This window comes from Pelobates fuscus, chromosome 3 (assembly GCF_036172605.1).
Source record: "Pelobates fuscus isolate aPelFus1 chromosome 3, aPelFus1.pri, whole genome shotgun sequence".
Lineage (NCBI taxonomy): Eukaryota > Metazoa > Chordata > Amphibia > Anura > Pelobatidae > Pelobates > Pelobates fuscus.
The window spans coordinates 48174423-48318601 of NC_086319.1; the positions used below are offsets into that span (position 1 = coordinate 48174423).

Here is a 144179-nt window from a genome sequence, read left to right on the forward strand (position 1 = left end):
TTTATTTAAGAAATATTGGTCTTTATTTACTTGATAACATAGCATCTAATTGAAATGCGTAGCCTATAACCTAAAGGATGCACATAGATAGCAGGAATGCTTAGGTAAAATCAGTATTAAATTCTATATTTTTGTTTCCCAAACCAGCCATCGTTTTCTAGCTGTTAAAGCATTCAGAGGATAACATGCCTGAAGTAGCCTCACATTACTGCCCTTGGCCAACCGGACAGGAGCTATTTGTAGCTCATTCTCAGAATTCTGTTTGCGCTGTGTATTCGCATAAAATGATTAAAGAGTTTGATTTGTACACTTTAAATTATTCTAACATTGTTTTACTGAGGTTGTTTATTTATGCTGCTTATGCCATTTTGTGTCCAAATAACACAAAATGTACTTTAAATCCAATTTTCCCATAGATAATAGTGCACTTTGAGTTTTGAATTTTATGTAAAGTGTGGATATATTTGTGCACTGTATGTTTCATTAGAATTAATTTAAGTATTACATAGTCCTTTTAATTTATCACAATCTATGTTATCCTATGTGTGATACCTGTTATATGCACTTAGTGCGTTCTTTATATAAAAATACTACGCAACATTCGCTCACAAGTCACTTAGTGAACCTTTAGGCATTTCTTTTTATCAATGATACTGTTAGGAGTACATGTAAAACCCTTTTAATTGCAATTAAGTGCTGCACAGAGGGTGGTAATTATTTAATTTGCTGAAATAACGACATTGCAAACTCACAATTAGAGGACTGCTCTTGGCACCAAAACCACTAAAATGAAGTGGTTATGGTGCCCAGAATCCAATGGTGCCTTTTTACCTTTAAGTGTTAAATTTTGTTGAAGGGGGTGAGGTCTCCAAGGCCTGGTTAATATTGCCTACCTAGGGCATTAGGCAGGATGCCGGATTGCAGACCCCTTTTGTTTTTTGTGAGCGGTGTGTACCGAGGAGTTTGAGTGATGTGTGTTTGGAGGGAATTCTGCATGTTTAAGTGCTGCGTGCGGGGGAGGCTGTGGGGTCGTATTGTTGGGGGAAGTATTTATTTAACCTCTCCTGCTTACCGTTTGCGTTATCTATGGTGGTTCAGTGGAGGCCATTATGGACAGATCTCCAGAATAACTGGTGGGTGAGCATTGTGGTCTTGGCACCCAGTGAATTGCTCAGGCAGATGGCTGCAAAGCTTGGAGAAGCACTGGAGGGATTGTGAGAAAGCTCTTAAAGTCATCTACACCTGAGAGAGCTGCAGATGAAGTGAGTGAAGAGCAGGGGCCAAGCAGTGAGATCAATTGACCTCTCTGCTGGCACAGGAAGACCCCCTTCAAAAAAACCCCCAAAAAACCTTATGGTAATCTTGTTCTGGGGAGTCCCAGATAAAGTGGTTTTGGTGCCCAGAGTGGTACTTTAAGTACAATTAATGTTTTTGCGTCTTCTATGGACCATATGCCCGGTATGACTATGGATTAAAAATTCTCATATATATATATATATATATATATATATATATATATATATAATCCTAGCGATGTCCTTGTTTTAGGTTCATGGACCACTTTACAAGTTTAAAAATAAAAAGTAAAAATAATCCTTAATATTTTTTTTTTTTAAATTATATATTATTTTTTGTAATCCAGAGCAGAGTCTTCTTCTCTGGGTTGCTATTCCAACTGTTCTACAATCATCAGTTGTGGTGATTTCTGTCTAAACCAATGATTCGCACAGCAATCACTACACTCTGCCAGTCAGATGAATCTCAATGATTCTCGATCACAAATAAACAGCACCAGACATCATAATCTTGGATTTTAAATCATGATTGTCGTGCACAAACCCCTTGCAGCTGCATTGAACAAATCAAATGCCTCTTATTCCATGGACAAACTAATTGATTTGACCAGGATAACTACCGAAGAGTTGAATTCATCTGTAGATAGACTGGAAACCTTTCTATAGTGATGGAACAGAGATTTTAAATGAGAAATCTTGATCTTTCCTTTATGGCCCTGCATGTATTGTTAAAAATATTACATGTGGCTTAAAAATCTGAATTTATTCTTTTGAGAGTGCGGAGAACATTTCATAACATAACTACAATTCTGTCCTGGAAACACAAGAATATTTTATTTGCCAAAGGACCAAACCAGATGTAAAAGTGTCAGTTGAAATAATTACATTTCAGATTCAGTATTTACATTATTCACTATACAATTAATACATTGAATTTGTTATGCAGAGGCCCACATAACTTAGAATCATGCACTGTGGTGAATCCATCCCTCGGCTGACCTTAAAATAAATACACCAGTTATTGAGATTATTAATATGTATATTAGTTTTAGTGAGAGAACGGACGATAAGTAACCTCCACCTGAAGCAGATAATACCATAGTAGAATGATGTGACCATTGATGCACTGTTAATGGGAAAAGGATTAAAACAAATTATAAGAAAGTACAATGAAATGTGAATCATTGGAGTGAAAATATTTCAGTCATATTATCTTTACTCTGACATGTGTAGCTTAGTACAAAACGCATCATTGACTTTGAACAGAATAATAATAATAATGAGTAGGCCACAGCTTTCTTTAACATTTAAATAAATGAGTGGATCATCACTTCTTCTTACAAAAGGAGTCTATCACTAATCATTTAAAAGGCATTGAGTATCTGCACAACAAAACAGAGCAACTTTTTCAAGGATATCCCTCACTGGCTATAGAACAAAAAAAGTCACAGACCAAAATGGAAACAGACTATAATCTTGAACGGTGGTTCTCAAGTGGTAGCCCAGTCTGATCATATACAACCATTAAATATATCTATATGAAACACTCTATATAATTTAAACATGGCTTCCAATAAATTGAGACAGTCATATTTGTATGTTTCCTCTAGAATTTGACAATACTGGGTGGGTAGAAATTAGAGCCAGTGATCTAGAAAATGTGTTCAACCAAAATCTCATTTGTTTTCATACTTTAAAGCAATTGTATTTAGTCGACTATAAACTAAATGCAATTTAACTAAACAGGAATATTTGTATATGTGAGCTTCAACTGGGTTTCCAATAACTGATCATTTGAATTTTAAATGGTTGACAATTTAAACAAAGATAATTAAAAAGCAAAAGGTAATTTAAATACAAATTTGTATAGTTCATACAATTCTGTTCTTTTGTTCTATTGTTAAGTAACATTTATTGTTCTGCAGAAATATTCATCTTACTAAGTGGTGAAAAACAAATCAAAAATAAAATGCAACTTTCCCATTTCATGTCATAAGTCAAATTGCTGTAATCTTTTTGCTGTATTGATGCTGTACTGCAGTACTTATTTTCCAGTTTTCCATAGTAACTCACATCATTTCTCAGAGGCTATGGAATGATATTGATAGAGGCTAGTTTGGTTCAGCGTCTACTACAAAAATAATTAGGTAAGTTCTTTTGTGAAAAGCTTTAATGCAAAGACACTGATGTAGACAAAAATGTTTGGAGTATTTTTTTCAAAATTTCAGATTAAAAGCGGAATTATTGTCACATATTAAACCAAATGTCCGTGTCAAGTTTTTATCAGTATGTGTTCTTTTTCAAACACTGTATCAGGCAGACAGTGTGTGAATACTTTTTGGCAGAGAGTTGCGTTGCGTGCCATTGGCAGCAAGTACAGGCACAGAGACATTTTGTGGTGGAGACTTGTGATGAGTTTTCTTGGCAACGTTTTCTTCACTAAAGCCTCCAACTGTAGTGGGGACAGAGTTGCTCTGGAGTCCAAGAACTTCACACACTGCTTGAGGCAAATCCTGAAGAATGATGTAAACGAGAGACAATTAGTAAAATGTTTACATATGAAAGACAGATGATGCATCATTAAAATCAAATAAAAAAATAAAAAAAAGCTGTACTTTTTCCAACCATGCCCTTTTTTCGTAGAAGTTAAAGTACAAAGAATGGTTCCATAACTCCAAGGATGACATGGTATCTTTAACCCCTTAAGGACACATGACATGTGTGACATGTCATGATTCCCTTTTATTCCAGAAGTTTGGTCCTTAAGGGGTTAAGATACATGCACTTTTATCCTAGACATGGTTTTTTCAAACTCCTGTGTGAGGCAGATATGCTGCTCTGCCTCCAAATTTACTTACTGCTACCTAAATAGAACACACACACAATATAAAAAAAGCCAAGTAGGTGGCAGATTGTTTAAATTAGTCAAAGGTTAAACATCTATGAAAATTACACTATTGACAAAACATTGAAAATAACCTATACTTTCTGTTAATAGTTTTTTTTTCATGGGATGCTGCTTTCTTTTTAATAAAAAAAATAAATAAATAAAAAAAAAAAGGCTAGGTCAGGGTAAACATTGCAAACTAGGAGAGACATAGAAACAGTTTAATTTCTCCTTTACGTTGTACAATTTCTCTATGCTGACTGCCAGGTGCAAAGGGCAGAGCCTAAAACCATGCCTGACGGGGAGATAAGATGGAGGCACAGAGTAGACGGACAAAGAGGTGTTGATATTTAAAATCTATTTTAATATCTTAAAATAAATTTTTGGGTTATAGGATAAATAAACAATGTTAGTCTATAAATATTAATGTCAAATTAAACTCAAAACATATATATTTAATACCATCAATCATTAACCTTTTCATAAAAAATATATAACATCCTTTATAACCACAATAATCTTCTCCAACATAACATTACAAGCCGAGAGTTAAAATATTTTTATATAACAACATGAATTGCATCTTATTTGTCCTTAAACACATGTCCATTTTCCATGTTTTCAAGTCTTGGCTCCATGAAGCATATACAGACTATATTTTTTACACATAAGAAGACAATATTATCAGAGTATGAGGACTGTTGATACCATTCAAAATGACCCACTAAACTTTTATTTGCAAGTTGCATTGGTGAGTCATTTTTCAGACTTTTTTCCTCGATGTTCTGGGGGTGGGGTGCTTTTGTGTGCAAGCATGTGTGTTCATGAGAAAAAAGATGGGGAAAAAACACAAAACAAAATAAATCCCTCCCTCCCCTCGCAAAAAAACAAACCTGTAGCTGAAGTTCCTTTATCGGACAGAATGTCTTTGCTCGTATTTTTCTTTTTTCACAAATTACATGAATATTAAATGTTTTGCCAAGAACAGAAGAAGTGGAAATATAGTGTATACGTAAAACAAAAATTGCAGAATTTTCTACCTTTGATACGTGTCAACTTTGTTGCCCACCTCTTTATACAATAAGTGGCGTACTTTCAAATCAAAATCAAACGCAGTTTCTACGAATGGGTGTTTATGTTTACTACTCATTTAAAAACAAATTGAAGCTACAATTTCCAAGGATCAAAATATAAAGGGAAAACCCTGTCATTGCAAAACGTGACTGCAATAGTGAGCTGGATGACACAATATGTTCTTGAAATACCTTGCACTTCATCATCTGCAAAGAAATTGCTTCAGCTTTGCTTAAAACATCATTTACATCCATCTTCATAGAAAGTTCATTGATGTGCTAAAAACAAAATGACAGTACACAATAGTTATACATAAAGGCCTATTGAGCAGGGACTCCCAATTCTCTTACAGACTTTTTTTCCTTCAGAAACATTTAAAAAAAAATGACAAAATGAAAAAACAGCTATCATCAAAATAATCTGCATGTATTCCTTTGAAATTAATTGTTTTTTGTCAGAAATAACAATTTTAACTTGTTTGTTTTCTCCAAGAGATCAGCTTTTGAAATGAAATAAACCCTTTTTTTTTTTTTTTTTTTAATATCCTACGCCAAGGGCTTGAATTCCCTTCTTTTTATTCCACCTTATAGTGGCACTGTCATGCCGAATTTACCTTTCCCCAATCGCTTCAGCTTCTCTCCCTCTCTCAGGATCTGTTATCAATTTCTTCCTATCTGACCTAGTTTTCTTTAAAAACAGAAGACAAAGTAGGGACTATTTTTCCTACACTTGACCAGCTCTGACCTACTTCCTGTGGGTCAGAGAAATTTTCCCACAAAACTCACCCTTTCCTCTGTGATCTTGTGATGCTTCCTGTCAGTATTCCCTAACGTCGTGTCACAGACAGGACGCCGGCGAAACTACTGAATTTCGACCTAACAGAATGAGAACAGTTTGTTCGTTCATGTTAGGACATAATATGGTACTTTCTGTTCGGAATGGAATTTCATTTGAATGAATGAAATGCCGATCCTATTCGTGCCGCGGCTGCATCTTGCAGATGCTTAGTAAATAGCTCCACGGTATCAAGTTACCAATCAGGCAAGGCTCAAATTAACTATCAGAACACTCTTATTGGCTGGCTTTAACCAATCAGAGCGCTCCGAGCCAAATTGCAGGGCGTTGAAAGGCTTTATAAGCCTTTCCCCGCCCTGCGGAGCTCAGTCCACGTGGTGCCCTCACTAGGTGAAGATGGATTTTAAAAAAAATTGGTGTCCGGGGTTTTTCTTTTTTTCTGTGTTTTTTTTGTGCTCGGGTTTTCATTTTTATATTTAAAGTTCAACAGGAATTATGGCTTTTTATTTGGCCTTTTTTGGGGCTGAAAAAATAAGGTTTAAGAAAAAAGACTACATCTAATGGTAAGTAAACAAAAAACAACAACAACAGACATGATCCGGACTACATTTCCCTGCATGCCTAGCACCATACACGGCATTTTGCCGTTTTTGCCGATCCGCCCGTTTGATTGGTCCCAATATGGCCACGCCCCCGTGACCTTTCCCCTGCCTCTTCTTTCCGTTATTTCTCTCCTTCCACTCCATAAAATTGATTCGTTTTAACTACCTAATAGGTCTCAAGTGGGTTAAGAATTAGCCCATAATATGTATTATTTAAAACGATTATTTTTTAATGATTTAACATATTAACCTATCATATGTATAATTTTAAGCCATGTGACCGCGGTTTTGTAAATTATGCCATATAGCTGCCTATATAATGTGATTAAGCCAGGATTATTATCTTTACACTTGAAAAAGCCTACTGTTTGGCGAAACGCGTTGTGTATTTTTACTCTGTTTTATATTAAAGTATTTTGTTACTACCTTTTACTTTGGGTTAGTTCATTTACTTTATATGCTGCTGTTTTATCCTGGCTGATTTTTTTATCATCATTTTTAACAAGATCCAGTACTGCAAAAGGAATCCCTGGTGGGGATTATTCCACCTACGCTTGGTTCATAGAGCAGTGTGGCTGCTCTGAACACTGTAAGTACGTTTCTTTTTATCACTTTGTCATTTTTACATATGGAAAACACTATGGGCCCTCTCTTGTGATTTTATTTTTCATAAGACCGGCACTACAAGCATCACTAGAGGAATATCCTACACGTGGGGAGTTTAAATACCACTGTATGCTGTTTTACTTAGAGCTGGTTATAGCTCTCTAGATTGTAAGATGGCACTCTTAGGACCTCTGTGTTGTCTGTTGTTGCAGTACTACCAAAGTTATTGCACCATTGGGTTTTTCCTTTTATATATTTTATATGCTGACGTCTGTCTCAGAAGTTTTAAAGAATCGTGTGGAGACTCCAATTGCCCAGTTATATCCTACATGTGGGGAGTATCAAATACCATTGTAAGCTGTTTTACCTAGAGCTGGGCTTAGCTCTAAAAATTGTAAGTTGGCATTTCTCTACGTCTGTGTTGTTCGTGATCCTCTCAACAATACGGTTTTGCACTATTGGTCCCCCCCCTTCTCTGCTTTTGTGTTTCATATCCAACCACTGCGATTCCAAAGCGAGAACAGAAGAACAGTTACTCAAGGTCTACACTGTACCTATAGAGACTTTCCTTTTCGTGTTATCGTTTGCGTTTATTTTATCCAGCGCACCCTGTATTTGTTGTTTTTTGTTTTCTCCATTTTCTGAAGGGTTTGAGGGTAGCCCTTCCTCTCAGGTGTGCAGCTTTTTTCCCCCTTGTGATCAGTACTGTAGCGCTGTTCCCTTCCCACCTTTTCTCATCTAATGGTAAGTATAGATTGTTTCTAGGTAGGAGTAGGTAGAATGTAATTTTATTGGGGAGGGGGGTGACTAGTGACTTAGGGAGTGGGGGGCTCTTTTTTTAACAGTGAGTTCATAAGTGGCGGGGAGCACTGCTTCCAGCCGCTTTTATTTTCACATACTACAAGGAGGGAGCCGCAAGCCGGTAGCTCCATCCTTGTAATAAACCGACTAAGAGGTCTTCGTTCATTTGTTTAAAATTTCTATTCATTTATTCGTCTTTGACGAATGAATGGCTGAAATTCCCATCCGAATGCCCATGTGTTTAACTGGGCATGCGCAGGAATTTCACAGTGCTATCTAGTGTGGGCAGTTGACGTGTTCTTCAGGGCCTTCATCGGCCCACACCAAGAAGGCGGCGCCTATGACCTAGGTCCGGTCACAAAAAGTTTAAAAAAAAAAAGGTAATATGGGGCACCTAGGTGCATTTGGAGGTAACTAGAGGGCAATTAGATGTAGTGTAGACGGGAGGGGGGTTAAATAAAAAACGGATGCGGCCATGACCGTGCCGCTTTAATTTATTCCCTTGATTGGAAGGATCTTTCATACGTGGACAATAAAATAAAACTGAATTATTTAAAAAACATTTAATATCGTTCCTGGTCCTTTTTATTCAACATGAATATCTAAAATTCATGAACTAAAAACACTCTTTTGCAACACAATATTTTGATTAGAATTTATAAAGTGGGGGAATCTTTACTTCTAGATTCAAAATGCTGTGCAAACTATATTCTCACAAAAGAGCATAATAGATTCTCCCCCCCCCCCCCCCCCCCCTCAAATTATGTTAAATTAAAGCTCAAGCAACAAGATAATATCTGCAAAAGGGAATATTCTGATAATTAAATATGGATGTAGTGACATTTTTGGGAACAGTAGTTTTATTGCTGGCTTTCTACAATAGAAAATTAGCGACTAGACTATAACCACCAGAAATCCTTGCAAAGCCCATAAAGCCATGTATATGGGATGTTCTTAACAAAGCTACAACAAATTCATGTCCCATCATGAGCCTCCATGATAACGTCCTGCAGAGAATAGGGGTTTGCTGCAAGAACCGCAAATGTGATAATTTTTATTGCATCTATATTTTAAATGCATTTCTAGTTAATGTTGTCAGTTCCTTTATAAAACAATAGACTAAAACCAAGTCGTGCTCCGAAAACTTATTCCTTTGACAAGACTAAAAGCATATCCAAGAGTTTCACTATAAGCAATAACTTTTTAGCAATACATAGTTAACGAGGATAGTGAAATTACCAATGCAAAATAAATTCAGACTATCCAACATTTTTTTCCTTCTGTGATTGACAAATTGAATTAATTAAAAAATATAGTGTCATTATTATCGAATTGGAGTGGTCTTGCTATCTTCCAGAAGTCTTGATATAACAGAGGATGCATGCCCTTTTCATTTTTAAAAAGCAATAACAATTCACTAGGTTCTATTGTGCGAAGTTAGAAATTACATACCTTGAGAATTTCATTGAAGCCATAATTCCTTTCCATCATATATTGCTTTTCAGACTCCAAGATAGCACAGCAAATTAGCAAATGGAAGTTTTCACAAGGTAAGCCTGTCCACATTACCTATAAAAAAAAACCAATATACCGTCAGTCTTATTTATTTTTTCTAGATTTACAAATATCACAGAATAACAACTGATCAGTAGTTATGGTAAAGAACCTAGTCACTGGTTGATTACCATTCCATCTATTACATGTCTGCATTGTGAGAAATAGAATAAAATAGGGGACGGAGCCAAGCCAGCGAGCTGACAAGTCGTGCCTCACATGAGTTCCTGCTGCATGGGCTACTCTCTCGACGATTACTCGGGCTGCAGTGCTGGAAACATCCCATAACGATGCTACATGGAAGGGGGAAGCCCGCAGACACCAAAATCGACGACCGGGAACTGCTGCAGCAAATAGAGACCTAATGGAGACAGCGGAGGGGAAGGATGGGCGCTTTCCCCATACTGCTACAAGCCACAAGCGAGCAAGACACACTCTCACCCTATCCCCTCCCTTGGACCGGTGGGGGATATCCCGGTCCCCGCCAGAAGAAGCACCCCACACCATAAACCTCACGGAGGACATGGCAGGCCTCACAAACTACACGGGCACGGAGGTCTTTAAAATGGCGGACGCATTAGACCCAGATTCAGGCGGCACGCAAATGCAGCAGCATGCCAGACCCCAGCAACACAGTAAGAGACTTCTATTGACGCTATTTTCGACAGATTCTGGGCCAAGCTATTGACCCGTATTGGACCGGCTCTGACTACCCCTATCCCGACTGTACAGGACCATGTGCGCATAGAGAGGAGGACTGGGAACCTACCTCAGGGCACAGAATGTTCCCCCACCTCAGCCATCCTCACAAGATGCCTACCCGGGCTGAGAGCAACAAGGGCCACAGCCCACAGGTAATGGCCACACAGGTGCAGGGCCACAAGACAGAAGCGAAGACAGAAAGCAACTGACCACAAGACCCACCGCACTGCCCTGACAGAGAAGACCCTGGAACTCACTGGCTCCCAGGCTCATGGCAACAGGGTACCAGCTCTCACACGGCACCGAGGCCAGAGGGGTGCCTCACCTCCACGATGCTGCACTGGCACCCCTAACTGCTGCGAACAGAGGAACATCGCACAAACGACCCGCAACTGGGCAAAATACACGGGACTTACACACGACCGCAGAATAACGCCCAATCAGGGGATTGGGTGAAAACACACTGTGCAAAGGACTGTCTACTCCCCAGATGCGGAACACCGGACACCCTAACAGACGTCTCAAATATACCCACAAGATGCTCTAGTATTAATCTGGACTGTCATACACATATAGTCTTTCACAATTGTAAAATAAGGTCATGACCCACTATTTTAGCCACAAGACCTCACCAGACTAGCTTTAGTTCTGTAGTGCACTGCTAAAATAGCATAGCCTAGACCTAGAGGATACCATCAAGCCAGATACCTACATATTGAGACACGCTGGATATCATGCTAATAATGTAGATAGCAATTTTTGTTTCTTGCATGTATGTAGCAAATGTAGGAAATGATCTCCAACATCCTGGGATCTTTCAAAGTGGCCAGTCTTCTGACTTTTTGTGTGCCCCACTCACCCCCCCATAAATCAGTGGGGTCACGGGTAAGCTCCAACCTTGTTTAGCAGCAGACATGAGTTGGAAATGGCTCAGAGCTTTATGGAAGTTTGATTTCTCTCAATGTCGGTGACCTCTATCCCAATTCCATCGCTTTTTGTTTTTTAAATTTCTCTGCAGCATTTTAATGCCAAAAATAGTGTCATTACTTAGAAGAAACAACCAAATCAGTTATTAGAACAGGTTTGCATGTGCACACTATGGGTTCAGTAACAAAAACAGCAGCCCGCTTTCAAGACCAATGGCATATAAGCCTGCCACTTTCGAATTATAAAATCAGAAAAATGTGAGCTATCCAGTAGTATGCAGCATCTCTCAGACACACTTTGTAGTACCCTAGAAGTTGTGTAGAATATACGGTATATGAAATTCAGATTTATTGCATTGACTGTTCCTTTAAAACCAGAGCAACCCAGGGGCAATATCAATTCAAACCGTTGAAAGAGAGGCTCATGCATCTGCCACCATTTCATTACTTCCTTTCTTTCCAACTAGCACATTTGATATGCTTCTATAAATCTTCATTCCCAGTTACACAATTAAAATAATTTGGGAACTACAAATAAGCTCACAAATTATAAACAGTTTGCTTCCATTATATGATGTGTGATGCAAGCATAGAAAGGAACAATGCATTCAAATACAGCAAACAAAAAAAACACAAAGACAAGAAGGTTACACTTTAAGGACAGTCACAGAAATAATAAGATTGTTAAAAAAAAAATAATCTTTCCTCCCTCCCCCAATCATTTAAATGATCAATTCACACACAGCCTCTGAAATCCCACTATACTTTAACATGACAGACGTTACTAACCATGGTCCTTAGAAAAGTCTTTATAAAGCTTTTTAACAGCTATTTTCACAAGATAATGTCCGTGCACTCCATGAGGTTGTTTACTGACAGTTTGTTACAGCAATTACATCTTCATTGATTTAGAGAAATCAATTTCTAGGGTTAAATGGTACATAATGCGCTGATGCATGTTTCTCAAGCGGCTTTGTGAATGGGAAGCTACTGATAAATTGAAGCGTTAACTCCATCCAGTCCGAGACATCCCGTACTTTTTTGCAATATTTAAGGAGGGCAAGGGGTGCCAAATACTGTTTTTCCACACTATAGGGTCAGGAATACGTCTGTGATCCTTTAAAAAAAAAAATATTTGTCCTGATTTACAGAGTACATCACATGTCTAGGATTTCAGTTTATTTTTGGTAGTTCCAGGCCACAAAACAATAATGTGAAACGATTTAAGAATTTGGTAAGTTTGTCTTGCTAGTGTTATAGCCATCACAGATAGCAAAATTGCCTCAAAGCCTATTTACTGAAGGGTATTTTGACACTTTTTTACATAGTAAAGTAAGTAAGAATTGTGTTTGTATTTATTTTCCTATATAACTGGGCTTTTTACATTGCAGGTCTCCAACAGAATAGCTGCCAGCCCAGAATAACAGGATTATTCTGCCATGCGTTGTTACGGGGTTAGTGAGCTGCATTGGGAAGTTGGAAATTGTGCAGCCTTAGAAAGTGTGGGTTGGGGAAGAATGGTAGGGCTTGCAAATGCTGCAGTCAAAAGATCTTCAGCTTTTGAAAGCTGTTTTAAGATATACCCCTAATGGAAAAAAAAATGCTAATTAAATGCAAGTATGTTTTCAATGGGGGTATATCCACTAAATAGTGATTTATAGGGCAGTGGAGGATCCCTTCTATGGATTCTAAAGAAACCTCTTCCAATGTTTGTAAGTCAGTGACACACCTATCTGCTAGAGTGATAAGGTGAAAAATACATCTCCATTTGATGGAAGATTGTTAAGAGAAAGAGTTGCTCCAGAGGGACAACTTGCCACTATTGCAGCTTCATTGACCTAAAAATAGCCTGTAAATACACTTAAACAAAAACATTCCAAAATCAATCACACATTTACGTTGGAGCTAAGCCAGTATAGAAAATGCTGAATAAGACAATCTTAAAAGCATCTTACCTCCCAAACACGAAGAATATCCGGAAAGCTGAATTCCCTTTTGAACCTAATTAGAAGCCATCGGAAGCAGAAGTACAGGTAACCAGAATCCTGAGATTCTAAATGAAAAGCAAACACTGTTTTACAGTCTTAATTCTTGGAGGGGGTTAACTCAATGTGACATTAAACCTCCAACTGCCTATACAATGCAACAGTTCCACGAATCAAGGTCTAACTGTAACTTATCAGAAATAGCCCCAATTGTTTCATTTCTTTTCATCTCGGTTTTCTCTATTTTCTGTATAATATCTGCAAAGGGCAGAGTTTATAACGACTGACAGGTAGATAAGATGGAGGCGCCCAGTCGCAGGATACAAAGGTGATTTAAACATTTAATTTTATTTTTCACCCTTTACAAATACATACGTATTTGTTATACTTCATATTGTATAAATAAACAGAATAATAAAAATCATGTGAAGTCCCCTCGAAAAGGTACATTTTCAATTCCTGTGAAGATAACTTTTTTTTTAAATCGACAATTTAAAAAACATTAAAAGGGACACTCGTGACACCATAGCAACATCACCTAAAGTTGTTCTGATGCAGAACCCAAAGGCTGTAAGCAGGGCCCCAATTGATCTGTCCCTGCAGTTCCTCTCAGATAACGCTTCCAGTCTACCAGTATCTCACCATTGAGAAAAGTGAGTGAAAAGGATATGTACCTTTTCCATTCACGATCCTAAATGGGGAACTAGTTATAGGCTGAGAGCCGTAGCTGATGCACTCAGCCTATCAGCGGCGCCCAGGCCGAGACTTCCTGATTAAGGCCTTGGACACTGAACGGAAATGCAGAGGCGGAGCAAACGGGTGCCGGCTTGCAGCCATTGGGATAAATCATTTGGCAACGGTTAAACTCTTCAACTAAGATGGTCCCTTGGATTTCCTGACACCATAACTCCATTCGTGTTGATTGTTGGATTTCTAGAATTAATGTCACTCTAGTGTAAAGTGTTTCACAAATAATACATACCAAGGTAACTACAGAAGCCACTATCCAATAAGCGTAGCAAGGTACTCAGCTGAACTAGCTGTGTCTTCATCCCCTGCATCTGCTCCTCAAAATTCTTATGCTGAGAAACAGGAAACACACAAATCAAATATATTTTTCCTGTCACAGTAGAGCTGATTTTTGCTTTGTCAAATAAATGCTTGTTTGGATTAGAATTCCTTTTAAATTCCAACTAACCTTTTAATACATTTAATTTTGTACACTTTCAAGTACTTGATATGATATTAGAGCATTTAGGGATTGCTAATCATTCTTTCTCCATGATATAGGAGGATACAATAAATACTATTCACATATTTTTACCTAAAAGCAGGAAGCCAGGTGAATAAGGAAAAATAGGATATTATGTGTGAAACATTCAAGGATATTTATAGCTGCACAGCAGCCTTTATGTGTCCTTTTTTATATTTCCTATTAAATAATTATACTCCACATTTGAATAGAATTTGGGATACGGTGCAGAGCTTAAAAATATACATGGGAAAATATCCCTTTGTAATGGCACACATAAATCTTATAAAAGCCGGACAACTTAAAAGTAATGAAAATGGCCTGACCACCGGTCATATAAAAACATAGAATGTGACGGCAGATAACCATTCGGCCCATCTAGTCTGCCAAATTGTATAAATACTTTCATTAGTCCCTGGCATTATCTTATAGTTAGGATAGCCTTATGCCTATCCCACGCATGCTTAAACTCCTTTACTGTGTTAACCTCTACCACTTTAGCTGAAAGGCTATACCATGCATCCACTACCCGCTCAGTAAAGTATACTTCCTCATATTTTTAAACATTTGCCCCTCTAATTTAAGACTATGTCCTCTGGTTGTGGTAGTTTTTCTTCTGTTAAATATAGTCTCCTCCTTTACTGTGTTGATTCCCTTTATGTATTTAAATGTTTCTATCATATCCCCCCTGTCTCGTCTTTCCCCCAAGCTATACATGTTAAGATCCTTTAACCTTTCCTGGTAAGTTTTATCCTGCAATCCATGAACCAGTTTAGTAGCCCTTCTCTGAACCCTCTTTAAAGTATCAATATCCTTCTGAAGATACAGTCTCCAGTACTGTGTACAGTACTCCAAGAGAGGTCTCACCAGTGTTCTGTACAATGGCATGAGCACTTCCCTCTTTCTACTGCTAATACCTTATCTTACAATAGAGCTTACCATTTGATCCATAAACGATACAAAGCACCAGAAGGCATCTACTTCATTTTCCATAACGTACAAAACAGGGGAGAGTAAATCGCTCATACCTTGAACATAGCCTGAAAATTCAAGTAAAAAAAAAAAAAAAACATAAAAAAAAAACCCAAAAAACACTTATGAGGTGGTACTTGCAGATTTGCTATGTGATACATACACATTTGATAATATTACCTATCCTTGTATATGTACTATATATGCCAAACACCATGACCACTCCAGTGACTTGAAGTGGTTAGGGTGCCTGTACGTATACATACAGAGTTGAACCCCTTTGATGCTTGATGTGCAACACCACAGCACCATGGGACCTCATCATGAGATCCGGATTGGCTAATGTAAATTTTCTGTACAAATTTCGATGCACAGACAACAATTCAGTAGATGTAATCAATCAGCTGACACTCAGTCAATGGATGAGCAGCAGATTCGACATCCAGCTTCTGCAGCTCGTCAGAAAACTGTTATCTTCACTAGCCAACAGGGTCCTGGGTCAGTGGCAAGGTTACTCCCGGCATAACTACTACAGCAGGCTAATATACAGACCGTGTGTAGCAGGGATGGAGAAACTTTGGCCCTCCAGATATTTTGGACTACATCTCCCATTATGCCCTTATAGCCATCTAGTTCACGACATCTGGAGGCCCGAAGGTTCCACATCCCTGGTATAAAGTATGAAAAGAAAGTAACAGTTAAAAACTTTTTTTTTTTTTAAAATAGTTTTGTTTGTGTTTTAATCAGTTTTTTTTTTTTTTATTGTGCTCCAAAGTAGGCTGCAAACAAAACCCCACAGTTTACAATTTGGAAACAATTACAATTCAGAAAAAAATAAACCCTAAATAAAAGTTGTTTTGTAGTATGAATAATTCACTAGATTTTAAAACAATTTGAGATATCCTCCTCCTCCCTCCCCCCCCTTGTTTTAGTTCCTCTTTGCCTGTCAAGGCCATGGCAAAAACGGAAACGAAAATGGATATTAGACATTACCGTCACAGTTGAACACTTTGTTACAAAAAAGGAGGATTTGAATGTCAGCCTGATAATATCTCAATCAATTTCTCATTACACCAGAAGCAATCTGGATAAATCATCCCAGCATGGTATTTAACGCACACACTGCTGAGCAGTCACTGGGCACTTGTGTGTACAGTTTATAAAGGGTACCAATAAATCCCTCCAGCAACGAAAGGATTAACAGATGACAAATGGGATCAAAGGAAACATGTAGCACATTTATGCTACTCCATCTTCTAAAGCTTTAAAGGTAGTCTCTAATTAAGTGTAACAGCTGCATGGGTACGGTGAGAATAATACCTTGTACATACATAACTCATTGTACTATTTACTACTTGCCAGAGGGCACAAAAAAGCTTAAGAGGAAAATCCTAATACAAGGGTAATGTGCGTCTTTAAAGATAAAGCCCCAAATGAAACAGTGGCGAATTTCATAAATTTTACAAAAACTCAGTCAAAAGCAGGTACTTTTCACCTGATTAAAAATAAAACAGTTTTATTGAAAACCGTAATTTAAACTGTCAAAGGCAATTTCATCGCTTAAATGTTCTGTCTTTAACAAAGAGATTATCTCACCTGGTTTCCGCTAGCTGTCCAGATTATATATGTTATTAAGATTATAAGAGTAGTAAAAAGTAGAGTTATCTCAATAGATTCACCTGACAATAAAGACTCAAAACTTATGTAAAATGAACAAAGAATTTCCTTTTGCTTTACCTCTGGTCATAATCCATTCTATATACCCTCAATATCATAGTTCTTTATACTGGTCCTTCACCCTTTCAAAGGTTTATTCTGATAAAAATAATCTTTCACTCATATCCAAATTCATTATTTATGCCATGGAATGATCTGCGCATTTTTTTTATATATACTACCTTCAGACTCATTTTCAATAGTAAACTACACCACCAGTAGGCCTTGGAGATCTAAAACTTGGCATATGGTGGCATCAATAAGGTATGGCAATGACTGCCTGGAGATTTAGGTTTGTGTTTTATTGTTGCTCTTTATGTTTGAAGTATGGTTAATGATGGATGTAGGCATGGGCACGGTAGATATGGTTGGAAAGAATGTGCCTCCATTGGGAAGGTTACATGGTTAGAGATCAAAGGTGATGAGGTAGAAAAAGGACATTGCTTTTTACGTCAACATGGGTCAAAGTGAAATTGTGTGTTGCTGGGTAAGACTTAGGGACATATAGATGAAATAAGTATGGTTTAAAATGGAACTGGCATGCCGACTTTATAAAGGAGGTAGGGACATGGTGATAACGGTTTGGGAGCCAGGAATTCTTAATGGCCAGATAGGGGAATAAGAGACAAAATTGTCTTGGTAGACAGAAATAGGTAGAAATAAGTTGCATGACTTCATAGAGGACATGGACACAATGACCAAAGAGTTAAGGAGAAGTACATGATTGATTGAGTAAGACAGGTGACTGTATGACAACATTTAGCTGAAGAATGACATCAGTGCTTCTTCATCTCCTCTGGATGTTTACAGAACTGGATGAAGATTAGAACCTGGAGAAAAACTGCAGTAAACCAACATTAAAAATAAATTGTTTAGTTTATTGTTTTTAGAAAATACACAATTGAAAAGAAAAAAATAAAATAACTTGTGCAAATCCTTTTTTCATATGATGCAAATTTTTCTTTTTTTAAATGTATATTACATTAATAGCAAGTAACAGACTTCACAATCCACAGCTATGGTACACCACCCAAATAACAGGGAGAACTAAACACATTTCAGCTTCCTTTCTTCCACAATGTTCAGCAAAAGGGCAACATTTATAACCATGATTAACAGGAAGTTAAGATGGGAGTGCCCAGTTCCATTATAGATGTGCAGATGTCTACATTGAATTTAATTTTTTTAGACCACACAAAACATTTGCTATATAGAGGGGGATATGAAAACACTAGAAATGTTGGAATCTAAAAGTACCCCTTTCACATATGGGACATTTTTCTCCCTCTTAATTCAATGTGTTAAATGAAAAACATAAAATAAATAAATATGCTGGATTGCTCTTTAATGAAATTTACTATCCCTTTATTTATGGCTGGAACACTGTATTTATTTAAATTGCTTCTTACGTACAGTTTCTAATTTCTGGTCATGCTCCCAGAATGAATTTGAGCAGCTGTTCTGAAATTAATTCATCAACAACAATTAAGAAGAGATTAGTTATCTTACAGAAAAACATCCTGTAGTTTTGTATGGTTAAACAGCTAGGGTGGCCAGCTTCCATTATTAAAAAAAAAATAAAAAAAATAAAAAATAAAATAAATTGCAGACTTTTGTTAGTTTTTGGAACCTTTAAAACCACCTCTCATAGCGATTATGTCAAACAGCATGATATAGACATTCTTTGTGATTTCTACCCAAAATGCTATAGAAAGATCACAGGCACTTACATCTTGAATAATAATAAAAAAAAAAAAAATCACAATGTTGTCAGAATATCAAGCTATCACATATAACCATGCTACAACTACACAAAAAAAACTGTCAGAGGGGAGTAAAATTTGGGAATGGCTATTAAAATCAGTATGTCTTTTGTACAAGAAAGGCAGCTATTAACGATGAAGGTTTTAACAAGAACATTGTGTATGTATTTAATTAGAAGAAGTGTTCATCCTTTATTTTAATGGCATTACACGATTCATTGTATGAAACAGACTGTTCGAAAAAAGTAATGGATAAAGAACATTCTATTAAAATTAAAATACCTACTTTCAGTGTGATCGGTCTTATTTATTATGTGTCAAACTACACTGTTGGTCGTGCGTGGAGGAAGGGACCTTGAGTCGGTTGTCTCACGGAACCCAACACTACAGAATGACAGTCAATGAGATTCTATATCTTGTGCAACACTTATTAGTCCTTTCACTTGTGCTATGTAAAGCCCTTCAACTATGCACCAAACGAGCAGTGAGTCCTATAATAAGCTAGTGGCATAGAATACATAAAGGCAGGAGCTTGACATGACAGGAGACCGGGTGGTTCACAAACTTTGCATTACAGATAGAAAGAATGTACAGTCATTGAGCCATGGCAAATGATTCTGATGAATGTAAACAACAAGTGTGGATTACTAAAGTTTGTAAGATCATGTGTTTTAACGTTATCATCTGCCTGTGTTTTAATGTTATCTCCTGAGTAATCTTAAAGGAATATTTCATGCACCAAAATAGAAAAATAGAAACATTTTAAACTAAACATTCAAACACCTGTTAAAAAGTAAAAAACATTAGATGAGAATTACAGATTTAAGATTTGGGGCACAAGACCTTTCAGGCAATTAAAAGAGCAGGAGGCAAGACATTCTAAATTAAACACACTGTGCAATAAGAAAAGCTAAGATCTTTAGATCAATGCTGTAAAAGTCACAGCCAGGAGAGGTGTGGCTAGGGCAGCATAAACAAAGTAATTTAACTCCTAAATTGCAGAGTACTGTGCTTTGAGACTGCATAGACATGAACTATAAACCAAAACCAGTTATGCAAAAGTTGTTCTGGTGCTTAAAGTATCGCTGACATTTGTCAGTATAGTGACAGCATCACTACAATAAACAGCATCTTTGGGAAGCAAGCAAAGAGCATATCTTTACTTTGAAACCATAAGCCCAAAACCCAGACAAAGGTTAGTAGTGCTGTACTCGAGAGATGGATTTAATAGCCTATGAAATTCACCATTGTAAGTCTATGTGCAAATGAAAAAAATAAGATGTAGTGCAAGTTACAAAAGAAATTGGTGAAGAAACAATCAAATGAAAAGACTCCAAGATGCTCCACACTAAAAAGTTCAGTTGTTTTCTTTTGTAACTGGTAAGTCATAATGTGTAAGTAAGTGAAATTGGTCAAAATGTAACATTTTAAAAACGGATATTGACATCTCTGTACTTTGACCCTATGACTTCTCAATTCTGATATGTATAAAAAAAAAATAGTAAAAAAATGATATAGCTTGGTCACACCAACACAGAATCTCTGAAGAGCTTGGCTGTCTGTAACTTTGTGCAATTTAATGTAATATAAGTGACATTCTCACTAAGGCACCATTTCTTTATGTAGTTAGTTGTCCTATCAATTGATTGTAAGATGAATGTTAGAATCATGGATTAGGCCTGATTTTAAGACAATACTGTTTTCTGACTTCAGCAGCAGTGGCGGAAAAAATAAATAAAAATAGATTAGGACATTTGGATTGTGATCGTTTTGAAAACAGTGGTGTGATACCAGCCAGAAATCAGAAAACCTTGCTGAAGGGTTACGATCACATGTTGTAACGAAGACATTACAGGTTTCACCTAAATCACAATTCCATTATCAATGTATCTTTCAGTAAATAAACTAGAATACCATTATCATAGACTCTAGCGAAAAAAAGGGCAGACTACATTCCATAATAGCTAAACCAACCCTTTCCCAGTCAATTTTTTTTTAGAAAAAAAACTATGAAGCAGATAAATTGAATAAAGCTTTAGAGGTGGTAAAAGAGAAGGAAAGAACAGAGCTTTTAAAATACAAAGCTAAGAAAGTAGACCCCCCAAAACTCCCTATTATCCTAGATTTTAATAATAAGAATAAAATTAAAAAAAAAAAAAATCATAAACAAACACTGGCACATTCTGAAACAAGATGATCTTTTAAAAGATCAAGTTCCAGACAAACCTAATGTTATATTTAGAGGAGCCCCCAATTTTAGATCAATCCTAACCAAAAACTACACTAAACAAAACGCACACCGAAAAGAACATTTTTTATCCAGGCCTTCTACTACCACCAAAACCTCCTACCCCATTAAAGATTTTATTGGATGTAACACCAAAGGTGTAATATATCTCTTGGAATGCCCATGTGGATTACAGTACGTGGGCATGACCAAAAGATGCCTTAAAGTAAGATTGGCAGAACATTGCCGTAATATCAAGAAAGGCTATGATAATCATTCAGTTTCCAAACACTTCATAAGTCATAATAAAGATCTGACACTTTTAAAAGTTATCGGTATTGAACAGGTTACCCTCCCTTGGAGAGGTGGAGACATCACTAACAGTTTAGGAAAAAGGGAAATGTATTGGGTTTTCCAACTGAAAACTCTCGCCCCAGAAGGACTTAAAGGACCACTCTAGGCACCCAGACCACTTCAGCTTAATGAAGTGGTCTGGGTGCCAGGTCCAGCTAGCTTTTACCCTTTTTTTTATAAACATAGCAGTTTCAGAGAAACTGCTATGTTTATTCTGAGGGTTAAGCCAGCCTCCAGAGCCTCTAGTGGCTGTCTCACTGACAGCCGCTAGAGGCGCTTGCGTGCTTCTCACTGTGAAAATCACAGTGAGAGCACGCAAGCGTCCATAGGAAAGCATTATGAATGCTTTCCTATGCGACCGGCTGAATGCGAGCGCGGCTCCTGCCGCGAATGCGCATTCAGCCGATGACGTCGCGAGGAAGAAGAGGAGGAGGAGTAGAGCTCCCCGCCCGGCGCTGGAGAAAGAGGTAAGTTTAACCCCTTCCTCCCCCCAGAGCCCGGCGGGAGTGGGTCCCTGAGGGTGGGGGCACCCTCAGGGCACTCTAGTGCCAGGAAAACGAGTATGTTTTCCTGGCACTAGAGTGGTCCTTTAATGGTGAATTCGATCTTTTTAATTTTTTATAATTATTTGCACTTTTTAACAATCCATCATTCTTTTAATTATTTACATATTGTTGTTTTATATTTCCCTCCTTTTTCCTTATATCCCATTTACATACATCACATTTTTTAACAATTCATCACTCTTTTTATAAATATAATTATCTATATATCTGTTGTTTTATATTTCCTACCCCTTTTCCCTTATACTTTATATATATCCCATATACCAATTTCTTCCCCCTTTTTTTTTTCTTCAAGCCTCTATTATCAGATGCTCTGCTTACTGACTTATTTTCTAGCTCTATATATCTATCACACCCTTCTTTACATATTTCATCATTTACCTTCACATTTCCTATATTGTTATGTGTATTTTTAGCTATTTACATATTTATGTCCCAATTTGTCAGTGATTTTTGTTGTTTTCGGCGATATGGGGGCGTGCCCTTTTAGGCACTACATCTCCCAAGATGCCCTGCGCCAAAACACATGACCACGCGTGATCGCGATCACGTGTCATGCACGCCCACCGGCCGTCATTGGACGGAGGCGTGCCCTCTGAGGCTGGTCTCCGTAAAGACATCCCATCTCTCCACCACGTGACCGCTAGTGATCGCGGTCACGTGCTCTTCACTCTGTCTCCCCCTTCCGGTCTCCCGGAACGTCCACACATATACTACATTTCCCAATAAGCATTGGGATGTACCATGTGATCGCGGAAGCTCGCGATCACATGACTATCTTCTCTACCTCCATACATCAATAATAATACTCATTTTTAAATTATTTACTAAGTTTTTAGACACCTCTTCTATGATTAAAATATGTTCTTATTATACTTATGTTTTGTATGATTTAATATATCCGTGTATTATTCTCACTGTATTGATGACGTCATTTTGGCGCCAAACATTTGAAAAAACCATGTATCCCCTAAGTTTATATAAGCTTCTTTGTACCAGGTTAAATTTTATTATTGCCAGTTGATAAAGCCCTGTGTGGCGAAACGCGTTTTGGCTATTTTTAAATATATATGTTGTTACTGTATTATTAAAGGAATATTGGCTTTTTTACCATTTATCTGCCATATAGCTTTTATTCTATTTTATTATTTTATATTCTTTTAACCTGGTCATTCGTCACTTTGAAGCAGACAACCGTCCAAAGAATCCTAGGTGGGGACTATACCACCTATGCCATCATATTGAGCAGTATTTTCCTGCTCATTTAAATGTAAGTACGCCCTCTACTTTTTAGACTCATTTTTAAGAATACAGTGAGCACTATATTTGGTTTCTATTTTCTCTTTCATATTGAGGAATTGTCTACACCTATATCCCGACAGTGGGGGGCCAACGCCACTGAATGCTAAATCACACTTGAGCAAGTACATGCTCTTGAATAGGTGAGTGTAACACCTCATTAATATACACGTGATTCCATCTACTCAAACACAGTTTGCACTATTGGAGTCTTTCTGTTTTTTATTCACATGGCCGCCATTGAGTCAAGAATCCTTAAGCCATAGAAGATCCAGCCTCTCATTGATTACACCATCAAGTCGCCATTAGCCTATTGGAACTCACAAGAATCTCACTACATACTGGGACTATTATATACTTTTATTTTTATTTTTACTCTCTGTTTGTTCTCCTTATCACATGTAAGACAATTACATATATTTTTATCTATCTATTGTAATATTTTCTGTACAGCGCGACCTATTACTGTTTCTTTCCCAGTCAATCACTGCAAAATTTGGACACCTTTAGACAAATGCAGAAGTGAATCTTCCACATTATCTTAGCGACTCTTGAGGAGCCAGGGATTGGGTATTAGGGAGAAACCATACTCCAAAGTGGTAAGAGAGAAATCAGGGATATTAGTGGCACCTAACAAGTCAGAAAATCATAACCACTACAATAAAAATGAGCAGTAGTAATTATGGCACTAGAGTTACAGAGATACAACATTGTTACTGAAGAATGCAACAAGAAATATATATATATAAAAAGTTTTACATTTTCTTTCTTTTAATTTATAGCTTATCAACTAACACAAACTGGTACTGAAATGAAAAAAAGTGTTGTACAATATGAGAGAAACATGTTTGAAGCCATACATTTGCAGAGTTCAATTAGATTTCAAATGGAATATATATCACGAATGCAGTTTAAAATATATAAAGAGCATTTGTTAATTATAAGTTTTTTATTTTAAATAAGTAATTAAGTAATTTATGAACATTTACTTACCTAGATCAAAATCGTACATACAATATGTCATTAAAATGTCATGAAGTAAAATTAATCCCGGATTATTCTGGCCTTCATAAAACTTGTTTGTTCGATCTGTGCGGTTGACATCTTTTTCTAATATGATGGATAAAGGAAATGACATTCAATATTTGAGCAAAACCAGCTAATTTTCACCAGAACCCATATCTACCAAATGCAGAATCCCAGCATAAGGACATTGAGTAAGCTTTGAAGAGCTTAGTATGACAGCTACATTCTGTGAATGCCAGCGAGGAATAAATTACATGACACTCCAGATTATTTAAAAGGGCAATTCTGCTGAAAACTGGTTTTCATTTTACTTTCAAAAAATATATTTTTATATAAAAGGAATTATGATCAAGCGCAACTGAAATGGATTCAGCTTCCTAAACTTTGAACGTGTGCTGGGTTTCAGGATAAAATAAAAACATGCAAAAACAAAGAAAGAGAATATAACACTTAGAAACAATATATGTTCGCTTGGTAATATGAGAAGATGCACTTCATTTTATTTCTGGTGTACATTTATAAAAAATTTTTTTTAAAAGCAGCGATTCATTCAGCACATTTTAGTTTTTTTTTTACAAAGCACCCTAAGAGTTAAAGAACCACTATAATGCCAGGAAAACAAACTTGTTTTCTTGGCTCTATAGGGTCTTTAGGTCCCCCCCACCCTCAGGGTCCGAATCCTGCTGGGCTCTAGAGGGAGGAAGGGGTTAAACGCTTACCGTTCTTCAGCGCCTTGGCGCTGGGGACTCTCCTCCTTCTGACGTCATCCGCTGAATGTGCATGCGCGGCAAGAGCCGCGCGCGCATTCAGTCAGTCCATAGGAAAGCATTTCTCAATGCTTTCCTATGGACACTGGCGTCTTCTCACTGTGAAAATCACAGTGAGAAGCGCGGAAGCGCCTTTAGCAGCTGTCAATGAGAGAGCCACTAGAGGCTGGATTAACCCTAATGTAAACATAGCAGTTTCTCTAAAACTGCTATGTTTACAGCAGGCCGGGTTAACCCTAGATGGACCTGGCACCCACACCACCTTATTGAGCTTAAATCTCAAGCTGGAAAGGACCATCAATTTGAATGCACTGCATAAAAAAAAAAAAAAAAGCACACTACAAAAACAAAAAATAAAAAAGCCTCAACTTTGACGTGCATGCTAGACTCTATATGATGTTTCTATTATTATTATTATTATTTTTGAATATATACAAAATACAGAAAAAAGTACAAAGTTTTAAATTTTACAAGGCTACTTAAAAATCACCAATCTTGGCAAACCAATATGGGGATTCAGCTACACCATATGGCCTTATTGTGTTAAGCCCACCACTATGTCACAATAAACCTATATCAGAAGGTCCAACACTCATTTTAACATGGGAGATTAACTTGTCAACTGCAATACTTACCGCTTAAAGGAGCACTATAGGGTCAGGAACACAAACATGTGTTCCTGACCCTATAGTGTTAAAAACCACCATCTAGCCCCCTTGGCCTCATTTGCCTCCCTAAAGGTAGTAAAAATCTTACTTGTATTCAAGTCTGAAGCTGCTGCCTCTGCCTGTGAACTTCCTCTGACATCATCAGAAGTGGTGGCCTGATCCAATCACAATGCTTCCCCATAGGATTTTCTGAGACTGACAAGGAGGCAGATCAGGGGCAGAGCCAGCACAATTCAAACACAGCCCTGGCCAATCAGCATCTCCTCATAGAGATGAATTGAATCAATGAATATCTATGAGGAAAGTTCAGTGTCTGCATGCAGAGGGAGGAGATACTGAATGTTTGGATGCATTTTAGGCAGCCATGACCCAGGAAGGATCTCTAACAGCCATCTAAGGAGTGGCCAGTGAAGTTATCACTAGGCTGTAATGTAAACACTGCATTTTCTCTGAAAAGACAGTGTTTACGGCAAAAAGCCTGAAGGTAATGATTCTACTCAACAGAACAAATTCAATAAGCTGTAGTTGCTCTGGTGACTATAGTGTCCCTTTAAACTGCTTCCAAAGACTACAAGACTACAAATGTGACCACATACAATATATACTGTTATATTCCTGACAGTAGTAACTTGCTAAATTTATCTTTTGGTCAAATATATTAATTACTTCCGGTATTGCAATCAAAGCATTGTTCGATATATTCTCCATACAAAAAAATAAATAAATATATATATATATATATATATGAATTTCTTGATTTTACAAATTGTTGTCACTGTCAAGACATGGTTGTCCACTAAAATATCTGATTAACACCAGATCTAGTGACTCTTTAATATGAACCTCACATACTTTATCATCATGGAGACAAAGCAAATGAGTCATGTAGCCCAGCAATAGTAATTATCAGAGGCGGCTCTCTAATTAGGCGATTTAGGCAGCCGTGCTGATTGTGAGGGTGTCAGAGACTGAGAACCCGACACGGGGGGGCACGGCGGCTTGCCCTTTATGCCGCCGGGTGCGAGGCCCCTCCACTTAGTTTGCCGGAGGGACAGCCAGCCTCCAGTCTGCCGGGAGCAGAGCTGCAGACTGAGGTCAACTCGCGATCTCCGCTAATCAGAGTTGACGCGGGTTACCACGGTAACGCTCCAACTGGAGATTGCCAGATTTACCACGTGGTGTGCAGCTCTGCACCTAGCGGAGCTGCAGACCAAAGCACCGGACCACCAGGGAATAACAACAAAAAAGGTAATTCTCTTCCCACCTCACAGCCTCCACACCCCCCCCCCCCACACACACACACACACACACACACACACGCCCCTTGTCACAGCCACACACACACGCCCCTTGTCACAGCCACACATACACACACACCCACACCCCCCCTTGTCACAGCCACACCCCCACACCTCCCCCTTGTGACAGCCACACACGCCTCCCCCTAGTCGCAGCCACACACCCCCCTTGTCGCAGCCACACCCCCCCCCTTGTCGCAGCCACACACACACCCCCTTGTCGCAGCCTCACACCCCCCCTTGTCACAGCCACACACACCCACCCCCTTGTCACAGCCACACACACCCACCCCCTTGTCACAGCCACACACACACACACCCTTGTCACAGCCACAAACACACACACACACACACCCTTGTCACAGCTACACACACGCCCCCTTGTCACAGCTACACACACGCCCCCTTGTCACAGCTACACACACACCCCCCTTGTCACAGCCACACACACACGCCCCTTGTCACAGCCACACATACACACACACCCACACCCCCCCTTGTCACAGCCACACCCCCACACCTCCCCCTTGTGACAGCCACACACGCCTCCCCCTAGTCGCAGCCACACCCCCCCTTGTCGCAGCCACACACCCCCCCCCTTGTCGCAGCCACACACCCCCCCCTTGTCGCAGCCACACCCCCCCCTTGTCACAGCCTCACACCCCCCCTTGTCACAGCCACACACACCCACCCCCTTGTCTTGTCACAGCCACACACACACACACCCTTGTCACAGCCACACACACACACACACACCCTTGTCACAGCTACACACACGCCCTTGTCACAGCTACACACACGCCCCCTTGTCACAGCCACACACACACCCCCCTTGTCACAGCCACACACACACCCCCCTTGTCACAGCCACACACACACCCCCCCTTGTCACAGCCACACACACACACCCCCTTGTCACAGCCACACACACACACCCCCCCTTGTCACAGCCACACACACACACCCCCCCTTGTCACAGCCACACACACACCCCCCTTGTCACAGCCACACACACACCCCCCTTGTCACAGCCACACACACACACCCCCTTGTCACAGCCACACACACACACCCCCTTGTCACAGCCACACACACACACACCCCCTTGTCACAGCCACACACACACACACCCCCTTGTCACAGCCACACACACACACCCCCTTGTCACAGCCACACACACACACCCCCTTGTCACAGCCACACACACCCCCCTTTCACAGCCACACACACACACCCCTTTCACAGCCACACACACACACCCCTTTCACAGCCACACACACACACCCCTTTCACAGCCACACACACACACCCTTTCACAGCCACACCCCCCCTTTCACAGCCACACCCCCCCTTTCACAGCCACACACCCCCTTTCACAGCCACACACACCCCCTTTCACAGCCACACACACACCCCCTTTCACAGCCACACACACACCCCCTTTCACAGCCACACACACCCCCCCCTTTCACAGCCACACACACACACCCAGTCACAGCCACACACACACCCAGTCACAGCCACACACACACCCAGTCACAGCCACACACACACACCCAGTCACAGCCACACACACACCCAGTCACAGCCACACACACACCCTGTCACAACCATCCTCACCCTGTCTCCCCAGACACTGTCACAGCCACTCCCACACACGGACCCTGTCACAGCCCCCACAAACACCCTATCACCTTCACATACACACTATCACCATCCCCAATCACATACAGCTCCCACACACTGTCACCCCTTCACCCAGCTCCACTCTCATTAACCCCTTTTAATCCAGTCACTCTCACCCCATCCAAACATACCAAACTCACCCACCCTCGCTTTGCCACATTTACCCTTTCATATTAACCCCCAATCCTGCTAGACTCATCCTCTCGCACTGTCACACTCATCCTTTTCACCCTACCACATAAACCCCTCCAATTATGTCCAACTGTGCCACATTCACCCCGCACAAAGGCCACAGGAAGCCCCCATTTACACAACACACCGCAAGCAACTTCCCCACACACATAGGTCCCATATACATGTTCACAAAGACATACATTCACACACAAGGATACTCTCTATCAGACACACACTTTCAGGCACATACCTTGGTAGACCATGTCAGACACCCTCAAATACACACACCTGCACTTATGTATACACGACTGCCAGACTATGTAACCATACCCAGCAATCGTGTATAAACGATTAGCATATTTGCTAATTAAGTTTATTACAAATAATTTTGTTTGCAAATTAAGCCATGATTTCAGTCAGAGAGCTCACAACACAGGGATCCGCGATACTAGCTCTCTATTCAGCGCTGCAAGCCTATCCTTCAATATATCTACAGCACCTTATACAGACACAATGAACCCCTATTTAGTTTCACTTTGGGTATTAGTAGGGACATCGTGTGAGTTTCGCCTAAGGCCTCACAAAGTCTAGACCCGCCACTGGTAATTATAAAAGGCATATTCAGATACCAGGCTTTTTAGAATTGGAAAAAGGAGAAGAAAAAAAGTTAGCGCTCCTTATTCAGAAAACTTTAGGGTGAGAGAAAGTGCCCAAACTTTTAACGGATTTTCAATTAAAGCAGCAAGGCATTTGATAATTAAAAGACTGCAAATATTTGTCCTTTTCATTTACCTATTAAACTCCGGTAGTCTCTCAATCTTGAATTTCGATTCTCTTGTTCTTCGCTGACTGATTTCCACTGAAGTTTCATTCTGAAATATTCGTCTCTGAAAGGATTAATTGAAGAAAATCACTTGGTGATTAAGAAATAGAATGCCACGCTAAAGATATAAAACAGAAGAATATTTCCAATTTATTCCATTCCATTTATTAAGTGCATTAGAACACAGGATTTTCCCTAGATCTGCGTTAATTTATAGAAGATAAAATTCTTTCATCAGTTTACGCTGTTCTTCCTCTGTAGAAACTGAAATAAGACAATAGACCTTGCTGCAAAATGGCACTTTAATTACAAAGCAACAGTGAGGTCTAATAAAAATGTCAGGAGGAACAGATTACTTCCCGTCGTGGTTACACAGAACTGTGTGTTCGTGTGAGAGAGACAGACACAAAGAAAAAAAAAACTAATGGGATTATGGAAGAAACAGACAATTTTATTCAACTTCAAATAACTTTCTTCTTTTTGCAATCTGATTACCCTGTCCAATGCAGAATAAAACTATTTAATGTAATGGGCCGTAAACATAGGAAAGGTCTGTTCGCAATCGGCAATGTATATATTTAAGACGTGCCCCGAATGTATAAAGAGTCTTTTCACTCCTGGAATATGAACGATAAAACTAAACCAAAAAAAAAAGAAAAAGAAAAATACAATACAGTCCAGCATTTTGTGCAAAAATGAAAACAAAATGCAAAAAAAAAAAAAAAAAAAATTAACGATAACTCTGGAATGAAAAGGGTAAAAGATAAATTGAATAGCCAATGCACACATACTTTAATTATATTTCTAATTAAGAAAATAAAAGATTAGACGTTTATGATAAGTGCCTCCTATTGGAGAAGAATGACAAACAATTCTGTGATGATATCAAAAATATAATTATGGGTTCAGTGGTTGATAGGGCTGAATAGAGATGGACAGGGAATTTAAATCACACACTGCTTAGCAATTCTACAAATACTTGGATGCCATCTTTTAGAATGTCATCTTGTTAAATTCGTTAAAAGATTTTATTTGTAAGTGGAGTTGTACATTTCGTATTTTAAAGGTATGCATATATTTTAGTGACATACATTTTGCCAAGAAATTTCTAGAAAATGTATAGCTTAAAAATTATATGTTAAGCACACAAAAAAAAAACACACCACATTATAATGTAGTGGTTATAGTGCTGGAAGGCAACAGATGTAGAGCCATTACTTTTTGTCAACATTAATTTAATTTGCTTGATAGAAACCTGACAACGTTTCAGCACTGTTGAATCCTCTTATGAATCAGTGCTTATTCATTGGTTGCCAAATATTTTGGAAAGATAAAATAAAATTTCTGCATTAATGGAACTGCAGCTGATGGAGTGCTTGGTTCAGAAGGAAATTGAGATTTTTTTTTCTCAAATTGCTTGAAAAAAGTTTCACAAAAACTAGAGATAATTCACTCTTTGTACCATCACCAATGCCATATGGTTTAGGGTTATTGCGCTTGAAATGTTCCTTATATAGGATGGCTTCCTCCTCCCTAAGATGGCTACTAGAAATCGCTAGTGAGACTGCACATGAAGCACATCAAACTTCCAAACACAGAGATGCATTATGAGAGGCATAGGATGCTGTCAGATCATTTGGAGTAACAAGGCTGCATATACACAGATGCCTGTGGATATTTCATTTACAAGGTAAAGAACTATAAGGTTCTAAATATCTTCATGGGTGGAATGTCATTTCCCACAAAGTGACAGATATACATGGCATGTTAGGAGTGCAGTTTATTTCAAGATTGTTTATAAAAAAAAAAAAAAAATTAAAAAAAATTATTTTTTTTTTAAAACAACTCTTTATGGCGGTGATAGTCTGAAAGCAGTGGACTAAACCACTCCTAACACGCTCAGCCTATCACTGTTGCCAGGTAGGAAAGAACAGATATTGGCAACACTGAAAGTCTAAATTTTCATATTACTAATGTTGCTGGAGCAGGGGCAGGCTCTGTGTACTGACAATAAGTCCATGTTTTGGCAAACAGCTCCAAAATGGTCTGACAAAAAATGTGTTAAGGAGCCCTCAGACTATTATCAGTATAACCATTACACTTGGCTATCGCGGTAATGATACTTAGAGAGTCCCTCCAAAGACCTATCGAATCTTGATGCACAAATAGCTCTACTGAAAATATATCAGATGTGATCTATTGCTCATTTGGAGATATCCCTAAATCAACCTGCACACATTTGCTTGAGTGATGCCGGTGTACGCTGCCAAGTACTTCAAGAGTGAACAAATGAAAAGATAGTCTTTAAACCTTACTTCAACAATAGATTGTTTCAAAGAAGCTTTATTTGTGTCGTCAGAACAATTACACCTGTATGGTAAAGATGTAACGTAATAGACACGCAGGTCTGGTGTAAAAACAAACAGTGTTACAGAGCTTAAGATAATCAAGTGACATTGCTATGAATTCTAATATAAAGCTGTCGGTAGTACTGGATCGGGTGTATATTTCCGATCTGATCGAGCAGATAAGTAATGTTGTGATGTGTGCAAGGTGTGCATCGTATAAAGTGGACACGCAGGTCCGAGCAGTAGTATCGAAATGTACAGGTAATTTAGTATTATATAAAACACCACATCTGTTCATATTACATTGTGTGTCTAAGGTGTATGCCACTAATTATGAGTAAGACTAAGACCCAGCAGAGTCTCGGCTCCAGTGGGCGTTTATATTATACGCATACAATGAGGTGTCATTTAGGTGGTATTGCCAATTAGGTAGAGGGTGGACAGCATTTGCGGCTTTCATGTTTGGGTGTGCTGAGTATCTGTTAGTCACCGCGGACGTGAACAAGAGTTATCTATGTAGAGGGCAAGTATCCAGGTTCGGTGAGAGCCTAGAAAAGAGCAGTCAATAGAGGTAAGGGAGGGGCGAAAGAGAGCGAGAGCGAAACAGCGAGCGAAAGAGAGAGTGAGCGCGAAAGAGCGAGCGAGCGCGAAAGAGCGAGCGAGCGCGAAAGAGCGAGCGCAAAAGACCGAGCGCGAGAGAGCGAGCACGAAAGAGAGAGCGAGCGCGAAAGAGAGAGCGAGCGCGAAAGAGAGAGCGAGCGCGAAAGAGAGAGCGAGCGCGAAAGAGAGAGCGAGCGCGAAAGAGCGAGCGCGAGAGAGCGAGCGCGAGAGAGCGAGCGCGAGAGAGCGAGCGCGAGAGAGAGCGCGAGCGCGAAAGAGAGCGCGAGCGCGAAAGAGAGCGCGAGCGCGAAAGAGAGCGCGAGCGCGAAAGAGAGAGCGAGCGCGAAAGAGAGCGCGAGCGCGAAAGAGAGCGAGCGCGAAAGTGAGCGAGAAAGCGAGCGCGAAAGAGAGCGCGAGCGCGAAAGAGAGCGCGAGCGCGAAAGAGAGCGCGAGCGCGAAAGAGAGCGCGAGCGCGAAAGAGAGAGCGAGCGCGAAAGAGAGAGCGAGCGCGAAAGAGAGAGCGAGCGCGAAAGAGAGAGCAAGCGCGAAAGAGAGAGCAAGCGCGAAAGAGAGAGCAAGCGCGAAAGAGAGAGCAAGCGCGAAAGAGAGAGCGAGCGCAAAAGAGAGAGCGAGCGCGAAAGAGAGAGCGAGCGCGAAAGAGAGCGAGCGCGAAAGAGAGCGAGCGCGAAAGAGAGCGAGAAAGCGAGCGCGAAAGAGAGCGAGAAAGCGAGCGCGAAAGAGAGCGAGAAAGCGAGCGCGAAAGCGAGCGAGCGCGAAAGCGAGCGAGCGCGAAAGCGAGCGAGCGCGAAAGCGAGCGCGAAAGAGAGCTAGCGCGAAAGAGAGAGCGCGAAAGAGAGAGAGCGCGAAAGAGACAAAGAGAGAAAGCGAAAAAGAAAGGGGGAGAGGTCAGGAATAAGCAAAGCTGCCTATAGTGCACAATTTCTTCAACTTTTGGTGTGGGGTTTAGTAGTGGCTAAGCGTCTGGGGCGCGCCGTGTAGGGCGATTACCTAAATGTAGGGGTGCGTGGCCTCCCCACGCCCACTCTGCCACATATGCTAGCCATGGCTGCCACCTCTCCACATGTTTCTCCTCTGTACCGAGCAGCGAGGCCTGCGTCGACTCCGCCCTGTATATCTCCTCCACCTGGTCCAGCCATTGCCCCATTGCTTCCAATACAGTGGGATTAGGGACTTGGCAGCATTCAGCAAGTGTTAAAGGACAGATTTCCTGTAGGCCCCTACGGTGGTTGGTGTGGAGTGTAGGAGAGCTGTCTCCATATCAATGCATCCTTCTGTCCCCAGGATCTCTACCGGTCCTTCGTTAACCTCTTCCCAGAACGGTGTAATGCGTGAGCATTCCCACCATATGTACCAGAATGCCAGGAGCTTATACTTGGTCTCCTAGTATATGGAACTCGATGAGCATTTGGATCTTCTCTCATTGAGCCGCAGTAGACAATTTATCCAGTATGAGTTATCAGCGACGGCGGAAAGTGTCCTTGTTCTCCAGATGTCCAACGAGGAGGTGCTGAGATAGATATAGATATATATATATATATATATATATATATATATATATATATATATGACACAGACTTGTCCAGGCTGGTCTTTTTGTCACAGAGTTCTTCGAACCACGTCAGGTAGCGATGTAAAGAATCTCTGTGTGGGAGAGTCTGGTAGAAATATTTAATTTGTGTGTAGCGGAATGTTTGCAACCTAGACGGCTGTTTGCCTTCCGTCAGCTCCAGCAATGGTAACATGCTTGTGTTGTTCAATATCTTATGAATAGGAAGGGAGTCAACCCCACCGAGAAGATTCCATTATGTTGGAGGCAATCCACCCCCTATCTGAGGATTATGTTGTATCTGGATCCGGCTCGGTTACGGGGATAGGTGTGGGGCTCTCCTGATGTTATTCCAGGTTTTCAGAGTCTGTGCCACCGTGGAGGAGGGGTCAAGGGACGCTTGTGCAGTTCTTTTTAAGTTCCACGCCACTGTAAGAAGGGATGGGTGTAGGCGACCTTTATCAAGTTCAACCCACTGTTTATGTGCTCGGTGGGTATGCCACTCCAAGATTCGCTGCAGGACTATTGCGTGATGGTACTTGCGTAGGTTCGCGAGTGCCAATCCTCCCCACGCTCGTGGCAGGCACAGTAATTAATGGCGGAGTTTCGTCTGTCCCACGCTCCATGCCGTCAGTAGGGCTAGAGAGATCGTTTGGTAAAGGTAGAGGATCCGAGGTAGTGCGTTCATCTTTAGTATCGCAATCCTACCAAACCATAAAATATGGGGAGAGGTAGGAGAGGTGGAAAGTTCTCCCAGTACATGTCTCCCAGATCTTTAGTGAGAGCCGTTCCCAGATATTGCATATGAGATGTACACCATCTGAATGGGAATTGGTGTTTCAGTGTGTTGGTATCTGCCGCCGGAACTGTGATGTTGAGCACTTCGCATTTGGACATGTTCAATTTAAATCCCGAGATCTCCCCAAATGATCCGAACATTTTCACCAGTCTAGGCAAGGTAGTACTTCAACAATAAATCAATGTACTAGTTTTTATGCTAACGAAAAACACATTTTACAGTTTTAAGTGCACCCATCCGATACCGCCTTCCCCTTCTAAAGAGCACAGGTGGTGCACACCTAAGCAAAGTTAAAGAACTGCTAAAGATTATTCAGCCGTGGACTATTTAAATTTGTGGGAAAATTTCAAATGATTTCCCCACAATAGCTGGAATTAACAATTTCTCACTGGAAGCTTTTTCAATAATGGTCAGAAAAATCAGGCATTTTATATAAGATAAAAAAAAAAAATACTTTGTTCTTTTATAATATAGTGTTTATTATTAATGCAACTTTTTTCCAGCTGTACTTTACATTTCTAGTAGTCTTAAAACAGCAACACCTTTCGATAAAGTTCTAAATTAATGCATTTCTCTACCACAACATTATATATATATTTTTTATTTTTTAAATTCTGTTTAGATTTTTAAGGGTTTATACTGAAGCATCGCATTTTTCTTTCAAAATACACCTCACAGGTGGAGGGTAAGGTCCATCTCGATCAGTCCTAAAACACATACGATTGTATATAATACGAGATGATTCATTCCTCGTATGTGCAATACACAGTGCACAACACAAATGTATGCACCCCAGTGTATGGCATAAACATCTCTTTAGCTCTCTTTACAGTTTTGAGGTAGAAGCTACATTTAATTTAAATTTCCATATAAATCATAATTTATACACTGGCCAGCACTATGTCTGAAGTGTCATGGTCTAAGAAGTACCTTGTGTTATATTTTGTATCACCGGTACACTATGAAACGCTCCTTCCATGCAGACTTCCAGCACACAATTTTACTGAAGTCAATGATTCACACCCTACCAATCATCCACTTAGATTTCCAGGTGGTTGCCAATATATTCCAAATTCTTTTTTTTTTTTTTTATTTATTTTTTTTACTAACAAAATGAATGGTGTGCAGTGGTTATAATTCCAAGTACAAATCACATAATCGCTAGCCATAAAAAGTAGTAGTGCACTCACAGAACAATTTTCAAGAAATCCAATAATTATTTTTTACTTCTATTAAGTTTAAAATCATGTTAACATTTCACTCTGCCAATCTGGGCCTTTATAAAGCATGATTACTACCTGACTCCGCATACTTTGTTGAAGAGGTTGCATTGGGACCATGACTAGAGTGCCGTCTTTTTTTTTTTTTTTTTTAATATGTGTAAGTGGAAAAGGCTAAATTTCCATTAAAAAAATAAAAAGAAAGTTTTCCTAATGGTAATCGTAAGTGGCAAGGAAATTAAAATAAAGTGAATTCACTTTGTGAAATATAGTTGTATTCTGCAAATATCAAGTTAAATCAGTGGGCTAGACCACTCCTAATAGCCTATCACTGCTGAGGATATGCTTTCCTATAATGCAATAGGGGGGAAAAAAAATAGTTAAAACATATCTATTGCTTGCCATCTCTCCCCCAAATTCTCAAGGATCTCTGCGTTTTCAAAGTCAGTAAAGCTGCCTAATCAAATGTGATAAGCAGAAGGGATGGGGCTAATGGAGAGTGAGAAACACAGTAAGCAAGAAGACAGCTCGCAGCCCTCCAGCAAACAAAGCAGAAAGTCTCATGCAGCAAACACACTGTGCATGTAGATCAAGGAGGGAATCAGAGCGCAGGGTAAACATGTGCAGTGAAACAGCAGCCTTCAGCCCATCACAACATGACATTCAGTATTGCCTTGCGGTACACTGAACAGAGATTAGGGGACTCTGGGCAGATGGTACTTGTAGAACAGAGTCTAGAACACAGCACTATGCATACCTTTAATATTATGTAAATATAAAGGGATTTTAATGCAACTTTTCCTATGAAACAAATGTTAACCAAGAAGACAGCATTGAAGATTCAAATAACCTCAGCCAGTGTTTCATTAAGCTAGATTCCATTTCCACATTAAAAAGATTTTAGGAGCTGGAACTTGTGATTTAAAAAACATTTATATATATATATTTTTTTTTTAAAGCAAGACATTTGTTTACATAATGCAAACTACGCTTTCTTCCCACTCAGGTGAAGACATTATAGAAAGGAGGTTCACTTCCTCATTATTTATTCAAACTATTTGTGCAGCGTACAAATTGAAAGGCAGTGACTAATGGTTTCACTTGAATTTGTCATGCCTCACTCCTCCTGTAATGATTTTTTTTTTCACATTAAAGGAGTTTAAGCATGTGTGGGATAGGCATAAGCCTATCCTAACTATAAGATAAGGCCAGGGACTAATGAAAGTATTTAGAAAATTGGGCCGACTAGATGGGCTGAATGGTTCTTATCTGCCGTCACATTTTATGTGTCACGAAATAGAGAAAGGGAGCAATGAGTGCACTGACAATCTGTAGAAATACTTTGGATGAATTTCAAGGGTCCCATAGAATACACAATTTTGGGGGGTTTGTTATGGAAATATGGAACTATTACACCCCCCACAAATGACCAATATTCTGCAAAAGAAAAGAATTCAAACAAAGAAAATGCACAGTGCTCACTCTTGGTATGCAGTCAGACTTTGAGGTGGTTTGGTTATGTGCAAAGCTGGTGAGCATGCAGGTAGATTACTGCTTAAACATATGTTAAATCCAGTATGATATAGGAGTACACTACACAGTAATTTGATAGTGTTATAACAATATAGCTCTTAAGAACAATTAATGGATTCACTAGAACCAAGGCAGAGCTCAACTATTTAGTTTTTTTAAGTTAAGAGAGTAAAACGGTCACATGACTGCAGCCCCCATGGGAGAGCACTGATTAAGTGTTTTCCTGTGGGGAAATTTGATGAGCGCAGCAGATCCCCAATGCATCTTTATAAGGAGCGTAGAATTGGACAGACTCTGGAGAAAGTCATGCCTCCTCTAGGACGGCACAGGACGAGGAGAGGTACGCAGAGCTGAGGGAGTCTTCGCGCCAGAAAATGTTAAGTAAACATTGATTTCTTTGTATTTTTATGCTGAACTGGTTATTAGGGACACTAAAGCACTACGAAGGTACATTTGTATTCCTAACACTTTGTTTCTTTAGGTTTGAAATGTAATTTTAATTCTAGACAATTCTCACTTAAGTGAATAATCTTTAAGCCTCCCAAAACAAACTTATACAACCACCCCAACCTTGAGAGCAGTGTGCCATTTATCCCCAAGCCTACATGCAATACCAGTAGATCATTACTTTTTTGGACAAATTCACAACTACTGTTTTTCCCTTTTACCCTCATAAGCAGGTCATTTTTCTTGAAGAATTATTAGTGATATTCACATTTATAGTCAAATTGAAGTGTTTGTTTTAATTAATTATCAAATGGGAACATCCCCCCCCCCCCCCCCCCCCAAACCTGCAATTTTAATATGCTTTGCCATGAATTGGAAAAGTTCTTGGGGTACCGAATAAGAAAGTGGAATAACACTTGCGCAGCGTTACATAGTGAGAGAGATCCAAAGCATGATCTTTCGATGCCAACTGTAAACATTGTGATACTCCCACAACTACAATCCTACCCTATAGCACCAAACACTGCATCACACCCACAAGAGGACAAATATAAAAAAAATAAAAAATTGGTTGGAACATCAAAACAGAAAGAAAAAGGAGGAGGGGGGGATTTTTAAGGACCACATTCAACCAATTACAGTGCAGAAGCCAATATGTGCTTTGAGGTGATGCGAGAAACCCCAATATGACATGGTTTTTAAAAACCACTATACTAGACTAATTACCTAAAGTTGAAGCCCTAGACCTGCATATGATCACCTAAAAATGTCTAAGTTATTCGAGAAAGGAGAACAAAAACTTTTTTCTTTTTTTTTTTTTAAATGCCAAAAATATGTTAGATAGAAACTAAAACACTAAAAGGTAAAGACGGTCTCTGCATGCAAGGGTCAGGTTGAAAAGTTAAAAAGAAGTTTGGGACACATGACAAAAAAAAAAAAAAAAGTATTTATAGTAGCTCTTCACAAGTTCACATACAATTCTATATTAAAAAGGATGCAAATCACTTACGTTTTTCTTTTTTGTAAATTGGCTCTCTCCTCCTTCGTGCAGCTCCAAGGGAAATAACCCAGCAGAAACTTCCAAGCCTCTTTTCGAATACCATGGCAAAGTCCCTGTGGGAAAGAAAGGCCTTTGAAAATGTATTTGCATGAAGTATCTTATTTGAATTAGAAATGGTGTACATTGTACACTCCTTATCAGAGATCATCGTGGTCTTAAATCAAAAAGGCTACGGTGAGCGAATAAAAGAGTAAAAGAATGGTACAGAGAATAAAAGAACAGCTTTGTTCATAAAAACAGGTCACGGAGAAGAGGATAGAAGTCTATTAGCTGCTATATATCAGACGCTGTACAAGTAAACCATTTGGATTTCGAATGGGGTAAAATTGATTTGCTGAGGAAAAAAAGAAATGTGTACACGAGCAAAATAGGTTTGATGCGAATATGAAATGTTATGCTACTTTACATCAGATATAATAGGGGCTGATTTATGAAAAAAAACCTATGGGTCTGTCAATTGTGAAGCTGCAAAAAAATAAAATAAATAAAAGCAGCTAGCCCATGGTTCACGTTTATCTTGTCTCCACTACTGAACGCTTCATTCAGCGCTACAGAGAAATGAATAGTTGACAAGATAAGTTCAAAGCAGCACACCATGGCCATGCAAAATATCTACAAAACAATAGACAAGACTCATATAGAATGGTGCAGGCGAAAAAAAGAAAAAAAAAAAGGGGGTGGAGGGGAAGGGAAGCAAGATAAAATTAAAAATAGAAAAGGCCTATTTAGGGAATGATTGCCTGCATGTGTGTAATTTACAAGAGATATCCAAGTTGAAATACAGGGGTTTCCTTTAACCTCCTTCATTACTGAAAACTGTATCCTCCCATAAAAATGTAAATACATGGGGAGAAAAAATAAATAAATCTGCTTTATATATGCATAAGTATGCATAAAAAGTTAATACTAATCAGGTGTGACAAAATGATAAAAAACAAAAATACAGAAAGTGTTTTGTATTTATTCAGGAATTAAAGGGATCCTATAGTGCCAGGAAAAAAAACAAAACGTTAAAACCCCTTCAGCCACTTAACTTAATCCAGCGCCGGGCTCCCTTGGCGCTGGTGACTTCTCCTCCCCCGCCGACGTCAGCTCCCAAAGTGGAGCCGTATGCGGATGCGTGGACAGAGGGATGCACGCATTCAAACCCGCCCATGGGAAAGCATTACTCAATACTTTCCTATGGGGAACTTATTTGACGCTGAAGGTCCGTGAGGACGTCCAGCGTCAGATTAGTGCTATTTACTCTGTGTAAATTTCGGAAGCGCCTCTAGTGGCTGTCAGTGAGACAGCCACTAGAGGCTGGATTAACCTTGCAGCTGTAAACATAGTTTCTATGAAACTGCTATGTTTTCAGCTGCAGGGTTAAAACTAGGGGGGACCTGGCACCCAGACGACTTGCTTAAGCTGAAATGGTCTGGGTGCCTATAGAGGTCCTTTAATGCTACTAATAGTACCAGTAAATTTAATGTCAGTTCTCGAAGTATCACTAAGAAACTCCAGATGGATTTGTGTTTGTGGATATTAGCAGACCACCAACACATATATATATATATATATAATGGTGGTCTGCTAAACAGCTACAATAGACATGAGCCACTTAAAATTTGATATCGATGGGGTTTGCTTCCCCCAAAAGGGTACAGTGGTAATTTACTTAACATGGGTAATGTACTGTGCATATCCTATATTTGTTTTGGTAAAACAAAAGAGAAAATTATTCATCTGGGGCACTGTTGAATTTCCCTTAAAACATTTTCACACGGTAATTCTTAGCAGCAATACCATATATATCCATGCCGCGAACATGTACATTGTTTAATCATTTATCTTTTCTGTTAGTGTGGTTCTTGAGTAGCATCGCATGAAATTCTTCCTATAGCATGGTAAACTCCACAGAAAATACAATGATGCTAAGGCATGAATTGAGGACCAGATCAGCATGCTAAAAACTGGGTCACAGTGTCTAACCACAAGGGATTACCGTATTTATCGGCGTATAACACGCACCGGCGTATAACACGCACCTCATTTTTAGAAAGAAATTCCAGGAAATTCCCCCCCCTCCCATAGTATTCCCCCCCCCTCATCCCATAGTATTCCCCCCTCATCCCATAGTGTCCCCCCCTCATCCCATAGTGTCCCCCCCTCATCCCATAGTGTCCCCCCCTCATCCCATAGTGTCCCCCCCTCATCCCATAGTGTCCCCCCCTTTCCATAGTATTCCCCCCTCCCATAGTATTCTCCCCCCCTCCCCTCCCATAGTAATCTCCCCCTCCCCTGCCATAGTATTCTCCCCCCCTCCCCTCCCATAGTATTCTCCCCCCTCCCCTCCCATAGTATTCTCCCCCCCTCCCCTCCCATAGTATTCTCCCCCCTCTCCTCCCATAGTATTCTCCCCCCCTCCCATAGTATTCTCCCCCCCTCCCCTCCCATAGTATTCTCCCGCCCTCCCCTCCCATAGTATTTTCCCCCTCCCCTCCCATAGTATTCTCCCCCTCCCCTCCCATAGTATTCTCCCCCTCCCCTCCCATAGTATTCTCCCCCTCCCCTCCCATAGTATTCTCCCCCTCCCCTCCCATAGTATTCTCCCCCTCCCCTCCCATAGTATTCTCCCCCTCCCCTCCCATTCTCCCCTCCCCTCCCCTAGTATTCTCCCCCCCTCCCATAGTGTACTTCCCCCCATCCCCTCCCATAGTGTACTCCCCCCCCCCTCCCCTCCCCTCCCCTCCCCTCCCATAGTGTACTTCCCCTCCCCTCCCCTCCCCTCCCATAGTGTACTTCCCCTCCCATAATTACTTACCTGTCCTGAAGCGTGGGCCGGCTTCACAGCTTGCACCGCGGTACAGGAACTTTAATTTCATGTTCCGGTTTCCGGCGGGACTGAAAGGAAGTGTGCACACTATTGTGCACACTTCCTTTCAGTCCCGCCGGAAACCGGAACATGAAATTAAAGTTCCTGTACCGCGGTGCAAGCTGTGAAGCCGGCCCACGCTTCAGGACAGGTAAGTAATTATGGGATATCGGCGTATAACACGCACCCACGATTTTCCCCCTATTTTCAGGGGAAAAAAGTGCGTGTTATACGCCGATAAATACGGTAATTTAGCACATGACAGGAGGCAATATTTGCATAACTCTTTACTGAAAATCTCCAGCAGCACAGATCATAAACAATCAGAAAAAAGGAGGGTGATACACAAAAGGCTCTTTCTTTGCTGCTCCAGCCAAGTGCACAGGTCAGAGTATTTTGTTCTCCCTATGCTTTACTGATTTCACTGTGTAATTGTAGTCTTATTTTGGTTACTTACATTTATTTAAATTAATTCACTGCCTGTCTTCCCACTTCTGTCCCACCGATCTTGTGTTTTATTAGTTTTTTTTTCTTTCCATCCTCCACTACCCTCTGGTCTGTTTTACTCTGTCTGTTTTTATTGATCACAGTTTTCGCACGTCGCGGCCGCCATTGCAGCGATCGCGCTCTATTTTCAGCCTTCAGGGGCTGCTCTGGGTGGTGTGGGTCAGGGGAAACTGGTTCTCATAACTCGCTTTTTTGGGGCGAGCCCGAGGCCGTAAAGCCGTCAGACTGTTGCGCGCGAGCGGTGGCCATTTTGGATCTCACGAGTACCGCAAGATTCACGGCGGCCATCTTATTCCTGTCATTCCAGATTGGGAATCACTCGGATTTCACAACCTGCTACCAAATATACCTACTGTGGATGCTACCAATGTACTGCTTACTAAAACTATTTGAATCTGCTTGTACAAAGGATTACTACAGGTTTATACTTGGAATTCATTTCACATGAGTGTAGCATATATATTTATGGATTTTCTACATATGGCTTAAAGACAATATCAGGAAATTATTACAGACCTGTTCATCCACAGGGATTATTTTGTACTGTGCCAAGTGTGTATTACTACTATGAGGGTGTCCTCTGGGTTTTTCACAGCACGCCACCTGGGGTCAGCCACCAGAATATTACGTATGCCGGACCTGACTTTACAAAGATATGGTACCTTACTTGCAATGTTAATACCTATGTGATTGGGCTGAATACTCTCGCTGACCAAGGAGGTACAGCTCTCGAGTACAACGGGGGTGAGCCCAGATATAATTGCATGCCTCCGAGCATCTGTTTAGAGGGTGAGCCCCTCTCAGATAAACCCCACGGAGGGGTCTTATTGGGTGAACCCCAATTCTATGAGACTATTATGTCTGCCATATCACTCAAGGAAAACCCAGTTTTGTACCACTAGAGGGTGAGCCCTCTTTCACTGGGCCTTGTACACTCACGACACATTGCCCGCTACCAGGGTTCTGGGCGAGCCCCAGTTGTACCAGGAGTGCACATCGTGGACTTGTACCTCTGCCACTTCTCCTACTGATTGCCTCAGATCCTCATTCCAGATTGGGATCACTTGATCCAGACTTTAGGAGACCTCAGGACTAGGATTACCACTAACTGTCCCCATTCAAGTACTATATATCAGCTTAAGGTATTTACCAGTGCAGGATTGTTTATACTGCCTGCCATTTCTTCAATTGATACAAGACTACCAAAACAGTATTGGACATAAGATGTATGTGGAATTTCTGGACTGCGTGTATTGTATACGGTATAAAGGCAATCACTACTACCCTTTAACGGAAATATATTATATACTGTACCAAGCGTACAATTACTGATGTGGGTGTCCTCTGTGTTTTTAAGTCACACCACCTGGGGTGAGCCCCCAGTTAATCATAATTCCCATATTATGCCAAGTATATTATCTACTGATGTGGGCGTCCTCTGGGTTATCAAGGCACACCACCCGGGGAGAGCCCCCAGCTAAACACATATGGGTCCTGCTGATGCAAATCCTACTTGGATCAGTCCCCATATGGTACAGGACTATCAAGGCTTGTTACGTGCACGGCATGTTGATCGTATCACGAGATACAGCTCTGGTGTACAACTGTGGTGAATCCCATCTCCTACACCTGGAGGATCAGAGGATTTGCCTGAGACGTCGTCTAAGTATGTCAGAGAAGAAGTATTGAAGGAAGAAGGTCACCTCAAGGGCATTCTGAATCGTGTGGTGACCACTGTGCCTGAAGACAGACGCTTTCTAGATGTGCAAGGGATCCCACTATTCGGCCCTCGCACTATCCGACATCCGTGGTCACCGGAATGAAGCCTCCCGGGTCATCTGGCTCGGTTCATCCAATACTGTTAAACCCATGGAGAAGGAGGTTCAGGCATGCTTATGAGCAAAATGCCCAAGACCACTATAGCCTGACAAAGTGGCCATTACACCGGAGTTCGACACCACTGTAGCGGTCTTTGTTGGTCAGGCCGGGACCCACTGAAAGGCGTTGGAAAGAGTCTTAAAGCCACGCAAGACAAATTGCTGGATCTCCTGGACCCTATAGCAAAAATACTTTATTTTGCTGACCTGGCTCTCACCCAGGGCACACAGATTTGCCAAAACGCTTTCCGAGAATGGGCCCAACTTTCATTTTGCCTTCTAGGCAATGCCAATGCCACACGATGCAAACCAGCACAGCTATGAATTGACACGAAATTGCTGGAATTAGGATCAAAAGAGTTCAGGCCCCTGGCGAAAGGTCTTTTCTTCGGGGGAACCTTTCATTGCCAAACTGAAAAAGGACGTCAACCTCTTTACGACCTTAAGTAAGGCGCAATCATCGCTCAAACAGGTGTTCTGCGCCCCACCAAATAGGGGTTTTGGGAGGGGTGGTCGGCAACGTAGCCGAGCAACCAGCCGTTTCTGGTCCACAGGCTCCAGATCCTATCCTCCCTCATCCAACTTATACCCGACCACTACACAGTGGTCCTCATACTACAGGGGCTCAGACAGAGCCAGAGGAACTAGAAAGAGGTTGTGGATGTTTTTTCTACAGGTGAGTCCTATTTCTGGCCTACCTGTTTCCAACTGTACCACTGGCAACCCATCTCTTTTCTTCGGTGCAATACGCACCGGACGGGGAAGGTTTCTTCAGCAACATATTTATAGTCAAGAAGAAATCAGGGGACTACCGACGGGTTATAAATCTCTGGAACATCAACAAATACGTAGGTTTCAGACATTTTAAAATGGAAGGGATACATCTCCTTCAGGACCTCCTCTTCGAAAACTGGACGGGATCTGAAGGATGCATGCCGGTCGCTTGGGAATGATGGTGCTTTCTCCATTTCCTGTGGAGAGGACGAGCATGCCAGTTCACATGTCTGCGTCTCAGATCGTCTCCGTGGTGTTTCACGAAGCTACTGAAACCGGTGATGGCTCAAATTTGTTCCGCAGGCGCGCGGTGTCTCATTGTACCTGGACGATTTGCTCATCTTCTGCAAATCCAAGTCCAGGCTACGATTGCAAACTAAATTTGGCATCCACTTTCTGGGTTTTGTAGTGAAGTCGAAAGTCTCTCCCTCGCAGACGGTCTAGTTCCTCGGTTTCGGAATCGACTTGCTAAACTGTGTACTGCGCCTTCCAGCCTCAAAGATTACATCCCTCCGGAAAGAGATTAGACAGGTTCTTCGTATGGACAAGACTCCCCTCCGGATGCTCGCCCGTATAGTGGATCTTCTGTCGTCCCCAATTCAGTTGAAATTCCGGTGATATTTCCGGGACCACTACAGGGTGATGCAATGCCTGATAGCGACCGGCCTACATTCCGGACAGTCCTACGACCACTGGATACCACTTTCAACAAACGTGAGGACAGAGCTCCACTGGTGGCTTCTACACATAACAGCCTGGCATGGCAAAGCGGTCTTTGGCTCCTCTCCGGATTTCTTAGTGGAATCGGACACCAGCCTCTGGGGCTGGGGGGCTCACTGCACGGATCCCTCTATGGGGGTCCATGGCGGGACAAGGAGGCCAGCCTCCACATCATCTGCCTAGAATTGGTCGCGGGGTCCTTGGCAATTCTCAGTCTGGCCAAAGACATGTCAAACTGCTACATCCTACTCCGCATGCACAAGGTATCTGCAGTGCAATATATCAATTGCCTAGGCGGAACCATGCTTTCCCTCCATTCTCCATGCTGGCGATGGTACTCTGCCACACACAAATCCACAGGGCTTCACTCCTCCTCATAGCACCTCTCTGGCAGAGCCAAGCAGGATTCCCGGATCTATTGGCGATGTCACAAGATCACCCACTTCTTCGGCTATACTTTCCTCTGCTTCTGATGGGACCGAGAGTAGAACCTCAACCTCTCATCATAGATCAGAAACTAGAGCTAGTGGCTTGGACGGTTTACGGGGATTCTGATCGGTCCTGGACCTATCACAAGCGGCTAAGGACCTCTTATGGGACTCATGGGCCCCAGCACCTGGGAATGCTACATCTCAGCATTGTCCTCTTGGAGTTGCTGGTTTCTGGATAGGGATTCCGTGCCCTTACTGCACCTATCTCACTCATCTTGAACTAGTTATCAGTTTTTTTCCCCCAAGGGCGATCGTACCACTCAATCAATGTGGTACGTTCAGCCATTTTCTGGGGCACATGTTCCCATATAAGGAGTCCCAGTGGGCCACGACCCACTGGTATGTCGCTTGTTGCGGGGAGCTAAGCTATCCAGGCTCTCAGCTCCTACATATTCCAGTCTCTGGGACGTAGAAGTGGTGCAGCGTTTTCCTTGGAGATTGTGCCTCATCTCTTTTTGTCGTGTTGCGGACGTTAGATGTCGACGGATTCTCTTGAAGGAGTTTCCTTTGCGATTTCCCGTCGCACTAAGTCCGATTCCTCCTCAGTTTTTTTTATGGTTTTTTTTCTCACGGAACCGCGGTTGTGCTTGGTAAAAGCTTTGATGCGTTGTACAAACATCACCGCTCCACCCCGGGTTTCGGATCAACTTTTAATCTCGTATGTCAAGCCACATGGTCCAGTGTCGACTAAGACGTTAGCCAGATGGATCTGCTGGCTCTTATCTATAGCTGGCATTGAATCCTGTTTTGGGGCCCACTAGGTTAGAGGGGCGGCAGCATCTCAGGCTTTCTCGGCAGGAGCGTCCCTTTCCGACATCATGCGTTGCGAGGACCGGACACGGGAGAGTACCTTTCGAGTATACTACTTTTGCCGAGTTACTCATGCTTCTTTCGCTCTTAATAATAAGCTTTAAAAATGCAAATATGAAGCCTCCTGTCATGTGGTAAAACTGTAGATTATGCCAATGTAGTGTACCTATAATCTTGATTTTAGTAATGACATGAGGCGAATATTTCCCTACCGTATTTCTCTTCCCTCCATTTTTTCTGTATGGAATGTACCAGGGTTTCTGGGATTTACTATGATACGTTTATGGGGGGGGGGGGGTCTAGGTTCTAGAGTAATCAGATAATGTGTACTCAAATTTTGTTGTTGATATGTACATAAGGGTTAGCATAATGCAATTGTTCAATCTATGCGGATAATCGGCCATTTCAGATGCCTTTCACTTTTTTCTTTTTCTTTCAGTGTAATTGGTTCACTTCTGGAGTCAAGGATACAGTTTCAAGCTTCTTTGACTTTTCCCCTTCTGGTTCTATAGAATCCAGCATTGATCATTTGGAACTTTGCCATACGTTTGTTATTCATGGTTTATGTATTTGTTACCCGTTTTTATTGTCGCTACAAAGAAAGAGAAAGGGCGTGGTCTTACAGGGCCTTTTGTGTAACATCCTCCTTTTTTCTGATTGGTTGTTTATGATCTGTGCTGCTGGAGATTTTCACTAAAGAGTTATGCAAATATTCACCTCCTGTCATTATTAAAATTAAGATTATAGGTACACTATGTTAGCATAATCTACAATTCTTGACCTTGATAATGCTTCATAGACCAGGCAGGAGGACAACGAGTTAATCCCTGCTGTAGCACCAGACCTCTCACACCCAGGTTGGACCACCAAGGTTAGTAGCCCCCTTCCTGCAGAAAGTCAGGCAAGATGGGGAACTAAACATAGAGCCAGCACGCGCGCCTCACACACACAACACATATAAGCAGCATACGCACAACACAACCCATGCACCACACACCCCACATCCAATCAGCACACGTGCCACACACACCCTCCACATACCGCAAACACACCACACTCCGCCAGCACACGCAACACACCACACTCCGCCAGCACACGCAACACACCACACGCAACACACCACACTCCGCCAGCACACGCAACACACCACACTCCGCCAGCACACGCAACACACCACACTCCGCCAGCACACGCAACACACCACACTCCGCCAGCACACGCAACACACCACATACATATATCACATACAGCCACACTGTCGACACCCACACACATAACATACAGTTATCACTTGCTGCACACACAACACACAAGCAGCACACACTATGACAAAAGGAGAGAGGCAGAGGGTGAAACACTTACGGTAATTCACAAAATTAAAAACATTTGCAAAATAAAACCAAATGGTAAAATGGAGGCAAAAATAGCCGCTTTATGACTATAGCGTAATTCAAGATTTTTTCCAGATCAGCTAGATTTACCTCCATTTTACCATTCGCTGTTAAAATGTGATGTTTAGCAAATGTCCAGGGCTCTTGTCAAGGGTTCCAATCTTTGCAACTGAAATTATTTTGTTTCAAGACAAGTAGACTGAGCTATCACTTTAGGCCCTTGCATAAGTAGATTATTTTTAGAATTCCACATCCTTGTGCTCTTTAAGAAAAGCACTCTAATTCTCCTTTTAGTTTGGTTACAGCTTATAAAACAAACATTTATAAACATTCGGTTTTTAAAGGGGAACTGACACATCATTGAACAATATAACGTGTTTGTTTGTTTTTTGCTTTCAAATTTAAATATAAAACACTGCAAATAAAGAGAAGATACAGAAACACTGTTACATTTTTCCTCTTTTCGGTAGGTTTTTTCTACGCTGATAACTGCGGAGGCTCTCATATTATTTCCCACACCTCACAAAAACGTATTTGTTAAATATAGGGATAAATCAGCATTATATTAAAAATCCTGGAAAGTGAAAGGTCCCCTTTAATGAGTCTATATACATTCAATACATTGAGTAAAGCTTCAAATTGTAATTTGTTAACACAGGTTTGGTAAATGGAATAGGTATTTAAAGGGACACTATAGTCACCAGAACAACTACAGCTTATTGAATTTGTTCTGGTGAGTAGATTCATTAACTTCAGACTAATTTCAGAGAAAATGCAGTGTTTACATTACATCCTAGTGATAACTTCACTGGCCACTCCTCAGATGGCTGTTAGAGATCCTTCCTGGGTCATGGCTGCCTAAAATGCATCCAAACATTCAGTATCTCCCCCCTCTGCATGCAGACACTGAACTTTCCTCATAGAGATTCATTGATTCAGTTCATCTCTATGAGGAGATGCTGATTGGTCAGGGCTGTGTTTGAATCATGCTGGCTCTGCCCCTGATCTGCCTCTTTGTCAGTCTCAGCCAATCCTATGGGGAAGCACTGTGATTGGATCAGGCTACCACTTCTGATGATGTCAGAGGTCAGAGGCAGGTCAAAAGGAAACGGTGACAAACTATGGAGCTGCAGATTTGAATTCAAGTAAGATTTTACCATATTTGGGGAGGGCCAGGGGGGCTAGAAGGTGGTTTTAACCCTATAGGGTCAAGAATACATGTCTGTGTTCCTAACCCTATAGTGATCCTTTAAGAAAGCATCTGTCAGATGAAACAATGTAACAATTCAATGAATCTGCTTGAACTTCAGTTATGATTTTGGTGCCTTATAAAGTACCACCATCTTCTCAACAAAATAATACAATTTAAAATAAATAAAAAATCAATGCCATGTAAGCACTGAAATATAATCATCTACATAAAAATTAAATTACCCCTTTAAATATGATGTGCTTTATGTGCTCCACATTGACGATTCTTCCTTCACTATCCATGCTTTCAATCCATTCTAACACAGAGACCGGATCTCTTCTATGGACTTCTGGGCGCGTTCCTACGTCAATCTGAAATATGGACGGATTAAATTCAGCTGTTCACATACAGCACGTTCACAGAGAGAGGCAAACCAAACATATTTATACAGTGTTTGGTGAACAAAAGATTATCACAAATAGTATCAAATTATTGGCCAGTTTGTTGAGGTCATGTAAAGTGAAGAATCAGTTACAAGCAGCATTCAAAGGTCTATCCCTATTCTTAGGGTTATTCACCAGAAACAACAAAACATAGAGTTCCACAGGTGTCACAATGTAGGATGAAGGCAAAAAAATATTTATTGGTTATTAAAGAGATAACAAAAAGGGGGGGCGTGGCCGACAACGGAGCTGAACGGTCGCAAATCTGTGGAGCTCCGTCTCGGCCCCACGGATAAAGAGACTAAAAACATAGAAAATTCAGCGAAAGATTCCTCTACCTTACCCGCCACCCGACAGCCGACAATATGGGGCGCAAACATAAAAAGATAATCCATATGGAGCGACCCGCGGCACCCGACATTCGGATCGCCTTCCAGAGGCCTCCTCAAGCGCGGCCTGCTAAGATGGCGCCGGAACCGCACATGGCGCAGGAGACCTCCGAGGAGTCCCAGGATGAGAGAGACTCGCAGACATCACCCCAACCCGAGGACACCCCTCACATGTCTGACTCGGATGATGATGATTCCCCATCCACAAAGGGGGACATCAAAAGGCTGCTAACAGACCTCAGACAAGTCTGGAAGGCTGACCTAAAGGAGACCCAGGCTGAAATTGGGATCCTCCAGCAAAGGGTACAGGAGGTGGAGACCAGAGAGAAACGCAGGGACAACCGCCTCCAAGACAACATGGAACGGCTGGACAAACTCGCCGACCAGGTTCATCGCCTGCACAACACGGTGGTCTCTCTGGAGTCCAGACACCGCCGCCGCAATATTCGTATGAGGGGCATTCCTGAAACGGTGAGCGACGAAGACCTGCTACCCTTCGCCCAGAGACTTGTTTCCTCAATGGGCCCAAGGTGCAACACAGACACCCCAATAATCGTGACTGCCTTCCGAGTGCGCAAATCACCAGCGGCACCAGCAGGAGCCCCCAGAGACACCATAGCCACAACCAGAGACATTACAGCGAGAGCCGCCATTATGGCCAGCTCCAGAACGCTGGGGACAGTCAAAATAGAGGGCTGTGAGGTGGCCTTATACAGTGACCTCCCCTTCTCTGTACTTACTGCAAGGAGACAATTAGCGCCGGTCGCTAAGAAACTGAGAGAACACTCGGTCCGCTACAGATGGGACACAGCGGGTTCACTAGTAGTACTTCAGGGCACCGAGACATTCACTCTGACCCCCAATGATGACCCAGAGACTCTCCTCAAAGGCCTTGGTATGACTGCCTCCAAACACGGCAAGAGCAGTGCGGAACGCAGCACCTAAGGGAACTCACTGTCCACAGAGGCTGGATACTGCCCACTCTTTTGACCCCTCGAGCAGTCAACACTAGACGGCTCTCACCCTCTGATGTTTCGCATGTTTAACTGTTCTAATTGTTTTAAATGTTTTATCTAGGCTCAATGTCTTAGAGAGTGCAATACTGTCAGCAACTCACGACATCAGGGCAAGCGGCACTGCAACCAGCGCCGTACTCGCATAACCGCCCGTATACACATAGCTCAGGGCTGCGAGATTCCAAAGCCAGACAACCCCATTAAGCGATAATCTCAGCACATAAATGTAAATGATGTTGCCCATTATATGCTTCCATGACACTGTTACTTTAACTGAGAGTGTAAGGCTCATGATTGTAATATCGCATATGACTGTGCTTGTAACCATACTGCATTATTACTTGTTCTTACTATACCACATACAATGAGAAATGTATACCATGTGTACAAAACCAATAAAATACAAATTTAAAAAAATAAAAAAAAAAAAAGAGATAACAAAAAAATGTAAAAAAGATACAACACATTGGCCTCTAGGCCTTCGTCATGTATACATGGCTAAGGCCTCTAGGCCGAGACGTAGCTTTTTTTTTGGCCTTTTCAATCTCCAATAAATATTTTTTTGCCTTCACCCTACAATGTGACGCTTGTGGAACTATTTTTTTTTACATACTAGATATCTAGAGTTTAGTGACCAGCTCACACAAACAGAGGCATCGCAGATAGATCTGCAATTAAAACATGTCACCAGCATATCCAAATGAGTGGCAGGATAATTACGGTTCAAATGAAATATCCTCTTAACAAAGCTAGGATATAATCGTATCATAATTTTATTTACAGCCTTGTAAACGGATATTCCATTCAAATGTTAATGTTTTAATCTTTATGAACTTATCTGTATTTAGTAAACAATTACGGTATGTTTTTACTTTTCCAATTTTAGCTTAAAAAAAATATCAAACCTATAAACTACAATCACAGGAGTAACGGTTAAACATTTTATGATATGGACACTTGAAAATCATTTTACCACTTGCCTGTATATTCTGTTTATTGATACTATTAAATGGGAGATTACACAGAAGACAAGCCTTAACAAAAAGTGAAAATGAACCTCTGATTTACTGCAGCTCAGGGTAATAAGTCAACATGAAAAGTGCTACGGCCTCCATCAACACATGAGATATTAAAGACATATACTATTTCACCTGACTTCCTGGAACAGTTCTGGACTATTTAAGACTATTTACAATAGATTTTCACTGCCTCAAATCCCAGACTGCTCAATGTCCTACAAAGAAGCTCAGTCTCAATGGAGAAGAAATACAACCTTGGAGAAAAAAAATGATTAATTTAGTTTCTTGCTTAATTAAAAAGGGCTCTGAAACCACTTAAGGTTTGTAATGTTACTCAGGGGATTTTTATGGTAAATTGTATTAGGCTGACCAAGTTTGAACTTTAAGATTTTTTTATTTTTTAGATTTTTTTTTTTTTTTTAATGTGACAAATATCTGAATCATTTTAAAAATGATTAAGATAATTTTTATGGCGCTTTACACAGAAAATCATTTAAGAGTGTTATGGTACTGTTTGAAATGTCAAGTAATAGGCTCAGCAGCACTTCCCACTTTGCTTGACCCCAAAACACCCACATATACTTTGTTCATCTCTCGCAGTCACCTCCCTAATCCAGCAAACTTACAAAATGCAATAGATGGGGAGAAGGAAAGATGAGGTTGATTGAGGACAGAGATAAAAATTTGAAAATCGAGGTGCTACAATGAGACTGGAGTAAAAAATATTACAAAATGGCTCTTCACATCAATGAAGGTGGACAGCGCGGATCTAGATTAGGGGCTGGGTAACCTTCAGCACTCCAGATAATGTGGATTAGATCGCCCTTGGTGCCTGTAAAAGCACTGGGGAAGATGTAGTCCATGACATCTGTAGTGCAAAAGGTTGCCTACCCCTGACCTAGCTTTAACAATACAGTATCTGACAACTTACTGGCTGGTAAGAAATGGTTACACTGATTTTCAGGATGTAGGAGACTTGGTACTGAATGTTCACACCTAGCATAAAATGCGTATCTGTGCATGCCTTTCAACCCTTATATACTTTGCCCTGTATGTGTGTTTAAAGTATTTTTATTGCACATGAGAAAAAAACACAAGCAATGTGTGTTGAGTTCTACATTATCGTCTCCAATACAAGACTGGATATTTTCTCCAATAATCAGATATCTAGTTAGTCATCAGATCTCTACCACAAACTTGCAGCATTAGAAACCGGTCAAACAATCAAATTAATTCTTTGCATCCCTCGGGATGACATAAGACCTAGCCAAAGATACCAGGTCTGCATTAAACCTCGGGATTGTGATTGCTTTCAAGTCACCCGCAGAAGAGGCCTTTTGATGGAAGAGACCACACAATAGGGCTATTCAAGCTCAGAATATCTTTATTAGTCAACTGTGTCTATTACACCCCTTGCCAACTTGGACATGGTCCAGAAGTAGTATACAGTCAAATCTGTCCTCTCGTGATTGGGTTTTAACATGCTGCTACCGTTTTCTGTACTGATGCTGGGACAGTCTTGGGATACTGGGGAATTCTTGTGGGAAAACCAGAGGCTGGAGATTAGGTAGCAATAGTTACTGGGGGGCATTATCACATTAAATGTACAGGACTCAATTTATTTCAATAGCTGGGTGGCTTTTCTTTTACCTGACTTTTTACTGGACTTGCCCCATGAAGGGCAGAGTTTCCCCATTTTAAGGCTGCTTTTTAATTTTACATTCAAATTTGCTTCAATACATATACAGTCCCAGAGTAATGTTTACCCAACTTACAGAGAGTCACACAGAGATAAATCCTCAATTATAAGTTCCATCAAATACATTAACATTTACATCATGCAGATACTTTGCCAGCAAATCATGCGAGAACTGAAATTAATGAATCCTTTCAGTTTCATTAAAGGAACACAAACAGGGGCGGAGCCTAGCATCCAGGCAGAGCGGTTGTGCTGAACCTCAGCTCCCGCTTGAATCAGCACATATTTGGGGTAAACCCCCCCAAAAAATGAGTACACGCACACTGGAGTGAAACCATCGTGACAGGGACACCCGGGAGAACCCTTCAATACAAGAATCAAGCGTGAAACCTCCCGGGACCCTGCTCTGCAACCCGAGGCCCATCGAAGATCGAGCAGTGGAGAGACGGCCGCTCTCCATGCTGACGGTCCTGCACATGGATCCCTCTGGGCTCTCACCTCCTACCCCCCCCCCCCCCTCTGGACCGATGGGGGTCATCTCGGTCCATATCCAGCGACTGGGGAGACGGACATAAGCCGAAACTGCAGGCCGACGACCTGCCGCATCAGGGCAGCCGTGCACGTGGCGCGCCCAATATGGCGGCGGCAAGCTCACCATGCAAATCAGATCACACACCTACGATGGAGATCCACCGCGACGTCCAGCAGCGCCTAGATGCTATCTTCGCCCGCTTCTGGCACAAGCTCTGGGACCGGCTGCAAACACCACAGGCAACCCTGCAAACGCTACCACAAAAGGGCAATCTGACCCGTGAACGGGGAAAGTCACCTCTGAATGAGCAGCCAGAAAGCAAAAACGAGGCTGGAAACGGGGGGAAGAGGCGCCCTCATGGCACAGCAACAATCCCCACGCTAGCCACACAAGCACGTGGCCCACCCGGGCTGAGGGTCATGAGGAGACTGCCTCCGCGACAGCAACCACCCTGCAGGAAGAAAGCCCGCCACAGGCGGAGACAGAACACCGGCGTCCTCCGCTGCACCAGACGAAGGAATGCTTTAAACACACAGAACCCTCCTGTCAGGGGTCCGAATATGCCGCCCTCTACAAAGGTATGGGGTTGGAAGGGGGCCTCGGCCTGCAATTGCCGCTCCGGCATCCGCAGCCTTCCTACCCCTGGGGACACTCTGCCGCGAACCGGCATGGGTTAAAAGGGACTGGTTTGAGGACTCATTACTTTCTTCAACTCTATTATTACTTGAATTTGCCAAAAGCTTATATTTAACCTAATCGCTACTGTGTTGTATGCTACTACCTAACGCTCATTTCATGTTTAGTGCATTGTCTCACACCTGCTATTTGTTTAGATCTTAGCCACATATGAGGATAACTGTAAGTGCTATGTTAAGCGCCCGGCGAGTTTTAGCAGTTACACACACTCCACATAGCCTGCATAAAGCCAGTTAGACAAACCAGAAGCTCTGCATGATATCCTCTCTGCATGTTATAAGTATGCCGCAGCTATTGATCATGTAGTCAAATGTCTATGCATGTTGCCCACCCACCTAAGCGTGGAACCTAAACCTGAATCACTCACCCTTACTCTAACGCATGTGGTAACCCACTCATAGCTTCACTGGCTCTTGTCACTGCAAAATAACCACATGCCTAGAAAGTTCAGCGATATCACCCTAAGTTCTGTTACCAAATACTTAAACAAAGTAAAGATGAACCGTTTCTATCGTTATACTTATATATATAAAAAAGTGCTTGATCTACCCTGTACCCTTACGTTCAACTGTTCGTACTGTGCTAGAGGACTGCCTTTGGGGTACCTCACAAGCAACTGTCTTTTCCCTACGCACTACAAAAATAAAGAATTAAAAAAAAAAAAAAAAAAAAAAGGAACACAAACATATATTCCTGACACTATAGTGGTAAAATTACTATTTAGGTTCCTGGTGCCCTCTCCCTGCAGTAAAAAGGTGAGGTTACGTACCTTTTTCCCACCTCGGTGCAGCTGGCTCTGCCTTGCTCCGCCTCCGTGGCTGAGATCATTAAACGTTATGATCTCAGCCAATCCAGTGGCTTTACAAAAGAAAAATATTGTAAGGCTATTTGCGCATATGCAGCAAAACTCTGCGCCGCACCAATCAGCATCTCCTCATAGAGATGAATTGAATCAATGCATCTCTATGAGGAAAGTTCAGTGTCCTCATGCAGAGGGAGGACATACTGATTGTTGTGATTCAAACTAGGCAAGACTGAGATCGGAAGCAACTCTAGCAGCCATTTAAGGAGTGGCCAGTGAAGTTATCACTAGGCTGTAATGTAAACCCTTCATTTTCTCTGAAAAGACCGTGTTTACAGGGGGAAAAAAAGCCTGAAGGTAATGATTCTACTCACCAGAACAAATTCAATAAGCTGTAGTTCTGGTGACTATGGTGTCCCTTTAATTAAGTGGTTTTGGTGCAAAGATACTGTCCTTGCTCGCTCGCAGTGTTAAACATTGCCTTTTTTGTTCACATTTAGAAGAAAACACGCCCCTTAGTATCTATCAGACTGATAGCCACTAGAGGCTCTTCTTCATGAAGACCTTCAAAAATCAAAGGTCTTTAAGTGTGGTGTGATTCTTCTTGCTGGATGAGCTGTGTTGTGTCCTCAATGTTTCTCTGTGAGAAGCAATGGACTGGATAAAAGCCATAATGACCAGATAACATTACAGAATGCAGAGTGGTTGCATACTGGAGACTGACTCAGCTCTGGAATAAAAGTGATAGTGATTTTTTTTACCTTTATTTTATGGGGCTGGGTAGTAATTTTTTATTTTATATATATTTATTTTTTACTTTAGGGTGTTTAATGAATGCAAGATTTCAATATAACGATGGAGTTGTTTCAATAAAACAAAAAAATGGCACTTTGTATTAAACTTACTAAAACGTAATCTTTTGCAGCTCATACATGCTATACGTTTGCTACTTACATTACAGAAATATTGAGGACTATACCTTTCGAGTTCTACCTATTCCTCTTTTTGTAAATCAAGGTCTCGATTAAATTGGTGATTTTTAGGTTTGGCTCTTTTACAATTATCAGTTACTATGTGTCAAAAGTGCTGGCATTTTTATATTTTATACAATTAAAGGCGTTTGGTCCAAAAAATTGTATGCACAGAAGAAAAAAAAAAAAAAACTATCAAGAGACAGAAAAATCTACTATGTATACCATCAACCCCAATATATACTAATTGCCTTTGTAATAAAAGTATACAGATATTTAATACTGCACTATAATACAAATCATATATATTAAAATGATAAGATTTTTCTGCAAAATAACAGCGATAGAAAGACATCCCAACATAATGATGAATAAACATTGAAAACTGTAGTGAAAGGAAAAGCACATTTTACAATTAATGCAAACATGGCAAGTTTGGACTATAAATGATACACAGCCCTTTATGCAAAATCTTGCTATTTGGTTTCCAAATGATTGTTAGTCAATCTTTAGTGAATAAACCTTAGTTATTTTTATAGCAAAAGGGAAAAAAGAAGAACATCCGATGAGCAGAGAAAATAAAGCAAACATAATGCAGACTAGTTGATTGCCATGGGGACCCAAAACACATTGATTTCCGTTGCACAGCAAAGGCTCCGAGCATAAAAGCCAAGCTAAGTAAAGCCTCATTCATGTCAGCATCCTGAGCAATCACCATCACTTTCTAAATGAAAAGGGATGTTATTGCTCTGAGCAGCATTACAATCACCCTCCACGTATTTGCTGTCAATACCTACACGAGTTATTACTTCGAATCCGGATTCTTCCTGTTGGTTTATTTTTAAATCTGGAATGGCGTCACTTAGGAAGTCGGCCATTTCTTGAGGTGGTCTGCGCTGTGTAGATGTATCAGAGCCACGCAAGGTGCCATATAGGTAGTTTGTGACTTTGGAAAATCCAACCATTGTAGCAACATATGGATCCTTCTTGAGCTTCTGTGAATAAAGGTCAAATGAGAGGATTTTTACAAATCTTTCAGAGAAAGGAACATTAAACCTCATATGGAAAGGAGTTCCTGAAATCACCAGCTTGTAAACTTCCATAATACTTCAGACCCAGCTTCTTCTATACACGCATACATTAGTTTCTCTATTTTAGAACTCACTGTTTTTTATATTCTTTAATCTCTAACATCTGGAAAGGGATTGCTTTGACACACTTGCAAACATCAGTTTCAGTAATTTTTCTGTGAAGTCCCCATGCAAGCCATATGGTTTATTATACCAGGAGACTTTGATAGGATTACATTAGTTGCTAGACACACCTGACCAGACCGGAAAACACAGAGAATGGCATAATGCTCTTTGTACTGAAATATCCATTAGCTTTAAAAAACAAAAAACAAAAAAAAAAACTAACCACTTCATTTTCGTGCTCTGAAACGTCATTAACCAGCATGCATTCAAGGCACCTTGCCAGGAAAGGACTGGAGGAAGAGCTGAAACTGAAAGACTAGTAACATTCTTGGTGTATGCTCACTTACATGTAATAAACCATGAACTGGTTCATCCAGCAGGTTTTCAAAAGACTGGGACAGGCTCTTATTCTCCCAATTCACGAGAAGAACTCTACTATCCTGCTCTGATCTGTAATAAATTAAATAGCATCTGTCACATTAGAGATACAAGCACTTTGTTTAAATAACAGCAGTGATTATTTCTGTGATATTATGCATATATATATATATATAAATATATATAAATAATACAAATGTTATACTTCAATAGGCAAGCACTGCTGCTAGACCCCACCCTGACTGAGAGGAACCTATTTGGTGGATTCTCTTCCACTCTAGGATGAACAGAGTTGCATTATAAAAGACAGCTACAATACCATGGCTGCTATAAAGTTGCACGCTGCCAAAAGACATAATTGAAGCTTTTGTCTCCACTCCCACAACTATTGGAGCTCTCCCATACTATAATTTTTTTTCCCCTGACCTCCCTCACTCATGTCCCTTCTCTTCGTCAGCTCAGAGTGTGCACATGAGCTGTGAGAAAGTTAAGCCCTCCAATCAAAGGCTTCTCAAAACCTCTCTGTACATCTCCAGGCTTTCTTTTGCGCCTCAAGATCTGTCACCTTGGTTTTCATTGGTCAGAGGTTCCCCATATGTACCTTAAAAGGACATTCTAACCACAAAAATGTTACTCTTACACCAAAATTGCCTCCAGCAGCGATGTCCACTCCCAACATCCGCCTTCTGAATTTTCAACAGGCAGGGACCAGTCATCAAACATAACTTTTCCAAGCTAGTTTAGTGAATGGAAAGTCACTGTTTGGCTGAAAACGTCAACTTGCTGCTCTCAGCCAATTTGCGGTAACCCTGCCCGTCAACTCTGTGATCTTCCTAAATCTTAAAATTCAGAAGCCGGATGCCACGAGGAGGAGAGTGGACACCGCCGCTGGAGGCAACTTTGGTGTAAGAGTGCCTCCAGGAGCCATTTAGATGCAGTTGTTTTGGTGCTTGGAGTGTCCCTTTAATCTGAACTGTTGAAACTTTCTTAAAGCATGATATTGAGATACAATTTTCCCCTCTAATAGGATAAATGGTGCTCCCAAATAAAGATTATACCTCCTTGCATTTTAATTGGAGAGAGAGAGAAACTTTAGTTTTAAGAGTGGGAACAGATGTGTGATCTGGGGTGGGGCTGTTCTGAGATATTTTAGGCGACTTACCAATAACAATTTATGAAATTAAAATGTAATTTAGAATAAAATTTAAATGTGTAAAATAAAATTTTATTTACACAGTCTGCTTACTAACACACATTTATTTACAGTATTGAGTATTTTATATTGTAGTATGAGGTATTTGAGTATTATTGCTGTGGAGCGCACTTAGATACCCTAACAATATGGAGCTTCTGGAAAAGGGGGGGATTATGATTGAAAAGAGCAACAGATTTGGACCCTAAATAGGGACCATTGGAAGGTATGATGGATGGCATCTTATGTGGAGAAGTATAAACCAGAAGATGCACAGTAAAAGGGGTATTTACCTGCATACATGCGTTACAGAATAAAACACACAGAGGTCATACGAAAAGATAAATACACTGAATAATGATGTGCTTTCCTTACGTTGACAATGCACAATATATTACAAAGAAAGCACTGACATGCATCAACACTCATGCTCAATTTTCCTTATTCTATCATGAGCACTGGTTATAAAAATACCATCTTCTTTGCCTACAATCAAAAATGCCCCCAACAAAAATGTTAAATCCCTCTCTCACCGGGATAGTGTCACTAAATAGTACCAGGGTACACAAAATTGTTGGTCCCTGCTTCAAACCCAGACGGACAAGAGACCGCAACTGCCTGTTAACAACTGATTTATGTACCAGTGTTTGGTTATGTACATGGCTGTTGGGACCTATGTAACCTATGTGATATGTGATGTATGGTGTATTATGTACTATTGTCCCCCCCTCATGTTTTCCCCCTTTCTCTTCTGTACCCCTTCCCTCTAAACACACACTTTCGTGTGACCAAAAATAAAATACATTGGAAAAAAAAAATCCCTCTCTCACCACTATAGAGTTTTACCCATGAAACAACCCAGTCAAATCAATGTAGGTCTACTAAAACAAAAACATGTAATATAAAGGGAATGTAACAATTCCAGGATACCCACCTGTGTGCTAGTATACTCAAATTGCATGCGTTGGTTATAGTGGAACCTTACTGCAGCATGTTTCTATGCAAAAAGAGTATTAACCTGTTCTGAAAATTACTTTAAACCACTTAATGTAAAGTAAATCTAAGCTACAGTTCTCCTTTTAATAAAAATCTTAAAATAACTGTAGTCAAATCATCTCATGGGCTTTTTCGGAACCATCTATAATATTTTACCCTCCACATAATTCTGTATTGTTGGTAAGTGAAAAAAGAACCGACAAGCAACAGGTAGAAGCACTGAGTACCTGCATTAAAACAGAACGCCACTGACAGAAGCTGGCAGAGCCCCATATATTAATCTGCATATAAATGGTAAATATATTGTTCCAATAGCTGAACAAAACCCTCTATACTTTGCTAAGATTTGTATAAATAAATCAGACACTGAAATCTGTACTTTGTGTTTTGGTGTGATTGCAAGTTTTTATTGGCTAATAATGTAAAAGTGAGTTTAACGGAAAGTTTATTGCGAGATATAAAAACCTGCTCTTAGACACTGATGAGATAGTGAACACAAACAAAGGGGCAGATGAACAACGTGTGTCTGCTCCGGTGAGGAATACTATAAAGATTATTCATTTGAAATACTGCTGAAATGTAAATTAGAGCCCTGGGACTTCCAACGGAGAGCACAGTGAAGCAATAAACAACAACAACTTCATTTTAGGAAATATTACGCCGTCTTTCTTTGTCGCTTGATGTTTAAAAATACTGCTAACTTGCCGTGGATTTTAAGGCTGTAAATTCTTATGCAAAAGTACCGTGGATTTTAAAAGTCTTGCTGAATACCTTCAAACTCCGTGGAGAATGTATCCGTTTTCCTATCTCTAATTCACAGCACATTGTGAATGTTGGAACAGCTAAACTAACAAAGCTTTATTAATATTCACCCCAGAAAAGCAAAGACATGATAGATAACAGAGGTAGGGCAGGAAGCCCCAGAAGGCAGCCTGCATAAAACAATATATTTATTTTGCTGCACAGCTCTATTCCAATGGTCAGATATTACTCTCCTGAACTAAATGCAATCACACTGATATAATCAGCAATTGTTTTGCTAGGGGCAAAGAATGAATTTTCTTATTTCCCTTGTACTTAGAATACCTTGGGTGTTATTAAAGAACGAGATAGGATCTTTAATAAGTTTTATCTCTTTATTTTTCAGCACAACTGGGTAGGACAACATTAGGAGTTGAGAGGAAACCAGACACAAGATTTCCATGTGTAAAGCCAGCAGCCTAACGCAGAAGGACTTGCACAACATTTTGCCAGCTGTGTTTTGCTTAGAAGAAGTGCATTAAAAAGGCAGCTATTTTGCTACAAAAAAAAAAAAGGCAATCACCAAAATGATTTTATAAGAGACGTTGGCTATTACTAGGAGTAAATGTTTATAAAGTAATTTTTATTAATTGCTGCTGCATTTTTTTTCTCAGAGGCCGACTGTGTTTCATTGTCCTTGAATGCACATTGTACAGTGCTAATAAAGTTGAAATTGAATTGGAATCTGAAATGATTGTATCTGGGAGTTCTGTTGAGAACATTACTTTTTAATCAGATATATTATATAGTTACCAAGACTGGTTATAGCAAGAGTAACCAAAAGGGTATGATAGCAAAGCAACTAGGGAGTTGTGGTTTTACAACAGAGATGGAGTCGTATTAGATTTTAGCTAGCCATGGACACGATGATGGGCTTTGTTAAAAGATTGCCCCTGTCAATCTCAATGGTTTTAAACACAGGTAGATGTCTGAAACAGAAACTTAGCATCATTTCACATGCAAAATAAAAGTAAATAAAAAAATAAATAAAAAATATATGTTTTAAGTACACAATAACACAAGCACGCAACTTCCTTTCACCATTTGATTATACAACGTTCTGTTGTCTAATTATGAAGGTCTCTAAGGATGCATTGCCTCCTCTGGTTCCTATTCCATCGCTCGGCCTGGCTTATCACTAATATATAATCTCTGACTGAAGGCCAAAGGAATAGATGATGAGTCAAATAGCCTGGCACCCCTGCTCACACAAACCCTTACCAAAAGTGACTGATTTACTCATACTGCAGGGCATTTTTTTAACCCCTTCAGGACCGGCCTGTTTTTGCGATGTTTGTACGTTAAGGACCAGAGCAGTTTTAACACTTTTGTGGTGTTTGTGTTTAGCTGTAATTTTCCGCTCTCTCATTTACGGTTCCCATACAAGTTATATACTGTTTTTTTCACGACAAGAAGGGCTTTCTTTACATACCAGTATATATATTATGTCATATATTGTATTTAAAAAAAATAATAAAATATGGTGAAAAATAAAAAAAAAAAAACATGTTTTTGGACTTTTACTTGAAAAATCTTTTACTTATCTACAAAAGCTAATGAAAAAAACTGCTAAATAGATTCAAAATGTTGTCCCGAGTTTAAAAACACCCAGTGTTTACATGCTTTATTGCTTTTTTTTGCAAGTTATAGGCCTATAAATACAAGTAGGAAATTGCTGTTTCAATATATATATATATTTTAAATGTATCAATAGTGACATTGTTACACCGTTATCTGTCATAAATCCCCGAAACACACCTAACATGTACATATTTTTTAAAGTAGACAACCCAGGGTATTCAAAATGGGGTATGTCCAGTTTTTTTTAGTAGCCACCTAGTCACAAACACTGGCCAAAGTTAGCATTTATATTTGTTTGTGTGTTAAAAATGCAAAAACCGCTAACTTTGGCCGGTGTTTGTGACTAAGTGGCTACTAAAAAAAGCTGAACATACCCCATTTGCAATACCTTGGGTTGTCTTCTTTCGCAAATGGTATGCCATCATGGGGCTAATTCTCATTCCTTGGCTACCATACGCTCTCAAAGGCAACCTAACCAATCTGACAAATTTCAATAAAAAAAAAAAAAGTAAAATCAAGCCTTATATTTGACCCTGTAACTTTCACAAACACTATAAAACCTCTACATGTGGGGTACTGTTATACTCAGGAGACTTCGCTGAACACAAATATTAGTGTATCAGAACAGTAAAATATATCACAGCAATAATATCCTCAGTGAAAGAGCTGTTTGTGTGTGAAAAATGCAAAAAACTTCACTTTCACTGACAATATCATCGCTGTGATATGTTTTACTGTTTTTTTTTTTTTTTTAAATTCTTTATTTTTCAGTGCACAGTGTAATACAGTGATAAACATTAGGTATAAAACATGCTGTTTGAGTTTAGATGGTTAGCATTTGGTTCGTGCACTTATTTTTTTAATTTTACAAGTTTGTGTAAGTCTAGGTAGCTTGTGTGATGCGGGCGTACGGAGTTCCTACGCTAACCTAAGGGTGATTTCTCAGCATGTTTAGAGTGCCGGTGGAGGGGTGTTAAGCTGGATATTTGGCATGTGTGCCTGTGTACGTTTGCAAGGTGAGGCAGCGATAAGCGCATGTAGCAGTGTGGGCTTTGGTAGAATATGGCTGTTGTGTTGGCTGAGAGGGTGCGTATGATGTGCCGTGGCTGGGTCTATGCGCTGTGTATGTTCACTCCTAACCAAGGGAGTGGCGGGGGTCGGCGTGTGCGCAGGATTCTGGGGTCGCCCATGGGGTTATGTGTGGTGGGAGTGGTCGTTCCCTGTTGCGGGGAGGGTTAGTGTCATGGTGGTGTCCCTGACCCTGGGCTGTGCGCCATGTTGCTAGCTAGCTCTTCCTTATTGAGCAATCTTGGTGGATGAAATAAAGTAAAGGGGAGAGAAGCACTGAAGTGGAAGTTAACACATAATAACTGAACCTATTGTTCTGAGCCTTGAGTCCTGATCAAGTGGTGTCATGGGAGAACTTGGGACTGTTGTGTTGGGTAAGTAAGTCCCTGTCCGGTTCTCCAGAGCCCTATGTCGGGTCACTTCTTGTGCTTGTTCCTGGTTCCGTCTCGTGTGTGCTCTCGGACCTCGGGACGAATGATGCTATGCGTTCTGGGTTCCAAGTGGTCGCGGCAGTGGGGGTTCTCTGGGGTTCACTGGCCGCCAAGGGTGCCAGGTCCAACGCTGTCAGGAATGGTGCAGCTTCTTCAATCGAGGTGAGTGTGTGCAGGCTTCCGTTTCGGGTCACCGCCAGGGAACCGTTTGCTCCCCACCTGTAGCTTAGGTTTGCTGTTCGGAGCTGGGTTGTCACTGGTTGGAAAGTTTTTCGCCACAGGAGGGTTGCTTTTGTTAAGTCCTGATAGAATGTCAGGGCGGCCTCTTCGAAGTTTATCGGAGTTTTGCCTTTGACTGCTGCCATTATCTGTATTTTGTCTTGTGTAGTGAGGCATCTGAGGATGACGTCTTTTGGCATTTTGGTGGCTGCATTTGCTGACCCAGGTAGGCGGTATATCCCCTCAATTGACAGCTTTTTTGCCACTGCATGTGGCAGGATAGAGGCTAGTAGGCGCCTGACATAATGTGGTAGTTCGTCCGCGGAGATTGCCATTGGGACACCCCTTATTTTTATATTGGTGCGGCGGTGGCGGTCCTCCATAGCCGTCAACTGTGCAGACATTGCTCGTTGTTGTGACCAAACTTGTTGGACCGAGTTTTGGAGCTCTGACACGTGCGATTGTATGTCCGAGATGTCTCTCTCGGAGGCCTGTACTCGGTCTGCAATGGCTTTCATATCCTGTTTGATAGGGGCGAGTTCCGTTGCCAGGATCTTGTGAAAGTCAGCCAGTAAGACCTTCAGGTCGTGTCTGGTCGTCGGTGTGGAGTCGGTGTGGGCCGCAGGTGTCGTCGGCTGTGCGGCCAGCGGGCGTTCGGGCCCCATCTGCTCAGTTGGGTAAGTGCGGGAGTCGGGCTGCGGGGTTGCCGCGAGCGCGGGTTTGGGCTGCGCGGGCCTCTGTAACATTGTCCCGATGTCTCTGCTGTCAGTCGCCGCTTTCTGCGAGCGACGGCCCATTGCTGGCATTTGGGCCTGGGTGGTCGGTGAGGTCTGGGGATAGTCGTCCCTTACTTGTTGGGAGAGGAGCGCCTCCAGGCTCGGGAGCGTCAACGCGGGGTAGGCCCCGATTTTCCGCCTCCGTCTAGGCTGGTGCGATGGAAGAAAGAAAGGCATCTATCGCCTCAGAAGGCGTTATGGAGTGTGCCTGTTGGCTTTTGAGAGCTGGATGGGCTTTACTTTTCGGGATATTCTCGTTTTAGTAAGGTTGCTCGGAGGAGCCTGCAAGCATGGCGTCTGTTCAGGCTGGTGGTCAAGCTCCGCCCCCTCATGTTTTACTGTTTTGAAACACTAATATTTGTGTTCAGCGAAGTCTCCCGAGTAAAACAGTACCCCCATGTACAGGATTTAGGGTGTCATAGAAAGTTACAGGGTTAAACACAGTGCTAGCAAATTAAATTATCTGGACTTTTGGCCTGGGTTGGCAGGCAGGTCCCTCAAATTGCAATCATTAAAATTACTTAATTAGGTAAAAATATTACATAAATATGCACGTAGAATTTTAATATATATACATATTTATATATTTGACGTCTACGTGTATATTTATGAAATTATTTATGTAATTATGTATGTGGACATATGTATATTTCGTATTATTTTTATTTATTTATACATAGATATATATATCATTACATTCTAAGTATATTTTGATATAAATATATATATATCAATATCAAAATACTGTTAGAATAAAACTGAATATATATATATAATTTTTTTTTAATTATTAAAAATTATTTTTATTTTTTGTTATTTATTTTTATTAACATATTATTTGTATTTTATAATAATATATATATACCATATATATAGTTATTATATATATTGTATATATTTGTGTGTAATTTAAATATAAGTGTATTTTTATAATTATATACGTATATATAAATATAAAACTACACTTAGTGTGACATTATATATATGATATATATACATATATTATATATAGGTATATATAGATATAATACATGTATATATAGCATATATATACACATATTATTTTTTTTTTTTTACACAGATTTTTTTTTTACACTTTATTTTGGATTTTTCACTTGCAGGGAGACTGCCTGTCAGCACAGACAGTCCCCCTGCAGGCAGAAACATGGACACCTATTGCGGTCATGTGATCGAGTGATCACATGGCCGTGGGGTCCTGATCTGCCGAAGGGGGACTGCCTGGGCAGACAGGCAACCCCCCTGGACCGGGTGGAGCACTGATCGCCGCCGTGGGACCGACGGCGATCAGGTAAGTAGCCCAAAACCGTTATGACGGTTCAGGACCGTCAGCGGTCCAAACGCACGTTTTACCGCTGACGGTCCTGAACCGTCAGCGGTCGTTAAGGGGTTAAAACTGGTAAAAGCTATATGTACACATCCAGATTAGATATGTTTATCTTCTTATTTTTAGAAGTAAACTCAGAAGGTTTATACAGGTCAGACTACTCATTGCATGCAATCAACAGTATCACAAATAGTCACAATGTTCTAGAACAAGCATGTCAAACTCAAAGGCTAACACAGGCCAATAAACAAGGTTTAAAGGACCACTCTAGTGCCAGGAAAACATACTTGTTTTCCTGGCACTAGAGTGCCCTGAGGGTGCCCCCACCCTCAGGGACCCACTCCCGCCGGGCTCTGGGGGGAGGAAGGGGTTAAACTTACCTATTTCTCCAGCGCCGGGTGGGGAGCTCTACTCCTCCTCTCCTCCTTCCTTGCGACGTCATCGGCTGAATGCGCATGCGCGGCAGGAACCGCGCTCGCATTCAGCCGGTCACATAGGAAAGCATTTACAATGCTTTCCTATGGACGCTTGCGTGCTCTCACTGTGAATTTCACAGTGAGAAGCACGCAAGCGCCTCTAGCGGCTGTCAATGAGACAGTTCTCTGAAACTCACAGAGTTTCTCTGAAACGGCTATGTTTATAAAAAAAAAGGGTTAATCCTAGAGGGACCTGGCACCCAGACCACCTCATTAAGCTGAAGTGGTCTGGGTGCCTTCAGTTTTCAAAGAAACGTAGGTTTATTTCAAAAAGTACAAAAAAGTTGCCTAACTGACACTGGACGTCCTCATGCTCGTAGGGCTTCAAAGCAAACAAAAGAGCGAACATTTGCATATAATCTGTTTCAGTCAAACTACCCTGACATATTAAGAAAATTTTGGTAATTGGATTAAAATGTTGAATGTATACTGTTGGAAGGGGCGTGGTTCCGGCTCTGACCAAGATGGCCGCGTGAGGAAAGTGCTCCGCTCCACCGGACCCCGAATAGCCGAATAAGCGCACATTAACTGACCTCATGGGGCGCACAAAACGCCCGGAACATCCCCAGACCCCTAATAGCTCGCAACAGGGACCGCTGGACGGCTTCTTACAGCCACAACAGGGATCGAGCGGAGGCCCCCCTAGCCCCAAAATGGCGGCGCCTACTACACCAGCTCCTGACATGGAGGTGCCAGCCCTGAGCCGCATTGAAGCTTCCCTGCGGGACCTAAAAGACTCTGCAGTAACCAAAGCTGACCTCCAAACCATTATTGCTGCAATCCAGGATACCCTGCGATCCGAGATAGCGGAGATGCGTAACGACCTCACCGCGCAGGCAGGCCGCATCACTGTAATGGAGGAAGCGAATGAGGCCCTTACAACCAGGGTGACGGCCACTGACACCGCGGTGGCGCGCCAGGGCGAGATGTTGCTCTCCCTACGCCGACAGATGGAGGATGTTGACAATAGGGGGAGAAGGTGCAACATACTGGTCCGTGGGGTTCCAGAAGCTGAGGGACCGGAAGATGCAGTGGCCACACTCACGGATCTCTTTAGCTCTCTCCTGCAACCGTCTCCCCCAGCAGAAATTGAGTTTGAGAGGGCACATAGAGCCCTGCGACCCCGCTCGGTCGAGGAGGGACCGCGCGATCTTATTTGCTGCCTACACTCGTTCCCAATGAAAAACGCCATAATGCTGAAGGCCAGGGAACGGCAGACCTGGCCCTTCCGGGGGACCCAGGTTTCCCTCTATAATGACTTTTCCCCGATGACTCTTGAAGCCAGGAGGGCCTTACGACCGGTCACTGCAATACTAAGAGACCGCAACATACCTTATAAATGGGGATTCCCCTTCTCCCTGCAAGTCCGACATCAAAACCGTTGGATATCGCTAAGGTGGCCAGAAGAGGTACCACGCTTCATGGGAGAATTAGGCCTACCCTCACCGCCGGTCTCTGACTGGATCCTGGGTCCACTGAACCCGCCGCCAAGACCGCAAAGGGGACCCAGAAATCGGGGTGGGAGAATGCCCCCTGTTCAACATGTGGGAAGCCGCGGAGATCCGTTATCTCCGGAGGAGTGACACCGGAGGCCAACCAGGACCCATGCACCGCTTGGTACCGACCCGAGACGGCTTTCCTTGTTTGCGCCCTCTACATCTCAAATGCCCTTCCTGCCCGACCACGATGTGATCCTTTAAGCTGCTGCCAATTACCCGACTTCGCCTCCCAGAGTCTACAAGAAGCAGGTTTGATTTATCACTCCGTTTCAGGTACTCTGTACTTTGGGCACTAAACAAAGGGATATGGGCTTTGGAAGGGGGGGAAATGGGACATACAGTTTGGGTGGGGATACTGTTCCTATCTCTGACACAAGCGAGGGTCCCATGGGGGTTATGGCACCGACCTGTGTCTATCTCCAACCGCCAACTCTTTCCAAGCTAGAACGGGTTCACCTTGCCTTGGGGTGGGGGGAAAAGGGGGGTATTGCAATGTATCCGCACCTATTGTCTTGTGGAGGGCATCCCTCAGGAGTTTCACCCAAGCGCAGACTGCTTGGGGTTGAATGTTCAGCTGCTGTGGGGGACTCCTTCTTGTCAGGGACAACAAGGGGACTGTTGGTTCCTTCTTGGTTCGCTTTGGGGGGGAGATGGGGGGTAACGGGAATTGCATTTCAAGCTTTAATATACAATGTAATGTTTTGCTGATTTTGTGTCTGCACCTCACCTAAGGTCCGTACCCACGTACATTTTCAACTGTGTTAGAACGGAATGTTATAGAAGCCCGTAGCCCCATCTCACCACATCCCCAGCCCCCACCCCCACCCCCCCCTCCTCCCCGGCTGTTGGAACGATTGCATGACCCACTGCTACACCCTAGGCCCACTGGCGCGTAACAGCGCGTACAACGCTTGTACTCAACCAAGGTCCTTTGATGTGGTCCCCCCCTCTCCTCCTCCCCGGTTGGTGAGACGCTTGCATGGCTTACCGCTACATCGTAGGCCTACTGGTTCATAACAGCGCATGCAGCGTTTACACTCAACCCTAATCATTTAGTGTAATGGTGACCCCGAGAAATTCCTCCCCCCCCCCGGCGACGCACTTGACCTTGCTGTCACCCGGGGACACATAGGGCACAGGATTCCCGGAAGCTAGAGGTGGATATGTGGGCATCAAGGGGCTCCATATATTTTATCTTGGGGGGCAATGCATATATGACCATAATGTTTGATGTTATTAATTGCTCGCTCCATTTGTGACGCGTACTGTTTACATGTTGATATTGTTTATTTAGAACTCTAACTAGGGGGCTCGGTGGAGCGGATGACCTCGTACTTGACCCATCGACTCTCTAACGTCTCACTTGGCTGGGGCTTGACCCACGTTCTCTATAATTTACACTCGCGCTAGTTGATTGGTGACCGGACGGTAGGAAATTGGACTCCTGGGCTGGTCCCGGAGATACCCTCTGCCGTACCCGGTTACCGCGCGAGTCTCCCCCCTCACCCTGTTGAAGGGATTCTACCTCGGGTAGCTTACTGGGATCGGGGAAGTGACCTACGTACAGTTACACGACTCCCTATACATACACAAGACACTGCTAGCCTAACCCCCCTGTACCGACTTCGGTTCACCGGCTACCAACCTCTACTATCTCCCACTCTTCCCCCTCTTTCTCACCCTCGCCCTCCCTCCCATACGTCCTCCCCCCCTCTCACCCCCTGCTCTTTTCTTGCCGCCCGCCGGCCGGCCCCATACCTCGGGTGCGCGATTGCCCTTGGCCCTCTGCATCTTGGGGATACTACCCGGCCCTCCTTCATTTGGGAACCCTGCCGAGACGCATAGGTGATTATGGCATTTCAAAGTGCACCTCTGAGATTCCTCACCCAGAACTGCAGGGGACTTAACATCCCGGAAAGGCGCACGCACCTGCTGCGGGAAATGAGAAAGAATCACATCTCAGTCGCCCTGCTGCAGGAAACGCACTTCAAGGAGGGATCGGCACCTGGACTACGGAGTAGACACTATCCTGTCAACTACTTCTGCAACCACCCTACAGCTCACAAAGCTGGTGTAGCTATCCTAATTGCGACGGGACTGGATTTTAAAGAACTGGAACGTGTTCAGGATTCTCAGGGGAGGTATCTCTTCCTCAAAGGCGTCATAGCGGATAAGATTTACACTATAGCAACTATATATGTCCCCAACAAAAGGCAAGCAGCATTCATTCGCAATGTCTTACTCCAACTGGAGGACTTCACAGATGGGATATTGGTGGTGGGAGGGGACTTCAACGCCCCACTAGACCCGACCCTGGACTCCTCCACGGGTCATAGCTGTATACCACAACGCAACATTAGGACAATCCGGCAGTCACTCGATTCCCTTCGGCTAGTAGATTGCTGGAGGGCCCTTCATCCCTCGACAAAAGATTATACCTATTACTCCGCACTCCATAATCGTTACTCACGTATAGATTATATCTTCATCGCGAGGGAAGGACTCTCCCATCTCCGCGGGGCCGACATAGGAACAACCACCTGGTCAGACCATGGTTCAGTCGGGATAGAGCTGAACTCACCCCTCTACAGACCGAAGACCTGGACCTGGAGGCTCAATCCGTCTTTATTAATGGATCCGGGCGTTAAAATGCAAATCCAACAGGAACTGGACCAATACTTCCGAGAAAACGACACCCCGGAGTCTTCCCCGATCACCATCTGGGAGGCTCACAAGAGTGTAATCCGGGGCACACTCATACGCATTGCGTCCCAGAAGCGTAAGGCCCATATGCAGGACATGGTTGACATCTATGCTGCTATCTCTACTCTAGAAAGCCAACATAAACGCTCCCACATATGGCGAACTAATGGAGCAAAGGAGGAAACTGAAGGACCTTATCCTTAAAAGGCATCTTAGCTCGGTTCAACGCACAAAGGGCTTCTACTACACGCACGCCAATAAGGGGGGCAAATATCTGGCGAGACTGCTAAAGGGCCCCCAGCCCCAACGACAAATTCATAAGATCCAGCTGACCTCCGGAGAAGTTTCCCCATTCCCGCAGAAAATTGCGGAAGAGTTTCGACTATATTACGAACGATTGTATAACCTCTATGGTCCTACTGGAGCCTCTACAGACTCGAGGGTACGCAACGCGACACGAGAATATCTGGCCGGAACGATCACCAAGGTGATCGACCCGGAATCAGCTACACTTTTGGATGCCCCGATATCCATGGAAGAACTAGCTGCGGCCCTTAAGGCTTCCAAAACGGGCAAGGCCCCTGGACCAGACGGTTTCCCCACGGGTTACTACAAGTGTTTTACGGATATACTGTTGCCCTGGCTTTCTAAGGCGGTCAACGCAGTTGGAGAGGGAGGAATCCTGGGGACGGAATCCTTGGCTGCCACCATCACGGTCTTACTGAAACCGGGGAAAGACCCCTTACACTGTGGTAGCTATAGGCCGATCTCCTTATTAAACGTAGATGCCAAGCTGTTCACGAAGGTTAAAGCCACCCGTCTTAAACATTTACTTCCGGACCTTATACACCCTGACCAGACGGGCTTCATTCCGGGTAGGGAGGCCCGAGATAGCACATTGAGACTTTTCTCCATTCAGCACCACGCGAGGAGGTTGGGGACACAGTTGCTCTTGTTATCGACCGATGCCGAAAAGGCATTCGACCGAGTCAACTGGGCATATATGCTGGAGACCCTCCGATTACAAGGCTGCGGGCAGAAACTCCTTGCTTGGATATCCGCGATATACAGCAGGCCACGAGCATCTGTGCGGGTTAATGGGGCCACGACTGGGGACTTCGCGATCAACAACGGAACCCGACAGGGATGCCCGCTTTCGCCCTTACTGTTCGCTCTCTCCCTGGAACCTCTATTACAAGCGATTCGCAGTAACCCAGACATTCAGGGGTATGACTGGAAGGGGGTACAACACAAAGTGGCAGCGTACGCGGATGATCTCCTCTTCTTTGTCCGCAATCCCAGGATCACGTTGCCGTGCCTCCTCCAGGAACTCGATAGATACGGGCAGATATCCGGATTTAAGCTCAATGTCTCGAAGTGCGAGGTCTTGAACATCACGCTCCCCGCAGAGGAATTCCGTTCCTTGGAGACAGAGTTCGCATTTCACTGGTGTCGTGACAAGATGAGGTACCTGGGGGTTTGGGTGTCTGAGAACCCGGATAGCATTTATCAACACAACTTCGCACCCTTATTGAAGACCGTACTCTCGGACCTCACCAGGTGGGCGCACCCGCACATCACATGGCACGGCAGAGTCGCGGTAATCAAGATGAACATTCTTCCGCGGGTTCTGTACCTTATGCAGACCATACCTCTTGCTATACCGCCGGTCTTCTTCTCTACCCTGAAGACGGCGGTGCTCAAGTTCGTCTGGAGAGGCGGCCGATCTCGGATCCGACACGAAATCATCTGCCGACCTAGAATCCAGGGTGGACTGGCATTGCCCGACTTTAGAAAGTACTATCAGGCCACGATCATGCAACGCATCCTAGACTGGCATGTAACGTCCTCCGCCAAGCATTGGGTGGTACTGGATAGAGGTCTTATTGGTCCGACACTGGAAGAACGAATATGGGGCACCCCGGGACGTTCACCGGTCCACCTCCCAGTGGAGGGACTGGTCTTCCAAACCCTGGTGGGATGGAGATCTGTGAGACAGCTGGACCACATATCCCCATCCCCTAGCCCGATGCTCCCGCTCACGTATAATGAGGCCATAGGTGGGGGACTTCCCCCCATAGCCTGGCCCTTACAGGACATAGGGACATACATACCGATACATAGAGTTCTGGAGGGTGGGGGGCTGAGGACATTGCCCTCGCTGTTGGGCGACCGATCACGAACTCCTCTCATCTGCTTCCGTTACTTCCAACTACAGCACTTTTATGAAACATTACCACATAAAGAAAAACTACATAGAACCCTCACATGGTTTGAGCGCCTCTGCGACCGGGGTACTGTGGTGGAACACGCCATCTCCGTCTTATATCAGCACCTCCTGACCAATCATGCAGAAGCACCACAGACATTCAAAAGACAATGGGAGGAACAACTTGGAAAATCTCTCACGGTACAACAGTGGGATACAGCATTATTATGGCAACATAAGAGCTCCATGAGTTCTTATTACCAAGAGGTGAATTATAAACTCATTTCCCATTGGTATAGGACGCCGGCTTTATTGCACCGCATATTCCCCTGCATACCCTCTGTATGCTGGAGGTGTCAAGAGACGCGCGGAACAGTTCTGCACATATGGTGGGACTGCAGGGCTATAACCCCATACTGGGAGATGATCAGGGAAACAATCATACTGATCCTGGGGGATATCCCAGACTGGACTGCAGAATTCGCTTTACTACACATCACAACGTCCTCAGTCTCCTCGTACAAGAAGTCGATATTGCGGCACCTGCTCAACGCCGCCAAAGCCAACATTCCAGCCCATTGGAAAACATCTGATGTACCTTCCAAATCCGAATGGATTCGCAGAGTAGAGGAGATACAGGGTGCCGAAGCAGCCTACTCGGCCCTAACTGGCAGGGAAACAAAACATACGGAGGTTTGGTCGCCGTGGTTTATGTATATCTCACGATGCCGTGGTACTGGGGGCATATCGGGGGGCCCGACGGGGGCACGCGTCGTCCCGAGCTAGGCAGAAGAGACAACACCCCGACTATCCCATCCATCCTATCCTTTTTCACCCCCTCCTCTACCCCTCTTGTCGGTGACCGGGGTTCCGGAATCGGTCCGGAGGAGTCTCCTAGACACCTACTGTAGGATAACGACTACACACTTAATTCCTTAAACACGAAGAGGTGACTTGAGACATACACACGAAATTACCAGAAGTTGGCGAACACCCATGGGGGGCTCTGAAACATCTGGCTATTAGATGTGGTAGTCAACTGCCTTATGGCGAGACAACACCCACCGAGACGTAGGTCCCAGATGTGACGCACTCACGATACAATCTCTCCTCATATAACAATAGCACCCACAACACATACCACAATGCACACCTCTGATGATGCTCGAGAGAGTGAAATCCCTTACGCTTCCCCCCCCCCATATCTCAGATGCAACGACACGTGATGACCTATAGGCCTAACCCAATGCTGGGATGATGGGGCTTGTCGATGTGTCAAATACGAAGCTACTGTTAGTCATAGGACCCAACTCCCAGGTTAACTCAAGATCTGGGGTTTTCACCTCAGTACCTGCAGCTATCCTTATTATATCCAGGGTTTTGTTCTGGCATTGACACTGCTAGCTCGCTAATTTTCGGATACCTTACTCTCCAAATAGATAATAAAGTCGAGCGCACTGTAAGGTAGATTCCTACACTGAGTATTGCACACAAGGGCAGGTCCTCCCGGACACCGCCCATTCCTGAATACTGCATAACGCCCCGGAATTCAGTGTATAAAGAGTTTATTACGCGGGGTTACCCACGTTTGTTTTTTCTTTTCTTCTCCTTGCCACTGTATATATAACACTGCATTGATCGCCGCTGATCCTCTGTTAACCACCCATTAATAATGTTTAACCGTTTACATATGTTGTTTGATCAGCAATGTTGGACCTGCGAGTCCTAACCGCTTGATTTTGATGCATTCATGAATCTCTCAATAAACAGATTTACAAAAAAAAAGAATGTATACTGTTGCACAGCTGTAAAAAAACAAATTAAGTTATCTTCTTGATTTTGAAGTCCTGTTAGTGTGTTCTTCACTTGGGCTGAGATCATCAAACATGGTGATCTCAGTCAATCCAATGCTTTCCCATAGAAAGCGTTGGGAGGCTCTTGTGCATGTGTGTCAAAAAACTGCACAGCCAATCAGCATCTCCATGGGGAGCGTTCAGCACCTTCATGCAGACCCAATCTAATACACTGCCCGCTCCCCCCCATTCTAGTACACTACCCACAAATTCAATCCATTGCCCCCTGTGTTTGGCTCTTCCCCTGATCTGCCTCAATGACAATTTCAGTCAATCCTATAGGGAAGCATTGTGATTGGCTCAGACCATCACTTCTGATTATGTCAGCAGACAAAGCCAGCAGCTGCAGACCTGAATACAAGTAAGATTTTACTATAGTTAGGGAGGCAATAGGGGGCTAGATGGTGGTTTTAACACTAAAGGGTCAGAAATACAGGTTTGTGTTCCTGACCCTATAGTGTTCCTTTAATATACTGCCCCTTCCTCCACCAATTGAATACACTGCCCCCCTCCCAAATTGAATACATTGGCCCCTTCGCTCCTCCAAGTTAATATACTGCCCCCTCTCACCACTCTAATACACTGGCCACACTTCTGACCCCCATTTAATACACTGGCCCCCTCCCTCCCTTAAATTAATACACTGGCCCCCCTCCCTTCCTTAAATTAATACACTGGCCCCCCTCCCTTCCTTAAATTAATACACTGGCCCCCCTCCCTTCCTTAAATTAATACACTGGCCCCCTCCCTTCCTTAAATTAATACACTGCCCCCCCTCCCTTCCTTAAATTAATACACTGTCCCCCCCTCCCTTCCTTAAATTAATACACTGTCCCCCCCTCCCTCCCTTCCATTAATACACTGTCCCCCCCTCCCTTCCTTAAATTAATACACTGTCCCCCCCCTCCCTTCCTTAAATTAATACACTGGCCCCCTCCCTCCCTTAAATTAATACACTGGCCCCCTCCCTCCCTTAAATTAATACACTGGCCCCCTCCCTCCCTTAAATTAATACACTGGCCCCCTCCCTCCCTTAAATTAATACACTGGCCCCCTCCCTCCCTTAAATTAATACACTGGCCCCCTCCCTCCCTTAAATTAATACACTGGCCCCCCTCCCTCCCTTAAATTAATACACTGGCCCCCCTCCCTCCCTTAAATTAATACACTGGCCCCCCCTCCCTTAAATTAATACACTGGCCCCCCCTCCCTTAAATTAATACACTGGCCCCCCCTCCCTTAAATTAATACACTGGCCCCCCCTCCCTTAAATTAATACACTGCCCCCCTCCCTTAAATTAATACACTGGCCCCCCTCCCTTAAATTAATACACTGGCCCCCTCCCTCCCTTAAATTAATACACTGGCCCCCTCCCTCCCTTAAATTAATACACTGGCCCCCTCCCTCCCTTAAATTAATACACTGGCCCCCTCCCTCCCTTAAATTAATACACTGGCCCCCTCCCTCCCTTAAATTAATACACTGGCCCCCTCCCTCCCTTAAATTAATACACTGGCCCCCCTCTCTTAAATACACTGGCCCCCCTCCCTTAAATTAATACACTGGCCTCCCACCCTTAAATTAATACACTGGCCTCCCTCCCTTAAATTAATACACTGGCCTCCCTCCCTTAAATTAATACACTGGCCTCCCTCCCTTAAATTAATACACTGGCCCCCTCCCTTAAATTAAGACACTGCCCACTCCCTCAAATTAAGACACTGCCCACTCCCTCAAATTAAGACACTTTTCTCCCCCCCCACTCCCCAATTTAACACACTATACAGGAAAATCTCCCAATCCCCTCTTCTCCTACCTTCAGTTCCAGCTCTGCTCAAGCAGGCCAGACGCTGCTCTGGCACAGCGAGCGGGAGGGAAGGAGGAGTGGCTGGCCTGCTCTGCAGACAGACAGTCGCTCTGCCCTCTTGCGGCCGTGGGAGGGAAGACAAGAATCAGACAAGAAATATCTTTCCTGCCTTACGGCTGGTCGCAGCCACAGCACAAAGCGGCCACATGCAGCCCGCGGGTCTCAAGTTTGACATGCTTGCTCTAGAACGTTAACCACAGATTTCAAAAGTACTAAACGCATTCTACAACTAAATAAGGGTTGATTATTCAAGCAGGATTCCTATAGTAGGGCGTTCCTGAACACATTAAATTACATGAGGAAGAAGGGGTAGGTAAAATTCTGTAGTATCCCACGTGAGAGAATATCATTTTGGTTACAGGATGACTCCAAGCATCATAGCCACTTATGTTATTTACAAAGGCTATAGGACACAAATCATACTGTCCTGCTTCACTATAGCTGCAGGGATCTACAAAATTGCTATAACTATATGCCATCATAAATTATAGCTATGTTCTCACCTTACAAGACTTGAGTGACCTTTAGAGATCCTTTTGGTTGTAGCACACACGTGGACAAATGTAGTTCCATCCATAGAAAAATATGCACAGCTATGGATACCACACAGCCATGATGCACTAGGGGTTATTGGAATATTCATTAGTAGGACCAGAACCAGGAAGCAAAGTCATTTTTGGGTATATGCAGAGTCATGGTATTTGTATGAAAGTGACATTTGATGTGCACCAATTCCCTATTGCACTTAAAAAGACACTATAGGCACCCAGATCACTTCATATCATTGAAGTGGTCTGGGTGCAGTGTCCCTGTTACCTCAACCTTGCAGCTAAAAACATTGCAGTTTTAGAGAAAAACTGCAATGTTTACATTGCAGGGTTAAGACTGCCTCTAGTGGCAGTCTACCAGACAGCTACTAGAGGCGCTTCCTGCTGTTTTACGGTGCTTTGCACGAGTATGCCCAGCATCTTGCAAAAAAAAAAAAAAAAAATACGAAAACATTAATTTCATGTTTTTTAATACATTAGGTCCCCGTTGCAATGATGTCAGAGGAGGCAGAGACGAAGCCAATACACTATAGTATTCTTTTAAGAAGTTTAAGAAATCGGTAATTTCTGATAGCAATTTATCAGGTTACGTATTGTAGCATCTTCTGTTCGTGGAAGAGAAAGGAAGGAGTTACGGTACAAACAGTAGGAATGCAATTTCTTTTAGTAAAACCACTATATTCTGCAATTACTATGACACCTTCAATTAACCCAAACGTTTTCTCTCCCTCCAGCAGATGGTGCCAGTGATCCACTATTTTGATACTGCAATTGAGAAGGTTATCCATGTGGAACTGTGTTTCAGCAAACAAGAAATTAAGGTTAAACTAGCTAGGTTGTGACTATATGGAGTAAGAGAACTATTTCAAATCTGCTATTTTTGCAGTCCGTTTACCCCCCCCATTCTACAATCATCTCCAAAAATACTGCCAAAGCATCAGTGACCACCTTCTTCCACAGCTATCAATATCTTACAAGACTAGTTTTCTCCATTGACAATATGGTAATACCACAATTGTTGACTGAAGACACATCAATAAAACCCAAGAAGGTCCGGTTAATGAATAGTTAAACGAGTTTTCATCCACTGCTAGGAATGTGGTTAGCACAATGTACAGATTGTACATCTTTTGTTTTCATGCATTAATCCTAGCACTCCCACACTAACGCATCTCCTCCAGTTCTACTTTACAAGTGAATTGTAATTACTTTCACTACCAATATTAAGAAGCTCAAGATCATAACATGTTTGAGAAATAGTAACCCCAGAACGTTTAGGCTACGGTAAGCGTGGACGAAATCAATGCATTGGGACACCACCATATCTTGCAACACCTTTTCTGACCATTGTACTACACATTTGTTAACAGGTAATAAGACTCAATTGCATCAAAATGTGTGGTTTCAGGGGTGATCTTATAACCTAAAGGTATTGCATAAAGTCATGAAACTAAGTGATTAGACAGATGATGAATGATAAACCTTGTTGATGTGAATAAATCATGTATAATTTCTTAGCTATTAGTATCACTAAGCAAAATCTTTTCTTGTATATTGTTTAAAACACATAACTTAAATATGACAAGTCCCAACCAATACTGAATATGATCACAAACGAAACATAACCCAAGACAAATATGTGGAAAACAAATAAAATAAATTATAGATTATAACACCATGGAGGATTAAAAAGAAGAGAACAGTAAAAATACTGCAGACCAAGCCAGTCGCATGGTGATGGAGCTCCTCTGATTTTTGTTGGAATCAAGTACAACTAACCCACTTATTCCAAAATGTACGCTGTTACTTTATCTCTCTTAATCTGAACAACACCCTGACACTCAGTATTTTTTTTTTTTTTTTGTAGCATTGAGTCGGGTGTTTTACACAAAGGACTTGTTTGCGGCCTGCTGGAGGACACAAGGTGGTGCAGGTGGCCAGCTCTCTACTTTGCAGTGCTCCTGCTACTTCCTGGGTTTGGTTCCCCCCTCCTTTGGGCTGGTGGGGTTATCCCAGTCCACATTGACTACTCTAGCAAGTTGTGGCTATTCACAGGTTATTCTCTCAAACCCGTATCATACTGAGCTGGCAAATCCAAGATGGGGAGCGCTCCTGTTAATGCATAGTAGAAGCAACAAATACACCTTGGGCTCCATTCCAGATCCAAGCAAGACTTCCTCAAGCAATTTGATAGTATTTGCATCTGGCAAAGACTGTCGGCAAGATCATCTTTCTATGCTTTTTCACCATATATACCACCTCTATCCTCATCTACACACCCCAAATTACCTCATAACGGAAGCACAGTGAAGCAATATAAGGCTGAAGATGGCCTGCACCAAGCACCGGATCGCGGCACCTGTAGAATCCTGACCGGGAGGCATGGTGGGTTTACCTGAAAGCAATCGTGGAGGCTGGTTGGCATACTTGAAGTTCCTGGGTTTTAGGCCGATTGACGGAGGGACAAGGGTCTCTGGCCTGCTCTTATTTGCCTTGTACCAACTTCTCCTCTGACAAGGAGTCTGATAGTTCACTAGGACAATCTATTAGCTAACCACTTTAGTGTGATCCAGTTCTCTCTCTCCTGTATTTTTGTGTGTTTCTTATCCATTTGAAATGTATAAGTTTTCTATCACGCCTGTGAGTTTCTTCACACAAATAACGATTAGTCAGTGTTAAGTTATCCCATCCAAAAAAGTTAAGTTTAGTATAGCCCGAATGATCAGAGCTTAATTTCTGTTCGTTGATTAATCTATTTGCCATTTGCTCAAAATATATTAACGTTGCCTGTGTACCCTGCTGATACTCTCTTAAAGTTAGAGAAGAGATACAGCAATATAGCAGTCTTCCAATGCATCTCAAGAAATCCATTTAAAAAAAAAAAAAGGAGGATTTGTCGCAGGATTGAATTAGCATAAATAAAAGGATCTCACAATTGTCAATTTATGACATGAAATAGCCCTACAATGCCACCAGCAGCTGCAGGAGCTTTATTTCAGAGCTTTGGAAGAGCTTACAGAAGGGCATGGGAATAGACCGAGCGAAAGGTTATTGCATGAAAAATTTTACAGGGATTCTCCAGTGCCAGGAAAACATTAGTTTTCCTGGCACTGCAGTACCCTCTAGTGTCCCTCTACCTCCCACCCTCCATCCCAAGTTGCTGAAGGGGTTAAAACACCTTCATTGACTTACCGGAGTCCAGCGCCGATGTCCCTTGGCGCTGGGTCAGGCTCAGCCTATGCTTCTCCCCCGTCGACGTCAGCCAACGGGGGAGACCTAATGCGCATGCGCCACAATGGCCGTGCACGTGCATTAGACCTCCCCATAGGGAAGCACTATACAATGCTTTCCTATGGGGATTTCGGCAACGCTGTAGGTGCTCACATAGCGTGTTCGTGTTCTCCTCTAGTAGACAGCCATTAGAGGAGGACTTAACCCTGCAATGTAAATATTGCAGTTTATGAAAACTGCAATAATTACACTTGCAGGGTTAAGGGTAGTAGGAGTTGGCACCCAGACCACTCCAATGGGCAGAAGTGGTCTGGGTGCCTGGAGTGTCCCTTTAACACAAACGAGCCATTTAATTTCTGCATCAAATTGCTTCTGAATGCTATATTTGGCCATAAGATTGCAAGATTACCATACTATTCAAACTAGTACATTGCTTGGAACATTTTGCTAACAAGAGTTAAAAAATAAATAAACAAAAAATAAATAAATCTGTTGTTACAAAAAGAAAATAACTGCCATTAGGGAAAAAAATATATAAAGAAACGAAGACCAAACATTAAATGGCTGTAGAACAGATTCTTATAGTTCTACATCATCCATTCAAGTAGAGTGAAAAAAGCCTTTGGGTTGAAGTTCTACTTACTCACACAGCAGCACATATTTCTCAAGGCATTCAAGCAGAAGTTCGCTTCCTCCTTGATGGAAGTGTAGAGCTGGGAGGACAACATCATCCCTCAAGCAGAAAACAAAATAAGACCAGCCCATGCCTTCTTTGTTCTGTTTAATTGACTTGAGGTCGGCCAAGCTGAATAGGAATGACCATTTGCTCTGGACAGTCAAAGGACTGTGAACCCCTAAAAATAGCCAGAAACCAACATGTTATAGGCAATCGATAAATGCAAGCATGCCATGTGATCATGAGAATGGCTTCATAGACCATTTGCAATTATAACATTTATATAACAATAGGGCTTCGGGAATCAGGAATGAAGAAACCTGAAAGCAATCATTTCTGATTCAGATACATTTTGGTTCAAAAGTCCAGTTCACAAATAAACAAAATCAGAACTGACAGAAGTGAAATATCAGCATCTATTTAATTGGATCTAGTTCTGAGCCTGCCCTTAAGGAGATCAGACTTGTTTTTCCTTTGCCTGAAAAAAAAGTTACATAAAAAAGTGCAATCCAAAGTTCTCAGATTTGCTTGACAATGAAAAACAAAAACACATGAAGATCAAAAACAGGCTTGTGAATTCCTGCTAAAATACTAATTTGACCATCAAATGTAGATTCAAGAATAAATATATATTTTATGCTTGTATCTACATTTGTATGGTTAAAGTAGTATTACTTTATTTTGATGATACAAATGTAACCATCAAAGTAAAGATATATATATATATATATATATATACACATCTACATTTAATAATACTAATACAAATGTAACCATCAAAATAAAGATATATATATATATATATATATATATATATATATAAAAGCCAGCACTCTAGGTCTTGTAAAAAACTTCTTAGGTTTATTCCAACAGTCAGTCAACGTTTCAGTTCTATCAGAACTTTCTTCAGGACATAAATAAATATATATTTAAACCAGAGGGCTGCACTCACCTGAACATGCATAAATGCGGTGCTGCTGGCGGCCAAATTATACAATACACAAGATCCAGAGCACTCACCTATCCACTAAACAGCAACTTCTATGTTGACAGATTTTATTAGTTGTTTTTTTTTTTGTTTTTGTTTTTTTAAACAAACAAAACCAAAAAACACACCTAAACTAGGCAAAAATAATGGGGGTTTAGTAACATCATATGATCATACATTGCATAAGCCTGCCACAACGTCAATGTAGCCTATCTTTGGCAGGTCCTACTCTAAAACTAATAAAATCTGTCAACATTGAAGTTGCTGTTTAGTGGATATGTGAATGCGTTGGATCGTGGTGTGTGTGTATATACATATATATATATTTATTATGCTTGCATCTACATTTGATGGTAACATTTGTATTTTAGCAGGAATATATATATATATATATATATATATATATATATATATATATATCATTCAAATTTAGATTACATACATTTTGCTAAATTAGCTTTTAGAATAAAATGGCATAATGATGTTGCAATTTACATTAAACATTGTAACAAAACAAAAAATAAACAAAACACTGCACATTTGATAATGAATTTAGCAGGTAACTAGTAGCTATAAACAAGTAAATATAGTGTACACATTAAGTGTAATATGTATTTATCCTAACAGGCATTTTGTTCACCCGTTATGTAGCTCTGCCCAATTACAATAGTGATAAAAAATGCCCTGGTCCTTTATTTAACTTTGATTCCCTTGCTCATTAATATTGTCTGCATTTTAATCAGAACATTTCTTCCATGGACTGGATTCTAACAGTGAACATAATGGACAGTTGCATAACTGGGTAACTTCCCAAGTTATTATTTTCAGTCTTTTTGCCATGGATAATAATCAAGTAAATTATAGTAAGAATTACTATTTTATGCTTTCCATTTAATCATGGCAGCATTTAAGACGTACATCATAATATACACCAACTAAAAGGACAATCTATTCTTTACAGAGGAGCTAAAATAATTTGAAAGCTTTCCTCACAGAGAAACATAGAAACATAGAATGTGACGGCAGATAAGAACCATTCGGCCCATCTAGTCTGCCCAGTTTTCTAAATACTTTCATTAGTCCCTGGCATTATCTTATAGTAAGGATAGCCTTATGCCTATCCCACGCATGCTTAAACTCCTTTACTGTGTTAACCTCTACCACTTCAGCTGGAAGGCTATTCCATGCATCCACTACCCTCTCAGTAAAGTAATACTTCCTGATATTATTTTTAAACCTTTGTCCTTCTAATTTTAGACTATGTCCTCTGGTTGTGGTAGTTTTTCTTCTTTTAAATATAGTCTCCTCCTTTACTGTGTTGATTCCCTTTATGTATTTAAATGTTTCTATCATATCCCCCCTGTCTCGTCTTTCCACCAAGCTATACATGTTAAGATCCTTTAACCTTTCCTGGTAAGTTTTATCCTGCAATCCATGAACCAGCTTAGTAACCCTTCTCTGAACTCTCTCTAAGGTATCAATATCCTTCTGAAGATACGGTCTCCAGTACTGCGTACAATACTCCAAGTGAGGTATCACCAGTGTTCTGTACAATGGCATGAGCACTTCCCTCTTTCTACTGCTAATACCTCTCCCTATACAACCAAGCATTCTGCTAGCATTTCCTGCTGCTCTATTACATTGTCTGCCTACCTTTAAGTCCTCAGAAATAATCACCCCTAAATCCCTTTCCTCAGATGTTGAGGTTAGGACTCTATCAAATATTCTGTACTCTGCCCTTGGGTTTTTACGTCCAAGATGCATTATCTTGCACTTATCCACATTAAATGTCAGTTGCCACAACTCTGACCATTTTTCTAGTTTACCTAAATCATTTGCCATTTGGCTTATCCCTCCTGGAACATCAACCCTGTTACATATCTTAGTATCATCCGCAAAAAGACACACCTTACCATCAAGACCTTCTGCAATATCACTAATAAAAATATTAAAGAGAATGGGTCCAAGTACAGATCCCTGAGGTACCCCACTGGTGACAAGCCCAAGCTTCGAATATACTCCATTGACTACAACCCTCTGTTGCCTGTCACTCAGCCACTGCCTTACCCATTCAACAATATTGGAATCCAAACTCAAAGATTGCAGTTTATTGATAAGCCTTCTATGCAGAGGCTGTATGCAGAGGCTGTAGCCCTACAGTTTGTAAGTACCCAGATATACGTGCAAAGAAAATAAATAAAGTATTCAACGGGCATGTCTATCTCTTATGTTCTGACTCAGACAGGGTACAAATCCAAAAGGTAAATTACATTTTGTCATATAGAACTAAATTTATTCTGTAAAAACCCATCAATCAACTCAGAAAGTCTTCAATGAACTTACGAAGTTTCTTGTGAATATTAACGTGTGGACAGATGATTATTATTCTATGTCTCAACCAAGAAGTTAAGAACCACTGATATAGATAAAACATTGAGTAAATACACATAAGTACAATAATTAAAAGAGCAATCAAAACACCATAACTACTACAGCAGTGGCAGTTCTGATGCTAGAGGACTACTGCCCCTTACCACAGTTATGTGTCAAACTTTAAGTAGTTTACCACAAACCAAGCCTGGCCTCTGCCCACCATGTTGCTTGTGTACTTCCACACAAGCAATGATAATCTCTAATAAATTTAGACTGACACTGTCAACCAATCAATGCTATCCAAATTTAGGTTACATTTACATAGTAAATGTAAAAGTAGAACCTCTGCATTAGCAATCTGGCAAGTGGGGGCCAAGCCACAGATGCCTGGGAGACCTTCCCTTTGTTTCACGCTGTCAGTGCCTACAGCCTCCTACCACCATAGCATGCAGTAGTGGTTTTGGAACTCAGTGTGCCCCTTTAAAAAAAAAAGGGATACTCTCCATTAAAATTGCTGGAGTTGATGCAAGTTCCCAGGCATGCAGCAGCAGTGAGTTCTGCCTGGAACAGAAAGTGTCCCCACCAATCGGGTATCTCATTCTGGTCTATAACTTATTAATCAGATCAGATAAATGGAGCTGCTGAATAAGTTGATATCGGACATAGTATGGCTGCCAATAGCCTATTAACATGCAGAATAAAGAACCGTTCAGCACTCAGGGATAACAAAAACAGCAAAAGCAGCAATGTTTCTACCCTACCGGGTCATTATGAAGCTTGATAAAGACCCGGTAGGGTTGAAACGTTGCTGCACTTGCCCCAATAAAGCTGCTATTTGTGTTATCCCGGAGTGCCTGAACCATTAATTATTCTGCATATCTTGGAAGGGAGGCCTGGTCAGCCCTGGCTTCAGAGCACCTGGGTTACTTGGTGAGTTCGGTATCCAGTATGTTTCTACTATTAATAGCCTATTAACAGCTCTGTTGACAACTTAGTAACACTGTTGAGCTGAAAAGGGAAGATTAAGATCTGAAAGTTGTGTACTCACACAATGTGGGCATGCTTTACAAACTTCTCTTTGCAGAGAGGGAAGAGAAAAAAAAAAGAAGGATTATAGCTGAAGCAAATGTAAAAAATTATCTATGCAGATAGGGAACCGTTTACAAAGAAAAAGGGACAGGGGATTTCATTACATAATAACCAATATGGTGTTAGGAGAATCTTATTAGTTTGCCAATATCTTAGAATATTAGTCAAGCTGCTGAGTAAAAACACAAACACCCCATAAACGGGTGGGGGCTTAGGAGTGTATGTAAAAGATTTCTGAAGAACGGAGGATAGTCAATGACAATAACAGGTCTGTTGTGATAGTGGTAGTGTTTCTCATGGGGAAACTTGCATATAGAATATATATCTGCAAACAGAATATATAGAATATAGATTTGAAAATCCTTGTGGTGAATAAAGGCTAAAATTATAAATGATAAAAGGGCCTACTAACCAAATCACTGAATGTACTTTTGATATTCATTAATAAGAACTCAGTATGGTTTGCTTTATCATTGAAAGGGGAAGGTGGGTAGGTTGGTAATACAGATAACTGAAAAAATAGACATTTTTAATATTACTCTAGTGTCAACGGGTTTGTAAACAGTTTACAGAAGCAGAACTTGTAAACACCTTAATTTTACTGCTGCTGTGATTGACAAAATGCAACACTATACATTCTATACATAAATATCACCAGGATACATTTCACTTAGCTGACAGTAAAGCAGCTACATCGGCAGCCAATTACTTTTTTCTTCTAGTGCAAGAATTGGCAACCCTGGACACTCCTGATTGTGTGTACAGCATCATGGAAGTAAGAGCATTGATGGGAGATGTGGTCCACAACATCTGGAGTGCAGAAGGTGTTCTACACATGTTCTAGTGCATAAACACCCAGGTGAAATGCAATCACATTAGGGATGAAACAAATTTTGTGTTTGGAAACACCTCCAGGCCATGTTAGTTACGCAATTTGATTTGTGTTACGAATAGTATTTCCTATGTTACGCAGCCAGGGCAGGGACAATCTATTCACACTATCTGTGAGACACTGTGCACAGAGCAGCAGCATATCACACAACAAAATAAAAATGCTTCAACATATTGCAATGTGTGGCCTAGAGCATCAGCTTTAACAGTCTCTAATTTAACCTGACCTTGCATGAACAATTAGTTTCTGCTGGTTGCCAGTTTATATAGATTAATTTCTTGCCTTTAACAAGAAAAGTTTGCCCACATTAAGCAGTATAGTGAACAGCACATAAAAAAAACATTTGTAGCGTTTGGTGTGAAGGGTGATCGACCCATGAGTGGTTTGTACTCTGCACAAAGTTGAAGTTGAAAGATGTCAGTAACTTGAATCAGCCAGGGTCTCTGAGCAATGTACAATAAACAGTGTGATGTATTTACTTAAAGATGACCATAGTTTGTTGGGGGGAGAAAAAAAAGCCCTTTTACCCTTATTTTATTTCAAGTTAAGGATTTTTTTTGTTGGTGTGTGGTTCCTGAGACAAATGCTGCAATCTCTCCTATTAGGAATTGAACCAACCAAAAATATTAATTGAACATGAAAAAGTCCTTCACAAAAATCTAGAATAACGCTATTTCAAAGACTCTCCTTTGTTAATATAAAAACAAAATAAGGCCCAGATCTTTTAAAAAAAAAAAAAATTCTTTTTTTTTTTTTTTTTAAAACAACATAAAATAGATTAAACCTAGGCCAGTCATGTTACTGAGGTTTATTTTTAATACATGTTTCACAGAGTAGAATAAATAGAGGTTTTGGTTTATTCCACTATGTCCAGGGTTGATGTTCAGTACATACCCCCATTTGAAAAGAGTTTCTTCTTGAACGATACTGCATTGACCATGTCCCATTCAGCTTCATAACTGCTTTGGTGGGAAATACCACGGACAACTCTGTCTTCTGGTGCAGGAGTCAATTCTACAACGGAACTTGAATCCTACGAAAATTATTGTAAACAATTCCATAATTTAAGATTGGAAATGGACAATACAAATTATAGTCAACAAAAGAACTTTAAAAAAAAAAAAATAATAATAATAATTAACCATACATAAAACTATTAGTGTTGATCACAATAATATTCAGTAATTGATTAGAATATTGCAAAGTTTAAGTGGCTCTGTCACCATGGAGTCTTTGCTTAATTTGCAAAGACCCCAACAGTGATATCACCAATCGGGGTCCGGTGGACATTGAGAATTATGACATTTACTTACTTGAAATTGTTCCTCAAGTCCTGTTAAGCTTCTGGCGCATCAGCTGCCGGGATCCAACATCAGCTTTGCACTCTTTCGCATGCGCGAGACTACAGCATTGATGTCTAAGGAGGATACAAGGAGATCTTCCATAGAAACAGCTTTTTTTTTGCCTACAGCAGTCAGGAGACTGGTGACAGCTAGGGGAAATGACAAGCTTGAGGGGGTAGACATTTTGTCAAGCAAAGGAAAAATATTGAAACAAAGTAGTCCCTAGTCTTAGTATGTCTTTTGAATGGGTTGAAATTTAAGTGAAAATCCAACAGTACATATGAGTATTTCATAAAGATTACATTTTTGATATGGTGTTTACATAGCCACTTAAAGGGTTTCTCCAACCACCATGACTACTTCTGCTTTTAGAAGTGGTCATGGTGGTAGCAGCCAGAATGTGCAGCATTTCAATTTAAAATGTTGCACAAGATTACTCACAGCTCCGAGTTCCAAACTTTAAAAACAAGCTTGTCCGTGGCGAAAAACACTATATTGCTCAGCACAATACTTACCTGCATGCTTGGGAACCTGCACCTATTCGGTAGATGCTGTTCTAGTTCACTGCAGGTGAAAAAACTCGACGCCTAGGACTTCAGGTCTACCGAGTGCGACTCCCGCGGCTATCCAGTGTCGACCTCTGGACAACCGATGGCACTGACGAGGCCTAGTCTCCCCCGGATATTCATCAAGCCCAGCTGGGTACAATTATGGGACGCAAATCACAGAGACCGACTACAGCTCAGTCTCGCAGCAAACAGGACATCGGCCAGATGCTGACCTCCACCTCCAGAGCCAGAAGGATTACACCCATGCGGCCTAAACCAGCACGAGACTAGGAGGAAACTGCTACGGTAGCATCCCCAGCCTTACCCAAAACCGAAGCGCCATTAACAAAACAGGACATTCATGATCACTTGGAACACTTCCAAGACATGTTCTCAGTGGAATTGAATATGGTAAAAACGGAGGTGCAGGCCATGGCCGACAGACTCCAGGCAGCCAAAGAAGACATCATAGACGTGAAGCAGAGCATGATCACACAAGGAGAAACCACGCAACACCTACAAGAACTACACTCACAACTTGCTATTAGAATGGATGTCCTGGAGGACAAGGGGAGACAGGGAAATATTAAAATCCATGAGGTAGCAGACTCTTTTCCCACAGATGAGCTACCTCGCTTCCTCAGGAGTCTCCTCTGTCCTACCTGCAAAAATATCTCAAAAGTTTGCATACGACAGCCTGTACCTCATCTCCACAACATCTCACGCACCAACACCAACGAATGTTCCACAGGACGTCACCCTATGCTGCCAGACCTTCGTTGACAAATAGGGGCTCCTACATGCTCTGAAGGGGAAAACTCCACTCCAATTTGAGAACCATTCCCTCACGTTCTTCCAGGACCTAAGCAAAGCCACCTTGCTATGGCGAAAATTCATGCGTCCCACCACCCAGGCCCTGCAGGAGTCAGGAATAACCAATTGTTGGACATATCCTAGGTTCCTTACGGTCACTACAGACGGGAACACTTGCAAAGCGATAGGACCACCAGAGTGCCTAAATATCCTACAGGTCTTGGGCCTTTCTGAGACACAGCCGTCTCAGCCCACCAGCCACGCCTGGGATGTCTCCCGAATCTCACCATTCGTCCCTGGCAGACATGAATGCCTGATCAGTAGCATTATTTACCCAGTTACAAGTTTTATGAGTTTTACGTTTCAGTTTACTACAGATGACTATAGCAAATGTAGCTCCTTAACGGTTACAACACTAACCACATGCTCCTTAAGCTTTACCCATCATACTTCTGACAGGTGCGACTGAATCTCCCACTATAACTCAACACACACAGTTTTGCCTAGAAATACTGACAACCCCTTCCCCCCTTACCCCAGAGGTTAGGAATACATGCGTGCCCATAATCGCACTAATACAACTATGCCAACCTCCTTTGTTTATACGATTTCCTACTTATGGAGAAGCCTGCTATACAGCAGTCAGAACCTCAAGACCTCACTACTTATAAACGCAGTATACAACATGACGTTCCTGACGAAGACTTTGTTTGTTTAACAATCAATCTAAAAATGTGCAGTCTCTCATACATGCCTTGTATTATGATAAACTCAGTTTACTCACAATTCACAAATGCTGTTGGGGAAAAGTGAACCTGTATGTTACCATGCAAAAAAATAAATAAATAATATTTTTTAAAAAAAAAAAAGTTGCACAAACTGAGATATACACATATATAGATAGATAGAGATATACTGTTGTACCGGGGCTAGTTACATGTGTGACTTTGGAAACAGAACTCTGTTCTGGACTGCCAAATGTAATTTTGGTTTAAAATTTACCTCTGTCGTCAGCACGCTGGTGGCAGTTGTGCTCACCTTCTCTCTTACAGGCAGTGCACCTGCAAGGGGAAGCTTGCTCTTCTCTCCTCCTAAGCAGCCAATCCCTTCCCTCTGCATTGATTTTTTTCATGTAGTCTAAAGTTTCTGGATGGAATTCTCTGATTCTTTATCAAACTGTTTAGAATTGATTTCACAAAAGAAATGGGGCTCCCCAGCACCCACAGCCACATTTGTAGTGTGCTAATTTACAGCTCCACATTATCAGAATCACGTTCATCCAACCAGGCTGAAAATCAATGTATGCCAAATATATAATTTCAAGCAAACGAATACTGTAGCAGCAACACTTTTATATCTTCCTTTCACTGTGCAGTAAAGACGAATTCAAGTTTTTCTTTTAGTAGCTCCCCATCCACAAAACTGCTTGAGAAAATGTATATATTTTTCTAAAGCAGTTTAATGAATGATGGGGGAAATAGTTTAACATATAAAATTAGGCGCTTGGCACCATAACAACTTTAGTCCAATTAAGTTAGCTGCCTGGAGCCGTTCTTTAAGGATTAAGGGAGCTGTAGTTCCATCTACTGGCTAGAACGGATATAATCATCTATAAAGCGCCAACATTTTCTGCAGCTCTGTACAATGTGTTCATGAGACTTTACAGTAAATTCAGCAGTATATGTTTTATTTACAGGGATAAGAGGTAGTGAGGGCCAAAGACGGACAAAATTCACCGATATTGTTTGTTTGTTTATTTCTTTTTAAGTTTCTAAAGAAATGGCTGCTGATAGAATGGTTCAAAACCAGAGCAGATGCATTTAGTCGCCATTGCAAAGCACACTGCACTTATGTCAAAGCAAACTTTAAGATTGATCAGATTTATTAAAATAGTACAATATTAGGTTTCAGTTTTAATTCTGCAGAAGAAAGATTAATACAAACCTTTACAGTACAACGAATGTTTGAAGAATCCAAAGTTTCTTCCACTGGATTCCAATCAACAATAATTTCAGCATCCTAAACACAAAACAAAAAAACAAACAAAAGAAAACACTCCGTAAGATTTGAGTGTGTAAGCCAATGTGATTATAAAAACACAGTTTCTTTCAGTTCTTTTGAAATACTAAAACATTACACAAGCCATTAAATGAATGCTGCCAATTAATAGGCAACATAAATTAAACAGATCCCTTTTTATTTGTTAATTCAACAAAAGCCACAGTTTCAGTACCTTTTCTATCACACGTAATGTCCCAGGAATTAAACTGTCTTGTTCTTCAACTTTTCCACAAGACGGATGTATGAATACACCTTCCTGTTTATAATATACCTGTCATAGGAAAAAAACAAAAAAAAACAAAGGTGTTTATTAATGACCTACCAGAGATGATGATGATTGTCTTTTCTTATATTAAAGTACCTTGAAAATAACGCTCTATAGATGTCGAGTCTGCACCCAAGGTATGGGTTAATTCTGCAGGGCGTATTTTTTATAGCTGCATGGTCTCCAAGTCTTTCAGCTTCACTTAAATCTCACTAAAAAGGCTGCAGCTATTCAGCGCAGTCAAAAAAGTCTATACCAAAAGCAGTCAGTGTCTCAGTACATGCATGATCAAAAACTGACTGATTTGTCATTATACAAGTTTAGAGGTTGGCAGTAGATGCAATAAAATGCTTCCTTTTCTGCCAGTTTTAAATTGAGGCCCTGCACCCAGTATGCTAAAGAGGTTATTTTGCTTTGAGTGACCTTTCAAAGGCAAGGTTAGTAACAATATGTAAACAATACAAAAGTGCAATATAACACACGTGCTCCCAAATGGGTTAACGTATATAAAATAAAGTTACCCTTTTATGGATACAATAGATTGTAAGAAGATGCCTTCTTAAATGGACACTATAGTCACCAGAACAACTACAGCTTATTGAATTTGTTCTGGTGAGTAGAATCATTACCTTCAGGCTTTTTGCTGTAAACACTGTCTTTTCAGAGAAAATGCAGTGTTTACATTACAGCCTAGTGATAACTTCACTGGTCACTCCTCAGATGGCTGTTAGAGATCCTTCCTGGGTCATGGCTGCCTAAAATGCATCCAAACATTCAGTGTCTCCTCCCTCTGCATGCAGACACTGAACTTTCCTCACAGAGATTCATTGATTCAATTCATCTCTATGAGGAGATGCTGATTGGCCAGGGCTGTGTTTGAATCATGCGGGCTCTGCCCCTGATTTGCCTCCTTGTCAGTCTCAGCCAATCCTATTGGGAAGCATTGTGATCAGGCCACCACTTCTGATGATGTCAGCAGACCGCTTGTTTTTCTGAGGCGAACAGCATGCAGATCTACAGCTTCAGGCTACAGTAAGATTTTGCTATATTTATGGAGGCATGAGGGGCCCATGGGGGGCTAGATGGTGGTTTTAACACTATAGGGTCAGGAATACATGTTTGTGTTCCTGACCCTATAGTGATCCTTTAATAGAAATATAAGCAATACAATCTAGGAATCTAAAAACACACAAAAACCCTTCAAGGTAAATATTGCAGTTTATGAAAACTGCAATAATTACACTTGCAGGGTTAAGGGTAGTGGGAGTTGGCACCCAGACCACTCCAATGGGCAGAAGTGGTCCGGGTGCCTGGAGTGTCCCTTTAAAGGTTAAGAGAGAAAACTTAGCTCCTTCGAATCCAAAAAAAGATTTCTATTGCCTGCAACCATTCACCATCTTGTGAGTATTATTTAGCCACAAGCGCAAATTTGGTGTTTTAATATACCACATTATTATTGGTTTTTGTGTGTTTTTATATTTCTAGATTGTATTGCTTATAATAACAATATGTGTGTTGACATTGACAACTAGGTATAGCAATGAACAAATATGTCAATAAATGGGGGAGAGGGGAGAAAGGGGAGCTGTGCAGTTTCAGTACGCTCATAAGGTGTAAATTCCCTTCATGTATTTGTATTGCACAATTTAGTTGTAAAGTATATTAACTCATAAGCATAAAAGAACAGCCAGTTAGTCTTCCTGCCGAGAACCCTGTCAGCCTCAGATATCAACAATTTCAGAGAATAGCTTGCTTGAGAAAACTGCAAATGGAGTAGCAATGTTAAAAGGAATTGTGCAACATCAGGAATAACTGATTACATGTAGCATTCCCATAGTTACAGGGTCCGTTAGCTTATTGCCTTCTCTTTAGGGTGTGTCTTAGAGAAGTGAATCAAAAGGAATCTGGGGAGGAGAGTCACAACAGTGACAAAGCAGACAGTTACCTATTCACAGGTAACTTGCAAAAATGCAATCCTCTACAGCTGTCCAAACCTGTCTAACAACACTGCAGACTTTAAAAAGGTTGGAATAAGAGACTCCGTTCAGAGTCCAAGACAAGTTCAAACATTACCAGTAAAGCAATACCATACCTTGTGTGCAAATTCCGGTGAACTACAGGGTATCATTAGTAGTTGTAACCATATATATAGTACCAAAATATTACAATAAAACAGCAAGTAGTTAAATCAGTAGACATAAAAATAATGTTAACAGAAGCAGGAAGTAAAGATCTGTACAGCTTAATCTGACAGCCACAATGGCCATGATTAAATGTAAATTTTTTAATGTTTTTCAAGACTTGACAAAGGCTCATTTGATGGCCGAAACGGTTGGGTACTGTTCCTAAATAAAGTCTGCCTATTTGAGAAAATTACTGGGTGTGCCTGGTCTTCTTTTGAACTTTCCAGTGTTACTTTGGTGTTTGCCTTCCCCTCTTGGAGCATCCGGGAGGAAATACTCCCTTTGTCGGTATGTGTATTTCCCACAAGGTGTACAAATACGGTCAAATGTAGACACTTCGGTTTCATTATCAGACAGAGTTGCACCAAAACCACTTAATTGAGAAGAAAAAAAATTAAGTTGTCTTCTTCTTAGAGTACATATTTGTCTCTCCAGGTTCAACGCTACCTAGAACAGCTTCCAAAGCACTAAATACATTATATATATATATATATATATATATACACACACTGTGGCATAGAATTAATTAAATCGCACGGCGCCAAATTTGTATGACACTACTTAATGAACGTATGACTGCATATTCACTTGTACGATAGATCTGTCTATTTAGCCAATTACGCATGAGTACATCCAAGACGTCACAGAGAGGCAGTAGCAGTAAAAGGTGCGTTTTGTTGTTTTTAACATGTCGGTTTAGCCCAGTAAACATTTCACAAGTGTGCACACTGTTGTGAAGGAAGGAGAAATTGTCGCTTGCAGTGACATTAACAGTTACGCTTGAATTATACAATTCTGTTTTTGAGCCGATACATTTCACTGTTTACTGAATACAGGGGTATATTATTATTATTTTTATTATTATTATTTATAAAGCGCCGACAAGTTCCGCAGTCATATTGTACAGCGCTGCGGAATTTGTTTGCGCTTTATAAATAATAATAAAAACCTGTATACAGTGACAGTAATCACAAGACAGACAAGCAAGCAGCTCACACTATTCAAACTAACTTATAATCTGTATATCCTGTAAATAACACTCTATCCCTGACTTATATTATTATTATTGTTATTATTTATAAAGCGCCGACAAGTTCCGCAGTCATATTGTACAGCGATGCGGAATTTGTTTGCGCTTTATAAATAATAATAAAAACCTGTATACAGTGACAGTAATCACAAGACAGACAAGCAAGCAGCTCAAACTATTCAAACTAACTTATAATCTGTATATCCTGTAAATAACACTCTATCCCTGACTTATATTATTATTGTTGTTATTATTTATAAAGCGCCGACAAGTTCCGCAGTCACATTGTACAGCGCTGCAGAATTTGTTGGTGCTTTATAATTAATAATAATAAAAACCTGTATACAGTGACAGTAACCACAAGACAGACAAGCAAGCAGGTCACACTATTCAAACTAACCTATAATCTGTATACCTTGTAAATAGCACTATATCAATGACTTATATTATTATTATTATTATTAATTATTATTATTGATGATTAAGGTGCAGTTTGGTAACAGGTACAGGGTGTGGGCAGGTATAGCATATTATCACTGACTTATATTATTATTATTGATTAATGTGCAGTTTGGTGACAGGTACAGGGTGTGGGCAGGTATAGCATACTATCACTGATTTATTATAATATTATTATTGTTATTATATTATTATTATTGATGATTAATGTGCAGTTTGGTGACAGGTACAGGGTGTGAGCTGGTATAGCATTCTATCACTGATTTATTATAATATTAGTATTGTTATTATATTATTATTATTATTATTATTATTGATGAGTAATGTGCAGTTTGGTGACAGGTACAGGGTGTGGGCAGGTATATAATAATATCACTGACTTGTATTATTAATGATATTATTATTATTATTAATTATTATTATTATTGATGATGATTAATGTGCAGTTTGCTGGCAGGTACAGGGTGTGGGCAGGTATAGCACACTATCACTGACTTGTAATATTATTATTATTATTATATTATTATTATTGATATTATTATTGATGATATTATTATTATTATTAATGATTAATGTGTAGTTTGCTGGCAGGTACAGGATGTGAGCAGGTATAGCACACTATCACTGACTTGTAATATTATTATTATTATTATTATATTAATATTATTATTATTGATGATATTATTATTATTATTATTAATGATTAATGTGCAGTTTGGTGGCAGGTACAGGGTGTGAGCAGGTATAGCATACTATCACTGATTTATTATTATATTATTATTATTATAGTTATTATTATTATTATTGATTAATGTGCAGTTTGGTGACAGGTAAAGGGTGCGGGCAGGTTTAGCATACTATCACTGATTTATTATAATATTATTATTATATTATTATTATAGTTATTATTATTATTGATTATTAATGTGCAGTTTGCTGGCAGGTACAGGGTGTGAGCAGGTATAGCATACTATCACTGATTTATTATAATATTATTATTATATTATTATTATAGTTATTATAGTTATTATTATTATTATTAATGATTAATGTGCAGTTTGCTGGCAGGTACAGGGTGTGGGCAGGTATAGCATTCTATCACTGATTTATTATAATATTATATTATTATAGTTATTATTATTATTATTAATGATTAATGTGCAGTTTGCTGGCAGGTATAGCATACCATCACTGATTTATTATAATATTATTATTATAGTTATTATTATTATTATTATTGATAATTAATGTGCAGTTTGCTGGCAGGTACAGGGTGTGGGCAGGTATAGCATTCTATCACTGATTTATTATAATATTATATTATTATTATAATAATAATTTATTATTATTATTATTATTATAGTTATGATTATTATTGATGATTAATGTGCAGTTTGCTGGCAGGTACAGGGTGTGGGCAGGTATAGCATACTATCACTGATTTATTATAATATTATATTATTATTATTATTATTATTATTATTATTATAGTTGTTATGATTATTATTGATGATTAATGTGCAGTTTGCTGGCAGGTACAGGGTGTGGGCAGGTATAGCATACTATCACTTATTATAATATTATATTATTATTATAGTTATTAATGTTATTATTATTATTGATGATTAATGTGCAGTTTGCTGGCAGGTACAGGGTGTGGGCAGGTATAGCACTCTATCACTGACAGCTTTAATGATAACCATGTGGAACACATGCATTTAAAGAGCACAGCCCCCATATAAGGGGACACCAGCCCTGTAGGTGCCTGTTTCCACCCTCCCCCTACTTCCTGGTCCCCGGAGTTAGCACCGCTCACCTTTTCCGTTACCTTTCCGGGGCCAGGAGCCGCCATCTTCCCTACAAGTGTTTATGATGACGTCGCGCCCCATCACGTGCCTTCATCAACAAAACACGGCAGCCGCTGAGTGGTGCGCGGGCGGCAGCGCGTCACCGTGCGGGGACCAATCAGCGTACGGGCATGTGACACAGCGAACACCGCGGAGATCTAAACGCTAGAGTCACCATCGTCTGTGGCATTCGTGGTGTATAGGCATCGGCTTTGGGTTTTTTTTTTTCCCATCATGGTCTCCAAGCAAATGGAGTGCTTTATTACAGGTTGCAAACAGTAGAATTTTATCACATTATACTTCCAGAGCCAGGCTATGGCAGACACAAATTATTGGGTTTATTATTTTTCACTTCAGATTGCAGTGAAAGGATTTTTTTTTCCCTTTAGGATTTTAAGTAGATATTATTCTGAATTTACAGGGTTTTTCACTAAAGTGAGAATTCAAATTTTAGGCCAGATCAGCTAAACTGTAAGCATAGGTAACAGAGAAAATGTCCAGTTTGGCAAATATTCCCTTAAATTTGAAATTCACTTTGAATTCTCACTTAATATAACCTGTTAGTAAATAAACCGTAAACTGTTAAGGTAGCGCTAACTATATCACTTTAGTCTTTAGGGTTTATTCACTAAACTCCAAATTGTACTAGATTAAAATCCAAATGGTAATATTCAGGCTTAAATAGATTATTTGAAATAACTCGTCAACATAACAAATTGCTTATTTTTGCCTACATTTTGCCTATGGGATTTACAATTGCTACATTGCATAGTTTAGTAAATAACCCATCTTGTGGGATGTATTAAAGGGACACTCCAGGCACCCAGACCACTTCTGCCCATTGGAGTGGTCTGGGTGCCAACTCCCACTACCCTTAACCCTGCAAGTGTAAACTGCAATAATTAGCTTGCAGGGTTAACTCCTCCTCTAGTGGCTGTCTACTAGACAGCCACTAGAGGGCACTTCCTGGATCATAGCACAGATTATCTGTGCTAGAGCGTCGCTGGACATCCTCACGCTGTGTGAGGACCTCTAGCGTCATTCAATTCCCCATAGGAAAGCATTGAAAATCATTTTTAATGCTTTCCTATGGAGAGCTCTAATGCGCATGCGCGGCAAGGTCTCCACGGCCGGCCGGCGGGATCAGTCTCGCCCACCGGCTGACGTAATGAAGAGGAGGAGCGGCAGCGACCCGAAACCACCGCCGAGGGACATCGGCGGGGGTCTCAGGTAAGTGACTGAAGGGGTTTCCACCCCTTCAGCAACCGGGAATGGTTGGTGGGAGGGAGGGAGAGGGGACCTGCAGTGCCAGGAAAACTGATTGTTTTCCTGGCACTGGAGAGTCCCTTTATGTAAACGGCAGATGCCATCTGGTTTTCACAATTTGATCATTCAGTTATTCAGCTGAATTTGTCACTGCATTCGGCTGTCTGTTGGAATTAGCAGGAATTTCATATAAATTGACTGACTGCTATTGTCAAACAGTTGAAAGGAACATTAGCAAAGAAATTTGATTCACTTATGTGGTCAAGAAATGTTTTGCGTGAGATTGTAGTGGAGGAGGGGAGCAGCTCCTTGCAGAAAAACAGTTTGACTTTTTACAAAGGGGGCCTGCATGCACTCCTGGTACCATAATGTTAATTCCAAGATAAACGATCTATAGAAACATTTTGACCAGACACTTTGGAATAATATCTCTCTGTTAAGTTACATAAAATAAACCACCTATACTACAGGTCTGGGGGATGGATGGCAAATCCTTAAAGAACCACTCCAGGCACCCAGACCACTTCTGCCCATTGGAGTAGTCTGGGTGCCAACTCCCATCACCCTTAACCCTGCAAGTGTAATTATAACATCTGCTTATCTTTCATAAATTGAGCTAGGTTTCAAGGACAGGTGTGGGATATGACTCGTATAAAATGACATTAGCTGATACTGTTACTAGCTGTCCTGAGGAAGACTGATTGTACAGATGAACAACGTAGAACTGGAAGTGTTCTAGTATATTTTATTGCATGTTACGTGTCTCTTTCAGCAGATCCTTCTCTACTAGCCCACTAGAAATGGAGGAAGGAGTGACCGGAAAGGGGCGAGATGGCTCCTTTCTGCTGAGAATCAAGAGGTGCTTTTATATATTAAATGCCTAGTAAGTGCAATTATAACAGAATCTAACGGTAAGGGTCAGGGCCTGTACTTCATGGCGGCTGCACACATTTTATGAGAGCTCCTCAATTGCAGCTTCTAACTCGTGTCTTCGCTTGCCTGATGGGCATAATTTGAAGTCTACTTGGGTATAGGGTCAGATATGGTGCCTTGGTGATGTCACTGCACATTCCAGAGGCTCGAGTGGGGCCTAACTGAATTGACACTCTCCCAAACTGTGTAGTCCTGTACCCACGCTAGATTAATATGGTGCCTTGTACACCCCTTCCTGCCCCCAGTGAATCCTGTAAAATGGATACTATAGTGCCAGGAATACAAAGCTGTATTCCTGGAATTACAGCTCCCTCTGCCTCCCCCGTCCCTCGCGCACTCCGTCAGGTGTCAGAAAGCACCTCCAGTGGCTGTCAGGCAGACAGCAACTGGATGTAGACTTAGTGCTGTAATGTAAACATTGCAGATACTCTGGTACTGCAATGTTTTACATTGCAACTCTAAATGCACTAGGGTCAGTGCACCTAGACCACTTCAAAGAGCTGAAGTGGTCGAGGTGACTATAGTGACCATTTAACCGTTGTTACTAGTTCCAGGAAAGCAGTGGACTTCATCGAGGTGGCAGATGTGCATGTATTTCACGAGGACACACCTAAGTAACCCATAATGGATTTCATAGCGGAATGATTCGAATATATAATTAGTGTTTTCTGTACCTCCTCTTGCTTTAATAGTGGACAGATCTTAAAATTAAGTATGAAAACCAGAGGTTATATGCCCATGTCTAAAGAATGTCACAGAAATTAATTTCTACCTGGTATTTTTATCCAATCAGCTGTGAGTGGACTATAGATTTCGTTACAACTTGTGGGGAAAATGTTAAAGACACTCCGCTGTCCAAATACAAAATGAATAAAAGTAATTGTTTAGCTGATATGCCCCAAATGAAAAATTGCATGCATTCAATTATGCATTTATTATAAAAACCTGCCATTCTCGTCTGCTTCATCACAAACCCAGTCTCTGTGGCTGCCCAATCACAGACTTCCCAATGCAACTCAATGAGAAGTCTTTGTAAGTTAGGTGCTCTGGGCAATTGCTGCCTATTGAGTTTAGCTCCACTGAGCTAACCAAACCAGGAAGTAACAGAACCCGTTGTCTACTTGAAAGTCAAGGGCGTGTAACAGAGTTAAATTTATAAAAGAGGAATTAAAAAAAAAAAAAAAGTACACACTCTTCACCTAGAAAGCTTTTCAGCAAGCTAAAGCTTTAACTTTATTTGTACGGTGTACTTTATTTTTTGGTAAACACTGCTTCCAACTGATGATCACTTAGAATGGCAATGTTCAACACTTAGAACATTGGTTCCCAAACCAGTCCTCAAGGCACCCCCCAGCCGTTCAGGATATAGGAATTACCATGGTGGGGTGTTTTTTCTCCCCTTTTTCTTTAAAAAAAATAAATGTAAAAAATAAATACCTTAGAGATGCCTTGAGAACTGGTTTGGGAACCACTGCTTTAGAAAGTACAGCATGTATTAGTGTCCGTTCTTTTTGGCTAGTGTAAGTTCATGTACCATTTTCTCTGCATGTTGCAGAACAGCATTTTGGATTTTTTTTATTTTAAATCTCAAGGCAGGAATTTTCAATTTTGGAACAAATCATCCATTGTACTATTTCATATTCCTACCTTTTGTTGGTGTATCCATTGTACAGCAATGCAAAAGATGAATGCTTTATAAATAAATAAAAGCAAAGTTTGCTCGCGGGAGGTATTGTGTTAACACCCATTTTATGGAGCATTAGAGTGTTCAAATTCCCCGACTTTTTTTTTATTATTATTAGACTTACTCCCAAGACAAATCTATAAATCACAGGCAGCTTTTTTTTTTACACAAATTACAAAAAAGGGTCCCCCTTCACTCATTAAATGGTATGCAGGAATATATATCTTCAGATATTAAAGGTGTTAACACTTCTCTTGGAAATGAGACATGGAGATGGCGCTTTATTTTTTTTTTGTTTTTAATAACTTGCTATGATGCCGGTCAAGTCTTTTTAAAAGTATATTCCTATCCCTCAAACACGATCTAAATGGAGTTATGGGTGCAGGAGTCCTTGGGCACAAGTTTACCTTATGAAGTAAATGATTTGAGCGGTTTAACCCTGAAGTTATCCCCCCTTGGAAAACCATACGGTCTACCACCTGTCGCCTCCTCCAGACATCACAGTGATGTTTTGCAATGGCAACTAATGAGACAGAGAGCCACATAATAGCTCACTTAGAAGCTGTGATTGGACAGCCACACAGAGGAGAGTCTGTGCTGGGGAAGACATGTAGGGCTTGTAGTAGCTTCAAATAATATTTATACGCCTACAGAGTAAACATGCAAAACCAAAATGCACAATTTCCTGTTTTGTTTTTAAGGGTAAGAGAGAGTGACAGGAAAGAGAGGTTTGGTTTGTTTGTTAAACCTCAGGGTCCATGGTGTGACATATTAATAAGTCGTATATATTTTATGAACTATAATGAATGAAAAGGTATAAAGTACAAATACAAATAATATGTCAACTTTTTTAATGTATGCCTCAGTTTTAACCATTCTTTGATATGTATCTAATTTAATTTATGTGCACCAGAGCCAAATTAAACAGTTTACAGAATTCTCATTATTGCACTAATATCACAGCCTATTCGGTTTTTCATTTGAGGTTAGCCAAATTCAGCATATATGGTACACTAAATAAGATCACTGAATATTAAAGTTTTAAAACATAAGAACCATTGAATTTATTTTGCCTCTGCTGCTTTGTTCGTTACAGGTGTAATGGCTCTGGAAACTAACTGTATCCAAAATATCTTTAGATTGTGATTTTTCTGTACCCCACTGTTAAACCATAACTGTAAACATGATTTATCAAATGTTCGGTACCATAACAGCACTTGGTATTTTTAACTATATATATATCAGACATTTTTACTAGCGCTCAACAATGGCAATGTCCAAAGTTAAAACATTTCTTTTAAATCCCACTTGACCACAAAAGACACACCTATGTGTTTCATCTTCAAATATATAATGCAGGAAAACCTTCACACAGACAAGAAATATATACAGTTTTTCTAAATAAACCACAATGTTAATACCATCACCTAAAAAAAAAAAAAAAAAATTTAAAAGAGTTTAACTGTTCTTAGTGCATCAAATAATTGAATGTTATGTTCACAAATGTGTATATAGAACAAAATAGTTTGGCCACTTCTAAAAGGACAAAACGTGAAACAGAGAGAAATAAAGATACACATAAGTTCTAAAGATAAACTTTCATTTTGGAACTAGACGTAGATGTTACCATTGTTAAGCGACCAACAATGATTTATTCTACAACAAACACATTGGGGTTAGTAATTGCGATGGCCTAGGTCTTTATGAACCAGTACAGTTCAATGCCTTATTTTGCACTTGCAGAGAGTTCTGCAGAATTGCAGTACAAATTGATGTTGTCTGCAGTGGTATATGGATTGCAGCCAGAAGGTTCAGAGCAATTTATAGGAAAGTAAAGTGATCAGAGAGTCAAATGGGTCACTAGCCTAAGTGTGAGATTGCTGAAGGATTGCTTCTGAAAAAGAGACTGAAATATTCAAAAACGATGGGTACGTGTGTAACTTCCTAGATATATAAAAAAATAAAAAAGGCTGAAATTGTGAAGTCATACAACATTATAGGATATATTTCTGCACATGAAAAAGCAGATAAAATATTTAATATGTAATGTACAGTGCACATTTACCAGATCAGCTTACAGAATGGACGAAGTAGAATCAGAGTGGACAGTTAGGACATGTGCAAAACCCTGCAAAAAACAGAATGACAGGCATCTGCCAATAAAACAAAAAAAAAATGAATTTGTATTTTAGAGGAAATACAATTAAATTTTCCACCAAATACAAAAAAAGGACTGCAGAAAAATGCATACCTTTCTAACAATTTACATAAGTTATTAAATAAGGATCAGATTTAAAAAGAATATAAATGAAGCTTTAAGTAGGTCTTTTCTACATGCATATTATTCTTCACGAAAGAAAAAAAAAAAAAAATACATATGTAAAAAGGCCATTGGTAATTGCTCTGTTAACAGCTGTAGAAAACGCCAATTCTCTGGTCACAAACTCCACTAGTATAGCACTTGGTCTCTGCCTTGTTATAGGATTTTTTCCCTTTAAATACTGTTAAATTCTATTACTCCAATAGTAAAAGAATATGTGACTTGAAATATGGCGATCTTCCTGACAGGGGTGGGGAATCTGCACACAGTTTATACAATTATCCAGAACAGCATCCTCCAGCGCTCTGTGCCTGTGGTTCATCATCTACAATCTGCACTCCTCTCCTTGCAGCTCCTGACTGACTGGGGCCATTGCCTTTTGCACGTTCATCTACTTGTGCCGTTTCAATCATTCCTGGGGAGGAAAAAAATAAATATTGATTATGCACATATTACTTTACACACTACATACTATAGGAGATTGAAAGTAACACTCCATATCAGATGAAAAAGGATAACAAATACAATAGACACAGATGAGGGTTGGGGTTTTTTTTGTAAGAGGCAAGTTGCACTAATAAATAAACAGGGATAGTACAAGCACCATAAACATTACACCTTACATTACAGTGGCAAAATATTTATACAGGTTCACAATTTAGCCAGTTGAGTTAACTCTCGATACAAAGTCTCAGTTTGGCAGTGCTGAAGGAGTAAACATTAAAGGGACAATATATTCACCAAGACAACTTTAGCTAAATAAAGCATGTATAGATAATGCCATTGTGGTCTCACTGCTTAATTCTGTGCCCTTAAGGAGTTAAATAACTTTGTTTATACAGCCAGTCACACCTCCCTGCATGAACCATGCACAGCCTTCCTAAACACTTCCTGTAAAGTGAGATCTAATGTTTATACTTAATTTATTGCATAGTGTTTAATTTAGCCTTTACTCTTATCTCTTGCACTGTTAATAGCCTGCTAGACCTTGCAGGAGCCTCCTGCGATTAAAGTTCAATTTACAGAGTAGGAGATAAAAACTTTTCAAGTTAACACTTTTTTGTTTTCAAGCAGGCTGTGTCAGTCACAGTTGGTGGGAGGGTTGGCTAGGGCTGCAGAAACCAAAGTGATTTAATTCCTAAATGGCAGAGAATAAGGTAGTAAAGCCTTCAGAGGCATGACAACATATTTTCGGCCTTCTGGAGAAAGCTGGCACTCCAAGCTGCTTTGCCACAAGTGATTGCTCACAAACGGTATTGCCTCAACACTCCCGGCACAGGACGGCAACTCTCACGGAGCAAAGAGCAGGAAAAAAAGGCAACGGAGCGGGCGATTCCTCTACAAACATCAGACAGCTTGATCTGTAGCCCGCTACCGGCTGCAGCACAAATCAGAAACCACAGAGGAGACAGTGACATTTCAGGTCTTGTTTATATACAAAGTGGCAAATTGGAAATGTCCCCTTTAGCTAAGTTTGCTTTCTTATGCTCCATAATGTCAGTATGTTTAACATGACTTGTCTCTAAGTCTACCTTACTATGCGTCTGACATGTTAGCCATCTTGTTATTATTACTTTAATCTTACTCTGTCTTATTCCATGAAAATGTGCAATGTTATCGAATGCCACGCAACAGTTTCTCTATGTCAGCTGAAATGCCTGCACCAAGCTGATGTGGCAATGCACAACTAAAATAAAGAATATAAAACATTTTTTATTTTAAATATATAGATTTGACTTACTTTTACAAAGATCAAGGAATAGTTCTTCAATTCCTTTATTCTGTTTAGCTGAAGTGTGATAGTGCTTTGCTCCCACAGATTCAGCATACCTTTAAAAAGAATTGGAATTAATATTTTAGAAAAGAACATCCAGTCTATATCCTTGAGCTACAAACAACAACTTACGTTTCTGCTTCTTGAATGGAGACGTGCCTCTCTTTTTCCAAATCTACTTTGTTACCTGTTAGAAACAGCCGTTAATTAGCAAGGCCAAGTTAGAAAACCACGCAATACACAGAATTACCATTTTGTATGGAGTTCAAGTAACCTACCTACTATACACAAACAAATTTCATTTCCCAGCATTTTTCTGAGTTCCTTCACCCAATTTTTAACCTGGGGGCAGAGTAATTAATTAATTATAGTCTCCTTAAAACAAGAGAAATTTTGAAATATACACACACAAAAAACAAACACCAAAATATCCATCTTATTTTGTAGTGTACGTACAACTTTTGTTCAGTATCCATGGAATGTCATATGTATATGGCAGTTTAAACTACACTGTTATTGAGCTTAACAAAAAGGCTGCGGATCACCTCAAAATTTGATTCTATAAAACAAGTATACAAAATTACAGGTCTTGGTTATATATTACTCACCGACATTTGTGGTTCAATTTAAAGGGACACTGTAGGCACCCAGACCACTTTAGCTCATTGAAGTTGTCTGGGTGCACTGTCCCTTTTATACTTCGTACTGCAATGTTAGCATGACTAGTAATTTAATGGGTTACTTCAAGCACCATGACCACTTTGATGATTCCACTAAAGCTACCACTTGAGCGTTTCTGAAACATAGCACACAAGTGTGACATCACCTCCAGCAGGGGCATTGGTGGATCATTAGCACCAAGAATTCTAGCCTGGCTTAGGTCGACTGTGCGTTTATACATTTGTCAGCAAGCCCCCTGCTGGCGACAAACGTCCAATGGTGTCAGCTTCCATGCACTCTATGACTTCCCTTTTTAGCTACGGGGAGTGATGTCATTGGGGTGAAGATCGGGTGGCCAGGAGAACTTTGCCTCAGTGATAGAAGGGTGATAAGTGTTCAATTTTTATTTCCCCCAGTTTTGGGATTTAGGCGGGGGGAGGGGAGGGAGCAGACCAGTTAAGGATTACTATGGCCCAAAAAAAAAAAAAAAAGAGTGCTTGTTTGTTTTTTCCTTCTTTAAAACATGTTTTTTAGTTTGGATTAAGGAACTGTACTGCATGCATACATTTGATAAGGTAGCCTGACATGAGAGGGTGTAGCTAAGGAGCCTTATGGTGCCAGCAGCATTCTGAAATATTTTTGTGCAAAACCGTAAAACCGTAAAAATGAGTATGGGAAACAAACAAAAAAATTACACCGCATATTAAAAGGACCACTATAGTGCCAGGAAAAAAAACTTCTTTTCCTGGCACTATAGTGCCCTGAGGGTGCCCTCCTCCCGCCGGGCTCTTGGGGGAGGAAGGGGTTAAATTGACCTCTTTTTCCAGCGCCGGGCAGGGAACTCTCCTCCTCCATATCTAGAGACTGGATTAACCCTATTATAAACATAGCAGTTTCTCTGAAACTGCTATGTTTATAGAATGTGGGGATATTTATGGGATAATAATAGTATAACAGTTATAATAATAGTAAACAGTTGAGAATTGCCCACTATTTCAATTCTCAGATCCCAAAGATCGTTATCGTGTAAGTGAAATGTATTCCATATAAATAAAATCACAAAAAATCACAGAGAATGAGAGTGAAAGTTTACACACACACAGAAAAGCTTTCTTGCAGCGTAAGGCCATAAAACTTTAGCTGACAGTTAAAATAACCCTTTCAATGCTGGCTAGACCTAAGTACCGTATATACTCGAGTATAAGCCGAGTTTTTCAGCGCATTTTTTGTGCTGAAAAACCCCAACTCGGCTTATACTCGAGTCAAGTCTGTATTATGGCAATTTGCATTGCCATAATACAGACTGGGGCTGTGGGGGCTGCAGAGAGCGTTACTTACCTGTCCTGCAGCTCCTGTCAGCTCTCTCCTCCTCCGCGCCGTCCGTTCAGCACCTCGGTCAGCTCCCAGTGTAAATCTAGCGAGAGCTGCGGCTCTCGCGAGACTTACAGTGGGAGCTGACAGAAGAGCTGACCGGACAGCGCGGAGGAGGAGGGAGCTGACAGGAGCTGCAGGACAGGTAAGTTATAGCTCTGACAGCTCCCCCCCACTGAACTACCAATGCCACTGGACCACCAGGGAGTAAGAGCCCCCCTCCCTGGCCAGCTAGCAAGCAGGGAGGGGGGGACTTAAAAAATTATAATAAAAAAAAAAAAATATTAAAAAAGTAAAATAATAATTAATAAAATAATTAAATATAACAATCAAAATGCCCACCCCCACCAACACATACACAAACACGCACTGCACCCTTACACGCATACACTGCACCCACACGCATACACTGCATTCATTATATACACACACTGTAAATAAATATTCAATTAATATATACACACACACACACACACAATGCACTCATACTGCACTCACACACACTGCATTTATTATATACACACACTGTAAATAAATATTCAATTAATATAATTTTTTTAGGATCTAATTTTATTTAGAAATTTACCAGTAGCTGCTGCATTTCCCACCCTAGTCTTATACTCGAGTCAATAAGTTTTCCCAGTTTTGGGGGGTAAAATTAGGGGTCTTGGCTTATATTCGGGTCGGCTTATACTCGAGTATATACGGTAATTAAGATCTATTCTCATGTAATTTTAAATAAAATAACATTTAAACCAGTTCATTAGTCACTTCCTGGAACCATCCAATAAGAGTAGTCTACCATGTTCTATAACCAGAATTTTAACTTGCCTATACAGATATTTTATCTTATTTTAGAGCAAATCAATACACCTGGATAAATATCACGATATGCTGACATGTGATATGTCACATAAATACACACTCGAGTATAAGCAGAGTTTTTCAGCACATTTTTTGTGCTGAAAAAACCCAACTCGGCTTATACTCTAGTCAATGTCTGTATTATGGCAATTTACATTGCCATAATACAGACTGGGGGCTGGCAGCGAGCGCTTACCTCTCCTGCAGCTCCTGTCAGCTCCCTTCTCCTCCGCGCCGGTCCGTTCAGCACCTCTGTCAGCTCCCAGTGTAAATCTCACGAGAGCCGCGGGGTCATAGTGCGGCTCTCGCTAGACTTACAGTGTGAGCTGACAGAGGAGCTGCACGGACCGGCGCGGAGGAGAAGGGAGCTGACAGGAGCTGCAGGAGAGGTAAGTGCTCTCTGACAGCCCACCTCCCCCCCACTGAACAGCCAATGCCACTGGACCACCAGGGAGTGAGAGCCCCCCTCCCTGCCATGTATCAAGCAGGGAGGGGGGACGAAAAAAAATAAAATAAAATATTAAAAATAATAATATTAAAAAGAAAATTTAAAAAATTACAATTATTATAATTAAAAAATAATAATAAAAATGCCCACCCCCCCACCAAGGCTCTGCATCACACACACACTGCACTCATTATATACACACACTGTAAATAAAAACTCAATTAATATAATTTTTTTAGGATCTAATTTTATTTAGAAATTTACCAGTAGCTGCTGCATTACCCACCCTAGTCTTATACTCGAGTCAATAAGTTTTCCCAGTTTTTTGGGGTAAAATTAGGGGCCTCGGCTTATATTCGGGTCGGCTTATACTCGAGTATATACGGTAATTCATCTTTTCTATCTGCAGAATAGAAAGTTTAATATATACTTCTTAGTTAACTAAGATTACTAAATATCTAAATCTGATCGTGATTTATCCAGTCATATATCATGCTATTAGAAAAATATTAAAATTAGATTAATTAAATTAAACCAGTATAATTACCAGTTGAGTAGACATTCTCATCTGATGAGTAGGTAGTCTCAGGAACTTGTTTGGATTTCTTGCTCTGACTCTGCTTTTCTTTCTTAGCCTGCGATCCTGACTGCCTCCTTTGCATACCCTTTGCTTTCTCTGCATTCCTCTGCATACCCCCCTTCCCTTTGTCTTAACTTTTTTTTAAAGGGAAAATTCACTGTTCGTCACAAGGTGATAGACCAATAGAAAACTAGAGGTGTGGTTACTTTTCAGATCGCAATTTAAGTATTTGGTCTATAGAGGGCAGTCTCGTCCCACTAAACATTCCTATCCAGGAAAACTTTTCCTGGTGGCTATTTTGACTTCATTTACCTTATCTTTATGGTTGTCTATAATTTAAGTTTACTGTCAGATCAAAGAGTTTCTTTTTTCTTCAGACTATGTGTCTGGCAAATTCGGCTATAATTTCTAATATGACAGTTATAACTAAGTTTGACCCCTAAACTTACAATGGGACGTTATACAATATCGAAAGTAAAATTAAATTATTTACTCTTCTCTGTCACAAATGTCTGGGTTTAGAATTGATTATATTCCATTAGCATTTAGACAGTCTGTTCATCCCCCGTTCTCATCTCTTATCAACAGGTTTGTATATAAAATACATTCCTTAGCTTCTGGCAAAGTGGTTAGTTTTACAGAAGGGATAGAAATCTTGTGTCTTTTGTTAGCTTGAGAATAACAAAATGGAGTCTGCTCTGTTCTGAGTGAAACTGACAATATACACTTTTAATTTCTATCATAGCACAAAATGTCTGCGATGTAAATACCCTGACAAGAAGAAAGGGTTAATCCCAGCTGGACCTGGCACCCAGACCACTTCATTAAGCTGAAGTGGTCTGGGTGCCTATAGTGGTCCTTTAATGAGACCAAAACCTATTACATGCATTAATGTGTTGGTGCGGAGAGTAACTTTTGCATTAATAGGATTCAGTTATCACAGGATGTTGCACTGATGGAATGGTCACAAGCTTACAAACATTGACTTGCCAAGTTTATATTTGGGTCAGTCTTGTTACTACCTTTCACGTGAGACAACCTAAGTGAGAACCAATGAAGAGCGTATGTATTCATTTACAGAGACAGAAAGACACACAGCATGAAAATAATAATCTAAAGAGAATGACTCTGCAGAACACATTTAGAGGTGTTGAGTAGTTCAGTGATAAGGACTGGCTGGAAACCAAAATAATGGTTAAAGAGCACAGTATGAGACATGGTGACATGGCAAGCTTACCTTCTGGAACGAATCCTCATCTGTAATGTCATATACTAAAATAGCTCCATTAGAGTCTCTGTAGTAGATGGGACCGAGCGCATGGAATCTTTCTTGCCCTGCAGTATCCTGAGGAAGAAAGAAGACGAAAGTATGACCAGATACCGTGTTCATGGAATGTTTTAAATAAATTTGTTTGAGAGTTTTGGTGATAAAATAAGTACAAGGAAATCTAGCAAATTATTATTTAATCAGAGGTCAATGAAGGCAGTTGTCTATCACTCACCATCACTGAATAGCAAATACATTATTAACCCCTTCAACACAGTTTCATAAGTTTTTGTTTTTGTTTTTTTAACTTGGGTGAAGGGGGGTTGGAGGAAATATTGAGTAAACGTAAATTGACTCCATTAACCTTGAAGCATGCCTCATTCACACAATGTTTAAGGTTTTGGGGAGCGAGGCACACTCTGAATTAAGAGACAAGTTGCCCGTTCACTACGGATTGCTACAAATGAAAAGTAGGACTATTAGTGGAGAGAGACAGCATATTTTGTGGTAGACACTATATGGCACTAGTTATGAAACGGTTAAAAGAACACTCTGGGCACCATAACAACTTCATCTGAGAGAACTTATGGTGTTAGGAGGTCCCGGGCACCGGCTTAACTGAAAGGGTTAAACCGTTCAACTTTTGTCTTTAGTCCGGTGCCGTCAGCTTTGCCCCTTATCTTCCATTGCAGTCCACGGCATCAGTCAGGAAGCCTCGGACTGGGTACCAGCTGAGGCTCTCGGCCCATCTGTAGACCTCTGTTGACTTAAAGGTAGGCAGACAATGTAATAGAGCAGTAGGAAATGCTAGCAGAATGCTTGGTTGTATAGGGAGAGGTATTAGCAGTAGAAAGAGGGAAGTGCTCATGCCATTGTACAGCACACTGGTGAGACCTCACTTGGAGTATTGTACGCAGTACTGGAGACCATATCTTCAGAAGGATATTGATACCTTAGAGAGAGTTCAGAGAAGGGCTACTAAACTGCATCATGGATTGCAGGATAAAACTTACCAGGAAAGGTTAAAGGATCTTAACATGTATAGCTTGGAGGAAAGACGAGACAGGGGGGATATGATAGAAACATTTAAATACATAAAGGGAATCAACACAGTAAAGGAGGAGACTATATTTAAAAGAAGAAAAACGACCACAACAAGAGGACAGTCTTAAATTAGAGGGACACAGGTTTAAAAATAATATCAGGAAGTATTACATTACTGGGAGGGTATTGGATGCATGTAATAGCCTTCCAGCTGAAGTGGTAGAGGTTAACACAGTGGAGGAGTTTAAGCATGCGGGGATAGACATAAAGGCTATCCTAGCTATAAGATAAGGCCAGGGACTAATACTAATGAAAGTATTTATAAAATGGGGCAGACTAGATGGGCCGAATGGTTCTTATCTGCCGTCACATTCTATGTTCACACAATGGAGTGAAAAAAAAGTTCACGCCGTGTGACTTCACATGATGGTCACATTCGCTTCAGTTCATTCTATTCTGTTTTTTTTTTTCTGTTTGGGGGAGGGTTTTTTTTTTGTTTTGGTTTTTAGCAGTTTATATTTCAGGTTTACACTAATTCAACCCTAGCATCACTTCCTCTTGCAGGATTTTATATTCTGTCTTCTCATTCAAGGCAAAAATATGAAGGCACATATTAGATGCTTAATGATCAACATACCCATATTGCAAGATTCACTCTTTTTCCACCAATGTTTAATTTCTTTGTTAAAAATGATGCCTGGAAAAAAAAAAAAAAAAGAGATTATTTTTTTTAAAATGCAGATAAAAAAAAAACAAAAAAACACAAAGAATGAATATTAATACTTTACAAGAAGGTTTCACAACCAAGCTCATCTAGATTGCACAATCCTCACCTACATCTTTAGGGTAAGGACAATATAAAGAAATATAAATATCTCCATATCTGTCACATGTTACACACACTCATATTTGGCATACAAACAGCAATTATTAGAAAAAAGCACTGTCCCTCTATGAGCCAGAATAGCTTTGTTTTTTTATTTATAGCATACATTATGATATTTAGATTTCAGCCTACTTTGCCATAGTGTGGAAGCAACAAATAGTGTTAATTCAGTAAGAAGTCATGTTGAAAATTGCATATAAAGATCTAAACATAAGGAATGGGAAACTATAATGTCTGAGAGTTCAAAAATCTCTCTAAATGCAACACACCAAGCACCATAACCACTATAGGGTGCCAGGATTGTCCAGGCAACCCCACCCCCAAAAACAGTTTAAAAAAAAAAATTATTATTATATTATTATTATTAATAAATATATACACACACACTGTTACCAACTTACCTGGGGTCTGCTAGATGCAGGTCACTTTCCTATGAGAGCCAGATCTCCGAAGGGCTAGCTCATTGGCCAAGAGTGTCAGATTATCGCTCTCAGCCAATAATGCAAGTCCTGCACCAGAGGTTCTGTGCCCAAGTGGTTCCAAGTATGCTGCCAATCATCAGCAAACAGTTGGACCAGTTTGTGTGTAAGGGGGGTAGCATAACCATTAATGCAGAGATTAGTGGTTATGGTGGAAGTCCATATGTGGGGTCTTTGCATCCTAAGAAAATCCTGCCTACAGGATAAGCAGAGCAGTGCTATAGAAGGTTAACGAGCATCTGAGATCTTCTTACCGTTTAAATGGAGCAGTCAGTCACTGTCAAAAATTATATTTTTTATTTTAATATATTGACATATGCTTTGTGAAGGTCAGTTGTGTAACAAGCTATCTGGTTTCACAATGGAATTTCATTAACATTTAAAAGGAGGTTGTCATCAAAGGGTACAAATCTTTACTATAAAAAGGTTTCAAGGGTCATGTTATCAGGAGATCAGAGTAATCAACATCTAGGTATAACCATGAAGTTTGTGTTAAACCAAGCCATCCTGTCCAATCTACCCAGAAACCAACCCTAACTGGTCACTTTTTACACAGTGTTTTAGTGTAACTGGAGGGAAGAGATCAGAGAAAAGGACTTGTGTAAAGATTGAACTCTCTGTGAAAAGAGGGCAGGATAAACCACTTTTGGGAGGGAAAATAAATTCTGGGACTTGTAGTTATTAATGACAGCAAGAATCAGTCTTTAAAAAGGACAACAGCCAAGGAGGTCACTCTCTTGCTCTGTCGGGGAGGACAGCGCAGCAAGCAGTTGTGCCATGACGAATAGAGAGACTCTCTCAGACCACCAAACATGAGGGCGCAAGGGGAAAATCTTCATTTAAATGTATAAGTATTGCCCTTTTACTATGTATCTTTTGGTTTTGGACTGGATGTGGTTATGTGTATATCCTAAAATCTGTAACAGTATCCTAAATCAATATTAACAATACATTTTATTATACACTTGTGTTTGTGTCTTATTTGTCACGCATTCCCTAAGAATATTCTTGTAAGAGCAGAGGGTCGTAATTTCTTACACCTGTTTTACCCAAACCAAACCATTTTCAAAAACGCATGGATCATTTTGGCACTTCCAAAATTAAAAAAGTTTCTGAGCCTCTGTCAATTCTTAGGTACCCAAATGGTCAACGGGAATTCAGTGCAACCAAACCCTGGTTACCCATAAAAACTGGAAGAACTGCATTTATGGTCTCTAAATTATTGCAACAAACAAATAAAAAGAAACCACACACAAACAAAACCAACTGCAATCCAGCCTGGATGATCTGTTACGGCTACGTCCATTTAAATTTAAACAGGGTATCGGCAGTTTTGGTAACTAACAGAAGGATTATCCAAGAAGTGCATACATGATGATCCAGGTAAAAGATCCAATACTTTAGTCCACTAATAAAAGAAAACAATAACACATGGAAGTTTGTCTTTACATCCAGACATAAGGTGCAATCTAATGGCATCCTGTTAATCAAATCAGTCATGTAAGTGGTATTCCTGCAATGTCATCTCTACTGCAAATTAACAGAGGAGGAGAAATTAAACAGTTTGTCATGATTGTATAATTTGACTTCCATTTGTTTCTCATTTCTCTAAACTTGCTTTGCAGTTTAGTTAACAACAACGGCACTGAACTAGCTTACATTATAATAAAGTCAGCACTGTAGGGAATTCAAAGTAAATTTCAAATTAAATTCAAATTCAAGGCCAAAGCAGACTAATTGGAACAATTATACAGGTATCCTATTTTGGTCTAAAATTAGGATATTCACTAGGAATTACTCAAATTCTGACTTAACCCCTTAAGAACCAAACTTCTGGAATAAAAGGGAATCATGACATGTCACACATGTCATGTGTCCTTAAGGGACCACTATAGGCACCCAGACTTAATGAAGTGGTCTGGGTGCCAGCTCCAGCTAGGTTTAACCCTTTCTTCTATAAACATGGCAGTTTCAGAGAAACTGCGATGTTTATAATAGGGTTAATCCAGCCTCTAGCAGCTGTCTCATTGACAGCCGCTAGAGGCGCTTCCGCGTTTCTCACTGTGATTCTCACAGTTGCTGGCTAATGTGTTTAAAATGGGGAGAACTCCCATTTTGTTGGTAGCAACATCTTATGAACGCCTTGTGACTTGCTGTCCCTTCATTTTTCCGGATTTAATGCCAGTGACTAATCTTCACTATATTTTTAAAAATCACGAAATATACAGGAGATCATTTATAAAAAAAAAAAAAAAAACTTTGTAATCATTGGTATCACAAGCATATCAATCTGTATAAACTTCAAGGTTTATAATTGATCTTATGACCACATTTATCTTTTGGCAGACTTCATATTTTAGAATTTTAAGCTCAAGTATTTCTTTAGCAATAATGTAAATTCACCATACTATACCATTTGTCAATTCATTGCCTGTAAATTGGCCCATATAAAAGATAACCATTTGTTTTCCAACTTAAAAAAAAAAAAAAATAAGTCAACACCCAGCAAGGTAACCCCAAAATCCTGACCTGAAGAGGCCTATCCCTGCCGACCCAGACTCTTTTCTCCTTTACTTCATTTTCTTTTCTGCTCTCTCTGACTTTCTTCTAGCTACTCCCTGGAGGGGACAATGGGAACAGTACCTTATATTCGCATACAATATGATCCAAAGGAAAGACAGGTGTCCATGGAAAACGGAAAGCATGTCTAACTCCCCTACAGGGAAACAGACAGCAACATTCTTCAACGTTCAAGCCAACCGTAAACTGTATGCTTTGTGTTTTCGCACCACCTGTACGGTACGTTATATTTTTGACAAGACTGTCACAAATAAATAAAGTATCTTAAAAAAAACAAAAAAAAGTTATGACAGTGAGATTTAGTACCTTGCTTAGGAGGGAAAACTGAAGTGAAAATGTGAGTATTAATTGTGTACATGACAACAGTAGTTGAGATAAGTAATGCCACCCTTTTTTATTTCCTGTTATACTGCTTCCATGAACACGAGAGAAAAGGAACTCTCCCCCCCCCCCCCCCAATCCCGCCTTCCTATATATTTATGCCAATAAATATTTTTAGCTGTGATCTGTACATGAGCAATAGTGGTTGGCTTCTACAGGCAATTGTCATGTATTAAAGTATGAAGGTTATAAACAAATACAGATTGATTAATCAGCATTTGACACAAATATTATATTATGTCAGAAGGTACATAATCACCTCTTAGTGACCGAGAATTTTCCAAAACGCTGCATTCTTGACAATGCTGCCAAAAAAAGGCCTCTGTGTGCATTCTACTGCAACTTCATACTTTGTTTAACTGTACAATGGTCCTGCCCCGGCAGCTCTATATTTCTACATAGATCATGCAACTAGTGTGGTGGTTATAGTGTATAGTGTTCCTTTAATGGAAAGTTTCACATGACTTGTGTGTTCTACTGCCTCCAAGACTCCAGGTTTGTATTATGCTCTATTTCCAGAGTACTGCAATACTCCACACATTTATACCTTTGCTAGGTGTTTGGAGAACTTGTAATTGTCAACACTCAAAGCACCATAGCCACTAGAGTCTCCTGTGATGGTTGGTGTGCCAGGAGTGCCCTGGTCAACCCATGGTAAGTAATCAAATCACATTACCTGGTATCTGCATTGCTCTGCTCCCCAGCCGATGCTTTCATCCAATGAGCTGTTGGAAAATCCAGCGTTCGGAGGGAAGGTGTACAGCAGCTCATGTCAGACCCCAGCTAAGAAGTCAAAGCATTCAAAACCAGACTACTTCATACTGTGGTGGAATCTCGGTAAAAATAAATTTAGTAGGCCGAGATTACCACGTGGCATGTGTACGTGCATATGCTGACGTATCGATCAGTTGGTTGCACGTGGCAAGATATGATCAGTAGTGTACGGAGCATGTGCGAGAATACAGGATGTAGTATTCCCCTCCTCCATTGTGCTGGACAGGCCATGCGGTCAAACAGGAAGTTAATTCTTATTTGTATTGATTGGTCAAGAGAATGTGCGGGTGGAGCTTAATATGGGAGGAGTTATGTGCCTATATAGGGAGCCTGCACTATTGTCCGGGGCTCAGAACTTGTATTTTGGAGACATTAGTCCCTCTGAGTCCCGATCGGTGAACCGAATAAAGAATCTCTTCCTTCCTATAGAAACCTGTGTCCATCTCTCTGTGCTTGGCTTCCGTCAGTTTCTCCGGTATCAATACTACCTATTGAGACAAGGCAATCCTGGCACCAAAACCACTAAAGCTTGGAGGATTCCTTTAACCAACTCTAAGGCAAACAGATCCCCTTAGCTGTTGGGCATCGCACCTTTATATTTTTTCATAACTCTGAGGTAGCAAGACTTAAGAAAAGCAGCTTCTAAAATGTACAAAAATGCCATGCAAATTGATGGAATTTTTAGAATTTAAAAAAAAAAGTTGTTTTTCTAAAAAAGAAAGAAAATCCCCTCTTTTTTAAAGTTCACTTCACGTTTTACAGCTCCAGGGAGGAATTAAAAAAAAATATATATATACACGTTTTTCCTTAAAACCTCCATGACCACACAACAATTGGTTAAAAAAGAAAAGGAATTTAATTGCCAGAACATGAAAATATTCCAATAGTCAAAAACTTTTTTTTCTCAGTTATTGAACATGGGAAGATTACAGAAATTGCCAGCCAGTGTGTGAATGTCCCACAAATCTCAAGTGGATCGTTCTTCGCAAGGATGGCATCTTAAAGTGTGGGACCAATGAAACTACAAATGTTGTAGGATGAAGGGGGTCGGGTGGAATCTCCAGTTCCAAACTGTCCGTTATGCATAGATTTGTACCACTAAAGCTGCACTTATTAGCACCTTCAGTAAGGAAAATCTTGCACCAAGCTATGCTGCTCCAATCCAAAAAGTGCATGATAAATGTAACATCTGCTTATTTATCATAGCAGCTCCCGGCAAACTGCAAGAACCAAATGCATGTTACTGGTTATTAATTGGTGCTTCTTATTTCTGAGTTGTTCCTGTCTGTTTACTTAGAATACCAAAGTTCTAGTACACAGAAGAAAACTTAATGTAGCCTCTGTTGGTTGATTTTCTCACTGATTGTTACACAAAGACAAAATGTAAGAACCATGGGGGATGGAGCATGAGGAAAGCTACCCCAAGCAATATGGTGAAAACTTGTAGTGTACTTGGATAATACATTATTAAGCCACACTTTGAACAATCTTTTAGGTAAACTATAAAAGTCACGCAACCATAACAAAAAGAACATCCTTCATGTTTGAAACTAACCACTGAGCAATAGAGTACAATACGTTATTGCTTAGAATCATGCAATGTCTCATCAGAATCTAATGTCCCAGATTATATTTACAGATCTGTGCAAGACAGACATTGACAGGAAGTTGTGCAGCAAGGTTCCTGCTGTTTTACGGAGGTCTCCTAATAAAACAGATTACGTTTGAAACTGAAAGCAACCCACTTTAAAAAAAAAAAAAAAAAAAATTGCAACATTACTTATGATTTGGAAAATTAGCAGAACATCTAAAAAGGATGGAAAAAAAAAATAATTACCGGTACCTCCTTGTGTCTACAAGTACCTAATATTAGGAAGATGCATTTGGGTGAGAATGCATGTGTCCCGTGCCAAACCATCTGACAAAAAAAAATAAAATATATAAATATATAAATATATAAATATAATAAATATATAAATATATCTCTCTCTATCTTGTGGCCCACCTCCACACTTCTGACTTGTCAATATCACAGTCACCCAAAATGTGTATATTTAAAGTGGCTCTGTCACCTCAAACTTACCTTACTCATATTGTTCTCTCTTTTCCTCTTACAAAATGTGTTCTTTTGTCCATTTCTGATCTAAATCTCTTTAAAAAAATATATACAAGACAAATTAGTCCCCTACTTTGTCTTATGTTTTAAAGAGAACTAGTTCAGAAATTAAGAAAAGAACACGTTCTGAAAGAGAAAAAAAAAAAAAAAAAAAAAGGAACAATATGAGTAAGGTATGTTTGAGGTGACAGAGCCACTTTAAGTATAAAATGTGGAAAAGCAGCAATTTTCAGAAGAGTTGTAAAATGATCTATACTGTGCTAGCAAAAATGTCACTCCATGCTCTGTCTTCCCGCAGCTATATATGCGGTCAGTCAGCAAGGGTTGTAGGAGTTTGAGCGCAGGACTTATTTTTGTATATTAATCATTCAGCACTGCCCACCCAAGCGTTTTTCACAGGATCATTCAGAGCTTTTTACAACAGGGTCTGGGCAGCAGCTACGAGCATTAGTGGTGGCAGGTAGTTAAAGAGACCACTAAAGTCACCAAGACTACTTCAACTCAATGAAGTGGTCCTTTAGTTTTAACCCTGACAACATTGTAGTTTCTTTAAAAACCACAATGTTTACACTGCAGGGGTACAGCAGCACTGTCGGTCCCACTCACCCCATCCATGCAACATTAGTATTTCCTAAAAATAAAATCATTATTTAATACTCACACTGGCTGGAATTCCAACTCAAGCAAAAGATATACAGAGACAAAGTAGAGACTACTTTGTCTCAGTATTTTTCCTAAGCCTGACACTTCTAGACACTTGGCATCTAGAAGTGTCAATCTCCAAGCAGTCACCAATGACATATTGGATATTAGCTGTATATATGGAAGTTCTCACGGTCTCTATGCTTCCTCCATAGAGTACTCGAGCGCAGACGGGAGAGTACAGTAGTGACGTCAGCTCATAGCAAAATAGAACCAGACGGAAGATAATAAAAAGGTGCCAGCAAGGGACATGATCAGGCAAGTACATTTTATCCTTTGCCTGCTCCCCTCCTTTTCCGCCAGAGGAGAGGTGACTGTTGAGGGTCTTTGTAAGTTATGCAAAGTCCCCAGAGAGTGACAGTGATGCTTTAAATCCACCACAAGTCGTTGTGTTCCTGGCAGCCATTAGAGGCGCTTCACTGCACTGACCAAGAAAACGGTCACATGACGCAGACGCTCATAGAAAAGCATTGACTTCAATGGTTTCTTATGTGAAGCATTTGGATGCGTGCCCACCACGTAGTTTCCAATGCTCCTCTCATCAACTCATGAGCCAGAGCTGCTGGCAGCACTGAAGGAATCTAGGCACTTGAGCAAGAGGCAAATACCATTTTTTTCCCCCCTATGATTTCTACAGGAAAAGGTGAGGTGGCTACCTTGACAAGCGAACAGAAAACTGTAGTAAAGCATTTTCACTTACAAATAAAAAATTTGAATATAAATTGCAGCTTCTAACTAAAAGCAATAGGTTGCTCAACAGACCACGACAGCAAATGGCGAAACCTCCTACAATTTGTAATTCTATAGTGAATTCTTAACAATTCAGTTCAGTAAATCTTGTTTGTGTGAGATGCCTCAGGGACCGTTTACTTGGTTAGCGGTCATGCTTCCATAAATGGTGATTTTTCAGAGTTCCTAGAGAATTGGAGACTAAGCGAAAGTTTAATACGAATATGAGAAAAGGCACTCAATAACAGTGCAGCCCTAGAAATATTTATGGGTTAGGGATAAAGCAGCATAACACCCAAAGATATCAGAAATAAAAAGTGTAATAATGGACATACGAGTAAGGAGAGAGTCAAAAATAGTTGCTTTTTCAAAAGGAACACTAAGCACCAAAACCACTTCATTGTGCATAGATGCGGTCTCTTATCTGCCAATGTAAAAGACTGCTGTGTACACTAAGTCATAGTGGTTGTCTAGGTCTATAAAAGGTTTCAATAGATAAACTATAATCCCATTAGCCCTTGAGTTTATTAGATACAGAATACTCTGACTAGATTCAGGCATTCTAGTGTGGGCAAAGCTCACTACAGAAACTGCAAGAGATTTTAGAGAGAATGTAATTTATTTAAATGCATTATCTAAAGAGGTCAAAGTACAAAAAATATATAAATAAAAAAACTGAAGATGAACTTTACATCCACATCACTGGTTCACATTATATGAAGTTAGACTTCTGTAAAGTTTTTTATACAAAACAAATTACAGCTGTTATACACACTTCTAATCTTCACTTCAGCAAAATAATTTGTGATATTCGACCTGCACAATGCTTTATGCACAAAGTGACAGAAATGGAATATGAAACAAAACAGAAGAACGAGCACTTTCTAGAAATTCTATAGAAATAGACAGAGGCTAAAACCACAAGCCTTTCCAATGGGTAAGTGTCAGTGAACAGATAAGATCATTACAGAAATAGCTCTATTTCCAAGCAGAATATTATTCTTACAGGGAGGGACCACTTGGCCTGGTATCTGTGAAACAGGGACTGGTAGTAACTTTCAGCACTACATTTATTATGGACCAAGTTACCCAGGATGCCCTGCCAACCTGCAAAATGCAGACTGAGCAACAGGAGGACCACATGCACTACAAGTGTGAGCTTTCCTGGAAACTCTGAGGAACTCACGTGTTGCGCGCGCGCACACACACACACACACGGCTGGTACTCCAGGCTCTAGATCAGGGGTCCTCAAACACCCCCCCTTCCCTCCCATTATTCTTTGGCTATGTAATTCAAAGAATCATGGGAGTTGTAGTTCAGCACAGTTTGAGGACCCCTGCTCTAGATAGATAGTAGCCAAATTAAAAAAACTAATTATGAAACACCACCTGCTGAAGAACTACTACTCCCATGATGCTTGGCCATCTTAAAGAAACATAAAATGGATAAACAGTTTTACAACACACTGGGATTTGTCTACCTTAGGTCACTCTTGCTCTAGTCTACATCCTCAAGGATGGATAATCCCAGCAGTTCTAGGACTACAAGCCCCATGATGCTCTGGCAGTGTTGTGGCTGGCAGAGCATTGTGGGAGTTGTAGTTGCACACACAGGAGCCGGGTCCCACCTGTAGGGTAGTGATGTGCTTGTCGTTGAACTTGTTCTCGCAGTAGCGGAGGACCAGCGAGGTCTTGCCCACACAGCCCTCCCCGAGCAGCACCACCTTGAACGAGTAGGTCCTGCTAGCCCCGGCCGCCGCCGCTCCTCCTCCTCCTGCCGCCATGGAGACTGCTGGAGCTGGGAACCCAGGCCGCAATCTAGGCCCACACGCAGCTCCGGGCTCCCGAGGCCGGTACGGGGAAGGGGGGGAGGGGTGACAGAGCGCTAGTGACAGGCCAAGGACTCTGGGAACCGTCTATCTATCCGCCTCCCTCTAATGGCGACTTCTTCCTCTTACGTCACTTCTCGGGGTCACGTGAGCTGTCAGGAGGAGGGGGGTGGCTGTTGGCTGGGCGTGGCCACGGGAGGGAGGCGGGTATGTAGTGACGTAACCATAAGGGGTGTGGTTTGTGGCAGCTCTGCACTCTCTAAGATGAGGTGGTCCAGCATGCAGGCAGAGTGATGGCTTTTCTCATAGGGTTATCCCAACACTGGGAATTATGGGTATTGGCAAAATAATTCCTAATTCAAAAACAAACACATTGCAAAATCACTCCAACTAGTTTATTTTGCCCACTTGTGCTATTTTTGTCTAAAATATGTAATTTCATGCTGCATTTTCCCACCATTCTTGGTATAAATCAGGCTTCCTCAAACTCCGGCCCTCCAGATGTTGCTGAACTACAACTCCCATGATTCTATGAATGAAATAGATAGGCTGAGAATTATGGGAGTTGTAGTTCAGCAACATCTGGCGGGCAGGAGTTTGGGGAAGCCTGTTATAAATAATGGCTCCAGCTATCTGTATTGTGTTCTGTGTTTTTTTTACGTAAAGGAACGCCGTAGGAACCCAGACCACTTTGTCTCAATGAAGCTGTCCATGTGTGCCACGTCTCAAAATGGAACCCCCTTCAGTAAATCCAGACTACTAATTATTATTATTATTGCCATTTATATAGCGCCAACAGATTCCGTAGCGCTTTACAATGGACTACTTCCGCGAGGCAGGTCCTTAGAAGTACTGGGTTATTCATACGATGCACAATATGGTTGAAAACAAAACAAACCTCTTGCAAGATAGTGGATCAGGGTATACATACAGAAAAAGTGCAAAAAAAGTACAAACAATGCAAAACCCAAATTTACACACCTGTATGAACAGGGGAGGGGGGTAACTAGATTCAAAACCTCGGAGGACACTGGACGCCTTTCGCAGCCAAAACTTTATCAACACGGCACATCCAGGCTCCTACCACCATGGCCTCTGCAGAAAGCAGAAGTGGTCATTTAAAGTATCTTCTGTGGTGTAAAGTGCATGTATTGTGAATTGTGGAAATTCATTTTAGAAAAGTAGACGTTATTTTTAAAAACATTTTTTACTTTCTTTAGAACCGAAATGATTAACACTGGTGTTCCATTTGTTTTCCACTACATTTTCAAAAAATCTCTGCCAGATACACATTTTCCTGGACACATGTCAGTTCTTCCTGTTGAAGGCAGCATTTTCGTTTGCAGTGAGAATAAGGGAAATTATGTCACCATTTAAAAACAATGCCAAAGAAACTGCCTTAATTATTGAATTAACCTAATATGTTTCTGCTGTATATAACTATTTATTACGTGGCATCATTATTTAGGGGTGATACATGTCCTGGAAAGATTGTGAATTTGCCTACCCTTCTGCCAATGGCTGACAAAGATGTCTGAAAAATGTAGCTCACAAATTGCTATTCCCACCCACAATGAATATTACATAAATGGTTTCATTGAAGGATATTTAAGGGTGGATGCCTTGATATCTCATGCCACATACAAGATCAGTTCAGCACTCTTGACAACTCCTGCAAAAAACAAAAAACAAAAAAAAAACCTTAAAGGAAAACTATAGTCACCTAAATTACTTTAGCTAAATAAAGCAGTTTAGTGTCATGGATGGAATCATAAAATACAACATAAGCTCAGTGGAAAACTTGTTAAGTGTGTCAAGTAAAATACAAAGAAAATAAGAATGTGAGAAATTGGATGGGATAGGAGTTTTACAGGTAGATTAAAGGGACACGATAGTCACTTGAACAACTTTAGCTTAATGAAGCAGTTTTGGTGTATAGAACATGCCCCTGCAGCCTCACTGCTCAATTCACTGTCATTTAGGAGTTAAATCACTTTGTTTCTGAAAACTGGTTTCACTTTCAAACAGATGTAATTTACCTTAAATAATTGTATCTCAATCTGTAAATTGAACTTTAATCACATACAGGAGGCTCTTGCAGGGTCTAGCAAGCTATTAACATAGCAGGGGATAATACAATCTTAATTAAACAGAACTTGCAATAAAGAAAGCCTAAATAGGGCTCTCTTTACAGGAAGTGTTTATGGAAGGCTGTGCAAGTCACATGCAGGGAGGTGTGACTAGGGTTAATAAACAAAGGGATTTAACTCCTAAATGGCAGAGGATTGAGCAGTGAGGCTGCAGGGGCATGTTCTATACACCAAAACTGCTTCATTAAGCTAAAGTTGTTCAAGTGACTATCGTGTCCCTTTAATCTACCTGTAAAACTCCTATCCCATCCAATTTCTCACATTCTTATTTTCTTTGTATTTTACTTGACACACTTAACAAGTTTTCCACTGAGCTTATGTTGTATTTTATGATTCCATCCATGCTAGCTCCTAGAGTAATCGACAGAGGCCAATTGGAGAGGAGAGAGCTCTTTCCAAGTTCTGCGTGCAAATCTGCACACACCATTTAAAGAAAATTGATAAAGGCAGCCCAGAAGTGAGAGGTTCATTGGTTGATTGATAGTTCTGCTAGATTATGTTACAAATCACTGCAGTTATAAACCACTCTCTGAGCTGAGCATTGGTTTAAGGTAGCCTCTGCATGCAAAAAAAAGTTGGTATAGTGCTCAAACTGACACTTTAAATTTAAATGCACCTTCTGTTCTTCCTTTGTCAACCTAGTGTAGTGATGAGCAGATAAACTCTAATTAGCTTTTATGTTAAAATGTAATACATTTTGGAAAGCAATACAAAGATATTCTCATCTGTCTGTCTATCACTAATTACTTGCAGAGCTATTTTTCAATTTTGTATTTTTATTGAGGCACAATTGATGGGATACAGAATAGAGAGAGGGAAATGTGCATTCTGAGTACAGTATAGGGTGCAATAACAATGATAGCTATCATTTCCAGTACATTTGTGTCTCTTTTTTTATATATATAGTTATGATTTAACAATGCGTTTCATAAACAGTTTGAGCGATATGCAATATGCAATATGAGTCGCTTAACATAAACTTGTTGTAGCAGGTTAAGTGAAGGAACTGCATGGCATGCGCGACCCCTCCAGTATATATGGTTATGTAGGGGCTCGCCTATTAAGCCTTACAGGCCAGGCTGATATGGGAAGACCTAACAGAGTCAAATCTAGCAGGCCTACCAGTATGTCTAGTGCTAAAATGCTGTAAATACTCTACGGTTTGAGCCTTCTGGCGGGAAGCTTTCTGTCTCATGGTGTTACGGCTTGTATAGTCTGCACTATAGTGTCTGAGGCACGTTATGTTATAGAGTCGCATTTATACAGTGCAGCAAGTGAATACGCTGTGCCTCCAGGGTACCAGATAAGTGTACACAAACAAAATTATAAACATATAGCAATAAACATCAAAGGTACTTCAGTTAACTCGTTACACTAAGAACCATGGTACTTGCGGTGCAGGATATTAGGCATGCATAGAGGTTTGTTCAGTGTCCACAAGAGTGTCCAGTCACTCAGTGAGTCCCTGAGCGGTCTCTGTGTTATGACATGTAGGGGCTAGCATTAGGACAATGTCCCATTGTGGCGAGTTTGCTAGACCCCCGGCAGGGTCTCCCTCACCCGACGCCTTCTTTGGTTAAGCGGTGTGTGTCTGGCGCTGGACTTCTGCTTCCCGCTGCTGTGCGGGTGCCGTGGGGTTGTCCCTCCAGCCCCAGGCTGGCTTGGTGGCCTGCATCTTCTTGCCACAAACTCGGCTACCGCTAGGGTCCGGGTTTCCTCCACGTGTGGGAGTGACGGGGGAGCTGGTCTTTTTCTGTCGCTTGCGTGGTTTGTTCCTGTCACGTCTAAACATTTGATATGAAGGAACACAACTGTAGATTTCGTATAGTTTGAAGTTTTTATTATAAAAGGTAAAAGATAATGGGACGTTAGTCCAATTCACAGGCACTGTAGCTTTAATTAGAAAACGATAACTGAAGTCCACAATTACAGACACTGTAGCCTTAAGGAATAAACGATAACTGAAGTCCACAATTATAGGCACTGTAGCTTTAAGGAGTAAACGATAACTGAAGTCCACAATTATAGGCACTGTAGCTTTAAGGAGTAAACGATAACTGAAGTCCACAATTATAGGCACTGTAGCTTTAAGGAGTAAACGATAACTGAAGTCCACAATTATAGGCACTGTAGCTTTAAGGAGTAAACGATAACTGAAGTCAACAATTATAGGCACTGTAGCTTTAAGGAGTAAACGATAACTGAAGTCAACAATTATAGGCACTGTAGCTTTAAGGAGTAAACAATAACTGAAGTCCACAATTATAGGCACTGTAGCTTTAAGGAGTAAACGATAACTGTAGTCCACAATTATAGGCACTGTAGCTTTAAGGAGTAAACGATAACTGAAGTCAACAATTATAGGCACTGTAGCTTTAAGGAGTAAACGATAGTAAATTGCGGATACTGAATCAAATAAAGTCTCTTAGTAGAATTAACGGTTTAGGTGATAAGTAGTTACAATAGCTGTTCCATAACTTTAACTGAAGCAAGACTGATGCAGATAACTGATATGAAGTATGAGTTGAAGTTAGCTGTAACGGGGTTGGTTTTACCGAAGGACTTTGGAGACAGGTAATAACAGCTTTTAGATGCAACGCTTATCACATTGGTTTTACTTAGCTTCCGGCACATAGAACAATGGTTCCCGAGATCTCCTCAGAGGCGGATGAAGAGTGTTTAAGCTTTAGTCGTGGATGAGGAGAGGTGAAGGGAACTTTGCAGAGTCTTTCAGTCCGGTCTGGTAGCAGAGGCTTTCACAACGAAGTTGTACCGGTTGGTAGGTACGGAACGTAGTTTAATAATCCAGCGTCGATCAGCTGGTGCGGTCAGATTAAATAGGCAGACCGTGTCATAAAGAGGTGTGGCTAGGCTCCGTGGAACCAGGAAGTAAGGGAATACCGTAATTAAGGCATGACAGTATCCCCTCCTTAATGAGCAACCTCTGGGTGCTATTGACTTGGTTTAACAGGGTAACAGGGCCGGACTGGGAGAAAAATTCGGCCCGGGCATTTTTTATCACAGCGGCCCACTAAGAAGGGGGCGGGGCAGAGGAGGTGTGTTTTGTCATCACCAATGACAAACACGCCCCCTCTCAAAGTGAGCATGTTGGTTCAATGCTCTTCCAGGGCAGACCATGCGCAGAGCTCTGCTGAAGAGCTCTAGCATGAGAAAAAAGCCCTGTATTTGTTCTGCACAGCGCAAGCAAATTTAATAACATGCTTGCACTGTGTTTCCTTGCAATTTGTCTCTGGTGTCTCTATAAATGGATACCAGGAGACAAAAATGCCATTAAAGAGTACTGTGCATGTGTTTGGAGCCTGCTTGTGGTATTGTGTGTGTGTAGAGTGAACCGATTGTGGTGTGGTATTGTCTAATAAGGTTGAGTTTTAGTCATGTTGTGTTTGTGGTGTAATGTGATGCATATGTGGCTAGGGGCAGTAGAGAATGTGTGTATAGGGGATGTAGCAAGTGTGTGCATACAGGCTATAGTGTGTGTGTGTGTGTGTGTGTATAGGTGATGTAGTGTTTGTAGAAAGTATGTGTTTAGGGGTGTAGTATGTGTTTGCTTACAAGGAATCTAGTGTGTGTGTGTATATATATATATATATATATATATATATAGTCTAGTGTGTGTTTGAAGGACCCAGAATGTGTATAGGAGATCTAGTGAGTGCGTATTTATAACGGATTCAGAGTGTATATAGGGATCTAGTGTGTGTATATGATCCAGAGTTGGGTAAGGGATCTAGTGTGTGTCTGGAATGTAATGTGTTTGGGGTGCAGTATGTGTGTGAGGGGTGCTGTGTGCGTATGTATGTATGTATGTATGTATGTATGTATGTATGTATATATATAGATATATCTATATATATATAGATATATCTATATATATATATATATATATATATATATGTAACAAGCGATAAAGAGGAGCACTCCAGAAGGACTTTTCAATCGTATTTTTCAAACACCGCACAAGCTAATAGGATGTATTTACCCCTTACTTTCCATACAGGCACCTCACAAATCAAAAAAGCCATGAATAAATACTGGGGCATACTACGGTCCGACAAGAATCTGCCATCCATTTTCCAACAGCAACCGATTATCAGTTTAAAAAGAAATAAAAATCTTAGAGACCTTTTAGTTAAAAGCGATCCAAGTTCATGTTATCAGAAGACAAAAGGACCTATAAAGAAAGGCTGCTACCGATGCAGTGGCTGCGTGACATGCAGCCACATGAACACCAGTACCTCATTTTCTCACCCACACAGCGGAATCCGGATCCCCATTACCCAATACATCACTTGCACGACGGATCATGTGATCTACTTAATCACATGTCCCTGTGGTCTCTCATACGTGGGGAAAACGGACCTAACCCTCCGAGATCGGATTAGAGGTCACAGATCCACCATCAACACAGCCTTTAGAGATCAAAAATCAGACAAACCGGTCGCCAAGCATTTCCTTCAAGCCAACCATAGACTTCCTACTCTACGATTTATAGCTATAGATCACGTCCCACCAAGTCCGAGAGGAGGAGATAGATCCAAAACACTTCTTCAACGCGAAACCTACTGGATACACCGGCTGGATACAGTCACCCCCAAGGGACTGAACGAGTACATTACATTTTCCATGTTCTGTTGAATATAGCTATAGAAGTCGTATGTGCCCCAAACTAGATTATCAATACAAAAGTTCGTTCTGATTCTTCAAAGCAATGCCCCACTATTTAGTATATGAACGATAAAAAATAGTCATTGAATTTGTATTCATAATTTACAAGTTATAACAATAGATTTTTGAAATACAAGTTATCCTTTATTACTCTATCTAAGAATTACTCCTTCTACTTTGTTTTTAAATATAACTTATGAGATATACGTTACTGTATGCATTCACTTGGGTTGTTGGTATTTTTGCACTACACGGTTTTCAGTTTTATTCGGCACCAGCTACACTTTGACCCTACGGGTCTTATTTCTCATTATGATCTATTTACTTCATTTACCCTGAGGTCTTCCCTCTGGCATACTTTGGGTACCACTAGATCTTTATACATACTTCAGCTCCTTTTACCATGTGGATCTCCTTGCTAGAGACCACACACTTTATACACGTTTCAGATCGTTATTCTGAACTTCTTGGTCACAAAGATCACATGACCGCATTGAGCATAGTCTATCGCATAGCAACCACGTTGCACGCACTGACGCACGCTAGGGAAACCACGTGGGTCTCCGTGACACTTCCGGGTTCGGACGGGCGGCCACACACACACTAGAGATTGGTGAGTCAATTATCTTCACTTGTATATAAATGTTGTTTTTGTCACTTACAAATTGTTCTTGATAAAGACCCTGAGGGGTCGAAACGTCGAAATAGATGATTTAACGTAAGCGTTTTTCGTATTAATAAATACACGATTGAAAAGTCCTTCTGGAGTGCTCCTCTTTATCGCTTGTTATATACTCGGACGCTGGATGCACCGAAGGCAAGATATACTGAAATAACCTGCAGGGGTGAGTGCCTTAATTATCATTTTTTCTATATATATATGTAGATATATGTACAAGTGAAAGCTTGGCACTCTCCTCAAAGACAATAAACGTGTCTTAATATGCCTGGGTGCAAATTGCAGGCGTCAAATATATACAGAAAAATGAAAAATCAAAATGCACTCACAGGTCTTCTTAAGTGGAACACTTAGTGCTTTATTGTTTCAAAACTGGTGTACAGAAATCAATCGACGTTTCGACCCTGCCGGGTCTTTTTCAAGATCGCAGAGTACATGACAGTGAAGTGTTTATATATGAAATACAAATCTAAATCAATGTGCACTTACCCAATGGTGAAGTGAGGTGGAGTGAGTCTGCCCGTTGGAACCCGGAAGTGCTTGGAGGCCGCCTAGGACGTCACGTGATCGGGACGTCGGACGGAAGAAAAGTGGTTGTCAAGGCAACGGTATACACAGAGAAAGCTCAGATACCGGGTGCAAGTGAAACGCTGAGGAGAACAGAGTGGGAGGTATAAACCACCACACAATCTGTATAACACAGAAGCCAGGGAAGAGTGCTGGTAGACTAACCAGTGTAGTGTGCTAACGTGTTGAGAGTTATAAACCCACATGTGAAAAAAGTGCCCAAACCAAAACAAATTAACCAGTGAAACAACACAAAAAGCCTGGCATCGTGAATAAAGATTAAAATCAAAGCGGAGAACAACATGTATTTAAACAATATTATATGCAAAAAATATGTATGAGATTTATACACTCAAGCATGCTGTTATATGCATAAGTTCCATATCAGAACACCTTAATAAACAATGTTATGTACATAATATATGCATGATTAATGCACTAGAGCCTGCTGTACGATATATTCCTAATGTGATGATCTAGTACTGAAAAATATATCATAAACAAAATCATAAACTCTAATGGTGACACAGACTAACTCCCATCACTCTATATGTTTTCCAAGTAAGTATCATGTCTAAAGGATAAAGGGGACAGCCCCTGAGTGACAAACTAACCCCACTTGGAGTAGTCTGAAATACCCCTGAACTGATCAAAGTCCCATATCAGAACAATGTAATAGATAATAGAGCAGGAAGATGAATAGATAAGTGACCAAATGCCACTAGTAACTGCATCTAGCATGGTGCCAGATATTAACACTCAGTTGACTGTCTGAGACCAACCGAACTTTAAGTCCGATATGCCAAATAGTGATCCTGTACTACCAGCATATGATTGCTATATACACATGAGCAAACTAATAATAAATCGAAACATAACAAACCAAATCTGATGCTGTTCAAACAATCACATCTAATGGGATCACATAGAACTCTATATGTGGCTAATCTATACTAGGATCTGTCTTGTAGAATCATAGTTGTAGCATATACTTGCTACATACATGTAAAACACCAAAATTGAAGAAAGAGATAAAACTAATCCATCCTCAACATAACTGCTGATCTTAGAATACTCTCGACTGCCGGGAAGAGATTAATTTACCCAGAAGCTGCTGGAAGCATATAATAGCTACCTATAGTGAAGAATATGAACAAATGAAATAAAATAAAATAAAATAAATAATAAATAATAAAAAGTAAAAAGAAATGCTAGAGAATAGTACAAAAATACCTAAGTCGTGTGGCGGTAATCTCCATCTCAAAAGGGGAAACCATACCCCATACCACCGCCAAACAATCTAGACATGCTGACTAAATACTTGCAAGAATAATAAAGACTATACTAAACAAAGACGAAATGTGATAAAAGAAAAAATTAGTAACGAATGTATATTGTGAAACTGTATGAATAAAAAATTCTAATAAAGAGTGTTAATATAAATACGTGGTAGACGGATCTGAATGGTACTAGAACAACCAAACATATGGTGATAATGATCACCACCTTCATAAAAACATAGAATATACAATGTTTTCGTTTAGTCCTTTAGGTGTAACTGTGTCCAAGTAATGAATCCAATAGGCTTCTCTCTGTAAAAGGATTTTGGATCGATCGCCGCCTCGGTCTAAAGGAGGTACATGGTCAATCCCAATAAATTTAAGTGTGGGAAGATGATGTTGCATAGCCAAGAAGTGTTTAGCCACGGGTTTATCCGTGGTTTGGTCCCGATATGCCGTCATTATCCCGGATCGATGACCCCTCATCCTATCGCGTAGTGTGAGGTCTGTCTTCCCGACATACGATAGTCCACATGGACAGGTCACCATGTAGATGACATGGTCTGTCGTACAGGTGATGTAGTGCTTAATCGGTATCCGTTTGCCCGTGTGTGGGTGGGCAAAGGAGGTGCTGGTCAGCATGTGGCTACACGTTACACAGCCAGTGCACTTGAAGCAGCCTTTCTTTTTTATCCATGTTTTCTTGGTATAACATTGTGTGGGATCATTCCGCACTAATAAGTCCCTCAAATTACGGTTTCTTTTATAGCTGATCATAGGACGTTGTTGGAAAATCGACGGGAGATTCTTATCGGCTTGAATTACATCCCAATGCCTGTGTATCGTGTTTTTTATCTTTGTGGTTGCTGTATGGTAGGTCATAGGGAGAAACAATGGACAGTCAACTGAGTGTTAATATCTGGCACCATGCTAGATGCAGTTACTAGTGGCATTTGGTCACTTATCTATTCATCTTCCTGCTCTATTATCTATTACATTGTTCTGATATGGGACTTTGATCAGTTCAGGGGTATTTCAGACTACTCCAAGTGGGGTTAGTTTGTCACTCAGGGGCTGTCCCCTTTATCCTTTAGACATGATACTTACTTGGAAAACATATAGAGTGATGGGAGTTAGTCTGTGTCACCATTAGAGTTTATGATTTTGTTTATGATATATTTTTCAGTACTAGATCATCACATTAGGAATATATCGTACAGCAGGCTCTAGTGCATTAATCATGCATATATTATGTACATAACATTGTTTATTAAGGTGTTCTGATATGGAACTTATGCATATAACAGCATGCTTGAGTGTATAAATCTCATACATATTTTTTGCATATAATATTGTTTAAATACATGTTGTTCTCCGCTTTGATTTTAATCTTTATTCACGATGCCAGGCTTTTTGTGTTGTTTCACTGGTTAATTTGTTTTGGTTTGGGCACTTTTTTCACATGTGGGTTTATAACTCTCAACACGTTAGCACACTACACTGGTTAGTCTACCAGCACTCTTCCCTGGCTTCTGTGTTATACAGATTGTGTGGTGGTTTATACCTCCCACTCTGTTCTCCTCAGCGTTTCACTTGCACCCGGTATCTGAGCTTTCTCTGTGTATACCGTTGCCTTGACAACCACTTTTCTTCCGTCCGACGTCCCGATCACGTGACGTCCTAGGCGGCCTCCAAGCACTTCCGGGTTCCAACGGGCAGACTCACTCCACCTCACTTCACCATTGGGTAAGTGCACATTGATTTAGATTTGTATTTCATATATAAACACTTCACTGTCATGTACTCTGCGATCTTGAAAAAGACCCGGCAGGGTCGAAACGTCGATTGATTTCTGTACACCAGTTTTGAAACAATAAAGCACTAAGTGTTCCACTTAAGAAGACCTGTGAGTGCATTTTGATTTTTCATTTTTCTATATGTAGATATATCTATATATATATTTGGAAGTAGTGTGTATCTAAGGGGTGCAGTATGTGTGTGTGAGGGGTGTTGTGGGATGTGTGTGAGAGTTCTGTGTGTGATAGTTCTGTGTGTGATGTGTGTGAGAGTTCTGTGTGTGAGAGTGCTGTGTATGATGTGTGTGAGAGTGCTGTGTTTGATGTGTGTGAGAGTGCCGTGTTTGATGTGTGTGAGAGTGCCGTGTGTGATGTGTGTGACAGTGCTGAGTGTGATGGGTGTGAGAGGGGTGCTGTGTGGGATGTGTGTGGTGTGTGAGGGTGCGGTGTGGGATGTGTGTGAGAGTGCTGTGTGTGAGGGTGCGGTGTGTGATGTGTGTGATGGATGCTGTGTATGATGTGTGTGACAGTGTGTGTATGATGTGTGTGACAGTGCTGTGTATGATGTGTGTGACAGTGCTGTGTATGATGTGTGTGACAGTGCTGAGTGTGGGAGTGCTGTGTATGACGTGTGTGAGAGTGCTGTGTGTGATGTGTGTGACAGTGCTGAGTGTGATGGGTGTGAGAGTGCTGTGTGTGATGGGTGTGAGAGTGTGTGTGTGATGGGTGTGAGAGTGTGTGTGTGATGGATGCTGTGTGTGAGGGGTGCTGTGTGTGATGTGTGTGGTGTGTGATGTGTGTGAGAGTGCTGAGTGTGATGGGTGTGAGAGTGCTGAGTGTGATGTTTGTGAGAGTGCTGAGTGTGCTGTGTGTGAGAGTGCTGTGTGTGATGTTTGTGAGAGTGCTGTGTGTGATGTGTGTGATGTTTGTGAGAGTGCTGTGTGTGATGTGTGTGAGAGTGCTGAGTGTGCTGTGTGTGAGAGTGCTGTGTGTGATGTTTGTGAGAGTGCTGAGTGTGCTGTGTGTGAGAGTGCTGTGTGTGATGTTTGTGAGAGTGCTGTGTGTGATGGGTGTGAGAGTGCTGTGTGTGATAGTGCTGTGTGTTATGGGCGTGAGAGTGCTGAGTGTGATGGTTGTGAGAATGCTGCTGTGTATCAATGTTAGAATGGATTGTCTGTGTGTGTGGGGGGTGTAAATAAACAAATAAAATAAAAGGCATTATGTCCCCCCCTCCCTTCTTACCTTTTACCCTGGGAGGGGGGGACCGGCATTGTGGTATCTGGGAGGGGGGGACCGGCACTCTTTCATCCCTGGTGGTCCAGTGGTGAGTGAACTCTAGCCTGCGGGCTAGAGTTCACTCTCGCGAGATCCGGTCGTTGCCATGGCAACGCTCCGGATCTCGCGAGAGGAACCCGGCGGAGCTGCAAGATAGAGCTCCGCCGGGTTCCTCTGCTGGCAGGCTGGCTCCTTCCCTCCCTCCCTCCCTCCCCAGCCGGCGGCCGCGTTGGACTGCAGGTGGGCCGGTGAGGGAGATCCTTGATCTCCCCACCGGCCCTCCATGGAATACAGCGGGGCCGGCGATAGGATAGTGCCGGCCCTGCAAAGACCGGCAGGGGAGATCCTGTGACCTCCCTGCCGGCCTCGGCCCCTGGTCACCGCGGCCCACCGGGCATTTGCCCGGTGTGCCCGATGGCCAGTCCGGGCCTGCAGGGTAACGTTTGTGGAATTTAATTTGTCAGCATGAACGACAGAGGAGTTTTCCCATGTATCTTCATCAATTCCATATCCTTTCCATCTGATGAGGTATTGTAAGGAGCCACGATGGATCCTTGAATCCAGTACACCTTGAATTTCGTATTCTTCTTCACCTTGGATCAATATGGGATTAGGAGAAGTAGAGACATTTCTGTGGAAAGGGTCAGGATGATGAGGCTTCAGCAAGGATACATGAAAAACAGGATGTAGCTTCACTGTAGGTGGAAGTTTCAATTTAACAACATTACGGTTGATAACCGCTGTAATTGGAAAAGGACCAAGAAAAGGAGAACTTAGCTTCTTTGATGGATGGTTTGTAGAGATATTCTTTGAGGAAAGCCAGACAAGATCACCGTTTTTATATGAGGGTGAAGGTTGTCTTTTTGAATCAAAAAACTTCTTTTGATTGGAGGAGGCCAATTCTAGATTTTCATGCAATTTCTCGAATAAAGAGGACATTTGAGAGATTCAATTCGATTCGAAGAGATTAGATGAAGAAACTGATGGTTGATGATGGACATGTTTCGATTTTTGACATGTAGAACAAGATTTGACATAAGATTCAATGGTTTGATCTTGACGAGGCCACCAATAGTATCTTTTAGACAATTTAAGGGTCTTTTCCATACCTGGATGACCTGCCAGAGGAGAATCATGAATAGTTTTGAGTACTTTGATTCTGAAGGAGGGAGGAACGTAAATCCGGTCTTTAAAATAGTAGAGATCGTTTTTCTTGGATAATTTAATTGATTTTGGAAGTTCAAGAGCATTTTCACTGAGATCCTTAATGTCGTCAATAAGAGAAGATAAGAATTCAATAAATGGAGGCAAAGGAGGTTCAATTTTAGTGTCCTTATGAACCCTGGAAAGGGCATAAGCCTTTTTGTTTCTAGACCCAGGTCTAAAGACGATGTGGAAATTGAATCGAGAAGAAAAAAGATTCCATTTTACTTGTCGAACAGACAGTGTTTTATTGGAGTGAAGGTTTTCGAGATATTTATGGTCAGTATATACGATTAAAGAGTTCTGAGAACCTTCAAGAAGGTGTCTCCAGGTTTCTAAAGCCACTTTGATACTTAGTAATTCTTTTTCCTTTGCAGGATAATTCTTTTCGGCAGGAGATAATGTTCGTGAGAAGAAGGCGACAGGATGAAGAGGTTCTTGAGGATTTTTCTGTTGAGAGAGGACAGCTCCAATTGCAATTTCCGAAGCATCCGTTTCAAGGACATAAAAATATGAAGGATTTGGAAGTTGAAGAACAGGAGCTGTTGTAAACTTTCTCTTCAGTTCATTAAAGGCAGTTTGAGCCTTCTCGTTCCAATTAAAGGGATGTTTTTTACTGTTAAGTAAATTGAGTGGTTGAGCTATCTCAGAGTAGTTCTTAATACATTTTCTGTAGAAGTTGGCGAACCCAAGAAATCGTTGTAACTCTTTTACTGTAGAGGGAACAGGCCAGTTAATAATACAATCGATTTTTGAGTTCTCCATACTTGAGGCATCAGGTATGAGGTTTATAGGACAATCGGAAGAACGATGAGGTGGAAGCGTTTCAGCTTCTTTTTTTACTGGATATGTCTGAAAAGTCGGAATAACAAGAAGGTATAGTTGGTTCTTTGGAGATCTGAAGAATAGGAATTTGCTGTAAACATGTTTCTTTGCAATAATGTGAGTTAAAGGTGAGAGAGAATGGAGACCAAGAAATTTGAGGGTTGTGGTTCCTTAACCAGTTGATCCCTATTATAACGGGATATAAAGGTGATGGAATAACATCAAATACTAGAAATTCAGTATGAATATGATTGGTGGTTACCTTTAGAGGGATGGTTTCATGAAGAATCGGTCCTGATGAGATAAGGGAGCCGTCAATCACTTTGATAGGAACAGAAAAGGATTTTCGAACACAAGGAATTCTGTTCTTTGCTACAAGAGTTGAATCGATGAATACTCCATTTGCACCAGAATCGATGATAGCTTCAGTAATAATTCTCACTTTGTCCCACTGTAGTACAAGGGATATAGGAGTGAACTGAGCAATTGGTGTAGAAGGGAGTGCACTGAAGATCGCAGAGGTATAGGCTTGTCTGCCGGCCTTTGTCCGTTTTAATAAGGGACAATCAGAAACCAAATGATCTTGAGAAGCACAATACATGCATAGGTTTAATTGACGTCTTCGGTTCTTTTCTTCAGGAGTGAGAGGACTTCTTATTACCCCTATTTCCATAGGTTCACTTGGCAAGGAAGTCTTTTCAGGAGCTTTTGAGGGAGTGAAAGGTTTGCGGTCTTTAGAATGTAAGAAGGCTTTTTCGGCCTTTCTTTCTCTTAATCTTCTATCAATGCTAATTGATAAGTGAATTAGAGCGTTCAAAGTAGTAGGGAGTTCTGTTCTAGAGAGTTCATCTTTTACAGCCTCAGATAAACCAATTCGAAACTGATTGCGCAACGTGATGTCATTCCATTGCGTTTCAACAGCCCATCTTTTGAATTCAGCAATATAATCTTCAACGGGTCTATTTCTTTGCTGTAAAGTTCTGATTGTTAAATCAGCTGTAGCTTGTTTGTTAGGATCTTCATAGAGAAGAGACATGGCTTCAAAAAATTCATCCAGTGAGCCTAAGATGGGGTCATCATTGTCCAAAAAGGTATGGGCCCAGAACATAGGTTCACCTCTTAGAAAGGAAATAACTGAAAAAACCTTAGATCTTTCTGTGGGATAAGATCTAGGTTTTAAAGCAATAAATAGTTTGCAGGAATAAAAAAACTCCTTATATTTGGAACGATCACCGTATAATTTTTCAGGGTTACATACAGCAGGATCGCTAGCCGAGAGCAGAGTAGTATGAGGAGTACGAGTTTGTAAATCTCTAACATAAGTGAGAATTCTTTTGTTAGTGACTTGCAGGTCTTGCACACCTTGGGTTAATGTATCAACTCTTTGATTTAGCGAAGTTATCGTGGAATCGAAATCTACTGGATCCATTACAATGGCTGGATTATTCTGTCACGTCTAAACATTTGATATGAAGGAACACAACTGTAGATTTCGTATAGTTTGAAGTTTTTATTATAAAAGGTAAAAGATAATGGGACGTTAGTCCAATTCACAGGCACTGTAGCTTTAATTAGAAAACGATAACTGAAGTCCACAATTACAGACACTGTAGCCTTAAGGAATAAACGATAACTGAAGTCCACAATTATAGGCACTGTAGCTTTAAGGAGTAACGCTAACTGAAGTCCACAATTATAGGCACTGTAGCTTTAAGGAGTAAACGATAACTGAAGTCCACAATTATAGGCACTGTAGCTTTAAGGAGTAAACGATAACTGAAGTCCACAATTATAGGCACTGTAGCTTTAAGGAGTAAACGATAACTGAAGTCAACAATTATAGGCACTGTAGCTTTAAGGAGTAAACGATAACTGAAGTCAACAATTATAGGCACTGTAGCTTTAAGGAGTAAACAATAACTGAAGTCCACAATTATAGGCACTGTAGCTTTAAGGAGTAAACGATAACTGTAGTCCACAATTATAGGCACTGTAGCTTTAAGGAGTAAACGATAACTGAAGTCAACAATTATAGGCACTGTAGCTTTAAGGAGTAAACGATAGTAAATTGCGGATACTGAATCAAATAAAGTCTCTTAGTAGAATTAACGGTTTAGGTGATAAGTAGTTACAATAGCTGTTCCATAACTTTAACTGAAGCAAGACTGATGCAGATAACTGATATGAAGTATGAGTTGAAGTTAGCTGTAACGGGGTTGGTTTTACCGAAGGACTTTGGAGACAGGTAATAACAGCTTTTAGATGCAACGCTTATCACATTGGTTTTACTTAGCTTCCGGCACATAGAACAATGGTTCCCGAGATCTCCTCAGAGGCGGATGAAGAGTGTTTAAGCTTTAGTCGTGGATGAGGAGAGGTGAAGGGAACTTTGCAGAGTCTTTCAGTCCGGTCTGGTAGCAGAGGCTTTCACAACGAAGTTGTACCGGTTGGTAGGTACGGAACGTAGTTTAATAATCCAGCGTCGATCAGCTGGTGCGGTCAGATTAAATAGGCAGACCGTGTCATAAAGAGGTGTGGCTAGGCTCCGTGGAACCAGGAAGTAAGGGAATACCGTAATTAAGGCATGACAGTTCCTCCGCCAGTGTGGTCGATGCTTTGCCCGGGTGGGCTCGGGTGCGTGTGGGTGAGTAGTTGAGGCGACGTTATGCCCGAGGGTATACCCTCCACTTTCTGCCGTCCGCGGGTCCGCTCTCCCAGCGTCGGTGGTGCAGGCGTCCTGGGTCGAGCTGCTTGTTGCACTTCCTGAGTGTGTCCCAGAAGCGGTTCAGTATCGCCTCTAGACTCTGTAGGGGTGCTTTTCTTGGCGGTTGTGTTGATTGCGTGTTCACCATGTGGGCCTTGTTGCCGGCCGCCATTTTAGGTGCTCCCTGTAAGGGTCTGCAGCCCTGCAGTTCAGGATCAAGCTTGTGCTGTTTGCTATTTGAGTCGAGCGAGGACCGGGATGACCCCCACCGGTCGGGGGGGAGGGGGGGGGGAAGGAGATGATTGTGCAGAGGGATCCACATTCGGTTTTACCATCCAGGAGAGCGGCCGTCTCTCCCTGGCTCGATCGCACGTAGGCCCCATGTGCTTTGGTCGGGTTCCCGGGCAGGGTAATTCTCGCTTGTGGGTTCATTCTATGCCTCTTGGGTCCCCTGACTCATCGTATGCCCTCCGGCTCAGAATGTTGTCTGTTTTTGGGGTATTTATCCCCAATTTAGTCGCTTTGTGCAGGAGCTGATTCACAGTATGTCTGGCCTGCTTGGCAATTAGTCTCCGCCCCCCGCAGAGCTATTTTTCAACTAATGAAGTTCTTAAAGCTTCCTAAATTATGACATTAACTCTCCTATGATGAATTCTCCGACTAATGCTCAAGGCTGTGCACAGTATCCTGCAATCTACATGAAATGAAGTCTTTCAATATAGTTTTTGCTGCTCCGGGCTAGTATCTCCTACCACAAATCGTTATTCATTCCCCCCTAGGTTGTAGAGTAATTTATAAACCCTTACATTTCCTGTAATATATTTTACTATATTATAGCCCTGCCAAAGGACAAATTCTGCCCTTTTTGTCACTCCATTATTAATCTGGTTTATACCTTCAATACTTATTGTATACGTTTTTCATTCAGTCAGTTACAAAATTTAACCTTTGAAGTGTAGAAGCGTGTTGTGATGGAGACAGTGTTTGTAAGTCATCATTGTTTTTCTCAATGACATATTAGATGCTAAGAGGTGATGTAACAGCCATAATATGGTAACGATGCAGTGTATGCAGATCCACAAGGTTGTTCTTTTAAGTGTGAATTGCCAAGAATTCATAGCTAATCTAAAATTTTAGGTCAGAATAGGCAGGTAATGGTATGCTTACAGTTTGGCTATTTTCAACTAAAATTTGAATCTGAAAATAAAGCTGTATTTTTGTTTGTGTGTGCGCTGTTCCTTTCACTGTATTTTGTATATGTTTTGGTCTTGGAAATGCATGTTCTGGGTGTGCCCCGAATTCCATTTTTTTCTGTGAAGATTTGGAATCAAGATCAGATTCCTATTGGGCTGAGCACCCCACCAATCCACTATGGGTGCCCTTTGGAGGTGACCACAGAAAAGCATAAAAGGAGGAGCAGTTTATACTGCAAGTAAGTATTGCAAGTTAGCATGTAAATCTCCCATGTTAAAATTAGTGTCGGACCCACCGATATTGGGGTACTGTGATGTAGTGGTCGGCTTAACAAAAAATGGTCATATGGAGGAACTGACTCCCCATATTTATTTGCAAAGATCGGTAATTTTAAGTAGCTTTGTTAAAGGTAAAGCTGTATTTTTGTTTGTGTGTGCGTAGTTCATTTAGTTGAAAATGTGAATTTAGTCCCAGCAATTCACTCTTTAATGAAAACACTGACAAAGTGAATGAAATTAAGCCACTGATGCACACAGTTAACTTCTGTATTTAGTACACTTAGAGTGTATTCTATCAATGCACAGTGACATATATGACAGCTCATGTGTGAGCTTCAAGTTTAAATTATATGTAGCAAGTATGTGTGGAGAAGCCATCATCGATAACTTCGTAAAAAAAAAAGACAAAAAAAGTATCCAAAGGGTTTCTACACAATCACATCTCTACTCTTACTTTAATAGTGTTTAAGGACAATGCCACAAAGGAAATATGGTAAGAGATTTGTTACTAGTTACTCACTAGTTAAGGCTACACCTTGCTGTACAGACAATACAAACAGTGTTTCTAACCTAATGGTGTGTACTAAAAACACCATTTTATAGAAACAAAACATTGCCACTTATCATTTTCAAGTTTGCACTCAGAACAAGGTCCTGTGATCAGGTTACACATAAAACATATACAGAACATCAAAGCCTTTAGCATTTGTTACACGTTTGGTTTGATTGTCAGTAGAGACAGTGGTGTATTTTGGATTTGTGCTGCCCTAGGCACGACTAAATCCGGGCACCCCCAAAAGCAAGCACATTTTATTGACTGACAGACACATGCCCTCATTGATGTATGCACTGATATACACAGTCATTTGCACACACATACAGTCATTGGCACACACTGTTTAACCAACACACACTTTCACTGACAGACACACATTGACACACCCACTCACTGACAGGCACACACTCTCAGATACACATAAAATGACATACACACACTGACATACACTCACAGGCACAACCATTCTCACTCACAGACACACAGTGACAGCTACACTCACTCACTCACAGTAAGCTGGGCAGCCCCAGAACATGAAGCAAACATGGCATTTGTCTGGGAGCTTGGCGTGGCATTTTTTGGCGCCCCCCCTGAAAGTGCCGCCCTAGGCAAATGCCTTGTTTGCCTTGTGGTAAATACAGGGGTCAAGTCCTGGGGAAAAAAGTGTGGGAACTCACCCAAGATTTCCCCCTCAAAAGTGTGGAAACTCACCCAAGAATTACACTCCTATGCATATAGTGCAGAGTGTGTATAATAAATGTAGTGCTTTGTAGTGAATGCAGAGTATGAATAATGAATGTAGTGTGTTTGCAGTGAGTGCAGAGTGTGTATAATGAATGTAGTGTGTCTGTAGTGAGTGCAGTTTATATAATAAATGTAGTGTGTTTGTAGTGATGGCAGAGTGTGTATAATGAATGTAGTGTGTTTGTAGTGAGTGCAGAGTGTGTATAATGAATGTAGTGTGTCTGTAGTGAGTGCAGTGTGTATAATAAATGTAGTGTGTTTGTAGTGATGGCAGAGTGTGTATAATGAATGTAGTGTGTTTGTAGTGAGTGCAGAGTGTGTATAATGAATATAGTGTGTTTGTTGTGAGTGCAGTGTGTATAATAAATGTAGTGTGTTTGTAGTGAGTGCAGATTGTGTATAATAAATGGGGTGTGTTTGTAGTAAATGCAGAGTATGAATAATGAATGTAGTGTGTTTGTAGTGATGGCAGAGTGTGTATAATAAATGTGGTGTGTTTGTAGTGAGTGCAGAATGTGTATAATGCATGTAGTGTGTGTAGTGAGTGCAGTGTGTATAATGAATGTAGTGTGTTTGTAGTGAGTGCAAAGTGTGTATAGTGAATGTAGTGTGTTTGTAGTGAGTGTAGAGTGTGTATAGCGAATGTAATGTGTTTGTAGTGAGTGCAGAGTGTGTATAATGAATGCAGTGTGTTTGTAGTGAATGCAGAGTATGAATAATGAATGTAGTGTGTCTGTAGTGAGTGTAGTGTGTATAATAAATGTAGTGTGTTTGTAGTGATGGCAGAGTGTGTATAATGAATGTAGTGTGTTTATAGTGAGTGAAAAGTGTGTATAATGAATGTAGTGTGTTTGTAGTAAGTGCAGATTGTGTATAATAAATGTGGTGTGTTTGTAGTGAACTGCAGAATGTGTATGAATGTAGTGTGTGTAGTGAGTGCAGTGTGTATAATGAATGTACTGTGTTGTAGTGAGTGCAATGTGTGTGTTGGATTGTGTGTGTGTGTGCGCTGGATGATGTGTGTGTGTGTGTGTGCTGGATGA

At 40.9% G+C, this 144179-nt stretch overlaps 3 protein-coding genes across 3 annotated transcripts; 1 reads left to right on the forward strand and 2 right to left on the reverse strand.

Annotated features, from left to right (window-relative positions):
• Positions 1-2110: 2110 nt before the first annotated feature.
• On the reverse strand, positions 2111-98563 carry TBC1D15 (TBC1 domain family member 15). The gene is made up of 17 exons (XM_063447005.1): positions 98482-98563; positions 92901-92999; positions 92612-92686; positions 88858-88996; positions 82589-82799; positions 59119-59221; positions 58373-58570; positions 50251-50379; positions 39342-39445; positions 29788-29882; positions 24370-24486; positions 15419-15519; positions 14210-14309; positions 13198-13295; positions 9513-9629; positions 5448-5534; positions 2111-3808 (listed from the first exon to the last, which is right to left on the reverse strand). Exons 1-17 carry the CDS (start codon positions 98515-98517, stop codon positions 3608-3610), a joined length of 2010 nt encoding a protein of 669 aa, XP_063303075.1. The 5' UTR covers positions 98518-98563; the 3' UTR covers positions 2111-3607.
• Positions 32802-33597, forward strand: LOC134603676 (octapeptide-repeat protein T2-like; the record flags this gene model as incomplete). The annotated part of the gene is given in 2 exon segments (XM_063449859.1): positions 32802-33140; positions 33142-33597. Coding segments are annotated over 2 exon segments (795 nt in total), but the record flags the coding sequence as incomplete, so codon positions are not given.
• Positions 98564-103227: 4664 nt separating the features above from the next.
• On the reverse strand, positions 103228-123346 carry RAB21 (RAB21, member RAS oncogene family). The gene is made up of 7 exons (XM_063447006.1): positions 122999-123346; positions 113361-113420; positions 111650-111757; positions 106768-106831; positions 106622-106676; positions 106457-106545; positions 103228-105130 (listed from the first exon to the last, which is right to left on the reverse strand). The coding sequence occupies exons 1-7, from the start codon at positions 123152-123154 to the stop codon at positions 104994-104996; spliced, it is 669 nt and encodes a 222-aa protein (XP_063303076.1). The 5' UTR covers positions 123155-123346; the 3' UTR covers positions 103228-104993.
• Between the last annotated feature and the right edge of the window lie 20833 nt (positions 123347-144179).

What these genes read in the sequence shown, in the direction of transcription:
- TBC1D15 (XM_063447005.1), bottom strand. Translation starts at nt 98,517, where the DNA reads ATGGCGGCTCCTGGCCCCGGAAAGGTAACGGAAAAG. An exon ending in AGACTACCGGAGTTTAATAG is followed by an intron (nt 24,487 to 29,787) that starts GTAAATGAAAAG and finishes CCATCATATTAG; the next exon opens with AAAAAGATGTCAACCGCACA. An exon ending in GCTTCAATGAAATTCTCAAG is followed by an intron (nt 5,535 to 9,512) that starts GTATGTAATTTC and finishes TTTTGTTTTTAG; the next exon opens with CACATCAATGAACTTTCTAT.
- RAB21 (XM_063447006.1), bottom strand. Translation starts at nt 123,154, where the DNA reads ATGGCGGCAGGAGGAGGAGGAGCGGCGGCGGCCGGGGCTAGCAGGACC. An exon ending in GAGTGAATCTTGCAATATGG is followed by an intron (nt 111,758 to 113,360) that starts GTATGTTGATCA and finishes TTTCTTCCTCAG; the next exon opens with GATACTGCAGGGCAAGAAAG. An exon ending in TCCATTCAAGAAGCAGAAAC is followed by an intron (nt 106,546 to 106,621) that starts GTAAGTTGTTGT and finishes TTCTTTTTAAAG; the next exon opens with GTATGCTGAATCTGTGGGAG.